We start from the raw sequence: 106,238 nt of genomic DNA on the forward strand, positions 1-106,238 counted from the left end.
CCAGACATACCGCATATTAAAAAGTAAACACACAATAATAAACCTACAAGGGTGGGATTCGAACCCACGCATGCAGAGCACAATGGATTAGCAGTCCATTGCCATAACCACTCGTCCACCTTGTCAAGTAAATGTCAGTTTTCAGGAGGAAAAAATATAGTAGCCGAAATGTGTTCTATGAGGTGATAGTTGTCCACACATAATAAACAGCATATATTTACAGATTGTTATGGCAACTCGTTGTCTTCAGCTTTGCTCTAAATGACCTTGTTGTCCTTCCCTACTTCAGCTTGAATTTATATGATATATGTAATGGAATCATGAAAATTACACATTCCAAACGTGTTCTATCCATATGTGATCTACTGTCACACTACCCTCAAATGAGCTAAGATTGCTTTATTTCAGTTGTACGTGGATTTAAAGTGCAATTTCATACACATATTTTACTGGTATGGTGCTTTCGAGTCTCTAGGTGTCATTCATTGTTGGGGTGCTTACATGTCAACATTAGGCAGCAAATAGTACACAAATAAGGAAAACTGCCTTCCCATTTAATGTGCATTGTTCTGCAAAACGTTTTAAGTAGGAGAAAGTAAAACTTAGTTTATAAAACCGCCTAAACTGGGAGTATTGCCGCTACAGCTTTGACACTTCAGTTTAAAAACGTACGTGCATCAACAAGAAATATTTTTGCGCTAAATAAATTGCTGTCCGACTGCTCACGTAACGCATAAAACTGAGGCAGTCGTAATTACACCACATTGAAGTAATATCTTGGTGGTTTTCGTTGACGATGACTCAGCAGCAACAGATCAGATGACTTTTTATTAGTGCTAGCGCATCACAGCCTTGATAAGTAAACTTACAAGGAGACACGCCTAGGTCGATGAACCTTTTGGACTACGTTCGGGGACTTCCCAGTACGAGATGTCTTTTGGCATCACAAATCAATGGATCAATATCTCAACAACAATCGCAATAACTAATCATCATACTAATCAATAACCTTTAATGAGAGTCAATAAAGTGAACACACCATGACCTTTCAGTCATGAATAAAAACACCAATTTAGTTAAGTGTTAGGATACTTATTTCCCTATTAGTTACAATCTAAAGTCATTTCTGTTAATCTCATCGGCAATTCATCTCATTAGTAACTCTTCAGATTTGCAATTAGAAATGCAATTAATCAATGCATGGAGAATATTCACTCAGTATTAACACATCATTAATAAGAACCAACTTAGCAAAGTCTCAGTAGTGCATGATTCAAAAAAGCAAGAACTCAGTAATTTGTCTATTTGCGTCAGATGTTAGTGAACACCTTAACTAACCTCAAATTAGCATCAGCATGTTGGGCTTCATGCAAAACAATTTAGCAAACACAAATTTGGAAAACATCTAACTATGGCCTCTATCAAAGAGCAGTTGGTACCGAGAAAGAAAAGGCAAGCCGACAATTACAATTTTCATCAGATAGTTACCCATCCAACGGATCAGCAAACAGCGTCAGTCTTTGTCCTCAGGGCATCAGTTGTTTTCACCATCAGCAAAGATAGGACAGGGCAAAGCCTCTGTATTGCATAGCTGAGGAACAAGAACTCCCCTCATATAGAGGAGATATGAGTATCAGGTAAGGAATAAGTAAAGGGTGGTTTAGAGTATCAGGACGAACAAACGGCAAAGTCTCAAAGGAAATGGCCTAAATGGCTCAGTAGAATGGCAAAGAATGGGTTGGAGTGGAATGTCCAATAAATAGCTGATTTCTGCTCAGGTCATATGGTTAAATCAAAATGGTCTAATTTTCTCCTAATTCCTCGTTGGATAATAATTTGTGCATCGTTATCTCTGTCCAATAATTATTCACGCATTTCACCAGAATTTTCCACAAACCATAGTTCACATGTCGTTGATTGGCCCATGTTATTGACGTCTTCATCGGTTGGAATGTCAGGCAAGAAAAGTTACACTTTACGCACCAGTCAGTAGTTCCATTGTTTTCTCCTACTCCAGGCAACCTTGCACCTGTTCCGAATTACACTGTTGTATTCAGCAAGAATGTCTCCTTGGGCAAGTCGGGTCCCATGAGAAAGAATTTACTACAGCTACACACATCTCTAGCTTCTAGAAAAGTACAGTTTCATGTACTTCAGGAAAACAGCACATTGCACGTTAGAAAAACACAGTTTGATATGAGACCAGGCATGTAGGCCCAGACCCTCGCTAAACTAAGGCCTAGTGCTTAATGTACAAACTCCTAATACATAACTCCAATTTTGATATGTTAATACAAGTTCAAAACAGCAGTACATAATTAATTCAGCATTAATAACTTTCATTAGTCTTCGTATACATTGGTAGCCACTCCCCGTGGGCACATTTTAAACGCGTGCATTATTTCTACATTAACACATTTTCTATGCAGTTTCATTACACAATATATTGCAAACTTCTACGTCCCCCAAATTAACAACCCTCCGCCTGAGGAAAGAATTTGTGATTCATGCACAGAACCCGGCCGGCGCTGTTTACAGTAATGCCTAAGCACATTGCTCACCTGAGCGGTGTTTCCAAACCGAGGCATTGTACTGTCGGAAATACCATGGGATACATAATTTAACTTTCACATAAAATAGGGTTAAACCAGACATACCGCATATTAAAAAGTAAACACACAATAATAAACCGACAAGGGTGGGATTCGAACCCACGCATGCAGAGCACAATGGATTAGCAGTCCATCGCCTTAACCACTCGGCCACCTTGTCGTGTAAAGGTCAGTTTTCAGGAGGAAAAAATATAGTAGCCGAAATGTGTTCTATGAGGTGATAGCTGTCCACACATAATAAAGAGCATATATTTACAGATTGTTATGGCAACTTGTTGTCTTCAGCTTTGCTCTAAATGACCTTGTTGTCCTTCCCTACTTCAGCTTGAATTTATATGATATATGTAATGGAATCATGAAAATTACACATTCCAAACGTGTTCTATCCATATGTGATCTACTGTCACACTACCCTCAAATGAGCTAAGATTGCTTTATTTCAGTTGTACGTGGATTTAAAGTGCAATTTCATACAAATATTTTACTGGTATCGTGCTTTCGAGTCTCTAGGTGCCATTCATTGTTGGGGTGCTTACATGTCAACATTAGGCAGCAAATAGTACACAAATAAGGAAAACTGCCTTCCCATTTAATGTGCATTGTTCTGCAAAACGTTTTAAGCAGGAGAAAGTAAAACTTAGTTTATAAAACCGCCTAAACTGGGAGTATTGCCGCTACAGCTTTGACACTTCAGTTTAAAAACGTACGTGCATCAACAAGAAATATTTTTGCGCTAAATAAATTGCTGTCCGACTGCTCACGTAACGCATAAAACTGAGGCAGTCGTAATTACACCACATTGAAGTAATATCTTGGTGGTTTTCGTTGACGATGACTCAGCAGCAACAGATCAGATGACTTTTTATTAGTGATAGCGCATCACGGCCTTGATAAGTAAACTTACAAGGAGACACGCCTAGGTCTATGAACCTTTTGGACTACGTTTGGGGACTTCCCAGTACGAGATGTCTTTTGGCATCACAAATCAATGGATCAATATCTCAACAACAATCGCAATAACTAATCATCATGCTAATCAATAACCTTTAATGAGAGTCAATAAAGTGAACACACCATGACCTTTCAGTCATGAATAAAAACACCAATTTAGTTAAGTGTTAGGATACTTATTTCCCTATTGGTTACAATCTAAAGTCATTTCTGTTAATCTCATCGGCAATTCATCTCATTAGTAACTCTTCAGATTTGCAATTAGAAATACAATTAATCAATGCATGGAGAATATTCACTCAGTATTAACACATCATTAATAAGAACCAACTTAGCAAAGTCTCAGTAGTGCATGATTCAAAAAAGCAAGAACTCAGCAATTTGTCTATTTGCGTCAGATTTTAGTGAACACCTTAACCAACCTCAAATTAGCATCAGCATGTTGGGCTTCATGCAAAACAATTTAGCAAACACAAATTTGGAAAACATCTAACTATGGCCTCTATCAAAGAGCAGTTGGTACCGAGAAAGAAAAGGCCAGCCGACAATTAAAATTTTCATCAGATAGTTACCCATCCAACGGATCAGCAAACAGCGTCAGTCTTTGTCCTCAGGCCATCAGTCGTTTTCACCATCAGCAAAGAAAGGACAGGGCAAAGCCTCTGTATTGCATAGCTGAGGAACAAGAACTCCCCTCATATAGAGGAGATATGAGTATCAGGTAAGGAATAAGTAAAGGGTGGTTTAGAGTATCAGGACGAACAAACGGCAAAGTCTCAAAGGAAATGGCCTAAATGGCTCAGTAGAATGGCAAAGAATGGGTTGGAGTGGAATGTCCAATAAATAGCTGATTTCTGCTCAGGTCATATTGTTAAATCAAAACTGTCTAATTTACTCCTAATTCCTCGTTGGATAATAATTTGTGCATCGTTATCTCTGTCCAATAATTATTCACGCATTTCACCAGAATTTTCCACAAACCATAGTTCACATGTCGTTGATTGGCCCATGTTATTGACGTCTTCATCGGTTGGAATGTCAGGTAAGAAAAGTTACACTTTACGCACCAGTCAGTAGTTCCATTGTTTTCTCCTACTCCAGGCAACCTTGCACCTGTTACGAATTACACTGTTGCATTCGGCAAGAATGTCTCCTTGAGGAAGTCGGGTCCCATGAGAAAGAATTTACTACAGCTACACACATCTCTAGCTTCTGGAAAAGTACAGTTTCGTGTCCTTCAGGAAAACAGCACATTGCACGTTAGAAAAACACAGTTTAATATGAGACCAGGCATGTAGGCCCAGACCCTCGCTAAACTAAGGCCTAGTGCTTAATGTACAAACTCCTAATACATAACTCCAATTTTGATATGTTAATACAAGTTCAAAACATCAGTACATAATTAATTCAGCATTAATAACTTTCATTAGTCTTCGTATACATTGGTAGCCACTCCCCGTGGGCACATTTTAAACGTGTGCATTATTTCTACATTAACACATTTTCTATGCAGTTTCATTACACAATATATTGCAAACTTTTACGTCCCCCAACTTAACAACCCTCCGCCTGAGGAAAGAATTTGTGATTCATGCACAGAACCCGGCCGGCGCTGTTTACAGTAATGCCTAAGCACAGTGCTCACCTGAGCGGTGTTTCCAAACCGAGGCATTGTAGTGTCGGAAATACCATGGGATACGTAATTTAACTTTCACATAAAATAGGGTTAAACCAGACATACCGCATATTAAAAAGTAAACACACAATAATAAACTGACAAGGGTGAGATTCGAACCCACGCATGCAGAGCACAATGGATAGCAGTCCATCGCCTTAACCACTCGGCCACCTTGTCGTGTAAAGGTCAGTTTTCAGGAGGAAAAAATATAGTAGCCGAAATGTGTTCTATGAGGTGATAGTTGTCCACACATAATAAAGAGCATATATTTACAGATTGTTATGGCAACTTGTTGTCTTCAGCTTTGCTCTAAATGACCTTGTTGTCCTTCCCTACCTCAGCTTGAATTTATATGATATATGTAATGGAATCATGAAAATTACACATTCCAAACGTGTGCTATCCATATGTGATCTACTGTCACACTACCCTCAAATGAGCTAAGATTGCTTTATTTCAGTTGTACGTGGATTTAAAGTGCAATTTCATACAAATATTTTACTGGTATGGTGCATTCGAGTCTCTAGGTGTCATTCATTGTTGGGGTGCTTACATGTCAACATTAGGCAGCAAATAGTACACAAATAAGGAAAACTGCCTTCCCATTTAATGTGCATTGTTCTGCAAAACGTTTTAAGTAGGAGAAAGTAAAACTTAGTTTATAAAACCGACTAAACTGGGAGCATTGCCGCTACAGCTTTGACACTTCAGTTTAAAAACGTACGTGCATCAACAAGAAATATTTTTGCGCTAAATAAATTGCTGTCCGACTGCTCACGTAACGCATAAAACTGAGGCAGTCGTAATTACACCACATTGAAGTAATATCTTGGTGGTTTTCGTTGACGATGACTCAGCAGCAACAGATCAGATGACTTTTTATTAGTGATAGCGCATCACGGCCTTGATAAGTAAACTTACAAGGAGACACGCCTAGGTCGATGAACCTTTTGGACTACATTCGGGGACTTCCCAGTACGAGATGTCTTTTGGCATCACAAATCAATGGATCAATATCTCAACAACAATCGCAATAACTAATCATCATGCTAATCAATAACCTTTAATGAGAGTCAATAAAGTGAACACACCATGACCTTTCAGTCATGAATAAAAACATCAATTTAGTTAAGTGTTAGGATACTTATTTCCCTATTGGTTACAATCTAAAGTCATTTCTGTTAATCTCATCGGCAATTCATCTCATTAGTAACTCTTCAGATTTGCAATTAGAAATGCAATTAATCAATGCATGGAGAATATTCACTCAGTATTAACACATCATTAATAAGAACCAACTTAGCAAAGTCTCAGTAGTGCATGATTCAAAAAAGCAAGAACTCAGCAATTTGTCTATTTGCGTCAGATTTTTGTGAACACCTTAACCAACCTCAAATTAGAATCAGCATGTTGGGCTTCATGCAAAACAATTTAGCAAACACAAATTTGGAAAACATCTAACTATGGCCTCTATCAAAGAGCAGTTGGTACTGAGAAAGAAAAGGCAAGCCGACAATTACAATTTTCATCAGATAGTTACCCATCCAACGGATCAGCAAACAGCGTCAGTCTTTGTCCTCAGGGCATCAGTCGTTTTCACCATCAGCAAAGATAGGACAGGGCAAAGCCTCTGTATTGCATAGCTGAGGAACAAGAACTCCCCTCATATAGAGGAGATATGAGTATCAGGTAAGGAATAAGTAAAGGGTGGTTTAGAGTATCAGGACGAACAAACGGCAAAGTCTCAAAGGAAATGGCCTAAATGGCTCAGTAGAATGGCAAAGAATGGGTTGGAGTGGAATGTCCAATAAATAGCTGATTTCTGCTCAGGTCATATGGTTAAATCAAAACTGTCTAATTTACTCCTAATTCCTCGTTGGATAATAATTTTTGCATCGTTATCTCTGTCCAATAATTATTCACGCATTTCACCAGAATTTTCCACAAACCATAGTTCACATGTCGTTGATTGGCCCATGTTATTGACGTCTTCATCGGTTGGAATGTCAGGTAAGAAAAGTTACACTTTACGCACCAGTCAGTAGTTCCATTGTTTTCTCCTACTCCAGGCAACCTGGCACCTGTTACGAATTACACTGTTGCATTCAGCAAGAATGTCTCCTTGAGCAAGTCGGGTCCCATGAGAAAGAATTTACTACAGCTACACACATCTCTAGCTTCTGGAAAAGTACAGTTTCGTGTCCTTCAGGAAAACAGCACATTGCACGTTAGAAAAACACAGTTTAATATGAGACCAGGCATGTAGGCCCAGACCCTCGCTAAACTAAGGCCTAGTGCTTAATGTACAAACTCCTAATACATAACTCCAATTTTGATATGTTAATACAAGTTCAAAACATCAGTACATAATTAATTCAGCATTAATAACTTTCATTAGTCTTCGTATACATTGGTAGCCACTCCCCGTGGACACATTTCAAACGCGTGCATTATTTCTACATTAACACATTTTCTATGCAGTTTCATTACACAATATATTGCAAACTTCTACGTCCCCCAACTTAACAACCCTCCGCCTGAGGAAAGAATTTGTGATTCATGCACAGAACCCGGCCGGCGCTGTTTACAGTAATGCCTAAGCACAGTGCTCACCTGAGCGGTGTTTCCAAACCGAGGCATTGTAGTGTCGGAAATACCATGGGATACGTAATTTAACTTTCACATAAAATAGGGTTAAACCAGACATACCGCATATTAAAAAGTAAACACACAATAATAAACCGACAAGGGTGGGATTCGAACCCACGCATGCAGAGCACAATGGATTAGCAGTCCATTGCCTTAACCACTCGGCCACCTTGTCATGTAAAGGTCAGTTTTCAGGAGGAAAAAATATAGTAGCCGAAATGTGTTCTATGAGGTGATAGTTGTCCACACATAATAAAGAGCATATATTTACAGATTGTTATGGCAACTCGTTGTCTTCAGCTTTGCTCTAAATGACCTTGTTGTCCTTCCCTACTTCAGCTTGAATTTATATGATATATGTGATGGAATCATGAAAATTACACATTCCAAACGTGTTCTATCCATATGTGATCTACTGTCACACTACCGTCTAATGAGCTAAGATTGCTTTATTTCAGTTGTACGTGGATTTAAAGTGCAATTTCATACACATATTTTACTGGTATGGTGCTTTCGAGTCTCTAGGTGTCATTCATTGTTGGGGTGCTTACATGTCAACATTAGGCAGCAAATAGTACACAAATAAGGAAAACTGCCTTCCCATTTAATGTGCATTGTTCTGCAAAACGTTTTAAGTAGGAGAAAGTAAAACTTAGTTTATAAAACCGCCTAAACTGGGAGTATTGCCGCTACAGCTTTGACACTTCAGTTTAAAAACGTACGTGCATCAACAAGAAATATTTTTGCGCTAAATAAATTGCTGTCCGACTGCTCACGTAACGCATAAAACTGAGGCAGTCGTAATTACACCACATTGAAGTAATATCTTGGTGGTTTTCGTTGACGATGACTCAGCAGCAACAGATCAGATGACTTTTATTAGTGATAGCGCATCACAGCCTTGATAAGTAAACTTACAAGGAGACACGCCTAGGTCGATGAACCTTTTGGACTACGTTCGGGGACTTCCCAGTACGAGATGTCTTTTGGCATCACAAATCAATGGATCAATATCTCAACAACAATCGCAATAACTAATCATCATACTAATCAATAACCTTTAATGAGAGTCAATAAAGTGAACACACCATGACCTTTCAGTCATGAATAAAAACACCAATTTAGTTAAGTGTTAGGATACTTATTTCCCTATTGGTTACAATCTAAAGTCATTTCTGTTAATCTCATCGGCAATTCATCTCATTAGTAACTCTTCAGATTTGCAATTAGAAATACAATTAATCAATGCATGGAGAATATTCACTCAGTATTAACACATCATTAATAAGAACCAACTTAGCAAAGTCTCAGTAGTGCATGATTCAAAAAAGCAAGAACTCAGCAATTTGTCTATTTGCGTCAGATTTTAGTGAACACCTTAACCAACCTCAAATTAGCATCAGCATGTTGGGCTTCATGCAAAACAATTTAGCAAACACAAATTTGGAAAACATCTAACTATGGCCTCTATCAAAGAGCAGTTGGTACCGAGAAAGAAAAGGCCAGCCGACAATTACAATTTTCATCAGATAGTTACCCATCCAACGGATCAGCAAACAGCGTCAGTCTTTGTCCTCAGGCCATCAGTCGTTTTCACCATCAGCAAAGATAGGACAGGGCAAAGCCTCTGTATTGCATAGCTGAGGAACAAGAACTCCCCTCATATAGAGGAGATATGAGTATCAGGTAAGGAATAAGTAAAGGGTGGTTTAGAGTATCAGGACGAACAAACGGCAAAGTCTCAAAGGAAATGGCCTAAATGGCTCAGAAGAATGGCAAAGAATGGGTTGGAGTGGAATGTCCAATAAATAGCTGATTTCTGCTCAGGTCATATGGTTAAATCAAAACTGTCTAATTTACTCCTAATTCCTCGTTGGATAATAATTTTTGCATCGTTATCTCTGTCCAATAATTATTCACGCATTTCACCAGAATTTTCCACAAACCATAATTCACATGTCGTTTATTGGCCCATGTTATTGAGGTCTTCATCGGTTGGAATGTCAGGTAAAAAAAGTTACACTTTACGCACCAGTCAGTAGTTCCATTGTTTTCTCCTACTCCAGGCAACCTGGCACCTGTTACGAATTACACTGTTGCATTCAGCAAGAATGTCTCCTTGAGCAAGTCGGGTCCCATGAGAAAGAATTTACTACAGCTACACACATCTCTAGCTTCTGGAAAAGTACAGTTTCGTGTCCTTCAGGAAAACAGCACATTGCACGTTAGAAAAACACAGTTTAATATGAGACCAGGCATGTAGGCCCAGACCCTCGCTAAACTAAGGCCTAGTGCTTAATGTACAAACTCCTAATACATAACTCCAATTTTGATATGTTAATACAAGTTCAAAACATCAGTACATAATTAATTCAGCATTAATAACTTTCATTAGTCTTCGTATACATTGGTAGCCACTCCCCGTGGGCACATTTCAAACGCGTGCATTATTTCTACATTAACACATTTTCTATGCAGTTTCATTACACAATATATTGCAAACTTCTACGTCCCCCAACTTAACAACCCTCCGCCTGAGGAAAGAATTTGTGATTCATGCACAGAACCCGGCCGGCGCTGTTTACAGTAATGCCTAAGCACAGTGCTCACCTGAGCGGTGTTTCCAAACCGAGGCATTGTACTGTCGGAAATACCATGGGATACGTAATTTAACTTTCACATAAAATAGGGTTAAACCAGACATACCGCATATTAAAAAGTAAACACACAATAATAAACCGACAAGGGTGGGATTCGAACCCACGCATGCAGAGCACAATGGATTAGCAGTCCATTGCCATAACCACTCGTCCACCTTGTCAAGTAAATGTCAGTTTTCAGGAGGAAAAAATATAGTAGCCGAAATGTGTTCTATGAGGTGATAGTTGTCCACACATAATAAACAGCATATATTTACAGATTGTTATGGCAACTCGTTGTCTTCAGCTTTGCTCTAAATGACCTTGTTGTCCTTCCCTACTTCAGCTTGAATTTATATGATATATGTAATGGAATCATGAAAATTACACATTCCAAACGTGTTCTATCCATATGTGATCTACTGTCACACTACCCTCAAATGAGCTAAGATTGCTTTATTTCAGTTGTACGTGGATTTAAAGTGCAATTTCATACACATATTTTACTGGTATGGTGCTTTCGAGTCTCTAGGTGTCATTCATTGTTGGGGTGCTTACATGTCAACATTAGGCAGCAAATAGTACACAAATAAGGAAAACTGCCTTCCCATTTAATGTGCATTGTTCTGCAAAACGTTTTAAGTAGGAGAAAGTAAAACTTAGTTTATAAAACCGCCTAAACTGGGAGTATTGCCGCTACAGCTTTGACACTTCAGTTTAAAAACGTACGTGCATCAACAAGAAATATTTTTGCGCTAAATAAATTGCTGTCCGACTGCTCACGTAACGCATAAAACTGAGGCAGTCGTAATTACACCACATTGAAGTAATATCTTGGTGGTTTTCGTTGACGATGACTCAGCAGCAACAGATCAGATGACTTTTTATTAGTGATAGCGCATCACAGCCTTGATAAGTAAACTTACAAGGAGACACGCCTAGGTCGATGAACCTTTTGGACTACGTTCGGGGACTTCCCAGTACGAGATGTCTTTTGGCATCACAAATCAATGGATCAATATCTCAACAACAATCGCAATAACTAATCATCATACTAATCAATAACCTTTAATGAGAGTCAATAAAGTGAACACACCATGACCTTTCAGTCATGAATAAAAACACCAATTTAGTTAAGTGTTAGGATACTTATTTCCCTATTAGTTACAATCTAAAGTCATTTCTGTTAATCTCATCGGCAATTCATCTCATTAGTAACTCTTCAGATTTGCAATTAGAAATGCAATTAATCAATGCATGGAGAATATTCACTCAGTATTAACACATCATTAATAAGAACCAACTTAGCAAAGTCTCAGTAGTGCATGATTCAAAAAAGCAAGAACTCAGTAATTTGTCTATTTGCGTCAGATGTTAGTGAACACCTTAACTAACCTCAAATTAGCATCAGCATGTTGGGCTTCATGCAAAACAATTTAGCAAACACAAATTTGGAAAACATCTAACTATGGCCTCTATCAAAGAGCAGTTGGTACCGAGAAAGAAAAGGCAAGCCGACAATTACAATTTTCATCAGATAGTTACCCATCCAACGGATCAGCAAACAGCGTCAGTCTTTGTCCTCAGGGCATCAGTTGTTTTCACCATCAGCAAAGATAGGACAGGGCAAAGCCTCTGTATTGCATAGCTGAGGAACAAGAACTCCCCTCATATAGAGGAGATATGAGTATCAGGTAAGGAATAAGTAAAGGGTGGTTTAGAGTATCAGGACGAACAAACGGCAAAGTCTCAAAGGAAATGGCCTAAATGGCTCAGTAGAATGGCAAAGAATGGGTTGGAGTGGAATGTCCAATAAATAGCTGATTTCTGCTCAGGTCATATGGTTAAATCAAAATGGTCTAATTTACTCCTAATTCCTCGTTGGATAATAATTTGTGCATCGTTATCTCTGTCCAATAATTATTCACGCATTTCACCAGAATTTTCCACAAACCATAGTTCACATGTCGTTGATTGGCCCATGTTATTGACGTCTTCATCGGTTGGAATGTCAGGCAAGAAAAGTTACACTTTACGCACCAGTCAGTAGTTCCATTGTTTTCTCCTACTCCAGGCAACCTTGCACCTGTTCCGAATTACACTGTTGTATTCAGCAAGAATGTCTCCTTGGGCAAGTCGGGTCCCATGAGAAAGAATTTACTACAGCTACACACATCTCTAGCTTCTAGAAAAGTACAGTTTCATGTACTTCAGGAAAACAGCACATTGCACGTTAGAAAAACACAGTTTGATATGAGACCAGGCATGTAGGCCCAGACCCTCGCTAAACTAAGGCCTAGTGCTTAATGTACAAACTCCTAATACATAACTCCAATTTTGATATGTTAATACAAGTTCAAAACAGCAGTACATAATTAATTCAGCATTAATAACTTTCATTAGTCTTCGTATACATTGGTAGCCACTCCCCGTGGGCACATTTTAAACGCGTGCATTATTTCTACATTAACACATTTTCTATGCAGTTTCATTACACAATATATTGCAAACTTCTACGTCCCCCAAATTAACAACCCTCCGCCTGAGGAAAGAATTTGTGATTCATGCACAGAACCCGGCCGGCGCTGTTTACAGTAATGCCTAAGCACAGTGCTCACCTGAGCGGTGTTTCCAAACCGAGGCATTGTACTGTCGGAAATACCATGGGATACATAATTTAACTTTCACATAAAATAGGGTTAAACCAGACATACCGCATATTAAAAAGTAAACACACAATAATAAACCGACAAGGGTGGGATTCGAACCCACGCATGCAGAGCACAATGGATTAGCAGTCCATCGCCTTAACCACTCGGCCACCTTGTCGTGTAAAGGTCAGTTTTCAGGAGGAAAAAATATAGTAGCCGAAATGTGTTCTATGAGGTGATAGCTGTCCACACATAATAAAGAGCATATATTTACAGATTGTTATGGCAACTTGTTGTCTTCAGCTTTGCTCTAAATGACCTTGTTGTCCTTCCCTACTTCAGCTTGAATTTATATGATATATGTAATGGAATCATGAAAATTACACATTCCAAACGTGTTCTATCCATATGTGATCTACTGTCACACTACCCTCAAATGAGCTAAGATTGCTTTATTTCAGTTGTACGTGGATTTAAAGTGCAATTTCATACAAATATTTTACTGGTATCGTGCTTTCGAGTCTCTAGGTGCCATTCATTGTTGGGGTGCTTACATGTCAACATTAGGCAGCAAATAGTACACAAATAAGGAAAACTGCCTTCCCATTTAATGTGCATTGTTCTGCAAAACGTTTTAAGCAGGAGAAAGTAAAACTTAGTTTATAAAACCGCCTAAACTGGGAGTATTGCCGCTACAGCTTTGACACTTCAGTTTAAAAACGTACGTGCATCAACAAGAAATATTTTTGCGCTAAATAAATTGCTGTCCGACTGCTCACGTAACGCATAAAACTGAGGCAGTCGTAATTACACCACATTGAAGTAATATCTTGGTGGTTTTCATTGACGATGACTCAGCAGCAACAGATCAGATGACTTTTTATTAGTGATAGCGCATCACGGCCTTGATAAGTAAACTTACAAGGAGACACGCATAGGTCGATGAACCTTTTGGACTACATTCGGGGACTTCCCAGTACGAGATGTCTTTTGGCATCACAAATCAATGGATCAATATCTCAACAACAATCGCAATAACTAATCATCATGCTAATCAATAACCTTTAATGAGAGTCAATAAAGTGAACACACCATGACCTTTCAGTCATGAATAAAAACACCAATTTAGTTAAGTGTTAGGATACTTATTTCCCTATTGGTTACAATCTAAAGTCATTTCTGTTAATCTCATCGGCAATTCATCTCATTAGTAACTCTTCAGATTTGCAATTAGAAATGCAATTAATCAATGCATGGAGAATATTCACTCAGTATTAACACATCATTAATAAGAACCAACTTAGCAAAGTCTCAGTAGTGCATGATTCAAAAAAGCAAGAACTCAGCAATTTGTCTATTTGCGTCAGATTTTAGTGAACACCTTAACCAACCTCAAATTAGAATCAGCATGTTGGGCTTCATGCAAAACAATTTAGCAAACACAAATTTGGAAAACATCTAACTATGGCCTCTATCAAAGAGCAGTTGGTACCGAGAAAGAAAAGGCAAGCCGACAATTACAATTTTCATCAGATAGTTACCCATCCAACGGATCAGCAAACAGCGTCAGTCTTTGTCCTCAGGGCATCAGTCGTTTTCACCATCAGCAAAGATAGGACAGGGCAAAGCTTCTGTATTGCATAGCTGAGGAACAAGAACTCCCCTTATATAGAGGAGATATGAGGAGATATGAGTATCAGGTAAGGAATAAGTAAAGGGTGGTTTAGAGTATCAGGACGAACAAACGGCAAAGTCTCAAAGGAAATGGCCTAAATGGCTCAGTAGAATGGCAAAGAATGGGTTGGAGTGGAATGTCCAATAAATAGCTGATTTCTGCTCAGGTCATATGGTTAAATCAAAACTGTCTAATTTACTCCTCATTCCTCGTTGGATAATAATTTTTGCATCGTTATCTCTGTCCAATAATTATTCACGCATTTCACCAGAATTTTCCACAAACCATAGTTCACATGTCGTTGATTGGCCCATGTTATTGACGTCTTCATCGGTTGGAATGTCAGGTAAGAAAAGTTACACTTTACGCACCAGTCAGTAGTTCCATTGTTTTCTCCTACTCCAGGCAACCTGGCACCTGTTACGAATTACACTGTTGCATTCAGCAAGAATGTCTCCTTGAGCAAGTCGGGTCCCATGAGAAAGAATTTACTACAGCTACACACATCTCTAGCTTCTGGAAAAGTACAGTTTCGTGTCCTTCAGGAAAACAGCACATTGCACGTTAGAAAAACACAGTTTAATATGAGACCAGGCATGTAGGCCCAGACCCTCGCTAAACTAAGGCCTAGTGCTTAATGTACAAACTCCTAATACATAACTCCAATTTTGATATGTGAATACAAGTTCAAAACATCAGTACATAATTAATTCAGCATTAATAACTTTCATTAGTCTTCGTATACATTGGTAGCCACTCCCCGTGGGCACATTTCAAACGCGTGCATTATTTCTACATTAACACATTTTCTATGCAGTTTCATTACACAATATATTGCAAACTTCTACGTCCCCCAACTTAACAACCCTCCGCCTGAGGAAAGAATTTGTGATTCATGCACAGAACCCGGCCGGCGCTGTTTACAGTAATGCCTAAGCACAGTGCTCACCTGAGCGGTGTTTCCAAACCGAGGCATTGTACTGTCGGAAATACCATGGGATACGTAATTTAACTTTCACATAAAATAGGGTTAAACCAGACATACTGCATATCAAAAAGTAAACACACAATAATAAACCGACAAGGGTGGGATTCGAACCCACGCATGCAGAGCACAATGGATTAGCAGTCCATCGCCTTAACCACTCGGCCACCTTGTCATGTAAAGGTCAGTTTTCAGGAGGAAAAAATATAGTAGCCGAAATGTGTTCTATGAGGTGATAGTTGTCCACACATAATAAACAGCATATATTTACAGATTGTTATGGCAACTCGTTGTCTTCAGCTTTGCTCTAAATGACCTTGTTGTCCTTCCCTACTTCAGCTTGAATTTATATGATATATGTGATGGAATCATGAAAATTACACATTCCAAACGTGTTCTATCCATATGTGATCTACTGTCACACTACCCTCAAATGAGCTAAGATTGCTTTATTTCAGTTGTACGTGGATTTAAAGTGCAATTTCATACACATATTTTACTGGTATGGTGCTTTCGAGTCTCTAGGTGTCATTCATTGTTGGGGTGCTTACATGTCAACATTAGGCAGCAAATAGTACACAAATAAGGAAAACTGCCTTCCCATTTAATGTGCATTGTTCTGCAAAACGTTTTAAGTAGGAGAAAGTAAAACTTAGTTTATAAAACCGCCTAAACTGGGAGTATTGCCGCTACAGCTTTGACACTTCAGTTTAAAAACGTACGTGCATCAACAAGAAATATTTTTGCGCTAAATAAATTGCTGTCCGACTGCTCACGTAACGCATAAAACTGAGGCAGTCGTAATTACACCACATTGAAGTAATATCTTATTGGTTTTCGTTGACGATGACTCAGCAGCAACAGATCAGATGACTTTTTATTAGTGATAGCGCACCACAGCCTTGATAAGTAAACTTACAAGGAGACACGCCTAGGTCGATGAACCTTTTGGACTACGTTCGGGGACTTCCCAGTACGAGATGTCTTTTGGCATCACAAATCAATGGATCAATATCTCAACAACAATCGCAATAACTAATCATCATACTAATCAATAACCTTTAATGAGAGTCAATAAAGTGAACACACCATGACCTTTCAGTCATGAATAAAAACACCAATTTAGTTAAGTGTTAGGATACTTATTTCCCTATTAGTTACAATCTAAAGTCATTTCTGTTAATCTCATCGGCAATTCATCTCATTAGTAACTCTTCAGATTTGCAATTAGAAATGCAATTAATCAATGCATGGAGAATATTCACTCAGTGTTAGAAATGGGGTCTCTGGTTGACAGTCAGGTTACCCCCTGTTCAAGCAAGGACCCTCACTCTACTTAGGATAAAAGAGAATCACCCTCAGCTAACCCCTGCTTACCCCCTTGGTAGCTTGGCAGAGCAGTAGGCTTAACCTCAGAGTGCTGGGCGTAAAGTATTTGTACCAACACACACAGTAACTTAATGAAAACACTACAAAATGACACAACACCAGTTTAGAAAAATAGGAAATATTTATCTAGACAAAACAAAGACCAAAACGACAAAAAATCCAACATACACAAGTCAAGTTATGATTTTTTAAAGGTTTAAAATAAAAAGAGTCTTTAGGTAGTTGTAACACCACACTAGCGCTGCTAGCGTGAAAATGTACCTGGTTTGCGTCAAAAATAACCCCGCACGGGCGGTGTGCGTCGAAAGTAACCCTGCACGGCTGTGTGCGTCGAAAACAACTCGGCACGGCGGTGCGCGTTGAAAAAGCCAGCCACACGACGATCCGAAAGTCCCGCGGCGCAGGGTGCGATCTCTCAGCCTCCGTCAGCGATGCTGCGCGTCGTTTCTCCTGCTCCGGGCGTCGGTTTTTCGGTCGCGTTTCCTGCGGCGTCGTTTCTCAGCTGCGGAACCGGCGTCGCGTCGTTTTCTCAGCCGCGATCGGATTCGCGTCGATCTTTTCTCCGCACGGTGCTCGGTGCGTGTATTTTTGTCCTTAGGCTGCCAGCCTCTCCTTTCAGGGTCCCAGGAACTGGAAGGGCACCACAGAGCAGAGTAGGGGTCTCTCCAGAGACTCCAGGTGCTGGCAGGAAGAAGTCTTTGCTATCCCTGAGACTTCAACAACAGGAGGCAAGCTCTACATCAAGCCCTTGGAGATTTCTTCTTCAAGATGGAAGGCACACAAAGTCCAGTCTTTGCCCTCTTACTCAGGCAGAAGCAGCACTGCAGGAAAGCTCCACAAAGCACAGTCACAGGCAGGGCAGCACTTGTTCCTCAGCGATCAGCTCTTCTCCAGGCAGAGGTTCCTCTTGATTCCAGAAGTGTTTCTGAAGTTTGTAAGTTTGGGTGCCCTTCTTATACCCATTTTAGTCTTTGAAGTCACCTTCCTTCAAAGGGGACTCACACCTTCTTGTGAAATCCTGCCTTGCCCAGGCAAGGCCTCAGACACACACCAGGGGGCTGGAGACAGCATTGTCAGAGGCAGGCACAGTCCTTTCAGATGAGAGTGACCACTCCACCCCTCCCTCCTAGCAGAGATGGCTAATCAGGAAATGCAGATCACACCCCAGCTCCCTTTGTGTCACTGTCTGGTGTGAGGTGAAAAACAACCCAACTGTCAAACTGACCCAGACAGGGAATCCACAAACCAGGCAGAGTCACAGAGTGGTTTAAGCAAGAAAATGCTCACTTTCTAAAAGTGGCATTTCCAAACGCACAATCTCAAAATCAACTTTACTAAAAGATGTATTTTTAAATTGTGAGTTCAGGGATCCCAAACTCCACAGGTCCATCTACTCTCTAGGGGAATCTACACTTTAATCATATTTAAAGGTAGCCCCCATATTATCCTATGAGAGAGAGACAGACCTTGCAACAGTGAAAACGAAATTGGCAGTATTTCACTGTTAGGACATATAAACCACATTACTATATGTCCTACCTTATCCATACACTGCACCCTGCCCTTGGGGCTACCTAGGGCCTACCTTAGGGGTGCCTTACATGTAAGGAAAGGGAAGGTTTAGGCCTGGCAAGTGGGTACACTTGCCAAGTCGAATTTACAGGGTAAAAATACACATACAGACACTGCAGTGGCAGGTCTGAGACATGATTACAGAGCTACTTATGTGGGTGGCACAACCAGTGCTGCAGGCCCACTAGTAGCATTTGATTTACAGGCCCTGGCACCTCTAGTGCACATTACTAGGGGCTTACTAGTAATTCAAATATGCCAATCATGGATAAACCACTTACATACAATTTAAACAGGAGAGCATATGCACTTTAGCACTGGTTAGCAGTGGTAAAGTGCTCAGAGTTGAAAAGCCAACAGCAACATGTCAGACAAAAATAGGAGGCAGGAGGCGAAAAAAGACTGGGGATGACCCTGCATAAGCAAAAGTCCAACACTCAGTATTAACACATCATTAATAAGAACCAACTTAGCAAAGTCTCAGTAGTGCATGATTCAAAAAAGCAAGAACTCAGTAATTTGTCTATTTGCGTCAGATTTTAGTGAACACCTTAACTAACCTCAAATTAGAATCAGCATGTTGGGCTTCATGCAAAACAATTTAGCAAACACAAATTTGGAAAACATCTAACTATGGCCTCTATCAAAGAGCAGTTGGTACCGAGAAAGAAAAGGCAAGCCGACAATTAAAATTTTCATCAGATAGTTACCCATCCAACGGATCAGCAAACAGCGTCAGTCTTTGTCCTCAGGGCATCAGTCGTTTTCACCATCAGCAAAGATAGGACAGGGCAAAGCCTCTGTATTGCATAGCTGAGGAACAAGAACTCCCCTCATATAGAGGAGATATGAGTATCAGGTAAGGAATAAGTAAAGGGTGGTTTAGAGTATCAGGACGAACAAACGGCAAAGTCTCAAAGGAAATGGCCTAAATGGCTCAGTAGAATGGCAAAGAATGGGTTGGAGTGGAATGTCCAATAAATAGCTGATTTCTGCTCAGGTCATATGTTTAATCAAAACTGTCTAATGTACTCCTAATTCCTCGTTGGATAATAATTTGTGCATCGTTATCTCTGTCCAATAATTATTCACGCATTTCACCAGAATTTTCCACAAACCATAGTTCACATGTCGTTGATTGGCCCATGTTATTGACGTCTTCATCGGTTGGAATGTCAGGTAAGAAAAGTTACACTTTACGCACCAGTCAGTAGTTCCATTGTTTTCTCCTACTCCAGGCAACCTTGCACCTGTTACGAATTACACTGTTGCATTCAGCAAGAATGTCTCCTTGAGCAAGTCGGGTCCCATGAGAAAGAATTTACTACAGCTACACACATCTCTAGCTTCTGGAAAAGTACAGTTTCGTGTCCTTCGGGAAAACAGCACATTGCACGTTAGAAAAACACAGTTTAATATGAGACCAGGCATGTAGGCCCAGACCCTCGCTAAACTAAGGCCTAGTGCTTAATGTACAAACTCCTAATACATAACTCCAATTTTGATATGTTAATACAAGTTCAAAACATCAGTACATAATTAATTCAGCATTAATAACTTTCATTAGTCTTCGTATACATTGGTAGCCACTCCCCGTGGGCACATTTTAAACGTGTGCATTATTTCTACATTAACACATTTTCCATGCAGTTTCATTACACAATATATTGCAAACTTCTACGTCCCCCAACTTAACAACCCTCCGCCTGAGGAAAGAATTTGTGATTCATGCACAGAACCCGGCCGGCGCTATTTACAGTAATGCCTAAGCACAGTGCTCACCTGAGCGGTGTTTCCAAACCGAAGCATTGTACTGTCCGCAATACCATGGGATACGTAATTTAACTTTCACATAAAATATGGTTAAACCAGACATACCGCATATTAAAAAGTAAATACACTATAATAAACCGACAAGGGTGGGATTTGAACCCACACATGCAGAGCACAAAGGATTAGCAGTCCATCGCCTTAACCACTCGGCCACCTTATCGTGTAAAGGTCAGCTTTCAGGAGGAAAAAATATAGTAGCCGAAATGTGTTCTATGAGGTGATAGTTGTCCACACATAATAAAGAGCATATATTTACAGATTGTTATGGCAACTTGTTGTCTTCAGCTTTGCTCTAAATGACCTTGTTGTCCTTCCCTACTTCAGCTTGAATTTATATCATATATGTAATGGAATCATGAAAATTATACATTCCAAACGTGTTCCATCCATAGGTGATCTACTGTCACACTACCCTCAAATGAGCTAAGATTGCTTTATTTCAGTTGTACGTGGATTTAAAGTGCAATTTCATACAAATATTTTACTGGTATGGTGCTTTCGAGTCTCTAGGTGTCATTCATTGTTGGGGTGCTTACATGTCAACATTAGGCAGCAAATAGTACACAAATAAGGAAAACTGCCTTCCCATTTAATGTGCATTGTTCTGCAAAACGTTTTAAGTGGAAGAAAGTAAAACTTAGTTTATAAAACCGCCTAAACTGGGAGTATTGCCGCTACAGCTTTGACACTTCAGTTTAAAAACGTACGTGCATCAACAAGAAATATTTTTGAGCTAAATAAATTGCTGTCCGACTGCTCACGTAACGCATAAAACTCAGGCAGTCGTAATTACACCACATTGAAGTAATATCTTGGTGGTTTTCGTTGACGATGACTCAGCAGCAACAGATCAGATGACTTTTTATTAGTGATAGCGCATCACGGCCTTGATAAGTAAACTTACAAGGAGACACGCCTAGGTCGATGAACCTTTTGGACTACGTTCGGGGACTTCCCAGTACGAGATGTCTTTTGGCATCACAAATCAATGGATCAATATCTCAACAACAATCGCAATAACTAATCATCATGCTAATCAATAACCTTTAATGAGAGTCAATAAAGTGAACACACCATGACTTTCAGTCATGAATAAAACACCAATTTAGTTAAGTGTTAGGATACTTATTTCCCTATTGGTTACAATCTAAAGTCATTTCTGTTAATCTCATCGGCAATTCATCTCATTAGTAACTCTTCAGATTTGCAATTAGAAATGCAATTAATCAATGCATGGAGAATATTCACTCAGTATTAACACATCATTAATAAGAACCAACTTAGCAAAGTCTCAGTAGTGCGTGATTCAAAAAAGCAAGAACTCAGTAATTTGTCTATTTGCGTCAGATTTTAGTGAACACCTTAACTAACCTCAAATTAGAATCAGCATGTTGGGCTTCATGCAAAACAATTTAGCAAACACAAATTTGGAAAACATCTAACTATGGCCTCTATTAAAGAGCAGTTGGTACTGAGAAAGAAAAGGCAAGCCGACAATTACAATTTTCATCAGATAGTTACCCATCCAACGGATCAGCAAACAGCGTCAGTCTTTGTCCTCAGGGCATCAGTCGTTTTCACCATCAGCAAAGATAGGAGAGGGCAAAGCCTCTGTATTGCATAGCTGAGGAACAAGAACTCCCCTCATATAGAGGAGATATGAGTATCAGGTAAGGAATAAGGAAAGGGTGGTTTAGAGTATCAGGACGAACAAACGGCAAAGCCTCAAAGGAAATGGCCTAAATGGCTCAGTAGAATGGCAAAGAATGGGTTGGAGTGGAATGTCCAATAAATAGCTGATTTCTGCTCAGTTCATATGGTTAAATCAAAACGGTCTAATTTACTCCTAATTCCTCGTTGGATAATAATTTGTGCATCGTTATCTCTGTCCAATAATTATTCACGCATTTCTCCAGAATTTTCCACAAACCATAGATCACATGTCGTTGATTGGCCCATGTTATTGATGTCTTCATCGGTTGGAATGTCAGGTAAGAAAAGTTACACTTTACGCACCAGTCAGTAGTTCCATTGTTTTCTCCTACTCCAGGCAACCTTGCACCTGTTACGAATTCCACTGTTGCATTCAGCAAGAATGTCTCCTTGAGCAAGTCGGGTCCCATGAGAAAGAATTTACTACAGCTACACACATCTCTAGCTTCTGGAAAAGTACAGTTTCGTGTCCTTCGGGAAAACAGCACATTGCACGTTAGAAAAACACAGTTTAATATGAGACCAGGCATGTAGGCCCAGACCCTCGCTAAACTAAGGCCTAGTGCTTAATGTACAAACTCCTAATACATAACTCCAATTTTGATATGTGAATACAAGTTCAAAACATCAGTACATAATTAATTCAGCATTAATAACTTTCATTAGTCTTCGTATACATTGGTAGCCACTCCCCGTGGGCACATTTTAAACGTGTGCATTATTTCTACATTAACACATTTTCCATGCAGTTTCATTATACAATATATTGCAAACTTCTACGTCCCCCAACTTAACAACCCTCCGCCTGAGGAAAGAATTTGTGATTCATGCACAGAACCCGGCCGGCGCTGTTTACAGTAATGCCTAAGCACAGTGCTCACCTGAGCGGTGTTTCCAAACCGAGGCATTGTACTGTCCGAAATACCATGGGATACGTAATTTAACTTTCACATAAAATAGGGTTAAACCAGACATACCGCATATTAAAAAGTAAACACACAATAATAAACCGACAAGGGTGGGATTTGAACCCACACATGCAGAGCACAAAGGATTAGCAGTCCATCGCCTTAACCACTCGGCCACCTTATCGTGTAAAGGTCAGCTTTCAGGAGGAAAAAATATAGTAGCCGAAATGTGTTCTATGAGGTGATAGTTGTCCACACATAATAAAGAGCATATATTTACAGATTGTTATGGCAACTTGTTGTCTTCAGCTTTGCTCTAAATGACCTTGTTGTCCTTCCCTACTTCAGCTTTAATTTATATGATATATGTAATGGAATCATGAAAATTACACATTCCAAACGTGTTCTATCCATATGTGATCTACTGTCACACTACCCTCAAATGAGCTAAGATTGCTTTATTTCAGTTGTACGTGGATTTAAAGTGCAATTTCATACAAATATTTTACTGGTATGGTGCTTTCAAGTCTCTAGGTGTCATTCATTGTTGGGGTGCTTACATGTCAACATTAGGCAGCAAATAGTTTACAAAGAAGTGAAACTGCCTTCCCATTTAATGTGCATTGTTCTGCAAAACATTTTAAGTAGGAGAAAGTAAAACTTAGTTCATAAAACCGCCTAAACTGGGAGTATTGCCGCTACAGCTTTGACACTTCAGTTTAAAAACGTACGTGCATCAACAAGAAATATTTTTGCGCTAAATAAATTGCTGTCCGACTGCTCACGTAACGCATAAAACTGAGGCAGTCGTAATTACACCACATTGAAGTTATATCTTGGTGGTTTTCATTGATGATGACTCAGCAGCAACAGATCAGATGACTTTTTATTAGTGATAGCGCATCACAGCCTTGATAAGTAAACTTACAAGGAGACACGCCTAGGTCGATGAACCTTTTGGACTACGTTCAGGGACTTCCCAGTACGAGATGTCTTTTGGCATCACAAATCAATGGATCAATATCTCAACAACAATCGCAATAACTAATCATCATGCTAATCAATAACCTTTAATGAGAGTCAATAAAGTGAACACACCAGGACCTTTCAGTCCTGAATAAAAACACCAATTTAGTTAAGTGTTAGGATACTTATTTCCCTATTGGTTACAATCTAAAGTCATTTCTGTTAATCTCATCAGCAATTCATCTCATTAGTAACTCTTCAGATTTGCAATTAGAAATGCAATTAATCAATGCATGGAGAATATTCACTCAGTATTAACACATCATTAATAAGAACCAACTTAGCAAAGTCTCAGTAGTGCATGATTCAAAAAAGCAAGAACTCAGTAATTTGTCTATTTGCGTCAGATTTTAGTGAACACCTTAACTAACCTCAAATTAGAATCAGCATGTTGGGCTTCATGCAAAACAATTTAGCAAACACAAATTTGGAAAACATCTAACTATGGCCTCTATCAAAGAGCAGTTGGTACCGAGAAAGAAAAGGCAAGCCGACAATTAAAATTTTCATCAGATAGTTACCCATCCAACGGATCAGCAAACAGCGTCAGTCTTTGTCCTCAGGGCATCAGTCGTTTTCACCATCAGCAAAGATAGGACAGGGCAAAGCCTCTGTATTGCATAGCTGAGGAACAAGAACTCCCCTCATATAGAGGAGATATGAGTATCAGGTAAGGAATAAGTAAAGGGTGGTTTAGAGTATCAGGACGAACAAACGGCAAAGTCTCAAAGGAAATGGCCTAAATGGCTCAGTAGAATGGCAAAGAATGGGTTGGAGTGGAATGTCCAATAAATAGCTGATTTCTGCTCAGGTCATATGTTTAATCAAAACTGTCTAATGTACTCCTAATTCCTCGTTGGATAATAATTTGTGCATCGTTATCTCTGTCCAATAATTATTCACGCATTTCACCAGAATTTTCCACAAACCATAGTTCACATGTCGTTGATTGGCCCATGTTATTGACGTCTTCATCGGTTGGAATGTCAGGTAAGAAAAGTTACACTTTACGCACCAGTCAGTAGTTCCATTGTTTTCTCCTACTCCAGGCAACCTTGCACCTGTTACGAATTACACTGTTGCATTCAGCAAGAATGTCTCCTTGAGCAAGTCGGGTCCCATGAGAAAGAATTTACTACAGCTACACACATCTCTAGCTTCTGGAAAAGTACAGTTTCGTGTCCTTCGGGAAAACAGCACATTGCACGTTAGAAAAACACAGTTTAATATGAGACCAGGCATGTAGGCCCAGACCCTCGCTAAACTAAGGCCTAGTGCTTAATGTACAAACTCCTAATACATAACTCCAATTTTGATATGTTAATACAAGTTCAAAACATCAGTACATAATTAATTCAGCATTAATAACTTTCATTAGTCTTCGTATACATTGGTAGCCACTCCCCGTGGGCACATTTTAAACGTGTGCATTATTTCTACATTAACACATTTTCATGCAGTTTCATTACACAATATATTGCAAACTTCTACGTCCCCCAACTTAACAACCCTCCGCCTGAGGAAAGAATTTGTGATTCATGCACAGAACCCGGCCGGCGCTGTTTACAGTAATGCCTAAGCACAGTGCTCACCTGAGCGGTGTTTCCAAACCGAGGCATTGTACTGTCCGAAATACCATGGGATACGTAATTTAACTTTCACATAAAATAGGGTTAAACCAGACATACCGCATATTAAAAAGTAAACACACAATAATAAACCGTCAAGGGTGGGATTTGAACCCACACATGCAGAGCACAAAGGATTAGCAGTCCATCGCCTTAACCACTCGGCCACCTTATCGTGTAAAGGTCAGCTTTCAGGAGGAAAAAATATAGTAGCCGAAATGTGTTCTATGAGGTGATAGTTGTCCACACATAATAAAGAGCATATATTTACAGATTGTTATGGCAACTTGTTGTCTTCAGCTTTGCTCTAAATGACCTTGTTGTCCTTCCCTACTTCAGCTTGAATTTATATCATATATGTAATGGAATCATGAAAATTATACATTCCAAACGTGTTCCATCCATAGGTGATCTACTGTCACACTACCCTCAAATGAGCTAAGATTGCTTTATTTCAGTTGTACGTGGATTTAAAGTGCAATTTCATACAAATATTTTACTGGTATGGTGCTTTCGAGTCTCTAGGTGTCATTCATTGTTGGGGTGCTTACATGTCAACATTAGGCAGCAAATAGTACACAAATAAGGAAAACTGCCTTCCCATTTAATGTGCATTGTTCTGCAAAACGTTTTAAGTGGAAGAAAGTAAAACTTAGTTTATAAAACCGCCTAAACTGGGAGTATTGCCGCTACAGCTTTGACACTTCAGTTTAAAAACGTACGTGCATCAACAAGAAATATTTTTGAGCTAAATAAATTGCTGTCCGACTGCTCACGTAACGCATAAAACTCAGGCAGTCGTAATTACACCACATTGAAGTAATATCTTGGTGGTTTTCGTTGACGATGACTCAGCCGCAACAGATCAGATGACTTTTTATTAGTGATAGCGCATCACGGCCTTGATAAGTAAACTTACAAGGAGACACGCCTAGGTCGATGAACCTTTTGGACTACGTTCGGGGACTTCCCAGTACGAGATGTCTTTTGGCATCACAAATCAATGGATCAATATCTCAACAACAATCGCAATAACTAATCATCATGCTAATCAATAACCTTTAATGAGAGTCAATAAAGTGAACACACCATGACCTTTCAGTCATGAATAAAAACACCAATTTAGTTAAGTGTTAGGATACTTATTTCCCTATTGGTTACAATCTAAAGTCATTTCTGTTAATCTCATCGGCAATTCATCTCATTAGTAACTCTTCAGATTTGCAATTAGAAATGCAATTAATCAATGCATGGAGAATATTCACTCAGTATTAACACATCATTAATAAGAACCAACTTAGCAAAGTCTCAGTAGTGCGTGATTCAAAAAAGCAAGAACTCAGTAATTTGTCTATTTGCGTCAGATTTTAGTGAACACCTTAACTAACCTCAAATTAGAATCAGCATGTTGGGCTTCATGCAAAACAATTTAGCAAACACAAATTTGGAAAACATCTAACTATGGCCTCTATTAAAGAGCAGTTGGTACTGAGAAAGAAAAGGCAAGCCGATAATTACAATTTTCATCAGATAGTTACCCATCCAACGGATCAGCAAACAGCGTCAGTCTTTGTCCTCAGGGCATCAGTCGTTTTCACCATCAGCAAAGATAGGAGAGGGCAAAGCCTCTGTATTGCATAGCTGAGGAACAAGAACTCCCCTCATATAGAGGAGATATGAGTATCAGGTAAGGAATAAGGAAAGGGTGGTTTAGAGTATCAGGACGAACAAACGGCAAAGCCTCAAAGGAAATGGCCTAAATGGCTCAGTAGAATGGCAAAGAATGGGTTGGAGTGGAATGTCCAATAAATAGCTGATTTCTGCTCAGTTCATATGGTTAAATCAAAACGGTCTAATTTACTCCTAATTCCTCGTTGGATAATAATTTGTGCATCGTTATCTCTGTCCAATAATTATTCACGCATTTCTCCAGAATTTTCCACAAACCATAGATCACATGTCGTTGATTGGCCCATGTTATTGATGTCTTCATCGGTTGGAATGTCAGGTAAGAAAAGTTACACTTTACGCACCAGTCAGTAGTTCCATTGTTTTCTCCTACTCCAGGCAACCTTGCACCTGTTACGAATTACACTGTTGCATTCAGCAAGAATGTCTCCTTGAGCAAGTCGGGTCCCATGAGAAAGAATTTACTACAGCTACACACATCTCTAGCTTCTGGAAAAGTACAGTTTCGTGTCCTTCGGGAAAACAGCACATTGCACGTTAGAAAAACACAGTTTAATATGAGACCAGGCATGTAGGCCCAGACCCTCGCTAAACTAAGGCCTAGTGCTTAATGTACAAACTCCTAATACATAACTCCAATTTTGATATGTTAATACAAGTTCAAAACATCAGTACATAATTAATTCAGCATTAATAACTTTCATTAGTCTTCGTATACATTGGTAGCCACTCCCCGTGGGCACATTTTAAACGTGTGCATTATTTCTACATTAACACATTTTCCATGCAGTTTCATTATACAATATATTGCAAACTTCTACGTCCCCCAACTTAACAACCCTCCGCCTGAGGAAAGAATTTGTGATTCATGCACAGAACCCGGCCGGCGCTGTTTACAGTAATGCCTAAGCACAGTGCTCACCTGAGCGGTGTTTCCAAACCGAGGCATTGTACTGTCCGAAATACCATGGGATACGTAATTTAACTTTCACATAAAATAGGGTTAAACCAGACATACCGCATATTAAAAAGTAAACACACAATAATAAACCGACAAGGGTGGGATTTGAACCCACACATGCAGAGCACAAAGGATTAGCAGTCCATCGCCTTAACCACTCGGCCACCTTATCGTGTAAAGGTCAGCTTTCAGGAGGAAAAAATATAGTAGCCGAAATGTGTTCTATGAGGTGATAGTTGTCCACACATAATAAAGAGCATATATTTACAGATTGTTATGGCAACTTGTTGTCTTCAGCTTTGCTCTAAATGACCTTGTTGTCCTTCCCTACTTCAGCTTGAATTTATATGATATATGTAATGGAATCATGAAAATTACACATTCCAAACGTGTTCTATCCATATGTGATCTACTGTCACACTACCCTCAAATGAGCTAAGATTGCTTTATTTCAGTTGTACGTGGATTTAAAGTGCAATTTCATACAAATATTTTACTGGTATGGTGCTTTCGAGTCTCTAGCTGTCATTCATTGTTGGGGTGCTTACATGTCAACATTAGGCAGCAAATAGTTTACAAAGAAGTGAAACTGCCTTCCCATTTAATGTGCATTGTTCTGCAAAACATTTTAAGTAGGAGAAAGTAAAACTTAGTTCATAAAACCGCCTAAACTGGGAGTATTGCCGCTACAGCTTTGACACTTCAGTTTAAAAACGTACGTGCATCAACAAGAAATATTTTTGCGCTAAATAAATTGCTGTCCGACTGCTCACGTAACGCATAAAACTGAGGCAGTCGTAATTACACCACATTGAAGTTATATCTTGGTGGTTTTCATTGATGATGACTCAGCAGCAACAGATCAGATGACTTTTTATTAGTGATAGCGCATCACGGCCTTGATAAGTAAACTTACAAGGAGACACGCCTAGGTCGATGAACCTTTTGGACTACGTTCAGGGACTTCCCAGTACGAGATGTCTTTTGGCATCACAAATCAATGGATCAATATCTCAACAACAATCGCAATAACTAATCATCATGCTAATCAATAACCTTTAATGAGAGTCAATAAAGTGAACACACCAGGACCTTTCAGTCCTGAATAAAAACACCAATTTAGTTAAGTGTTAGGATACTTATTTCCCTATTGGTTACAATCTAAAGTCATTTCTGTTAATCTCATCAGCAATTCATCTCATTAGTAACTCTTCAGATTTGCAATTAGAAATGCAATTAATCAATGCATGGAGAATATTCACTCAGTATTAACACATCATTAATAAGAACCAACTTAGCAAAGTCTCAGTAGTGCATGATTCAAAAAAGCAAGAACTCAGTAATTTGTCTATTTGCGTCAGATTTTAGTGAACACCTTAACTAACCTCAAATTAGAATCAGCATGTTGGGCTTCATGCAAAACAATTTAGCAAACACAAATTTGGAAAACATCTAACTATGGCCTCAATCAAAGAGCAGTTGGTACCGAGAAAGAAAAGGCAAGCCGACAATTACAATTTTCATCAGATAGTTACCCATCCAACGGATCAGCAAACAGCGTCAGTCTTTGTCCTCAGGCCATCAGTCGTTTTCACCATCAGCAAAGATAGGACAGGGCAAAGCCTCTGTATTGCATAGCTGAGGAACAAGAACTCCCCTCATATAGAGGAGATATGAGTATCAGGTAAGGAATAAGTAAAGGGTGGTTTAGAGTATCAGGACGAACAAACGGCAAAGTCTCAAAGGAAATGGCCTAAATGGCTCAGTAGAATGGCAAATGATGGGTTGGAGTGGAATGTCCAATAAATAGCTGATTTCTGCTCAGGTCATATGTTTAATCAAAACTGTCAAATTTACTCCTAATTCCTCGTTGGATAATAATTTGTGCATCGTTATCTCTGTCCAATAATTATTCACGCATTTCACCAGAATTTTCCACAAACCATAGTTCACATGTCATTGATTGGCCCATGTTATTGACTTCTTCATCGGTTGGAATGTCAGGTAAGAAAAGTTACACTCTACGCACCAGTCAGTAGTTCCATTGTTTTCTCCTACTCCAGGCAACCTTGCACCTGTTACGAATTACACTGTTGCATTCAGCAAGAATGTCTCCTTGAGCAAGTCCGGTCCCATTAGAAAGAATTTACTACAGCTACACACATCTCTAGCTTCTGGAAAAGTACAGTTTCGTATCCTTCAGGAAAACAGCACATTGCACGTTAGAAAAACACAATTTAATATGAGACCAGGCATGTAGGCCCAGACCCTCGCTAAACTAAGGCCTAGTGCTTAATGTACAAACTCCTAATACATAACTCCAATTTTGATATGTTAATACAAGTTCAAAACATCAGTACATAATTAATTCAGCATTAATAACTTTCATTAGTCTTCGTATACATTGGTAGCCACTCCCCGTGGGCACATTTTAAACGCGTGCATTATTTCTACATTAACACATTTTCGATGCAGTTTCATTACACAATATATTGCAAACTTCTACGTCCCTCAACTTAACAACCCTCCGCCTGAGGAAAGAATTTGTGATTCATGCACAGAACCCGGCCGGCGCTGTTTACAGTAATGCCTAAGCACAGTGCTCACCTGAGCGGTGTTTCCAAACCGAGGCATTGTACTGTCGGAAATACCATGGGATACGTAATTTAACTTTCACATAAAATAGGGTTAAACCAGACATACCGCATATTAAAAAGTAAACACACAATAATAAACCGACAAGGGGGGGATTCAAACCCACACATGCAGAGCACAATGGATTAGCAGTTCATTGCCTTAACCACTCAGCCACCTTGTCGCATAAAGGTCAGTTTTCAGGAGGAAAAAATATAGTAGCCGAAATGTGTTCTATGAGGTGATAGTTGTCCACACATAATAAAGAGCATATATTTACAGATTGTTATGGCAACTTGTTGTCTTCAGCTTTGCTCTAAATGACCTTGTTGTCCTTCCCTACTTCAGCTTGAATTTATATCAGATATGTAATGGAATCATGAAAATTACACATTCCAAACGTGTTCTATCCATATGTGATCTACTGTCACACTACCCTCAAATGAGCTAAGATTGCTTTATTTCAGTTGTACGTGGATTTAAAGTGCAATTTCATACAAATATTTTACTGGTATGGTGCTTTCGAGTCTCTAGGTGTCATTCATTGTTGGGGTGCTTACATGTCAACATTAGGCAGCAAATAGTACACAAATAAGGAAAACTGCCTTCCCATTTAATGTGCATTGTTCTGCAAAACGTTTTAAGTAGGAGAAAGTAAAACTTAGTTTATAAAACCGCCTAAACTGGGAGTATTGCCGCTACAGCTTTCACACTTCAGTTTAAAAACGTACGTGCATCAACAAGAAATATTTTTGCGCTAAATAAATTGCTGTCCGACTGCTCACGTAACGCATAAAACTGAGGCAGTCGTAATTACACCACATTGAAGTAATATCTTGGTGGTTTTCGTTGACGATGACTCAGCAGCAACAGATCAGATGACTTTTTATTAGTGATAGCGCATCACGGCCTTGATAAGTAAACTTACAAGGAGACACGCCTAGGTCGATTAACCTTTCGGACTACGTTCTGGGACTTCCCAGTACGAGATGTCTTTTGGCATCACAAATCAATGGATCAATATCTCAACAACAATCGCAATAACTAATCATCATGCTAATCAATATCCTTTAATGAGAGTCAATAAAGTGAACACACCATGACCTTTCAGTCATGAATAAAAACAACAATTTAGTTAAGTGTTAGGATACTTATTTCCCTATTAGTTACAATCTAAAGTCATTTCTGTTAATCTCATCGGCAATTCATCTCATTAGTAACTCTTCAGATTTGCAATTAGAAATGCAATTAATCAATGCATGGAGAATATTCACTCAGTATTAACACATCATTAATAAGAACCAACTTAGCAAAGTCTCAGTAGTGCATGATTCAAAAAAGCAAGCACTCAGTAATTTGTCTATTTGCGTCAGATTTTAGTGAACACCTTAACTAACCTCAAATTAGAATCAGCATGTTGGGCTTCATGCAAAACAATTTAGCAAACACAAATTTGGAAAACATCTAACTATGGCCTCTATCAAAGAGCAGTTGGTACCGAGAAAGAAAAGGCAAGGCAACAATTACAATTTTCATCAGATAGTTACCCATCCAACGGATCAGCAAACAGCGTCAGTCTTTGTCCTCAGGGCATCAGTCGTTTTCACCATCAGCAAAGATAGGACAGGGCAAAGCCTCTGTATTGCATAGCTGAGGAACAAGAACTCCCCTCATATAGAGGAGATATGAGTATCAGGTAAGGAATAAGTAAAGGGTGGTTTAGAGTATCAGGACGAACAAACGGCAAAGTCTCAAAGGAAATGGCCTAAATGGCTCAGTAGAATGGCAAAGAATGGCTTGGAGTGGAATGTCCAATAAATGGCTGATTTCTGCTCGAGTCATGTGGTTAAATCAAAACTGTCTAATTTACTCCTAATTCCTCATTGGATGATAATTGGTGCATCGTTCTGTCTGTCCAATAATTCCTTATGCATTTCACCAGAATTTTCCACAAACCACAGTTCACATGTCGTTGATTGGCCCATGTTATTGACGTCTTCATCGGTTGGAATGTCAGGTAAGAAAAGTTACACTTTACGCACCAGTCAGTAGTTCCATTGTTTTCTCCTACTCCATGCAGCCTTGCACCTGTTACGAATTACACTGTTGCATTCAGCAAGAATGTCTCCTTGAGCAAGTCGGATCCCATGAGAAAGAATTTACTAGAGCTACACACATCTCTAGCTTCTGGAAAAGTACAGTTTCATGTCCTTCAGGAAAACAGCACATTGCACAGTTTAATATGAGACCAGGCAAGTAGGCCCAGACCCTTGCTAAACTAAGGCCTAGTGCTTAATGAACAAACTCCTAATACATTACTTAAATTTTGATATGTGTAAGGAAATGCCTCCTTGGCATGGTTACCCCCTGACTTTTTGCCTTTGCTGATGCTATGTTTTGAATTGAAAGTGTGCTGAGGTCTGCTAACCAGGCCCCAGCACCAGTGTTCCTTCCCTAACCTGTTCTTTTGATTCCACAATTGGCACACCCTGGCATCCAGGTAAGTCCCTTGTAACTGGTACCCCTGGTACCAAGGGCCCTGATGCCAGGGAAGGTTTCTAAGGGCTGCAGCATATCTTATGCCACCCTGGGGACCCCTCACTCAGCACAGAAACACTGCTTGCCAGCTTGTGTGTGCTGCTGAGGACAAAACGAGTAAGTCGACATGGCACTCCCCTCAGGGTGCCATGCCAACCTCACACTGCCTATGCAGTATAGATAGGTCACCCCTCTAGTAGGCCTTACAGCCCTAAGGCAGGGTGCACTATACCATAGGTGAGGGCACCAGTGCATGAGCACTGTGCCCCTACAGTGTCTAAGCCAAACCTTAGACATTGTAAGTGCAGGGTAGCCATAAGAGTATATGGTCTGGGAGTCTGTCAAACACGGACTCCACAGCACCATAATGGCTACACTGAAAACTGGGAAGTTTGGTATCAAACTTCTCAGCACAATAAATGCACACTGATGCCAGTGTACATTTTATTGTGAAATACACCCCAGAGGGCACCTTAGAGGTGCCCCCTGAAAACCTTAACCGACTATCCAGCAGCCTGCCACAACCAAGACATGTTGCTGGCCCCATGGGGAGAGTGCCTTTGTCACTCTGAGGCCAGTAACAAAGCCTGCACTGGGTGGAGATGCTAGCACCTCCCCCAGGCAGGAGGCTTACCCCCTTTGTTCCAGCACCGCAGGGCACTCCAGCTTGTGGAATTGCCTGCCCCCCCCGGCCACGGCCCCACTTTTGGCGGCAAGGCCGGAGGAAATAATGAGAATAACAAGGAGGAGTCACTGGCCAGTCAGGACAGCCCCTAAGGTGTCCTGAGCTGAAGTGACTCTAACTTTGAGAAATCCTCCATCTTGCAGATGGAGGATTCCCCAATAGGATTAGGGATGTGACCCCCTCCCCTTGGGAGGAGGCACAAAGAGGGTGTACCCACCCTCCGGGCTAGTAGCCATTGGCTACTAACCCCCCAGACCTAAATACGCCCTTAAATTTAGTATTTAAGGGCTTCCCTGAACCTAAAGATTTAGATTCCTGCAACTTACAAGAAGAAGAGGACTGCTGAGCTGAAAGACCCCTGCAGAGGAAGAAAAGAAGACACCAACTGCTTTGGCCCCAGACCTACCGGCCTGTCTACTGCCTTCCCAAAGAAACCTGCTCCAGCGACGCTTTCCCAAGGACCAGCGACCTCTGAATCCTCAGAGGACTGCCCTGCTTCAAGAAAGACCAGAAACTCCCGAGGACAGCGGCACTGCTCCAAAAAGAACTGCAACTTTGTTACAGAGGAGCAGATTTAAAGACCCCTGCAAATCCCCGCAAGAAGCGTGAGACTTGCAACACTGCACCCGGCGACCCCGACTCGACTGGTGGAGAACCAACACCTCAGGGAGGACCCTCCGGCGACTCCGAGACCGTGAGTAACCAAAGTTGTCCCCCCTGAGCCCCCACAGCGACGCCTGCAGAGGGAATCCCGAGGCTCCCCCTGACCACGACTGCCTGAACCTAAAGTCCCGACGGATGGAAAAGACCCTGCACCCGCAGCCCCCAGCACCTGAAGGAACGGAACTTCTGTGCAGGAGTGACCCCCAGGAGTCCCTCTCCCTTGCCCAGGTGGTGGCTACCCCGAGGAGCTCCCCCCTTGCCTGCCTGCACCGCTGAAGAGATCCCTTGGTCTCTCATTGAGACCTACCGAGAACCCGACGCTTGTTTACACACTGCACCCGGCCGCCCCCGCGCTGCTGAGGGTGTACTTTTTGTGCTGACTTGTGTCCCCCCCGGTGCCCTACAAAACCCCCCTGGTCTGCCCTCCGAAGACGCGGGTACTTACCTGCTGGCAGACCGGAACCAGGGCACCCCCTTCTCTCCATTGAAGCCTATGTGTTTTGGGCACCTCTTTGACCTCTGCACCTGACCGGCCCTGAGCTGCTGGTGTGGTAACTTTGGGGTTGCTCTGAACCCCCAACGGTGGGCTACCTTGGACCCAAACCTGAGACTTGTAAGTGATTTACTTACCTGCTAAAACTAACAATAACTTACCTCCCCCAGGAACTGTGAAAATTGCACTGTGTCCACTTTTAAAACAGCTTATTGTGTTTTGTGAGAAAATTATATATGCTACTGTGATTATTCAAAGTTCCTAAAGTACTTACCTGCAATACCTTTCAAATGAGATATTACATGTAGAATTTGAACCTGTGGTTCTTAAAATAAACTAAGAAAATATATTTTTCTATAACAAAACCTATTGGCCTGGATTTGTCTCTGAGTGTGTGTTCCTCATTTATTGCCTGTGTGTATGTACAACAAATGCTTAACACTACTCCTTTGATAAGCCTACTGCTCGACCACACTACCACAAAATAGAGCATTAGTATTATCTCTTTTTGCCACTATCTTACCTCTAAGGGGAACCCTTGGACTCTGTGCATACAATTCCTTACTTTGAAATAGTGCATACAGAGCCAACTTTATACATTGGTGGATCAGCGGTGGGGTACAAGACTTTGCATTAGCTGGACTACTCAGCCAATACCTGATCACATGACAAATTCCAAAAATTGCCATTAGAAATTGATTTTTGCAATTTGAAATTTTTCTAAATTCTTAAAAGACCTGCTAGGGCCTTGTGTTAGATCCTGGTTAGCATTTCTTTTAGAGTTTAAAAGTTTGGTAAAAGTTTGAATTAGATTCTAGAACTAGTTTTTAGATTCCTAAAAAGTATTCCAACTTTTAGAAGCATAATGTCTAGTGCAGAGATGAATGTGGTGGAACTCGGCACCACACCTTACCTCCATCTTAAGATGAGGGAGCTAAGGTCACTCTGTAAAATAAAGAAAATAGTAATGGGCACCAGACCTTCCAAACTACAGCTCCAGGAGCTGTTGGCAGAGTTTCAAAAGGCCAACCCCTCTGAGGATGGCAACACAGAGGATGATGATAGTGACTTGGAGGGTGATTCCCCCCTACCAGTCCTATCTAGGGAAGACAGGGCCTCTCAAGCCCTGACTCCAAGCATAATAGTCAGAGATGCTGGCTCCCTCACAGGAGGGACCAACTTCTCTGAAATCACTGAGGATAACTCCAGTGAAGAGGACATCCAGTTAGCCAGGATGGCCAAAAGATTGGCTTTGGAAAGACAGATCCTAGCCATAGAAAGGGAAAGACAAGAGATGGGCCTAGGACCCATCAATGGTGGCAACAACATAAATAGGGTCAGAGATTCTCCTGACATGTTGAAAATCCCTAAAGGGATTGTAACTAAATATGAAGATGGTGATGACATCACCAAATGGTTCACAGCTTTTGAGAGGGCTTGTGTAACCAGAAAAGTGAACAAATCTCACTGGGGTGCTCTCCTTTGGGAAATGTTCACAGGAAAGTGTAGGGATAGACTCCTCAGACTCTCTGGAAAAGATGGAGAATCTTATGACCTCATGAAGGGTACCCTGATTGAGGGCTTTGGATTCTCCACTGAGGAGTAGAGGATTAGATTCAGGGGGGCTCAAAAATCCTCGAGCCAGACCTGGGTTGACTTTGTAGACCACTCAGTAAAAACACTAGATGGTTGGATTCAAGGCAGTGGTGTAAGTAATTATGATGGGCTGTACAATTTATTTGTGAAAGAACACCTATTAAGTAATTGTTTCAATGATAAACTGCATCAGCATCTGGTAGACCTAGGACCAATTTCTCCCCAAGAATTGGGAAAGAAGGCGGACCATTGGGTCAAGACTAGGGTGTCCATAACTTCCACAGGGGGTGACCAAAAGAAAGGGGTCACAAAACCTCCCCAGGGGAAGGGTGGTGAGACAGCCAAAAACAAAAATAGTAAAGAGTCTTCTACAGGCCCCCAAAAACCTGCACAGGAGGGTGGGCCCAGAGCCTCTTCACAAAACAATTCTGGGTACAAGGGTAAAAACTTTGATCCCAAAAAGGCCTGGTGTCGTAGCTGTAGTCAGTCTGGACACCAAACTGGAGACAAGGCCTGTCCCAAGAAAGATACCACTTCTAACTCCACTCCAGCTAAAACTGGAATTGCCAGTCTCCAAGTGGGATCAACAGTGTGCCCAGAGCAAATCAGGTGTCACACTGAAGCTACATTAGTCTCTGAGGGTGGAGTGGATTTAGCCACACTGGCTGCCTGGCCCCCTAACATGCAAAAATACAGGCAGCAGCTCTTAATTAATGGGACAAGTGTAGAGGGCCTGAGGGATACAGGTGCCAGTGTCACTATGGTGACAGAGAAACTGGTTTCCCCTGGCCAATACCTGACTGGACAAACCTATCCAGTCACCAATGCTGACAATCAAACTAAAGTACATCCCATGGCAATGGTAACTTTAGAGTGGGGAGGGGTCAATGGCCTGAAACAGGTGGTGGTCTCCTCAAATATCCCAGTAGACTGTTTGCTTGGAAATGACCTGGAGTCCTCAGCATGGGCTGAGGTAGAACTGAAAACCCATGCAGCCATGCTGGGTATCCCTGAACTGGTGTGTGTCAAAACAAGGGCACAGTGCAAGGCACAGGGTGAAAAAGTAGAGCTGGAGTCTGGAAGAAAGGCCCAGCCTACCAAGAGAAAAAGAAAGTCAGCTGGGAAACCAGCTGCAACACAACAAGAAAAAGAGAGCCTCTCTTCTCAGGAAGAAGTTCTGCCCTCTGAGGGAACTGAGCCTATGGAGCTGGAACCTTATCAGGTTGAGCTCTTGGGCCCAGGGGGACCCTCAAGGGAAGAGTTGTGTAAGGGACAAGAAACCTGTCCCTCTCTTGAAGGCCTTAGGCAGAAAGCTGCTGAAGAGTCCAAAGGCAAGAAAAATGGAACACATAGGGTCTATTGGGAAGATGGACTCCTGTACACTGAGGCAAGAGATCCCAAACCTGGTGCCACTAGGAGAGTGGTAGTGCCTCAGGGGTTCAGAGAGTTTATTCTGACCTTAGCCCATGATATTCCCCTTGCTGGGCATTTGGGACAAACCAAGACGTGGGAGAGGTTAGTCAACCACTTCTACTGGCCCAACATGTCCCAGAAGGTTAAGGAGTTTTGCACCTCCTGTACCACCTGTCAAGCCAGTGGTAAGACAGGTGGACATCCAAAGGCCCCCCTCATTCCACTTCCAGTGGTGGGGGTCCCCTTTGAAAGAGTGGGTGTGGACATAGTGGGTCCACTGGAACATCCCACAGCCTCAGGAAATATGTACATCCTAGTAGTAGTGGATCATGCTACTAGGTATCCTGAAGCTATTCCCCTTAGGTCGACTACTGCCCCTGCAGTAGCCAAGGCCCTCATTGGTATCTTTACCAGAGTGGGCTTCCCTAAGGAGGTGGTGTCTGACAGAGGTACCAACTTCATGTCAGCATACCTGAAACACATGTGGAATGAGTGTGGAGTGACTTATAAATTCACTACACCCTATCATCCACAAACTATTGGCCTTGTTGAGAGATTCAACAAGACATTAAAGGGCATGATCATGGGGCTCCCAGAAAAACTCAAAAGGAGATGGGATGTCCTCTTGCCATGTCTGCTTTTCGCTTACAGAGAGGTGCCTCAGAAGGGAGGAGGGATCTCACCCTTATGAACTTCTGTTTGGTCACCCTGTAAGGGGACCACTAGCTCTTGTGAAAGAAGGCTGGGAGAGACCTCTTCATGAGCCTAAACAAGACATAGTGGACTATGTACTTGGCCTTCGCTCAAGGATGGCAGAGTACATGGAAAAGGCAAGCAAAAACCTTGAGGCCAGCCAACAGCTCCAGAAGTGTTGGTATGACCAAAAGGCTGCACTGGTTGAATTTCAACCAGGGCAGAAAGTCTGGGTTTTGGATCCTGTGGCTCAGAGGGCACTTCAGGACAAATGGAGTGGCCCTTACCCAGTGCTAGAGAGGAAGAGTCAGGTCACCTATCTGGTAGACCTGGGCACAAGCAGGAGCCCCAAGAGGGTGATCCATGTGAACCGCCTTAAGCTCTTCCATGACAGGGCTGATGTAAATCTGTTAATGGTAACAGATGAAGATCAGGAAGCTGAGAGTGAGCCTCTCCCTGATCTTCTGTCATCAGACCCTAATGATGGCTCAGTAGATGGAGTGATCTATTCAGACACCCTCTCTGGCCAACAGCAAGCTGACTGTAGGAAGGTCCTGCAACAGTTTGCTGAGCTCTTTTCCCTAACCCCTGGTCAGACACACCTGTGTACCCATGATGTGGACACAGGAGACAGCATGCCTGTCAAAAACAAAATATTCAGACAGTCTGATCAAGTTAAGGAAAGCATCAAGGTGGAAGTCCACAAGATGCTGGAATTGGGAGTAATTGAGTACTCTGACAGCCCCTGGGCTAGCCCAGTGGTCTTAGTCCCCAAACCTCACACCAAAGATGGAAAGAGAGAGATGAGGTTTTGTGTGGACTACAGAGGACTTAACTCTGTCACCAAGACAGATGCCCATCCCATTCCTAGAGCTGATGAGCTGATTGATAAATTAGGGGCTGCCAAATTCTTAAGTACCTTTGACTTAACAGCAGGGTACTGGCAAATCAAAATGGCCCCTGGAGCAAAAGAAAAGACAGCATTCTCCACACCTGATGGGCATTATCAGTTCACTGTTATGCCCTTTGGTTTAAAGAATGCCCCTGCCACCTTCCAAAGGTTGGTGAATCAAGTCCTTGCTGGCTTGGAGTCCTTCAGTGCAGCTTATCTTGACGATATTGCTGTCTTTAGCTCCAACTGGCAGGATCACCTGGTCCACCTGAAGAAGGTTATGAAGGCTCTGCAATCTGCAGGCCTCTCTATCAAGGCATACAAATGCCAGATAGGGCTGGGAACTGTGGTTTACTTGGGACACCTTGTAGGTGGAGGCCAAGTTCAGCCACTCCAGCCTAAGATCCAGACTATTCTGGACTGGGCAGTTCCAAAAACCCAGACTCAAGGCAGGTCATTCCTTGGCTTTACTGGGTACTATAGGAGGTTTGTGAAGGGATATGGATCCATTGTGACAGCCCTCACAGAACTCACCTCCAAGAAAATGCCCAAGAAAGTAAACTGGACTGTAGAATGCCAACAGGCCTTTGACACCCTGAAACAAGCAATGTGCACAGCACCAGTTCTAAAAGCTCTAGATTACTCCAAGCAGTTCATTGTGCAGACAGATGCCTCTGAACATGGGATAGGGGCAGTTTTGTCCCAAACAAATGATGATGGCCTTGACCAGCCTGTTGCTTTCATTAGCAGGAGGTTACTCCCCAGGGAGCAGCGTTGGAGTGCCATTGAGAGGGAGGCCTTTGCTGTGGTTTGGTCCCTGAAGAAGCTGAGACCATACCTCTTTGGTACTCACTTCCTAGTTCAGACTGACCACAGACCTCTCAGATGGCTGATGCAAATGAAAGGTGAAAATCCAAAACTGTTGAGGTGGTCCATCTCCCTACAGGGAATGGACTTTATAGTGGAACACAGACCTGGGACTGCCCATGCCAATGCAGATGGCCTTTCCAGGTTCTTCCACTTAGAAAATGAAGACTCTCTTGGGAAAGGTTAGTCTCATCCTCTTTCGTTTGGGGGGGGGGGGTTGTGTAAGGAAATGCCTCCTTGGCATGGTTACCCCCTGACTATTTGCCTTTGCTGATGCTATGTTTTGAATTGAAAGTGTGCTGAGGTCTGCTAAGCAGGCCCCAGCACCAGTGTTCTTTCCCTAACCTGTACTTTTGATTCCACAATTGGCACACCCTGGCATCCAGGTAAGTCCCTTGTAACTGGTACCCCTGGTACCAAGGGCCCTGATGCCAGGGAAGGTTTCTAAGGACTGCAGCATATCTTATGCCACCCTGGGGACCCCTCACTCAGCACAGACACACTGCTTGCCAGCTTGTGTGTGCTGGTGAGAACAAAACGAGTGAGTCGACATGGCACTCCCCTCAGGGTGCCATGCCAACCTCACACTGCCTATGCAGTATAGATAAGTCACCCCTCTAGTAGGCCTTACAGCCCTAAGGCAGGGTGCACTATACCATAGGTGAGGGCACCAGTGCATGAGCACTGTGCCCCTACAGTGTCTAAGCCAAACCTTAGACATTGTAAGTGCAGGGTAGCCATACTGTAAGAGTATATGGTCTGGGAGTCTGTCAAACACGGACTCCACAGCACCATAATGGCTACACTGAAAACTGGGAAGTTTGGTATCAAACTTCTCAGCACAATAAATGCACACTGATGCCAGTGTCCATTTTATTGTGAAATACACCCCAGAGGGCACCTTAGAGGTGCCCCCTGAAACCTTAACCGACTATCTGTGTAGGCTGACTGGTTCCAGCAGCCTGCCACAACCGAGACATGTTGCTGGCCCCATGGGGAGAGTGCCTTTGTCATTCTGAGGCCAGTAACAAAGCCTGCACTGGGTGGAGATGCTAACACCTCCCCCAGGCAGGAGCTGTAACACCTGGCGGTGAGCCTCAAAGGCTTACCCCCTTTGTTCCAGCACCGCAGGGCACTCCAGCTAGTGGAGTTGCCCGCCCCCCCCCCCCGGCCACGGCCCCACTTTTGGCGGCAAGGCCAGAGGAAATAATGAGAATAACAAGGAGGAGTCACTGGCCAGTCAGGACAGCCCCTAAGGTGTCCTGAGCTGAAGTGACTCTAACTTTTAGAAATCCTCCATCTTGCAGATGGAGGATTCCCCAATAGGATTAGGGATGTGACCCCCTCCCCTTGGGAGGAGGCACAAAGAGGGTGTACCCACCCTCAGGGCTAGTAGCCATTGGCTACTAACCCCCCAGACCTAAATACGCCCTTAAGTTTAGTATTTAAGGGCTTCCCTGAACCTAAAGATTTAGATTCCAGCAACTTACAAGAAGAAGAGGACTGCTGAGCTGAAAGACCCCTGCAGAGGAAGAAAAGAAGACACCAACTGCTTTGGCCCCAGACCTACCGGCCTGTCTCCTGCCTTCCCAAAGAAACCTGCTCCAGTGACGCTTTCCCAAGGACCAGCGACCTCTGAATCCTCAGAGGACTGCCCTGCTTCAAGAAAGACCAGAAACTCCCGAGGACAGCGGCACTGCTCCAAAAAGAACTGCAACTTTGTTACAGAGGAGCAGATTTAAAGACCCCTGCAAATCCCCGCAAGAAGCGTGAGACTTGCAACACTGCACCCGGCGACCCCGACTCGATGGTGGAGAACCAACACCTCAGGAAGGACCCTCCGGCGACTCCGAGACCGCGAGTAACCAAAGTTGTCCCCCCTGAGCCTCCACAGCGACGCCTGCAGAGGGAATCCCGAGGCTCCCTCTGACCACGACTGCCTGAACCTAAAGACCCTGCACCCGCAGCCCCCAGCACCTGAAGGAATGGAACTTCTGTGCAGGAGTGACCCCCAGGAGGCCCTCTCCCTTGACCAGGTGGTGGCTACCCCGAGGAGCTCCCCCCTTGCCTGCCTGCACCGCTGAAGAGATCCCTTGGTCTCTCATTGAAACCTACCGAGAACCCGACGCTTGTTTACACACTGCACCCGGCCGCCCCCGCGCTGCTGAGGGCGTACTTTTTGTGCTGACTTGTGTCCAACCCGGTGCCTTACAAAACCCCCCTGGTCTGCCCTCCGAAGACGCGGGTACTTACCTGCTGGCAGACCGGAACCAGGGCACCCCCTTCTCTCCATTGAAGCCTATGTGTTTTGGGCACCTCTTTGACCTCTGCACCTGACCGGCCCTGAGCTGCTGGTGTGGTAACTTTGGGGTTGCTCTGATCCCTCAACGGTGGGCTACCTTGAACCCAAACCTGAGACTTGTAAGTGATTTACTTACCTGCTAAAACTAACAATAACTTACCTCCCCCAGGAACTGTGAAAATTGTTCTTAAAATAAACTAAGAAAATATATTTTTCTATAACGAAACCTATTGGCCTGGATTTGTCTCTGAGTGTGTGTTCCTCATTTATTGCCTGTGTGTATGTACAACAAATGCTTAACACTACTCCTTTGATAAGCCTACTGCTCGACCACACTACCACAAAATAGAGCATTAGTATTATCTCTTTTTGCGACTATCTTACCTCTAAGGGGAACCCTTGGACTCTGTGCATTCAATTCCTTACATTGAAATAGTGCATACAGAGCCAACTTCCTACAATATGTTAATACAAATTCAAAACATCAGTACATAATTAATTCAGCATTAATAACTTTCATTAGTCTTCGTATACATTGGTAGCCACTCCCCGTGGGCACATTTTAAACGTGTGCATTATTTCTACATTAACACATTTTCTATGCAGTTTCATTACACAATATATTGCAAACTTCTACGTCCCCCAACTTAACAACCCTCCGCCTGAGGAAAGAATTTGTGATTCATGCACAGAACCCGGCTGGCGCTGTTTACAGTAATGCCTAAGCACAGTGCTCACCTGAGCGGTGTTTCCAAACCGAGGCATTGTACTGTCGGAAATACCATGGGATACGTAATTTAACTTTCACATAAAATAGGGTTAAACCAGACATACCGCATATTAAAAAGTAAACACACAATAATAAACCAACAAGGGTGTGATTCGAACCCACGCATGCAGAGCACAATGGATTAGCAGTCCATCGCCTTAACCACTCAGCCACCTTGTCGTGTAAAGGTCAGTTTTCAGGAGGAAAAAATATAGTAGCCGAAATGTGTTCTATGAGGTGATAGTTGTCCACACATAATAAAGAGCATATATTTACAGATTGTTATGGCAACTTGTTGTCTTCAGCTTTGCTCTAAATGACCTTGTTGTCCTTCCCTACTTCAGCTTGAATTTATATGATATATGTAATGGAATCATGAAAATTACACATTCCAAACGTGTTCTATCCATATGTGATCTACTGTCACTACCCTCAAATGAGCTAAGATTGCTTTATTTCAGTTGTACGTGGATTTAAAGTGCAATTTCATACAAATATTTTACTGGTATGGTGCTTTCGAGTCTCTAGGTGTCATTCATTGTTGGGGTGCTTACATGTCAACATTAGGCAGCAAATAGTACACAAATAAGGAAAACTGCCTTCCCATTTAATGTGCATTGTTCTGCAAAACGTTTTAAGTAGGAGAAAGTAAAACTTAGTTTATAAAACCGCCTAAACTGGGAGTATTGCCGCTACAGCTTTGACACTTCAGTTTAAAAACGTACGTGCATCAACAAGAAATATTTTTGCGCTAAATAAATTGCTGTCCGACTGCTCACGTAACGCATAAAACTGAGGCAGTCGTAATTACACCACATTGAAGTAATATCTTGGTGGTTTTCGTTGACGATGACTCAGCAGCAACAGATCAGATGACTTTTTATTAGTGATAGCGCATCACGGCCTTGATAAGTAAACTTACAAGGAGACACGCCTAGGTCGATGAACCTTTTGGACTACATTCGGGGACTTCCAAGTACGAGATGTCTTTTGGCATCACAAATCAATGGATCAATATCTCAACAACAATCGCAATAACTAATCATCATGCTAATCAATAACCTTTAATGAGAGTCAATAAAGTGAACACACCATGACTTTTCAGTCATGAATAAAAACACCAATTTAGTTAAGTGTTAGGATACTTATTTCCCTATTGGTTACAATCTAAAGTCATTTCTGTTAATCTCATCGGCAATTCATCTCATTAGTAACTCTTCAGATTTGCAATTAGAAATGCAATTAATCAATGCATGGAGAATATTCACTCAGTATTAACACATCATTAATAAGAACCAACTTAGCAAAGTCTCAGTAGTGCATGATTCAAAAAAGCAAGAACTCAGTAATTTGACTATTTGCGTCAGATTTTAGTGAACACCTTAACTAATCTCAAATTAGCATCAGCATGTTGGGCTTCATGCGAAACAATTTAGCAAACACAAATTTGGAAAACATCTAACTATGGCTTCTATCAAAGAGCAGTTGGTACCGAGAAAGAAAAGGCAAGCCGACAATTAAAATTTTCATCAGATAGTTACCCATCCAACGGATCAGCAAACAGCGTCAGTCTTTGTCCTCAGGCCATCAGTCGTTTTCACCATCAGCAAAGAAAGGACAGGGCAAAGCCTCTGTATTGCATAGCTGAGGAACAAGAACTCCCCTCATATAGAGGAGATATGAGTATCAGGTAAGGAATAAGTAAAGGGTGGTTTAGAGTATCAGGACAAACAAACGGCAAAGTCTCAAAGGAAATGGCCTAAATGGCTCAGTAGAATGGCAAAGAATGGGTTGGAGTGGAATGTCCAATAAATAGCTGATTTCTGCTCAGGTCATATGGTTAAATCAAAACTGTCTAATTTACTCCTAATTCCTCGTTGGATAATAATTTGTGCATCGTTATCTCTGTCCAATAATTATTCACGCATTTCACCAGAATTTTCCACAAACCATAGTTCACATGTCGTTGATTGGCCCATGTTATTGACGTCTTCATCGGTTGGAATGTCAGGTAAGAAAAGTTACACTTTACGCACCAGTCAGTAGTTCCATTGTTTTCTCCTACTCCAGGCAACCTTGCACCTGTTACGAATTACACTGTTGCATTCAGCAAGAATGTCTCCTTGAGCAAGTCGGGTCCCATGAGAAAGAATTTACTACAGCTACACACATCTCTAGCTTCTGGAAAAGTACAGTTTCGTGTCCTTCAGGAAAACAGCACATTGCACGTTAGAAAAACACAGTTTAATATGAGACCAGGCATGTAGGCCCAGACCCTCGCTAAACTAAGGCCTAGTGCTTAATGTACAAACTCCTAACACATAACTCCAATTTTGATATGTTAATACAAGTTCAAAACATCAGTACATAATTAATTCAGCATTAATAACTTTCATTTGTCTTCGTATACATTGGTAGCCACTCCCCGTGGGCACATTTTAAACGCATGCATTATTTCTACATTAACACATTTTCTATGCAGTTTCATTACACAATATATTGCAAACTTCTACGTCCCCCAACTTAACAACCCTCCGCCTGAGGAAAGAATTTGTGATTCATGCACAGAACCCAGCCGGCGCAGTTTACAGTAATGCCTAAGCACAGTGCTCACCTGAGCGGTGTTTCCAAACCGAGGCATTGTATTGTCGGAAATACCATGGGATACGTAATTTAACTTTCACATAAAATAGGGTTAAACCAGACATACCGCATATTAAAAAGTAAACACACAATAATAAGCCGACAAGGGTGGGATTTGAACCCACGCATGCAGAGCACAATGGATTAGCAGTCCATCGCCTTAACCACTCAGCCACCTTGTCGTGTAAATGTCAGATTTCAGGAGAAAAAATATAGTAGCCGAAATGTGTTCTATGAGGTGATAGTTGTCCACACATAATAAAGAGCATATATTTACAGATTGTTATGGCAACTTGTTGTCTTCAGCTTTGCTCTAAATGACCTTGTTGTCCTTCCCTGCTTCAGCTTGAATTTATATGATATATGTAATGGAATCATGAAAATTACACATTCCAAACGTGTTCTATCCATATGTGATCTACTGTCACACTACCCTCAAATGAGCTAAGATTGCTTTATTTCAGTTTTACGTGGATTTAAAGTGCAATTTCATACAAATATTTTACTGGTATGGTGCTTTCCAGTCTCTAGGTGTCATTCATTGTTGGGGTGCTTACATGTCAACATTAGGCAGCAAATAGTACACAAATAAGGAAAACTGCCTTCCCATTTAATGTGCATTGTTCTGCAAAACGTTTTAAGTAGGAGAAAGTAAAACTTAGTTTATAAAACCGCCTAAACTGGGAGTATTGCCGCTACAGCTTTGACACTTCAGTTTAAAAACGTACGTGCATCAACAAGAAATATTTTTGCGCTAAATAAATTGCTGTCCGACTGCTCACGTAACGCATAAAACTGAGGCAGTCGTAATTACACCACATTGAAGTAATATCTTGGTGGTTTTCGTTGACGATGACTCAGCAGCAACAGATCAGATGACTTTTTATTAGTGATAGCGCATCACGGCCTTGATAAGTAAACTTACAAGGAGACACGCCTAGGTCGATGAACCTTTTGGACTACGTTCGGGGACTTCCCAGTACGAGATGTCTTTTGGCATCACAAATCAATGGATCAATATCGCAACAACAATCGCAATAACTAATCATCATGCTAATCAATAACCTTTAATGAGAGTCAATAAAGTGAACACACCATGACCTTTCAGTCATGAATAAAAACACCAATTTAGTTAAGTGTTATGATACTTATTTCCCTATTGGTTACAATCTAAAGTCATTTCTGTTAATCTCATCGGCAATTCATCTCATTAGTAACTCTTCAGATTTGCAATTAGAAATACAATTAATCAATGCATGGAGAATATTCACTCAGTATTAACACATCATTAATAAGAACCAACTTAGCAAAGTCTCAGTAGTGCATGATTCAAAAAAGCAAGAACTCAGCAATTTGTCTATTTGCGTCAGATTTTAGTGAACACCTTAACCAACCTCAAATTAGCATCAGCATGTTGGGCTTCATGCAAAACAATTTAGCAAACACAAATTTGGAAAACATCTAACTATGGCCTCTATCAAAGAGCAGTTGGTACCGAGAAAGAAAAGGAGAGCCGACAATTACAATTTTCATCAGATAGTTACCCATCCAACGGATCAGCAAACAGCGTCAGTCTTTGTCCTCAGGCCATCAGTCGTTTTCACCATCAGCAAAGAAAGGACAGGGCAAAGCCTCTGTATTGCATAGCTGAGGAACAAGAACTCCCCTCATATAGAGGAGATATGAGTATCAGGTAAGGAATAAGTAAAGGGTGGTTTAGAGTATCAGGACGAACAAACGGCAAAGTCTCAAAGGAAATGGCCTAAATGGCTCAGTAGAATGGCAAAGAATGGGCTGGAGTGGAATGTCCAATAAATAGCTGATTTCTGCTCAGGTCATATGGTTAAATCAAAACTGTCTAATTTACTCCTAATTCCTCGTTGGATCATAATTTGTGCATCGTTATCTCTGTCCAATAATTATTCACGCATTTCACCAGAATTTTCCACAAACCATAGTTCACATGTCGTTGATTGGCCCATGTTATTGACGTCTTCATCGGTTGGAATGTCAGGTAAGAAAAGTTACACTTTACGCACCAGTCAGTAGTTCCATTGTTTTCTCCTACTCCGGGCAACCTTGCACCTGTTACGAATTACACTGTTGCATTCAGCAAGAATGTCTCCTTGAGCAAGTCGGGTCCCATGAGAAAGAATTTACTACAGCTACACACATCTCTAGCTTCTGGAAAAGTACAGTTTCGTGTCCTTCAGGAAAACAGCACATTGCACATTAGAAAAACACAGTTTAATATGAGACCAGGCATGTAGGCCCAGACCCTCGCTAAACTAAGGCCTAGTGCTTAATGTACAAACTCCTAATACATAACTCCAATTTTGATATGTTAATACAAGTTCAAAACATCAGTACATAATTAATTCAGCATTAATAACTTTCATTAGTCTTCGTCTACATTGGTAGCCACTCCCCGTGGGCACATTTTAAACGCATGCATTATTTCTACATTAACACATTTTCTATGCAGTTTCATTACACAATATATTGCAAACTTTTACGTCCCCCAACTTAACAACCCTCCGCCTGAGGAAAGAAATTTGTGATTCATGCACAGAACCCGGCCGGCGCTGTTTACAGTAATGCCTAAGCACAGTGCTCACCTGAGCGGTGTTTCCAAACCGAGGCATTGTACTGTCGGAAATACCATGGGATACGTAATTTAACTTCCACATAAAATAGGGTTAAACCTGACATACTGCATATTAAAAAGTAAACACACAATAATAAACCGACAAGGGTGAGATTCGAACCCACGCATGCAGAGCACAATGGAATAGCAGTCCATCGCCTTAACCACTCAGCCACCTTGTCGTGTAAAGGTCAGTTTTCAGGAGGAAAAAATATAGTAGCCGAAATGTGTTCTATGAGGTGATAGTTGTCCACACATAATAAAGAGCATATATTCTAGATTGTTATGGCAACTTGTTGTCTTCAGCTTTGCTCTAAATGACCTTGTTGTCCTTCCCTACCTCAGCTTGAATATATATGATATATGTACTGGAATCATGAAAATTACACATTCCAAACGTGTTCTATCCATATGTGATCTACTGTCACACTACCCTCAAATGAGCTAAGATTGCTTTATTTCAGTTGTACGTGGATTTAAAGTGCAATTTCATACAAATATTTTACTGGTATGGTGCATTCGAGTCTCTAGGTGTCATTCATTGTTGGGGTGCTTACATGTCAACATTAGGCAGCAAATAGTACACAAATAAGGAAAACTGCCTTCCCATTTAATGTGCATTGTTCTGCAAAACGTTTTAAGTAGGAGAAAGTAAAACTTAGTTTATAAAACCGCCTAAACTGGGAGTATTGCCGCTACAGCTTTGACACTTCAGTTTAAAAACGTACGTGCATCACCAAGAAATATTTTTGCGCTAAATAAATTGCTGTCCGACTGCTCACGTAACGCATAAAACTGAGGCAGTCGTAATTACACCACATTGAAGTAATATCTTGGTGGTTTTCGTTGACGATGAATCAGCAGCAACAGATCAGATGACTTTTTATTAGTGATAGCGCATCACGGCCTTGATAAGTAAACTTACAAGGAGACACGCCTAGGTCGATGAACCTTTTGGACTACGTTCGGGGACTTCCCAGTACGAGATGTCTTTTGGCATCACAAATCAATGGATCAATATCTCAACAACAATCGCAATAACTAATCATCATGCTAATCAATAACCTTTAATGAGAGTCAATAAAGTGAACACACCATGACCTTTCAGTCATGAATAAAAACACCAATTTAGTTAAGTGTTAGGATACTTATTTCCCTATTAGTTACAATCTAAAGTCATTTCTGTTAATCTCATCGGCAATTCATCTCATTAGTAACTCTTCAGATTTGCAATTAGAAATGCAATTAATCAATGCATGGAGAATATTCACTCAGTATTAACACATCATTAATAAGAACCAACTTAGCAAAGTATCAGTAGTGCATGATTCAAAAAAGCAAGAACTCAGTAATTTGTCTATTTGCGTCAGATTTTAGTGAACACCTTAACTAACCTCAAATTAGCATCAGCATGTTGGGCTTCATGCAAAACAATTTAGCAAACACAAATTTGGAAAACATCTAACTATGGCCTCTATCAAAGAGCAGTTGGTACCGAGAAAGAAAAGGCAAGCCGACAATTACAATTTTCATCAGATAGTTACCCATCCAACGGATCAGCAAACAGCGTCAGTCTTTGTCCTCAGGGCATCAGTCGTTTTCAACATCAGCAAAGATAGGACAGGGCAAAGCCTCTGTATTGCATAGCTGAGGAACAAGAACTCCCCTCATATAGAGGAGATATGAGTATCAGGTAAGGAATAAGTAAAGGGTGGTTTAGAGTATCAGGACGAACAAACGGCAAAGTCTCAAAGGAAATGGCCTAAATGGCTCAGTAGAATGGCAAAGAATGGGTTGGAGTGGAATGTCCAATAAATAGCTGATTTCTGCTCAGGTCATATGGTTAAATCAAAATGGTCTAATTTACTCCTAATTCCTCGTTGGATAATAATTTGTGCATCGTTATCTCTGTCCAATAATTATTCACGCATTTCACCAGAATTTTCCACAAACCATAGTTCACATGTCGTTGATTGGCCCATGTTATTGACGTCTTCATCGGTTGGAATGTCAGGTAAGAAAAGTTACACTTTACGCACCAGTCAGTAGTTCCATTGTTTTCTCCTACTCCAGGCAACCTTGCACCTGTTACGAATTACACTGTTGCATTCAGCAAGAATGTCTCCTTGAGCAAGTCGGGTCCCATGAGAAAGAATTTACTACAGCTACACACATCTCTAGCTTCTGGAAAAGTACAGTTTCGTGTCCTTCAGGAAAACAGCACATTGCACGTTAGAAAAACACAGTTTAATATGAGACCAGGCATGTAGGCCCAGACCCTCGCTAAACTAAGGCCTAGTGCTTAATGTACAAACTCCTAATACATAACTCCAATTTTGATATGTTAATACAAGTTCAAAACATCAGTACATAATTAATTCAGCATTAATAACTTTCATTAGTCTTCGTATACATTGGTAGCCACTCCCCGTGGGCACATTTTAAATGTGTGCATTATTTCTACATTAACACATTTTCTATGCAGTTTCATTACACAATATATTGCAAACTTCTACGTCCCCCAACTTAACAACCCTCCGCCTGAGGAAAGAATTTGTGATTCATGCACAGAACCCGGCCGGCGCTGTTTACAGTAATGCCTAAGCACAGTGCTCACCTGAGCGGTGTTTCCAAACCGAGGCATTGTACTGTCGGAAATACCATGGGATACGTAATTTAACTTTCACATAAAATAGGGTTAAACCAGACATACCGCATATTAAAAAGTAAACACACAATAATAAACCAACAAGGGTGGGATTCGAACCCACGCATGCAGAGCCCAATGGATTAGCAGTCCATCGCCTTAACCACTCAGCCACCTTGTCATTTAAAGGTCAGTTTTCAGGAGGAAAAAATATAGTAGCCGAAATGTGTTCTATGAGGTGATAGTTGTCCACACATAATAAAGAGCATATATTTACAGATTGTTATGGCAACTTGTTGTCTTAAGCTTTGCTCTAAATGACCTTGTTGTCCTTCCCTACCTCAGCTTGAATTTATATGATATATGTAATGGAATCATGAAAATTACACATTCCAAACGTGTTCTATCCATATGTGATCTACTGTCACACTACCCTCAAATGAGCTAATATTGCTTTATTTCAGTTGTACGTGGATTTAAAGTGCAATTTCATACAAATATTTTACTGGTATGGTGCATTCGAGTCTCTAGGTGTCATTCATTGTTGGGGTGCTTACATATCAACATTAGGCAGCAAATAGTACACAAATAAGGAAAACTGCCTTCCCATTTAATGTGCATTGTTCTGCAAAACGTTTTAAGTAGGAGAAAGTAAAACTTAGTTTATAAAACCGCCTAAACTGGGAGTATTGCCGCTACAGCTTTGACACTTCAGTTTAAAAACGTACGTGCATCAACAAGAAATATTTTTGCGCTAAATAAATTGCTGTCCGACTGCTCACGTAACGCATAAAACTGAGGCAGTCGTAATTACACCACATTGAAGTAATATCTTGGTGGTTTTCGTTGACGATGACTCAGCAGCAACAGATCAGATGACTTTTTATTAGTGATAGCGCATCACGGCCTTGATAAGTAAACTTACAAGGAGACACGCCTAGGTCGATGAACCTTTTGGACTACATTCGGGGACTTCCCAGTACGAGATGTCTTTTGGCATCACAAATCAATGGATCAATATCTCAACAACAATCGCAATAACTAATCATCATGCTAATCAATAACCTTTACTGAGAGTCAATAAAGTGAACACACCATGACCTTTCAGTCATGAATAAAAACACCAATTTAGTGAAGTGTTAGGATACTTATTTCCATATTGGTTACAATCTAAAGTCATTTCTGTTAATCTCATCGGCAATTCATCTCATTAGTAACTCTTCAGATTTGCAATTAGAAATGCAATTAATCAATGCATGGAGAATATTCACTCAGTATTAACACATCATTAATAAGAACCAACTTAGCAAAGTCTCAGTAGTGCATGATTCAAAAAAGCAAGAACTCAGCAATTTGTCTATTTGCGTCAGATTTTAGTGAACACCTTAACCAACCTCAAATTAGAATCAGCATGTTGGGCTTCATGCAAAACAATTTAGCAAACACAAATTTGGAAAACATCTAACTATGGCCTCTATCAAAGAGCAGTTGGTACCGAGAAAGAAAAGGCCAGCCGACAATTACAATTTTCATCAGATAGTTACCCATCCAACGGATCAGCAAACAGCGTCAGTCTTTGTCCTCAGGGCATCAGTCGTTTTCACATCAGCAAAGATAGGACAGGGCAAAGCCTCTGTATTGCATAGCTGAGGAACAAGAACTCCCCTCATATAGAGGAGGTATGAGTATCAGGTAAGGAATAAGTAAAGGGTGGTTTAGAGTATCAGGACGAACAAACGGCAAAGTCTCAAAGGAAATGGCCTAAATGGCTCAGTAGAATGGCAAAGAATGGGTTGGAGTGGAATGTCCAATAAATAGCTGATTTCTGCTCAGGTCATATGGTTAAATCCAAATGGTCTAATTTACTCCTAATTCCTCGGTGGATAATAATTTGTGCGTCGTTATCTCTGTCCAATAATTATTCACGCATTTCACCAGAATTTTCCACAAACCATAGTTCACATGTCGTTGATTGGCCCATGTTATTGACGTCTTCATCGGTTGGAATGTCAGGTAAGAAAAGTTACACTTTACGCACCAGTCAGTAGTTCCATTGTTTTCTCCTACTCCAGGCAACCTTGCACCTGTTACGAATTACACTGTTGCATTCAGCAAGAATGTCTCCTTGAGCAAGTCGGGTCCCATGAGAAAGAATTTACTACAGCTACACACATCTCTAGCTTCTGGAAAAGTACAGTTTCGTGTCCTTCAGGAAAACAGCACATTGCACGTTAGAAAAACACAGTTTAATATGAGACCAGGCATGTAGGCCCAGACCCTCGCTAAACTAAGGCCTAGTGCTTAATGTACAAACTCCTAATACATAACTCCAATTTTGATATGTTAATACAAGTTCAAAACATCAGTACATAATTAATTCAGCATTAATAACTTTCATTAGTCTTCGTATACATTGGTAGCCACTCCCCGTGGGCACATTTTAAACGCGTGCATTATTTCTACATTAACACATTTTCTATGCAGTTTCATTACACAATATATTGCAAACTTCTACGTCCCCCAACTTAACAACCCTCCGCCTGAGGAAAGAATTTGTGATTCATGCACAGAACCCGGCCGGCGCTGTTTACAGTAATGCCTAAGCACAGTGCTCACCTGAGCGGTGTTTCCAAACCGAGGCATTGTACTGTCGGAAATACCATGGGATACGTAATTTAACTTTCACATAAAATAGGGTTAAACCAGACATACCGCATATTAAAAAGTAAACACACAATAATAAACCGACAAGGGTGGGATTCGAACCCACGCATGCAGAGCACAATGGATTAGCAGTCCATCGCCTTAACCACTCGGCCACCTTGTCGTGTAAAGGTCAGTTTTCAGGAGGAAAAAATATAGTAGCCGAAATGTGTTCTATGAGGTGATAGTTGTCCACACATAATAAAGAGCATATATTTACAGATTGTTATGGCAACTTGTTGTCTTCAGCTTTGCTCTAAATGACCTTGTTGTCCTTCCCTACTTCAGCTTGAATTTATATGATATATGTAATGGAATCATGAAAATTACACGTTCCAAACGTGTTCTATCCATATGTGATCTACTGTCACACTACCCTCAAATGAGCTAAGATTGCTTTATTTCAGTTGTACGTGGATTTAAAGTGCAATTTCATACAAATATTTTACTGGTATGGTGCTTTCGAGTCTCTAGGTGCCATTCATTGTTGGGGTGCTTACATGTCAACATTAGGCAGCAAATAGTACACAAATAAGGAAAACTGCCTTCCCATTTAATGTGCATTGTTCTGCAAAACGTTTTAAGCAGGAGAAAGTAAAACTTAGTTTATAAAACCGCCTAAACTGGGAGTATTGCCGCTACAGCTTTGACACTTCAGTTTAAAAACTTACATGCATCAACTAGAAATATTTTTGCGCTAAATAAATTGCTGTCCGACTGCTCACGTAACGCATAAAACTGAGGCAGTCGTAATTACACCACATTGAAGTAATATCTTGGTGGTTTTCGTTGACGATGACTCAGCAGCAACAGATCAGATGACTTTTTATTAGTGATAGCGCATCACGGCCTTGATAAGTAAACTTACAAGGAGACACGCCTAGGTCGATGAACCTTTTGGACTACGTTCGGGGACTTCGCAGTACGAGATGTCTTTTGGCATCACAAATCAATGGATCAATATCTCAACAACAATCGCAATAACTAATCATCATGCTAATCAATAACCTTTAATGAGAGTCAATAAAGTGAACACACCATGACCTTTCAGTCATGAATAAAAACACCAATTTAGTTAAGTGTTAGGATACTTATTTCCCTATTGGTTACAATCTAAAGTCATTTCTGTTAATCTCATCGGCAATTCATCTCATTAGTAACTCTTCAGGTTTGCAATTAGAAATACAATTAATCAATGCATGGAGAATATTCACTCAGTATTAACACATCCTTAATAAGAACCAACTTAGCAAAGTCTCAGTAGTGCATGATTAAAAAAAGCAAGAACTCAGCAATTTGTCTATTTGCGTCAGATTTTAGTGAACACCTTAACCAACCTCAGATTAGCATCAGCATGTTGGGCTTCATGCAAAACAATTTAGCAAACACAAATTTGGAAAACATCTAACTATGGCCTCTATCAAAGAGCAGTTGGTACCGAGAAAGAAAAGGCCAGCCGACAATTACAATTTTCATCAGATAGTTACCCATCCAACGGATCAGCAAACAGCGTCAGTCTTTGTCCTCAGGCCATCAGTCGTTTTCACCATCAGCAAAGAAAGGACAGGGCAAAGCCTCTATATTGCATAGCTGAGGAACAAGAACTCCCCTCATATAGAGGAGATATGAGTATCAGGTAAGGAATAAGTAAAGGGTGGTTTAGAGTATCAGGACGAACAAACGGCAAAGTCTCAAAGGAAATGGCCTAAATGGCTCAGTAGAATGGCAAAGAATGGGTTGGAGTGGAATGTCCAATAAATAGCTGATTTCTGCTCAGGTCATATGGTTAAATCAAAACTGTCTAATTTACTCCTAATTCCTCGTTGGATAATAATTTCTGCATCGTTATCTCTGTCCAATAATTATTCACGCATTTCACCAGAATTTTCCACAAACCATAGTTCACATGTCGTTGATTGGCCCATGTTATTGACGTCTTCATCGGTTGGAATGTCAGGTAAGAAAAGTTACACTTTACGCACCAGTCAGTAGTTCCATTGTTTTCTCCTACTCCAGGCAACCTTGCACCTGTTACGAATTACACTGTTGCATTCAGCAAGAATGTCTCCTTGAGCAAGTCGGGTCCCATGAGAAAGAATTTACTACAGCTACACACATCTCTAGCTTCTGGAAAAGTACAGTTTCGTGTCCTTCAGGAAAACAGCACATTGCACGTTAGAAAAACACAGTTTAATATGAGACCAGCCACGTAGGCCCAGACCCTCGCTAAACTAAGGCCTAGTGCTTAATGTACAAACTCCTAATACATAACTCCAATTTTGATATGTTAATACAAGTTCAAAACATCAGTACATAATTAATTCAGCATTAATAACTTTCATTAGTCTTCGTATACATTGGTAACCACTCCCCGTGGGCACATTTTAAACGTGTGCATTATTTCTACATTAACACATTTTCTATGCAGTTTCATTACACAATATATTGCAAACTTTTACGTCCCCCGACTTAACAACCCTCCGCCTGAGGAAAGAATTTGTGATTCATGCACAGAACCAGGCCGGCGCTGTTTACAGTAATGCCTAAGCACAGTGCTCACCTGAGCGGTGTTTCCAAACCGAGGCATTGTACTGTCGGAAATACCATGGGATACGTAATTTAACTTTCACATAAAATAGGGTTAAACCAGACATACCACATATTAAAAAGTAAACACTCAATAATAAACCGACAAGGGTGAGACTCGAACCCACGCATGCAGAGCACAATGGATTAGCAGTCCATCGCCTTAACCACTCGGCCACCTTGTCGTGTAAAGGTCAGTTTTCAGGAGGAAAAAATATAGTAGCCGAAATGTGTTCTATGAGGTGATAGTTGTCCACACATAATAAAGAGCATATATTTACAGATTGTTATGGCAACTTGTTGTCTTCAGCTTTGCTCTAAATGACCTTGTTGTCCTTCCCTACCTCAGCTTGAATTTATATGATATATGTAATGGAATCATGAAAATTACACATTCCAAACGTGTTCTATCCATATGTGATCTACTGTCACACTACCCTCAAATGAGCTAAGATTGCTTTATTTCAGTTGTACGTGGATTTAAAGTGCAATTTCATACAAATATTTTACTGGTATGGTGCATTCGAGTCTCTAGGTGTCATTCATTGTTGGGGTGCTTACATATCAACATTAGGCAGCAAATAGTACACAAATAAGGAAAACTGCCTTCCCATTTAATGTGCATTGTTCTGCAAAACGTTTTAAGTAGGAGAAAGTAAAACTTAGTTTATAAAACCGCCTAAACTGGGAGTATTGCCGCTTCAGCTTTGACACTTCAGTTTAAAAACGTACGTGCATCAACAAGAAATATTTTTGCGCTAAATAAATTGCTGTCCGACTGCTCACGTAACGCATAAAACTGAGGCAGTCGTAATTACACCACATTGAATTAATATCTTGGTGGTTTTCGTTGACGATGACTCAGCAGCAACAGATCAGATGACTTTTTATTAGTGATAGCGCATCACGGCCTTGATAAGTAAACTTACAAGGAGACACGCCTAGGTCGATGAACCTTTTGGACTACATTCGGGGACTTCGCAGTACGAGATGTCTTTTGGCATCACAAATCAATGGATCAATATCTCAACAACAATCGCAATAACTAATCATCATGCTAATCAATAACCTTTAATGAGAGTCAATAAAGTGAACACACCATGACCTTTCAGTCATGAATAAAAACACCAATTTAGTTAAGTGTTAGGATACTTATTTCCCTATTGGTTACAATCTAAAGTCATTTCTGTTAATCTCATCGGCAATTCATCTCATTAGTAACTCTTCAGGTTTGCAATTAGAAATACAATTAATCAATGCATGGAGAATATTCACTCAGTATTAACACATCCTTAATAAGAACCAACTTAGCAAAGTCTCAGTAGTGCATGATTCAAAAAAGCAAGAACTCAGCAATTTGTCTATTTGCGTCAGATTTTAGTGAACACCTTAACCAACCTCAGATTAGCATCAGCATGTTGGGCTTCATGCAAAACAATTTAGCAAACACAAATTTGGAAAACATCTAACTATGGCCTCTATCAAAGAGCAGTTGGTACCGAGAAAGAAAAGGCCAGCCGACAATTACAATTTTCATCAGATAGTTACCCATCCAACGGATCAGCAAACAGCGTCAGTCTTTGTCCTCAGGCCATCAGTCGTTTTCACCATCAGCAAAGAAAGGACAGGGCAAAGCCTCTGTATTGCATAGCTGAGGAACAAGAACTCCCCTCATATAGAGGAGATATGAGTATCAGGTAAGGAATAAGTAAAGGGTGGTTTAGAGTATCAGGACGAACAAACGGCAAAGTCTCAAAGGAAATGGCCTAAATGGCTCAGTAGAATGGCAAAGAATGGGTTGGAGTGGAATGTCCAATAAATAGCTGATTTCTGCTCAGGTCATATGGTTAAATCAAAACTGTCTAATTTACTCCTAATTCCTCGTTGGATAATAATTTCTGCATCGTTATCTCTGTCCAATAATTATTCACGCATTTCACCAGAATTTTCCACAAACCATAGTTCACATGTCGTTGATTGGCCCATGTTATTGACGTCTTCATCGGTTGGAATGTCAGGTAAGAAAAGTTACACTTTACGCACCAGTCAGTAGTTCCATTGTTTTCTCCTACTCCAGGCAACCTTGCACCTGTTACGAATTACACTGTTGCATTCAGCAAGAATGTCTCCTTGAGCAAGTCGGGTCCCATGAGAAAGAATTTACTACAGCTACACACATCTCTAGCTTCTGGAAAAGTACAGTTTCGTGTCCTTCAGGAAAACAGCACATTGCACGTTAGAAAAACACAGTTTAATATGAGACCAGCCACGTAGGCCCAGACCCTCGCTAAACTAAGGCCTAGTGCTTAATGTACAAACTCCTAATACATAACTCCAATTTTGATATGTTAATACAAGTTCAAAACATCAGTACATAATTAATTCAGCATTAATAACTTTCATTAGTCTTCGTATACATTGATAGCCACTCCCCGTGGGCACATTTTAAACATGTGCATTATTTCTACATTAACAGATTTTCTATGCAGTTTCATTACACAATATATTGCAAACTTTTACGTCCCCCGACTTAACAACCCTCCGCCTGAGGAAAGAATTTGTGATTCATGCACAGAACCCGGCCGGCGCTGTTTACAGTAATGCCTAAGCACAGTGCTCACCTGAGCGGTGTTTCCAAACCGAGGCATTGTACTGTCGGAAATACCATGGGATACGTAATTTAACTTTCACATAAAATAGGGTTAAACCAGACATACCACATATTAAAAAGTAAACACTCAATAATAAACCGACAAGGGTGAGACTCGAACCCACGCATGCAGAGCACAATGGATTAGCAGTCCATCGCCTTAACCACTCGGCCACCTTGTCGTGTAAAGGTCAGTTTTCAGGAGGAAAAAATATAGTAGCCGAAATGTGTTCTATGAGGTGATAGTTGTCCACACATAATAAAGAGCATATATTTACAGTTGTTATGGCAACTTGTTGTCTTCAGCTTTGCTCTAAATGACCTTGTTGTCCTTCCCTACCTCAGCTTGAATTTATATGATATATGTAATGGAATCATGAAAATTACACATTCCAAACGTGTTCTATCCATATGTGATCTACTGTCACACTACCCTCAAATGAGCTAAGATTGCTTTATTTCAGTTGTACGTGGATTTAAAGTGCAATTTCATACAAATATTTTACTGGTATGGTGCATTCGAGTCTCTAGGTGTCATTCATTGTTGGGGTGCATACATATCAACATTAGGCAGCAAATAGTACACAAATAAGGAAAACTGCCTTCCCATTTAATGTGCATTGTTCTGCAAAACGTTTTAAGTAGGAGAAAGTAAAACTTAGTTTATAAAACCGCCTAAACTGGGAGTATTGCCGCTTCAGCTTTGACACTTCAGTTTAAAAACGTACGTGCATCAACAAGAAATATTTTTGCGCTAAATAAATTGCTGTCCGACTGCTCACGTAACGCATAAAACTGAGGCAGTCGTAATTACACCACATTGAATTAATATCTTGGTGGTTTTCGTTGACGATGACTCAGCAGCAACAGATCAGATGACTTTTTATTAGTGATAGCGCATCACGGCCTTGATAAGTAAACTTACAAGGAGACACGCCTAGGTCGATGAACCTTTTGGACTACATTCGGGGACTTCGCAGTACGAGATGTCTTTTGGCATCACAAATCAATGGATCAATATCTCAACAACAATCGCAATAACTAATCATCATGCTAATCAATAACCTTTAATGAGAGTCAATAAAGTGAACACACCATGACCTTTCAGTCATGAATAAAAACACCAATTTAGTTAAGTGTTAGGATACTTATTTCCCTATTGGTTACAATCTAAAGTCATTTCTGTTAATCTCATCGGCAATTCATCTCATTAGTAACTCTTCAGGTTTGCAATTAGAAATACAATTAATCAATGCATGGAGAATATTCACTCAGTATTAACACATCCTTAATAAGAACCAACTTAGCAAAGTCTCAGTAGTGCATGATTCAAAAAAGCAAGAACTCAGCAATTTGTCTATTTGCGTCAGATTTTAGTGAACACCTTAACCAACCTCAGATTAGCATCAGCATGTTGGGCTTCATGCAAAACAATTTAGCAAACACAAATTTGGAAAACATCTAACTATGGCCTCTATCAAAGAGCAGTTGGTACCGAGAAAGAAAAGGCCAGCCGACAATTACAATTTTCATCAGATAGTTACCCATCCAACGGATCAGCAAACAGCGTCAGTCTTTGTCCTCAGGCCATCAGTCGTTTTCACCATCAGCAAAGAAAGGACAGGGCAAAGCCTCTGTATTGCATAGCTGAGGAACAAGAACTCCCCTCATATAGAGGAGATATGAGTATCAGGTAAGGAATAAGTAAAGGGTGGTTTAGAGTATCAGGACGAACAAACGGCAAAGTCTCAAAGGAAATGGCCTAAATGGCTCAGTAGAATGGCAAAGAATGGGTTGGAGTGGAATGTCCAATAAATAGCTGATTTCTGCTCAGGTCATATGGTTAAATCAAAACTGTCTAATTTACTCCTAATTCCTCGTTGGATAATAATTTCTGCATCGTTATCTCTGTCCAATAATTATTCACGCATTTCACCAGAATTTTCCACAAACCATAGTTCACATGTCGTTGATTGGCCCATGTTATTGACGTCTTCATCGGTTGGAATGTCAGGTAAGAAAAGTTACACTTTAAGCACCAGTCAGTAGTTCCATTGTTTTCTCCTACTCCAGGCAACCTTGCACCTGTTACGAATTACACTGTTGCATTCAGCAAGAATGTCTCCTTGAGCAAGTCGGGTCCCATGAGAAAGAATTTACTACAGCTACACACATCTCTAGCTTCTGGAAAAGTACAGTTTCGTGTCCTTCAGGAAAACTGCACATTGCACGTTAGAAAAACACAGTTTAATATGAGACCAGCCACGTAGGCCCAGACCCTCGCTAAACTAAGGCCTAGTGCTTAATGTACAAACTCCTAATACATAACTCCAATTTTGATATGTTAATACAAGTTCAAAACATCAGTACATAATTAATTCAGCATTAATAACTTTCATTAGCCTTCGTATACATTGATAGCCACTCCCCGTGGGCACATTTTAAACGTGTGCATTATTTCTACATTAACACATTTTCTATGCAGTTTCATTACACAATATATTGCAAACTTTTACGTCCCCCGACTTAACAACCCTCCGCCTGAGGAAAGAATTTGTGATTCATGCACAGAACCCGGCCGGCGCTGTTTACAGTAATGCCTAAGCACAGTGCTCACCTGAGCGGTGTTTCCAAACCGAGGCATTGTACTGTCGGAAATACCATGGGATACGTAATTTAACTTTCACATAAAATAGGGTTAAACCAGACATACCACATATTAAAAAGTAAACACTCAATAATAAACCGACAAGGGTGAGACTCGAACCCACGCATGCAGAGCACAATAGATTAGCAGTCCATCGCCTTAACCACTCGGCCACCTTGTCGTGTAAAGGTCAGTTTTCAGGAGGAAAAAATATAGTAGCCGAAATGTGTTCTATGAGGTGATAGTTGTCCACACATAATAAAGAGCATATATTTACAGATTGTTATGGCAACTTGTTGTCTTCAGCTTTGCTCTAAATGACCTTGTTGTCCTTCCCTACCTCAGCTTGAATTTATATGATATATGTAATGGAATCATGAAAATTACACATTCCAAACGTGTTCTATCCATATGTGATCTACTGTCACACTACCCTCAAATGAGCTAAGATTGCTTTATTTCAGTTGTACGTGGATTTAAAGTGCAATTTCATACAAATATTTTACTGGTATGGTGCTTTCAAGTCTCTAGGTGTCATTCATTGTTGGGTTGCTTACATGTCAACATTAGGCAGCAAATAGTACACAAATAAGGAAAACTGCCTTCCCATTTAATGTGCATTGTTCTGCAAAACGTTTTAAGTAGAAGAAAGTAAAACTTAGTTTATAAAACCGCCTAAACTGGGAGTATTGCCGCTACAGCTTTGACACTTCAGTTTAAAAACGTACGAGCATCAACAAGAAATATTTTTGCGCTAAATAAATTGCTGTCCGACTGCTCACGTAACGCATAAAACTGAGGCAGTCGTAATTACACCACATTGAAGTAATATCTTGGTGGTTTTCGTTGACGATGACTCAGCAGCAACAGATCAGATGACTTTTTATTAGTGATAGCGCATCACGGCCTTGATAAGTAAACTTACAAGGAGACACGCCTAGGTCGATGAACCTTTTTGACTACGTTCGGGGACTTCCCAGTACGAGATGTCTTTTGGCATCACAAATCAATGGATCAATATCTCAACAACAATCGCAATAACTAATCATCATGCTAATCAATAACCTTTAATGAGAGTCAATAAAGTGAACACACCATGACCTTTCAGTCATGAATAAAAACACCAATTTAGTTAAGTGTTAGGATACTTATTTCCCTATTGGTTACAATCTAAAGTCATTTCTGTTAATCTCATCGGCAATTCATCTGATTAGTAACTCTTCAGATTTGCAATTAGAAATGCAATTAATCAATGCATGGAGAATATTCACTCAGTATTAACACATCATTAATAAGAACCAACTTAGCAAAGTCTCAGTAGTGCATGATTCAAAAAAGCAAGAACTCAGTAATTTGTCTATTTGCGTCAGATTTTAGTGAACACCTTAACTAACCTCAAATTAGCATCAGCATGTTGGGCTTCATGCAAAACAATTTAGCAAACACAAATTTGGAAAACATCTAACTATGGCCTCTGTCAAAGAGCAGTTGGTACCGAGAAAGAAAAGGCAAGCCGACAATTACAATTTTCATCAGATAGTTACCCATCCAACGGATCAGCAAGCAGCGTAAGTCTTTGTCCTCAGGCCATCAGTCGTTTTCACCATCAGCAAAGATAGGACAGGGCAAAGCCTCTGTATTGCATAGCTGAGGAACAAGAACTCCCCTCATATAGAGGAGATATGAGTATCAGGTAAGGAATAAGTAAAGGGTGGTTTAGAGTATCAGGACGAACAAACGGCAAAGTCTCAAAGGAAATGGCCTAAATGGCTCAGTAGAATGGCAAAGAATGGGTTGGAGTAGAATGTACAATAAATAGCTGATTTCTGCTCAGGTCATATGGTTAAATCAAAACTGTCTAATTTACTCCTAATTCCTCGTTGGATAATAATTTGTGCATCGTTATCTCTGTCCAATAATTATTCACGCATTTCACCAGAATTTTCCACAAACCATAGTTCACATGTCGTTGATTGGCCCATGTTATTGACGTCTTCATCGGTTGGAATGTCAGGTAAGAAAAGTTACACTTTACGCACCAGTCAATAGTTCCATTGTTTTCTCCTACTCCAGGCAACCTTGCACCTGTTACGAATTACACTGTTGCATTCAGCAAGAATGTCTCCTTGAGCAAGTCGGGTCCCATGAGAAAGAATTTACTACAGCTACACACATCTCTAGCTTCTGGAAAAGTACAGTTTCGTGTCCTTCAGGAAAACAGCACATTGCACGTTAGAAAAACACAGTTTAATATGAGACCAGGCATGTAGGCCCAGACCCTCGCTAAACTAAGGCCTAGTGCTTAATGTACAAACTCCTAATACATAACTCCAATTTTGATATGTTAATACAAGTTCAAAACATCAGTACATAATTAATTCAGCATTAATAACTTTCATTAGTCTTCGTATACATTGGTAGCCACTCCCCGTGGGCACATTTTAAACGCGTGCATTATTTCTACATTAACACATTTTCTATGCAGTTTCATTACACAATATATTGCAAACTTCTACGTCCCCCAACTTAACAACCCTCCGCCTGAGGAAAGAATTTGTGATTCATGCACAGAACCCGGCCGGCGCTGTTTACAGTAATGCCTAAGCACAGTGCTCACCTGAGCGGTGTTTCCAAACCGAGGCATTGTACTGTCGGAAATACCATGGGATACGTAATTTAACTTTCACATAAAATAGGGTTAAACCAGACATACCGCATATTAAAAAGTAAACACACAATAATAAACCGACAAGGGTGGGATTCGAACCCACGCATGCAGAGCACAATGGACTAGCAGTCCATCGCCTTAACCACTCGGCCACCTTGTCGTGTAAAGGTCAGTTTTCAGGAGGAAAAAATATAGTAGCCGAAATGTGTTCTATGAGGTGATAGTTGTCCACACATAATAAAGAGCATATATTTACAGATTGTTATGGCAACTTGTTGCCTTCAGCTTTGCTCTAAATGACCTTGTTGTCCTTCCCTACTTCAGCTTGAATTTATATGATATATGTAATGGAATCATGAAAATTACACATTCCAAACGTGTTCTATCCATATGTGATCTACTGTCACACTACCCTCAAATGAGCTAAGATTGCTTTATTTCAGTTGTACGTGGATTTAAAGTGCAATTTCATACAAATATTTTACTGGTATGGTGCTTTCGAGTCTCTAGGTGCCATTCATTGTTGGGGTGCTTACATGTCAACATTAGGCAGCAAATAGTACACAAATAAGGAAAACTGCCTTCCCATTTAATGTGCATTGTTCTGCAAAACGTTTTAAGCAGGAGAAAGTAAAACTTAGTTTATAAAACCGCCTAAACTGGGAGTATTGCCGCTACAGCTTTCACACTTCAGTTTAAAAACGTACGTGCATCAAAAAGAAATATTTTTGCGCTAAATAAATTGCTGTCCGACTGCTCACGTAACGCATAAAACTGAGGCAGTCGTAATTACACCAAATTGAAGTAATATCTTGGTGGTTTTCGTTGACGATGACTCAGCAGCAACAGATCAGATGACTTTTTATTAGTGATAGCGCATCACGGCCTTGATAAGTAAACTTACAAGGAGACACGCCTAGGTCGATGAACCTTTTGGACTACGTTCGGGGACTTCGCAGTACGAGATGTCTTTTGGCATCACAAATCAATGGATCAATATCTCAACAACAATCGCAATAACTAATCATCATGCTAATCAATAACCTTTAATGAGAGTCAATAAAGTGAACACACCATGACCTTTCAGTCATGAATAAAAACACCAATTTAGTTAAGTGTTAGGATACTTATTTCCCTATTGGTTACAATCTAAAGTCATTTCTGTTAATCTCATCGGCAATTCATCTCATTAGTAACTCTTCAGATTTGCAATTAGAAATTCAATTAATCAATGCATGGAGAATATTCACTCAGTATTAACACATCATTAATAAGAACCAACTTAGCAAAGTCTCAGTAGTGCATGATTCAAAAAAGCAAGAACTCAGCAATTTGTCTATTTGCGTCAGATTTTAGTGAACACCTTAACCAACCTCAGATTAGCATCAGCATGTTGGGCTTCATGCAAAACAATTTAGCAAACACAAATTTGGAAAACATCTAACTATGGCCTCTATCAAAGAGCAGTTGGTACCGAGAAAGAAAAGGCCAGCCGACAATTACAATTTTCATCAGATAGTTACCCATCCAACGGATCAGCAAACAGCGTCAGTCTTTGTCCTCAGGCCATCAGTCGTTTTCACCATCAGCAAAGAAAGGACAGGGCAAAGCCTCTGTATTGCATAGCTGAGGAACAAGAACTCCCCTCATATAGAGGAGATATGAGTATCAGGTAAGGAATAAGTAAAGGGTGGTTTAGAGTATCAGGACGAACAAACGGCAAAGTCTCAAAGGAAATGGCCTAAATGGCTCAGTAGAATGGCAAAGAATGGGTTGGAGTGGAATGTCCAATAAATAGCTGATTTCTGCTCAGGTCATATGGTTAAATCAAAACTGTCTAATTTACTCCTAATTCCTCGTTGGATAATAATTTGTGCATCGTTATCTCTGTCCAATAATTATTCACGCATTTCACCAGAATTTTCCACAAACCATAGTTCACATGTCGTTGATTGGCCCATGTTATTGACGTCTTCATCGGTTGGAATGTCAGGTAAGAAAAGTTACACTTTACGCACCAGTCAGTAGTTCCATTGTTTTCTCCTACTCCAGGCAACCTTGCACCTGTTACGAATTACACTGTTGCATTCAGCAAGAATGTCTCCTTGAGCAAGTCGGGTCCCATGAGAAAGAATTTACTACAGCTACACACATCTCTAGCTTCTGGAAAAGTACAGTTTCGTGTCCTTCAGGAAAACAGCACATTGCACGTTAGAAAAACACAGTTTAATATGAGACCAGGCATGTAGGCCCAGACCCTCGCTAAACTAAGGCCTAGTGCTTAATGTACAAACTCCTAATACATAACTCCAATTTTGATATGTTAATACAAGTTCAAAACATCAGTACATAATTAATTCAGCATTAATAACTTTCATTAGTCTTCGTATACATTGGTAGCCACTCCCCGTGGGCACATTTTAAACGCGTGCATTATTTCTACATTAACACATTTTCTATGCAGTTTCATTACACAATATATTGCAAACTTTTACGTCCCCCAACTTAACAACCCTCCGCCTGAGGAAAGAATTTGTGATTCATGCACAGAACCCGGCCGGCGCTGTTTACAGTAATGCCTAAGCACAGTGCTCACCTGAGCGGTGTTTCCAAACCGAGGCATTGTACTGTCGGAAATACCATGGGATACGTAATTTAACTTTCACATAAAATAGGGTTAAACCAGACATACCACATATTAAAAAGTAAACACACAATAATAAACCGACAAGCGTGAGATTCGAACCCACGCATGCAGAGCACAATGGATTAGCAGTCCATTGCCTTAACCACTCGGCCACCTTGTCGTGTAAAGGTCAGTTTTCAGGAGGAAAAAATATAGTAGCCGAAATGTGTTCTATAAGGTGATAGTTGTCCACACATAATAAAGAGCATATATTTACAGATTGTTATGGCAACTTGTTGTCTTCAGCTTTGCTCTAAATGACCTTGTTGTCCTTCCCTACATCAGCTTGAACTTATATGATATATGTAATGGAATCATGAAAATTACACATTCCAAACGTGTTCTATCCATATGTGATCTACTGTCACACTACCCTCAAATGAGCTAAGATTGCTTTATTTCAGTTGTACGTGGATTTAAAGTGCAATTTCATACAAATATTTTACTGGTATGGTGCATTCGAGTCTCTAGGTGTCATTCATTGTTGGGGTGCTTACATGTCAACATTAGGCAGCAAATAGTACACAAATAAGGAAAACTGCCTTCCCATTTAATGTGCATTGTTCTGCAAAACGTTTTAAGTAGGAGAAAGTAAAACTTAGTTTATAAAACCGACTAAACTGGGAGTATTGCCGCTACAGCTTTGACACTTCAGTTTAAAAACGTACGTGCATCAACAAGAAATATTTTTGCGCTAAATAAATTGCTGTCCGACTGCTCACGTAACGCATAAAACTGAGGCAGTCGTAATTACACCACATTGAAGTAATATCTTGGTGGTTTTCGTTGACGATGACTCAGCAGCAACAGATCAGATGACTTTTTATTAGTGATAGCGCATCACGGCATTGATAAGTAAACTTACAAGGAGACACCCCTAGGTCGATGAACCTTTTGGACTACATTCGGGGACTTCCCAGTACGAGATGTCTTTTGGCATCACAAATCAATGGATCAATATCTCAACAACAATCGCAATAACTAATCATCATGCTAATCAATAACCTTTAATGAGAGTCAATAAAGTGAACACACCATGACCTTTCAGTCATGAATAAAAACACCAATTTAGTTAAGTGTTAGGATACTTATTTCCCTATTGGTTACAATCTAAAGTCATTTCTGTTAATCTCATCGGCAATTCATCTCATTAGTAACTCTTCAGATTTGCAATTAGAAATGCAATTAATCAATGCATGGAGAATATTCACTCAGTATTAACACATCATTAATAAGAACCAACTTAGCAAAGTCTCAGTAGTGCATGATTCAAAAAAGCAAGAACTCAGCAATTTGTCTATTTGCGTCAGATTTTAGTGAACACCTTAACCAACCTCAAATTAGAATCAGCATGTTGGGCTTCATGCAAAACAATTTAGCAAACACAAATTTGGAAAACATCTAACTATGGCCTCTATCAAAGAGCAGTTGGTACCGAGAAAGAAAAGGCAAGCCGACAATTACAATTTTCATCAGATAGTTACCCATTCAACGGATCAGCAAACAGCGTCAGTCTTTGTCCTCAGGGCATCAGTCGTTTTCACCATCAGCAAAGATAGGACAGGGCAAAGCCTCTGTATTGCATAGCTGAGGAACAAGAACTCCCCTCATATAGAGGAGATATGAGTATCAGGTAAGGAATAAGTAAAGGGTGGTTTAGAGTATCAGGACGAACAAACGGCAAAGTCTCAAAGGAAATGGCCTAAATGGCTCAGTAGAATGGCAAAGAATGGGTTGGAGTGGAATGTCCAATAAATAGCTGATTTCTGCTCAGGTCATATGGTTAAATCAAAACTGTCTAATTTACTCCTAATTCCTCGTTGGATAATAATTTTTGCATCGTTATCTCTGTCCAATAATTATTCACGCATTTCACCAGAATTTTCCACAAACCATAGTTCACATGTCGTTGATTGGCCCATGTTATTGACGTCTTCATCGGTTGGAATGTCAGGTAAGAAAAGTTACACTTTACGCACCAGTCAGTAGTTCCATTGTTTTCTCCTACTCCAGGCAACCTGGCACCTGTTACGAATTACACTGTTGCATTCAGCAAGAATGTCTCCTTGAGCAAGTCGGGTCCCATGAGAAAGAATTTACTACAGCTACACACATCTCTAGCTTCTGGAAAAGTACAGTTTCGTGTCCTTCAGGAAAACAGCACATTGCACGTTAGAAAAACACAGTTTAATATGAGACCCGGCATGTAGGCCCAGACCCTCGCTAAACTAAGGCCTAGTGCTTAATGTACAAACTCCTAATACATAACTCCAATTTTGATATGTTAATACAAGTTCAAAACATCAGTACATAATTAATTCAGCATTAATAACTTTCATTAGTCTTCGTATACATTGGTAGCCACTCCCCGTGGGCACATTTCAAACGCGTGCATTATTTCTACATTAACACATTTTCTATGCAGTTTCATTACACAATATATTGCAAACTTCTACGTCCCCCAACTTAACAACCCTCCGCCTGAGGAAAGAATTTGTGATTCATGCACAGAACCCGGCCGGCGCTGTTTACAGTAATGCCTAAGCACAGTGCTCACCTGAGCGGTGTTTCCAAACCGAGGCATTGTACTGTCGGAAATACCATGGGATACGTAATTTAACTTTCACATAAAATAGGGTTAAACCAGACATACCGCATATTAAAAAGTAAACACACAATAATAAACCGACAAGGGAGGGATTTGAACCCACGCATGCAGAGCACAATGGATTAGCAGTCCATCGCCTTAACCACTCGGCCACCTTGTCGTGTAAAGGTCAGTTTTCAGGAGGAAAAAATATAGTAGCCGAAATGTGTTCTATGAGGTGATAGCTGTCCACACATAATAAAGAGCATATATTTACAGATTGTTATGGCAACTTGTTGTCTTCAGCTTTGCTCTAAATGACCTTGTTGTCCTTCCCTACTTCAGCTTGAATTTATATAATATATGTAATGGAATCATGAAAATTACACATTCCAAACGTGTTCTATCCATATGTGATCTACTGTCACACTACCCTCAAATGAGCTAAGATTGCTTTATTTCAGTTGTACGTGGATTTAAAGTGCAATTTCATACAAATATTTTACTGGTATCGTGCTTTCGAGTCTCTAGGTGCCATTCATTGTTGGGGTGCTTACATGTCAACATTAGGCAGCAAATAGTACACAAATAAGGAAAACTGCCTTCCCATTCAATGTGCATTGTTCTGCAAAACGTTTTAAGTAGGAGAAAGTAAAACTTAGTTTATAAAACCGCCTAAACTGGGAGTATTGCCGCTACAGCTTTGACACTTCAGTTTAAAAACGTACGTGCATCAACAAGAAATATTTTTGCGCTAAATAAATTGCTGTCCGACTGCTCACGTAACGCATAAAACTGAGGCAGTCGTAATTACACCACATTGAAGTAATATCTTGGTGGTTTTCGTTGACGATGACTCAGCAGCAACAGATCAGATGACTTTTTATTAGTGATAGCGCATCACAGCCTTGATAAGTAAACTTACAAGGAGACACGCCTAGGTCGATGAACCTTTTGGACTACGTTCGGGGAGTTCCCAGTACGAGATGTCTTTTGGCATCACAAATCAATGGATCAATATCTCAACAACAATCGCAATAACTAATCATCATACTAATCAATAACCTTTAATGAGAGTCAATAAAGTGAACACACCATGACCTTTCAGTCATGAATAAAAACACCAATTTAGTTAAGTGTTAGGATACTTATTTCCCTATTAGTTACAATCTAAAGTCATTTCTGTTAATCTCATCGGCAATTCATCTCATTAGTAACTCTTCAGATTTGCAATTAGAAATGCAATTAATCAATGCATGGAGAATATTCACTCAGTATTAACACATCATTAATAAGAACCAACTTAGCAAAGTCTCAGTAGTGCATGATTCAAAAAAGCAAGAACTCAGTAATTTGTCTATTTGCGTCAGATTTTAGTGAACACCTTAACTAACCTCAAATTAGCATCAGCATGTTGGGCTTCATGCAAAACAATTTAGCAAACACAAATTTGGAAAACATCTAACTATGGCCTCTATCAAAGAGCAGTTGGTACCGAGAAAGAAAAGGCAAGCCGACAATTACAATTTTCATCAGATAGTTACCCATCCAACGGATCAGCAAACAGCGTCAGTCTTTGTCCTCAGGGCATCAGTTGTTTTCACCATCAGCAAAGATAGGACAGGGCAAAGCCTCTGTATTGCATAGCTGAGGAACAAGAACTCCCCTCATATAGAGGAGATATGAGTATCAGGTAAGGAATAAGTAAAGGGTGGTTTAGAGTATCAGGACGAACAAACGGCAAAGTCTCAAAGGAAATGGCCTAAATGGCTCAGTAGAATGGCAAAGAATGGGTTGGAGTGGAATGTCCAATAAATAGCTGATTTCTGCTCAGGTCATATGGTTAAATCAAAATGGTCTAATTTACTCCTAATTCCTCGTTGGATAATAATTTGTGCATCGTTATCTCTGTCCAATAATTATTCACGCATTTCACCAGAATTTTCCACAAACCATAGTTCACATGTCGTTGATTGGCCCATGTTATTGACGTCTTCATCGGTTGAAATGTCAGGTAAGAAAAGTTACACTTTACGCACCAGTCAGTAGTTCCATTGTTTTCTCCTACTCCAGGCAACCTTGCACCTGTTACGAATTACACTGTTGCATTCAGCAAGAATGTCTCCTTGAGCAAGTCGGGTCCCATGAGAAAGAATTTACTACAGCTACACACATCTCTAGCTTCTGGAAAAGTACAGTTTCGTGTCCTTCAGGAAAACAGCACATTGCACGTTAGAAAAACACAGTTTAATATGAGACCAGGCATGTAGGCCCAGACCCTCGCTAAACTAAGGCCTAGTGCTTAATGTACAAACTCCTAATACATAACTCCAATTTTGATATGTTAATACAAGTTCAAAACATCAGTACATAATTAATTCAGCATTAATAACTTTCATTAGTCTTCGTATACATTGGTAGCCACTCCCCGTGGGCACATTTTAAACGCGTGCATTATTTCTACATTAACACATTTTCTATGCAGTTTCATTACACAATATATTGCAAACTTCTACGTCCCCCAACTTAACAACCCTCCGCCTGAGGAAAGAATTTGTGATTCATGCACAGAACCCGGCCGGCGCTGTTTACAGTAATGCCTAAGCACAGTGCTCACCTGAGCGGTGTTTCCAAACCGAGGCATTGTACTGTCGGAAATACCATGGGATACGTAATTTAACTTTCACATAAAATAGGGTTAAACCAGACATACCGCATATTAAAAAGTAAACACACAATAATAAACCGACAAGGGTGGGATTCGAACCCACGCATGCAGAGCACAATGGATTAGCAGTCCATCGCCTTAACCACTCGGCCACCTTGTCATGTAAAGGTCAGTTTTCAGGAGGAAAAAATATAGTAGCCGAAATGAGTTCTATGAGGTGATAGTTGTCCACACATAATAAACAGCATATATTTACAGATTGTTATGGCAACTCGTTGTCTTCAGCTTTGCTCTAAATGACCTTGTTGTCCTTCCCTACTTCAGCTTGAATTTATATGATATATGTGATGGAATCATGAAAATTACACATTCCAAACGTGTTCTATCCATATGTGATCTACTGTCACACTACCCTCAAATGAGCTAAGATTGCTTTATTTCAGTTGTACGTGGATTTAAAGTGCAATTTCATACACATATTTTACTGGTATGGTGCTTTCGAGTCTCTAGGTGTCATTCATTGTTGGGGTGCTTACATGTCAACATTAGGCAGCAAATAGTACACAAATAAGGAAAACTGCCTTCCCATTTAATGTGCATTGTTCTGCAAAACGTTTTAAGTAGGAGAAAGTAAAACTTAGTTTATAAAACCGCCTAAACTGGGAGTATTGCCGCTACAGCTTTGACACTTCAGTTTAAAAACGTACGTGCATCAACAAGAAATATTTTTGCGCTAAATAAATTGCTGTCCGACTGCTCACGTAACGCATAAAACTGAGGCAGTCGTAATTACACCACATTGAAGTAATATCTTATTGGTTTTCGTTGACTATGACTCAGCAGCAACAGATCAGATGACTTTTTATTAGTGATAGCGCACCACAGCCTTGATAAGTAAACTTACAAGGAGACACGCCTAGGTCGATGAACCTTTTGGACTACGTTCAGAGACTTCCCAGTACGAGATGTCTTTTGGCATCACAAATCAATGGATCAATATCTCAACAACAATCGCAATAACTAATCATCATACTAATCAATAACCTTTAATGAGAGTCAATAAAGTGAACACACCATGACCTTTCAGTCATGAATAAAAACACCAATTTAGTTAAGTGTTAGGATACTTATTTCCCTATTAGTTACAATCTAAAGTCATTTCTGTTAATCTCATCGGCAATTCATCTCATTAGTAACTCTTCAGATTTGCAATTAGAAATGCAATTAATCAATGCATGGAGAATATTCACTCAGTATTAACACATCATTAATAAGAACCAACTTAGCAAAGTCTCAGTAGTGCATGATTCAAAAAAGCAAGAACTCAGTAATTTGTCTATTTGCGTCAGATTTTAGTGAACACCTTAACTAACCTCAAATTAGCATCAGCATGTTGGGCTTCATGCAAAACAATTTAGCAAACACAAATTTGGAAAACATCTAACTATGGCCTCTATCAAAGAGCAGTTGGTACCGAGAAAGAAAAGGCAAGCCGACAATTACAATTTTCATCAGATAGTTACCCATCCAACGGATCAGCAAACAGCGTCAGTCTTTGTCCTCAGGGCATCAGTTGTTTTCACCATCAGCAAAGATAGGACAGGGCAAAGCCTCTGTATTGCATAGCTGAGGAACAAGAACTCCCCTCATATAGAGGAGATATGAGTATCAGGTAAGGAATAAGTAAAGGGTGGTTTAGAGTATCAGGACGAACAAACGGCAAAGTCTCAAAGGAAATGGCCTAAATGGCTCAGTAGAATGGCAAAGAATGGGTTGGAGTGGAATGTCCAATAAATAGCTGATTTCTGCTCAGGTCATATGGTTAAATCAAAATGGTCTAATTTACTACTAATTCCTCGTTGGATAATAATTTGTGCATCGTTATCTCTGTCCAATAATTATTCACGCATTTCACCAGAATTTTCCACAAACCATAGTTCACATGTCGTTGATTGGCCCATGTTATTGACGTCTTCATCGGTTGGAATGTCAGGTAAGAAAAGTTACACTTTACGCACCAGTCAGTAGTTCCATTGTTTTCTCCTACTCCAGGCAACCTTGCACCTGTTACGAATTACACTGTTGCATTCAGCAAGAATGTCTCCTTGAGCAAGTCGGGTCCCATGAGAAAGAATTTACTACAGCTACACACATCTCTAGCTTCTGGAAAAGGACAGTTTTGTGTCCTTCAGGACAACAGCACATTGCACGTTAGAAAAACACAGTTTAATATGAGACCAGGCATGTAGGCCCAGACCCTCGCTAAACTAAGGCCTAGTGCTTAATGTACAAACTCCTAATACATAACTCCAATTTTGATATGTGAATACAAGTTCAAAACATCAGTACATAATTAATTCAGCATTAATAACTTTCATTAGTCTTCGTATACATTGGTAGCCACTCCCCGTGGGCACATTTCAAACGCGTGCATTATTTCTACATTAACACATTTTCTATGCAGTTTCATTACACAATATATTGCAAACTTCTACGTCCCCCAACTTAACAACCCTCCGCCTGAGGAAAGAATTTGTGATTCATGCACAGAACCCGGCCGGCGCTGTTTACAGTAATGCCTAAGCACAGTGCTCACCTGAGCGGTGTTTCCAAACCGAGGCATTGTACTGTCGGAAATACCATGGGATACGTAATTTAACTTTCACATAAAATAGGGTTAAACCAGACATACCGCATATTAAAAAGTAAACACACAATAATAAACCGACAAGGGTGGGATTCGAACCCACGCATGCAGAGCACAATGGATTAGCAGTCCATCGCCTTAACCACTCGGCCACCTTGTCATGTAAAGGTCAGTTTTCAGGAGGAAAAAATATAGTAGCCGAAATGTGTTCTATGAGGTGATAGTTGTCCACACATAATAAACAGCATATATTTACAGATTGTTATGGCAACTCGTTGTCTTCAGCTTTGCTCTAAATGACCTTGTTGTCCTTCCCTACTTCAGCTTGAATTTATATGATATATGTGATGGAATCATGAAAATTACACATTCCAAACGTGTTCTATCCATATGTGATCTACTGTCACACTACCCTCAAATGAGCTAAGATTGCTTTATTTCAGTTGTACGTGGATTTAAAGTGCAATTTCATACACATATTTTACTGGTATGGTGCTTTCGAGTCTCTAGGTGTCATTCATTGTTGGGGTGCTTACATGTCAACATTAGGCAGCAAATAGTACACAAATAAGGAAAACTGCCTTCCCATTTAATGTGCATTGTTCTGCAAAACGTTTTAAGTAGGAGAAAGTAAAACTTAGTTTATAAAACCGCCTAAACTGGGAGTATTGCCGCTACAGCTTTGACACTTCAGTTTAAAAACGTACGTGCATCAACAAGAAATATTTTTGCGCTAAATAAATTGCTGTCCGACTGCTCACGTAACGCATAAAACTGAGGCAGTCGTAATTACACCACATTGAAGTAATATCTTATTGGTTTTCGTTGACGATGACTCAGCAGCAACAGATCAGATGACTTTTTATTAGTGATAGCGCACCACAGCCTTGATAAGTAAACTTACAAGGAGACACGCCTAGGTCGATGATCCTTTTGGACTACGTTCGGGGACTTCCCAGTACGAGATGTCTTTTGGCATCACAAATCAATGGATCAATATCTCAACAACAATCGCAATAACTAATCATCATACTAATCAATAACCTTTAATGAGAGTCAATAAAGTGAACACACCATGACCTTTCAGTCATGAATAAAAACACCAATTTAGTTAAGTGTTAGGATACTTATTTCCCTATTAGTTACAATCTAAAGTCATTTCTGTTAATCTCATCGGCAATTCATCTCATTAGTAACTCTTCAGATTTGCAATTAGAAATGCAATTAATCAATGCATGGAGAATATTCACTCAGTGTTAGAAATGGGGTCTCTGGTTGACAGTCAGGTTACCCCCTGTTCAAGCAAGGACCCTCACTCTACTTAGGATAAAAGAGAATCACCCTCAGCTAACCCCTGCTTACCCCCTTGGTAGCTTGGCAGAGCAGTAGGCTTAACCTCAGAGTGCTGGGCGTAAAGTATTTGTACCAACACACACAGTAACTTAATGAAAACACTACAAAATGACACAACACCAGTTTAGAAAAATAGGAAATATTTATCTAGACAAAACAAAGACCAAAACGACAAAAAATCCAACATACACAAGTCAAGTTATGATTTTTTAAAGGTTTAAAATAAAAAGAGTCTTTAGGTAGTTGTAACACCACACTAGCGCTGCTAGCGTGAAAATGTACCTGGTTTGCGTCAAAAATAACCCCGCACGGGCGGTGTGCGTCGAAAGTAACCCTGCACGGCTGTGTGCGTCGAAAACAACTCGGCACGGCGGTGCGCGTTGAAAAAGCCAGCCACACGACGATCCGAAAGTCCCGCGGCGCAGGGTGCGATCTCTCAGCCTCCGTCAGCGATGCTGCGCGTCGTTTCTCCTGCTCCGGGCGTCGGTTTTTCGGTCGCGTTTCCTGCGGCGTCGTTTCTCAGCTGCGGAACCGGCGTCGCGTCGTTTTCTCAGCCGCGATCGGATTCGCGTCGATCTTTTCTCCGCACGGTGCTCGGTGCGTGTATTTTTGTCCTTAGGCTGCCAGCCTCTCCTTTCAGGGTCCCAGGAACTGGAAGGGCACCACAGAGCAGAGTAGGGGTCTCTCCAGAGACTCCAGGTGCTGGCAGGAAGAAGTCTTTGCTATCCCTGAGACTTCAACAACAGGAGGCAAGCTCTACATCAAGCCCTTGGAGATTTCTTCTTCAAGATGGAAGGCACACAAAGTCCAGTCTTTGCCCTCTTACTCAGGCAGAAGCAGCACTGCAGGAAAGCTCCACAAAGCACAGTCACAGGCAGGGCAGCACTTGTTCCTCAGCGATCAGCTCTTCTCCAGGCAGAGGTTCCTCTTGATTCCAGAAGTGTTTCTGAAGTTTGTAAGTTTGGGTGCCCTTCTTATACCCATTTTAGTCTTTGAAGTCACCTTCCTTCAAAGGGGACTCACACCTTCTTGTGAAATCCTGCCTTGCCCAGGCAAGGCCTCAGACACACACCAGGGGGCTGGAGACAGCATTGTCAGAGGCAGGCACAGTCCTTTCAGATGAGAGTGACCACTCCACCCCTCCCTCCTAGCAGAGATGGCTAATCAGGAAATGCAGATCACACCCCAGCTCCCTTTGTGTCACTGTCTGGTGTGAGGTGAAAAACAACCCAACTGTCAAACTGACCCAGACAGGGAATCCACAAACCAGGCAGAGTCACAGAATGGTTTAAGCAAGAAAATGCTCACTTTCTAAAAGTGGCATTTCCAAACGCACAATCTCAAAATCAACTTTACTAAAAGATGTATTTTTAAATTGTGAGTTCAGGGATCCCAAACTCCACAGGTCCATCTACTCTCTAGGGGAATCTACACTTTAATCATATTTAAAGGTAGCCCCCATATTATCCTATGAGAGAGAGACAGACCTTGCAACAGTGAAAACGAAATTGGCAGTATTTCACTGTTAGGACATATAAACCACATTACTATATGTCCTACCTTATCCATACACTGCACCCTGCCCTTGGGGCTACCTAGGGCCTACCTTAGGGGTGCCTTACATGTAAGGAAAGGGAAGGTTTAGGCCTGGCAAGTGGGTACACTTGCCAAGTCGAATTTACAGGGTAAAAATACACATACAGACACTGCAGTGGCAGGTCTGAGACATGATTACAGAGCTACTTATGTGGGTGGCACAACCAGTGCTGCAGGCCCACTAGTAGCATTTGATTTACAGGCCCTGGCACCTCTAGTGCACATTACTAGGGGCTTACTAGTAATTCAAATATGCCAATCATGGATAAACCACTTACATACAATTTAAACAGGAGAGCATATGCACTTTAGCACTGGTTAGCAGTGGTAAAGTGCTCAGAGTTGAAAAGCCAACAGCAACATGTCAGACAAAAATAGGAGGCAGGAGGCGAAAAAAGACTGGGGATGACCCTGCATAAGCAAAAGTCCAACACTCAGTATTAACACATCATTAATAAGAACCAACTTAGCAAAGTCTCAGTAGTGCATGATTCAAAAAAGCAAGAACTCAGTAATTTGTCTATTTGCGTCAGATTTTAGTGAACACCTTAACTAACCTCAAATTAGAATCAGCATGTTGGGCTTCATGCAAAACAATTTAGCAAACACAAATTTGGAAAACATCTAACTATGGCCTCTATCAAAGAGCAGTTGGTACCGAGAAAGAAAAGGCAAGCCGACAATTAAAATTTTCATCAGATAGTTACCCATCCAACGGATCAGCAAACAGCGTCAGTCTTTGTCCTCAGGGCATCAGTCGTTTTCACCATCAGCAAAGATAGGACAGGGCAAAGCCTCTGTATTGCATAGCTGAGGAACAAGAACTCCCCTCATATAGAGGAGATATGAGTATCAGGTAAGGAATAAGTAAAGGGTGGTTTAGAGTATCAGGACGAACAAACGGCAAAGTCTCAAAGGAAATGGCCTAAATGGCTCAGTAGAATGGCAAAGAATGGGTTGGAGTGGAATGTCCAATAAATAGCTGATTTCTGCTCAGGTCATATGTTTAATCAAAACTGTCTAATGTACTCCTAATTCCTCGTTGGATAATAATTTGTGCATCGTTATCTCTGTCCAATAATTATTCACGCATTTCACCAGAATTTTCCACAAACCATAGTTCACATGTCGTTGATTGGCCCATGTTATTGACGTCTTCATCGGTTGGAATGTCAGGTAAGAAAAGTTACACTTTACGCACCAGTCAGTAGTTCCATTGTTTTCTCCTACTCCAGGCAACCTTGCACCTGTTACGAATTACACTGTTGCATTCAGCAAGAATGTCTCCTTGAGCAAGTCGGGTCCCATGAGAAAGAATTTACTACAGCTACACACATCTCTAGCTTCTGGAAAAGTACAGTTTCGTGTCCTTCGGGAAAACAGCACATTGCACGTTAGAAAAACACAGTTTAATATGAGACCAGGCATGTAGGCCCAGACCCTCGCTAAACTAAGGCCTAGTGCTTAATGTACAAACTCCTAATACATAACTCCAATTTTGATATGTTAATACAAGTTCAAAACATCAGTACATAATTAATTCAGCATTAATAACTTTCATTAGTCTTCGTATACATTGGTAGCCACTCCCCGTGGGCACATTTTAAACGTGTGCATTATTTCTACATTAACACATTTTCCATGCAGTTTCATTACACAATATATTGCAAACTTCTACGTCCCCCAACTTAACAACCCTCCGCCTGAGGAAAGAATTTGTGATTCATGCACAGAACCCGGCCGGCGCTGTTTACAGTAATGCCTAAGCACAGTGCTCACCTGAGCGGTGTTTCCAAACCGAGGCATTGTACTGTCCGAAATACCATGGGATACGTAATTTAACTTTCACATAAAATAGGGTTAAACCAGACATACCGCATATTAAAAAGTAAACACACAATAATAAACCGACAAGGGTGGGATTTGAACCCACACATGCAGAGCACAAAGGATTAGCAGTCCATCGCCTTAACCACTCGGCCACCTTATCGTGTAAAGGTCAGCTTTCAGGAGGAAAAAATATAGTAGCCGAAATGTGTTCTATGAGGTGATAGTTGTCCACACATAATAAAGAGCATATATTTACAGATTGTTATGGCAACTTGTTGTCTTCAGCTTTGCTCTAAATGACCTTGTTGTCCTTCCCTACTTCAGCTTGAATTTATATCATATATGTAATGGAATCATGAAAATTATACATTCCAAACGTGTTCCATCCATAGGTGATCTACTGTCACACTACCCTCAAATGAGCTAAGATTGCTTTATTTCAGTTGTACGTGGATTTAAAGTGCAATTTCATACAAATATTTTACTGGTATGGTGCTTTCGAGTCTCTAGGTGTCATTCATTGTTGGGGTGCTTACATGTCAACATTAGGCAGCAAATAGTACACAAATAAGGAAAACTGCCTTCCCATTTAATGTGCATTGTTCTGCAAAACGTTTTAAGTGGAAGAAAGTAAAACTTAGTTTATAAAACCGCCTAAACTGGGAGTATTGCCGCTACAGCTTTGACACTTCAGTTTAAAAACGTACGTGCATCAACAAGAAATATTTTTGAGCTAAATAAATTGCTGTCCGACTGCTCACGTAACGCATAAAACTCAGGCAGTCGTAATTACACCACATTGAAGTAATATCTTGGTGGTTTTCGTTGACGATGACTCAGCAGCAACAGATCAGATGACTTTTTATTAGTGATAGCGCATCACGGCCTTGATAAGTAAACTTACAAGGAGACACGCCTAGGTCGATGAACCTTTTGGACTACGTTCGGGGACTTCCCAGTACGAGATGTCTTTTGGCATCACAAATCAATGGATCAATATCTCAACAACAATCGCAATAACTAATCATCATGCTAATCAATAACCTTTAATGAGAGTCAATAAAGTGAACACACCATGACTTTCAGTCATGAATAAAAACACCAATTTAGTTAAGTGTTAGGATACTTATTTCCCTATTGGTTACAATCTAAAGTCATTTCTGTTAATCTCATCGGCAATTCATCTCATTAGTAACTCTTCAGATTTGCAATTAGAAATGCAATTAATCAATGCATGGAGAATATTCACTCAGTATTAACACATCATTAATAAGAACCAACTTAGCAAAGTCTCAGTAGTGCGTGATTCAAAAAAGCAAGAACTCAGTAATTTGTCTATTTGCGTCAGATTTTAGTGAACACCTTAACTAACCTCAAATTAGAATCAGCATGTTGGGCTTCATGCAAAACAATTTAGCAAACACAAATTTGGAAAACATCTAACTATGGCCTCTATTAAAGAGCAGTTGGTACTGAGAAAGAAAAGGCAAGCCGACAATTACAATTTTCATCAGATAGTTACCCATCCAACGGATCAGCAAACAGCGTCAGTCTTTGTCCTCAGGGCATCAGTCGTTTTCACCATCAGCAAAGATAGGAGAGGGCAAAGCCTCTGTATTGCATAGCTGAGGAACAAGAACTCCCCTCATATAGAGGAGATATGAGTATCAGGTAAGGAATAAGGAAAGGGTGGTTTAGAGTATCAGGACGAACAAACGGCAAAGCCTCAAAGGAAATGGCCTAAATGGCTCAGTAGAATGGCAAAGAATGGGTTGGAGTGGAATGTCCAATAAATAGCTGATTTCTGCTCAGTTCATATGGTTAAATCAAAACGGTCTAATTTACTCCTAATTCCTCGTTGTATAATAATTTGTGCATCGTTATCTCTGTCCAATAATTATTCACGCATTTCTCCAGAATTTTCCACAAACCATAGATCACATGTCGTTGATTGGCCCATGTTATTGATGTCTTCATCGGTTGGAATGTCAGGTAAGAAAAGTTACACTTTACGCACCAGTCAGTAGTTCCATTGTTTTCTCCTACTCCAGGCAACCTTGCACCTGTTACGAATTACACTGTTGCATTCAGCAAGAATGTCTCCTTGAGCAAGTCGGGTCCCATGAGAAAGAATTTACTACAGCTACACACATCTCTAGCTTCTGGAAAAGTACAGTTTCGTGTCCTTCGGGAAAACAGCACATTGCACGTTAGAAAAACACAGTTTAATATGAGACCAGGCATGTAGGCCCAGACCCTCGCTAAACTAAGGCCTAGTGCTTAATGTACAAACTCCTAATACATAACTCCAATTTTGATATGTTAATACAAGTTCAAAACATCAGTACATAATTAATTCAGCATTAATAACTTTCATTAGTCTTCGTATACATTGGTAGCCACTCCCCGTGGGCACATTTTAAACGTGTGCATTATTTCTACATTAACACATTTTCCATGCAGTTTCATTATACAATATATTGCAAACTTCTACGTCCCCCAACTTAACAACCCTCCGCCTGAGGAAAGAATTTGTGATTCATGCACAGAACCCGGCCGGCGCTGTTTACAGTAATGCCTAAGCACAGTGCTCACCTGAGCGGTGTTTCCAAACCGAGGCATTGTACTGTCCGAAATACCATGGGATACGTAATTTAACTTTCACATAAAATAGGGTTAAACCAGACATACCGCATATTAAAAAGTAAACACACAATAATAAACCGACAAGGGTGGGATTTGAACCCACACATGCAGAGCACAAAGGATTAGCAGTCCATCGCCTTAACCACTCGGCCACCTTATCGTGTAAAGGTCAGCTTTCAGGAGGAAAAAATATAGTAGCCGAAATGTGTTCTATGAGGTGATAGTTGTCCACACATAATAAAGAGCATATATTTACAGATTGTTATGGCAACTTGTTGTCTTCAGCTTTGCTCTAAATGACCTTGTTGTCCTTCCCTACTTCAGCTTGAATTTATATGATATATGTAATGGAATCATGAAAATTACACATTCCAAACGTGTTCTATCCATATGTGATCTACTGTCACACTACCCTCAAATGAGCTAAGATTGCTTTATTTCAGTTGTACGTGGATTTAAAGTGCAATTTCATACAAATATTTTACTGGTATGGTGCTTTCGAGTCTCTAGGTGTCATTCATTGTTGGGGTGCTTACATGTCAACATTAGGCAGCAAATAGTTTACAAAGAAGTGAAACTGCCTTCCCATTTAATGTGCATTGTTCTGCAAAACATTTTAAGTAGGAGAAAGTAAAACTTAGTTCATAAAACCGCCTAAACTGGGAGTATTGCCGCTACAGCTTTGACACTTCAGTTTAAAAACGTACGTGCATCAACAAGAAATATTTTTGCGCTAAATAAATTGCTGTCCGACTGCTCACGTAACGCATAAAACTGAGGCAGTCGTAATTACACCACATTGAAGTTATATCTTGGTGGTTTTCATTGATGATGACTCAGCAGCAACAGATCAGATGACTTTTTATTAGTGATAGCGCATCACGGCCTTGATAAGTAAACTTACAAGGAGACACGCCTAGGTCGATGAACCTTTTGGACTACGTTCAGGGACTTCCCAGTACGAGATGTCTTTTGGCATCACAAATCAATGGATCAATATCTCAACAACAATCGCAATAACTAATCATCATGCTAATCAATAACCTTTAATGAGAGTCAATAAAGTGAACACACCAGGACCTTTCAGTCCTGAATAAAAACACCAATTTAGTTAAGTGTTAGGATACTTATTTCCCTATTGGTTACAATCTAAAGTCATTTCTGTTAATCTCATCAGCAATTCATCTCATTAGTAACTCTTCAGATTTGCAATAAGAAATGCAATTAATCAATGCATGGAGAATATTCACTCAGTATTAACACATCATTAATAAGAACCAACTTAGCAAAGTCTCAGTAGTGCATGATTCAAAAAAGCAAGAACTCAGTAATTTGTCTATTTGCGTCAGATTTTAGTGAACACCTTAACTAACCTCAAATTAGAATCAGCATGTTGGGCTTCATGCAAAACAATTTAGCAAACACAAATTTGGAAAACATCTAACTATGGCCTCTATCAAAGAGCAGTTGGTACCGAGAAAGAAAAGGCAAGCCGACAATTAAAATTTTCATCAGATAGTTACCCATCCAACGGATCAGCAAACAGCGTCAGTCTTTGTCCTCAGGGCATCAGTCGTTTTCACCATCAGCAAAGATAGGACAGGGCAAAGCCTCTGTATTGCATAGCTGAGGAACAAGAACTCCCCTCATATAGAGGAGATATGAGTATCAGGTAAGGAATAAGTAAAGGGTGGTTTAGAGTATCAGGACGAACAAACGGCAAAGTCTCAAAGGAAATGGCCTAAATGGCTCAGTAGAATGGCAAAGAATGGGTTGGAGTGGAATGTCCAATAAATAGCTGATTTCTGCTCAGGTCATATGTTTAATCAAAACTGTCTAATGTACTCCTAATTCCTCGTTGGATAATAATTTGTGCATCGTTATCTCTGTCCAATAATTATTCACGCATTTCACCAGAATTTTCCACAAACCATAGTTCACATGTCGTTGATTGGCCCATGTTATTGACGTCTTCATCGGTTGGAATGTCAGGTAAGAAAAGTTACACTTTACGCACCAGTCAGTAGTTCCATTGTTTTCTCCTACTCCAGGCAACCTTGCACCTGTTACGAATTACACTGTTGCATTCAGCAAGAATGTCTCCTTGAGCAAGTCGGGTCCCATGAGAAAGAATTTACTACAGCTACACACATCTCTAGCTTCTGGAAAAGTACAGTTTCGTGTCCTTCGGGAAAACAGCACATTGCACGTTAGAAAAACACAGTTTAATATGAGACCAGGCATGTAGGCCCAGACCCTCGCTAAACTAAGGCCTAGTGCTTAATGTACAAACTCCTAATACATAACTCCAATTTTGATATGTTAATACAAGTTCAAAACATCAGTACATAATTAATTCAGCATTAATAACTTTCATTAGTCTTCGTATACATTGGTAGCCACTCCCCGTGGGCACATTTTAAACGTGTGCATTATTTCTACATTAACACATTTTCCATGCAGTTTCATTACACAATATATTGCAAACTTCTACGTCCCCCAACTTAACAACCCTCCGCCTGAGGAAAGAATTTGTGATTCATGCACAGAACCCGGCCGGCGCTGTTTACAGTAATGCCTAAGCACAGTGCTCACCTGAGCGGTGTTTCCAAACCGAGGCATTGTACTGTCCGAAATACCATGGGATACGTAATTTAACTTTCACATAAAATAGGGTTAAACCAGACATACCGCATATTAAAAAGTAAACACACAATAATAAACCGACAAGGGTGGGATTTGAACCCACACATGCAGAGCACAAAGGATTAGCAGTCCATCGCCTTAACCACTCGGCCACCTTATCGTGTAAAGGTCAGCTTTCAGGAGGAAAAAATATAGTAGCCGAAATGTGTTCTATGAGGTGATAGTTGTCCACACATAATAAAGAGCATATATTTACAGATTGTTATGGCAACTTGTTGTCTTCAGCTTTGCTCTAAATGACCTTGTTGTCCTTCCCTACTTCAGCTTGAATTTATATCATATATGTAATGGAATCATGAAAATTATACATTCCAAACGTGTTCCATCCATAGGTGATCTACTGTCACACTACCCTCAAATGAGCTAAGATTGCTTTATTTCAGTTGTACGTGGATTTAAAGTGCAATTTCATACAAATATTTTACTGGTATGGTGCTTTCGAGTCTCTAGGTGTCATTCATTGTTGGGGTGCTTACATGTCAACATTAGGCAGCAAATAGTACACAAATAAGGAAAACTGCCTTCCCATTTAATGTGCATTGTTCTGCAAAACATTTTAAGTAGGAGAAAGTAAAACTTAGTTCATAAAACCGCCTAAACTGGGAGTATTGCCGCTACAGCTTTGACACTTCAGTTTAAAAACGTACGTGCATCAACAAGAAATATTTTTGCGCTAAATAAATTGCTGTCCGACTGCTCACGTAACGCATAAAACTGAGGCAGTCGTAATTACACCACATTGAAGTTATATCTTGGTGGTTTTCATTGATGATGACTCAGCAGCAACAGATCAGATGACTTTTTATTAGTGATAGCGCATCACGGCCTTGATAAGTAAACTTACAAGGAGACACGCCTAGGTCGATGAACCTTTTGGACTACGTTCAGGGACTTCCCAGTACGAGATGTCTTTTGGCATCACAAATCAATGGATCAATATCTCAACAACAATCGCAATAACTAATCATCATGCTAATCAATAACCTTTAATGAGAGTCAATAAAGTGAACACACCAGGACCTTTCAGTCCTGAATAAAAACACCAATTTAGTTAAGTGTTAGGATACTTATTTCCCTATTGGTTACAATCTAAAGTCATTTCTGTTAATCTCATCAGCAATTCATCTCATTAGTAACTCTTCAGATTTGCAATTAGAAATGCAATTAATCAATGCATGGAGAATATTCACTCAGTATTAACACATCATTAATAAGAACCAACTTAGCAAAGTCTCAGTAGTGCATGATTCAAAAAAGCAAGAACTCAGTAATTTGTCTATTTGCGTCAGATTTTAGTGAACACCTTAACTAACCTCAAATTAGAATCAGCATGTTGGGCTTCATGCAAAACAATTTAGCAAACACAAATTTGGAAAACATCTAACTATGGCCTCTATCAAAGAGCAGTTGGTACCGAGAAAGAAAAGGCAAGCCGACAATTAAAATTTTCATCAGATAGTTACCCATCCAACGGATCAGCAAACAGCGTCAGTCTTTGTCCTCAGGGCATCAGTCGTTTTCACCATCAGCAAAGATAGGACAGGGCAAAGCCTCTGTATTGCATAGCTGAGGAACAAGAACTCCCCTCATATAGAGGAGATATGAGTATCAGGTAAGGAATAAGTAAAGGGTGGTTTAGAGTATCAGGACGAACAAACGGCAAAGTCTCAAAGGAAATGGCCTAAATGGCTCAGTAGAATGGCAAAGAATGGGTTGGAGTGGAATGTCCAATAAATAGCTGATTTCTGCTCAGGTCATATGTTTAATCAAAACTGTCTAATGTACTCCTAATTCCTCGTTGGATAATAATTTGTGCATCGTTATCTCTGTCCAATAATTATTCACGCATTTCACCAGAATTTTCCACAAACCATAGTTCACATGTCGTTGATTGGCCCATGTTATTGACGTCTTCATCGGTTGGAATGTCAGGTAAGAAAAGTTACACTTTACGCACCAGTCAGTAGTTCCATTGTTTTCTCCTACTCCAGGCAACCTTGCACCTGTTACGAATTACACTGTTGCATTCAGCAAGAATGTCTCCTTGAGCAAGTCGGGTCCCATGAGAAAGAATTTACTACAGCTACACACATCTCTAGCTTCTGGAAAAGTACAGTTTCGTGTCCTTCGGGAAAACAGCACATTGCACGTTAGAAAAACACAGTTTAATATGAGACCAGGCATGTAGGCCCAGACCCTCGCTAAACTAAGGCCTAGTGCTTAATGTACAAACTCCTAATACATAACTCCAATTTTGATATGTTAATACAAGTTCAAAACATCAGTACATAATTAATTCAGCATTAATAACTTTCATTAGTCTTCGTATACATTGGTAGCCACTCCCCGTGGGCACATTTTAAACGTGTGCATTATTTCTACATTAACACATTTTCCATGCAGTTTCATTACACAATATATTGCAAACTTCTACGTCCCCCAACTTAACAACCCTCCGCCTGAGGAAAGAATTTGTGATTCATGCACAGAACCCGGCCGGCGCTGTTTACAGTAATGCCTAAGCACAGTGCTCACCTGAGCGGTGTTTCCAAACCGAGGCATTGTACTGTCCGAAATACCATGGGATACGTAATTTAACTTTCACATAAAATAGGGTTAAACCAGACATACCGCATATTAAAAAGTAAACACACAATAATAAACCGACAAGGGTGGGATTTGAACCCACACATGCAGAGCACAAAGGATTAGCAGTCCATCGCCTTAACCACTCGGCCACCTTATCGTGTAAAGGTCAGCTTTCAGGAGGAAAAAATATAGTAGCCGAAATGTGTTCTATGAGGTGATAGTTGTCCACACATAATAAAGAGCATATATTTACAGATTGTTATGGCAACTTGTTGTCTTCAGCTTTGCTCTAAATGACCTTGTTGTCCTTCCCTACTTCAGCTTGAATTTATATCATATATGTAATGGAATCATGAAAATTATACATTCCAAACGTGTTCCATCCATAGGTGATCTACTGTCACACTACCCTCAAATGAGCTAAGATTGCTTTATTTCAGTTGTACGTGGATTTAAAGTGCAATTTCATACAAATATTTTACTGGTATGGTGCTTTCGAGTCTCTAGGTGTCATTCATTGTTGGGGTGCTTACATGTCAACATTAGGCAGCAAATAGTACACAAATAAGGAAAACTGCCTTCCCATTTAATGTGCATTGTTCTGCAAAACGTTTTAAGTGGAAGAAAGTAAAACTTAGTTTATAAAACCGCCTAAACTGGGAGTATTGCCGCTACAGCTTTGACACTTCAGTTTAAAAACGTACGTGCATCAACAAGAAATATTTTTGAGCTAAATAAATTGCTGTCCGACTGCTCACGTAACGCATAAAACTCAGGCAGTCGTAATTACACCACATTGAAGTAATATCTTGGTGGTTTTCGTTGACGATGACTCAGCAGCAACAGATCAGATGACTTTTTATTAGTGATAGCGCATCACGGCCTTGATAAGTAAACTTACAAGGAGACACGCCTAGGTCGATGAACCTTTTGGACTACGTTCGGGGACTTCCCAGTACGAGATGTCTTTTGGCATCACAAATCAATGGATCAATATCTCAACAACAATCGCAATAACTAATCATCATGCTAATCAATAACCTTTAATGAGAGTCAATAAAGTGAACACACCATGACTTTCAGTCATGAATAAAAACACCAATTTAGTTAAGTGTTAGGATACTTATTTCCCTATTGGTTACAATCTAAAGTCATTTCTGTTAATCTCATCGGCAATTCATCTCATTAGTAACTCTTCAGATTTGCAATTAGAAATGCAATTAATCAATGCATGGAGAATATTCACTCAGTATTAACACATCATTAATAAGAACCAACTTAGCAAAGTCTCAGTAGTGCGTGATTCAAAAAAGCAAGAACTCAGTAATTTGTCTATTTGCGTCAGATTTTAGTGAACACCTTAACTAACCTCAAATTAGAATCAGCATGTTGGGCTTCATGCAAAACAATTTAGCAAACACAAATTTGGAAAACATCTAACTATGGCCTCTATTAAAGAGCAGTTGGTACTGAGAAAGAAAAGGCAAGCCGACAATTACAATTTTCATCAGATAGTTACCCATCCAACGGATCAGCAAACAGCGTCAGTCTTTGTCCTCAGGGCATCAGTCGTTTTCACCATCAGCAAAGATAGGAGAGGGCAAAGCCTCTGTATTGCATAGCTGAGGAACAAGAACTCCCCTCATATAGAGGAGATATGAGTATCAGGTAAGGAATAAGGAAAGGGTGGTTTAGAGTATCAGGACGAACAAACGGCAAAGCCTCAAAGGAAATGGCCTAAATGGCTCAGTAGAATGGCAAAGAATGGGTTGGAGTGGAATGTCCAATAAATAGCTGATTTCTGCTCAGTTCATATGGTTAAATCAAAACGGTCTAATTTACTCCTAATTCCTCGTTGTATAATAATTTGTGCATCGTTATCTCTGTCCAATAATTATTCACGCATTTCTCCAGAATTTTCCACAAACCATAGATCACATGTCGTTGATTGGCCCATGTTATTGATGTCTTCATCGGTTGGAATGTCAGGTAAGAAAAGTTACACTTTACGCACCAGTCAGTAGTTCCATTGTTTTCTCCTACTCCAGGCAACCTTGCACCTGTTACGAATTACACTGTTGCATTCAGCAAGAATGTCTCCTTGAGCAAGTCGGGTCCCATGAGAAAGAATTTACTACAGCTACACACATCTCTAGCTTCTGGAAAAGTACAGTTTCGTGTCCTTCGGGAAAACAGCACATTGCACGTTAGAAAAACACAGTTTAATATGAGACCAGGCATGTAGGCCCAGACCCTCGCTAAACTAAGGCCTAGTGCTTAATGTACAAACTCCTAATACATAACTCCAATTTTGATATGTTAATACAAGTTCAAAACATCAGTACATAATTAATTCAGCATTAATAACTTTCATTAGTCTTCGTATACATTGGTAGCCACTCCCCGTGGGCACATTTTAAACGTGTGCATTATTTCTACATTAACACATTTTCCATGCAGTTTCATTATACAATATATTGCAAACTTCTACGTCCCCCAACTTAACAACCCTCCGCCTGAGGAAAGAATTTGTGATTCATGCACAGAACCCGGCCGGCGCTGTTTACAGTAATGCCTAAGCACAGTGCTCACCTGAGCGGTGTTTCCAAACCGAGGCATTGTACTGTCCGAAATACCATGGGATACGTAATTTAACTTTCACATAAAATAGGGTTAAACCAGACATACCGCATATTAAAAAGTAAACACACAATAATAAACCGACAAGGGTGGGATTTGAACCCACACATGCAGAGCACAAAGGATTAGCAGTCCATCGCCTTAACCACTCGGCCACCTTATCGTGTAAAGGTCAGCTTTCAGGAGGAAAAAATATAGTAGCCGAAATGTGTTCTATGAGGTGATAGTTGTCCACACATAATAAAGAGCATATATTTACAGATTGTTATGGCAACTTGTTGTCTTCAGCTTTGCTCTAAATGACCTTGTTGTCCTTCCCTACTTCAGCTTGAATTTATATGATATATGTAATGGAATCATGAAAATTACACATTCCAAACGTGTTCTATCCATATGTGATCTACTGTCACACTACCCTCAAATGAGCTAAGATTGCTTTATTTCAGTTGTACGTGGATTTAAAGTGCAATTTCATACAAATATTTTACTGGTATGGTGCTTTCGAGTCTCTAGGTGTCATTCATTGTTGGGGTGCTTACATGTCAACATTAGGCAGCAAATAGTTTACAAAGAAGTGAAACTGCCTTCCCATTTAATGTGCATTGTTCTGCAAAACATTTTAAGTAGGAGAAAGTAAAACTTAGTTCATAAAACCGCCTAAACTGGGAGTATTGCCGCTACAGCTTTGACACTTCAGTTTAAAAACGTACGTGCATCAACAAGAAATATTTTTGCGCTAAATAAATTGCTGTCCGACTGCTCACGTAACGCATAAAACTGAGGCAGTCGTAATTACACCACATTGAAGTTATATCTTGGTGGTTTTCATTGATGATGACTCAGCAGCAACAGATCAGATGACTTTTTATTAGTGATAGCGCATCACGGCCTTGATAAGTAAACTTACAAGGAGACACGCCTAGGTCGATGAACCTTTTGGACTACGTTCAGGGACTTCCCAGTACGAGATGTCTTTTGGCATCACAAATCAATGGATCAATATCTCAACAACAATCGCAATAACTAATCATCATGCTAATCAATAACCTTTAATGAGAGTCAATAAAGTGAACACACCAGGACCTTTCAGTCCTGAATAAAAACATCAATTTAGTTAAGTGTTAGGATACTTATTTCCCTATTGGTTACAATCTAAAGTCATTTCTGTTAATCTCATCAGCAATTCATCTCATTAGTAACTCTTCAGATTTGCAATAAGAAATGCAATTAATCAATGCATGGAGAATATTCACTCAGTATTAACACATCATTAATAAGAACCAACTTAGCAAAGTCTCAGTAGTGCATGATTCAAAAAAGCAAGAACTCAGTAATTTGTCTATTTGCGTCAGATTTTAGTGAACACCTTAACTAACCTCAAATTAGAATCAGCATGTTGGGCTTCATGCAAAACAATTTAGCAAACACAAATTTGGAAAACATCTAACTATGGCCTCTATCAAAGAGCAGTTGGTACCGAGAAAGAAAAGGCAAGCCGACAATTAAAATTTTCATCAGATAGTTACCCATCCAACGGATCAGCAAACAGCGTCAGTCTTTGTCCTCAGGGCATCAGTCGTTTTCACCATCAGCAAAGATAGGACAGGGCAAAGCCTCTGTATTGCATAGCTGAGGAACAAGAACTCCCCTCATATAGAGGAGATATGAGTATCAGGTAAGGAATAAGTAAAGGGTGGTTTAGAGTATCAGGACGAACAAACGGCAAAGTCTCAAAGGAAATGGCCTAAATGGCTCAGTAGAATGGCAAAGAATGGGTTGGAGTGGAATGTCCAATAAATAGCTGATTTCTGCTCAGGTCATATGTTTAATCAAAACTGTCTAATGTACTCCTAATTCCTCGTTGGATAATAATTTGTGCATCGTTATCTCTGTCCTATAATTATTCACGCATTTCACCAGAATTTTCCACAAACCATAGTTCACATGTCGTTGATTGGCCCATGTTATTGACGTCTTCATCGGTTGGAATGTCAGGTAAGAAAAGTTACACTTTACGCACCAGTCAGTAGTTCCATTGTTTTCTCCTACTCCAGGCAACCTTGCACCTGTTACGAATTACACTGTTGCATTCAGCAAGAATGTCTCCTTGAGCAAGTCGGGTCCCATGAGAAAGAATTTACTACAGCTACACACATCTCTAGCTTCTGGAAAAGTACAGTTTCGTGTCCTTCGGGAAAACAGCACATTGCACGTTAGAAAAACACAGTTTAATATGAGACCAGGCATGTAGGCCCAGACCCTCGCTAAACTAAGGCCTAGTGCTTAATGTACAAACTCCTAATACATAACTCCAATTTTGATATGTTAATACAAGTTCAAAACATCAGTACATAATTAATTCAGCATTAATAACTTTCATTAGTCTTCGTATACATTGGTAGCCACTCCCCGTGGGCACATTTTAAACGTGTGCATTATTTCTACATTAACACATTTTCCATGCAGTTTCATTACACAATATATTGCAAACTTCTACGTCCCCCAACTTAACAACCCTCCGCCTGAGGAAAGAATTTGTGATTCATGCACAGAACCCGGCCGGCGCTGTTTACAGTAATGCCTAAGCACAGTGCTCACCTGAGCGGTGTTTCCAAACCGAGGCATTGTACTGTCCGAAATACCATGGGATACGTAATTTAACTTTCACATAAAATAGGGTTAAACCAGACATACCGCATATTAAAAAGTAAACACACAATAATAAACCGACAAGGGTGGGATTTGAACCCACACATGCAGAGCACAAAGGATTAGCAGTCCATCGCCTTAACCACTCGGCCACCTTATCGTGTAAAGGTCAGCTTTCAGGAGGAAAAAATATAGTAGCCGAAATGTGTTCTATGAGGTGATAGTTGTCCACACATAATAAAGAGCATATATTTACAGATTGTTATGGCAACTTGTTGTCTTCAGCTTTGCTCTAAATGACCTTGTTGTCCTTCCCTACTTCAGCTTGAATTTATATCATATATGTAATGGAATCATGAAAATTATACATTCCAAACGTGTTCCATCCATAGGTGATCTACTGTCACACTACCCTCAAATGAGCTAAGATTGCTTTATTTCAGTTGTACGTGGATTTAAAGTGCAATTTCATACAAATATTTTACTGGTATGGTGCTTTCGAGTCTCTAGGTGTCATTCATTGTTGGGGTGCTTACATGTCAACATTAGGCAGCAAATAGTACACAAATAAGGAAAACTGCCTTCCCATTTAATGTGCATTGTTCTGCAAAACATTTTAAGTAGGAGAAAGTAAAACTTAGTTCATAAAACCGCCTAAACTGGGAGTATTGCCGCTACAGCTTTGACACTTCAGTTTAAAAACGTACGTGCATCAACAAGAAATATTTTTGCGCTAAATAAATTGCTGTCCGACTGCTCACGTAACGCATAAAACTGAGGCAGTCGTAATTACACCACATTGAAGTTATATCTTGGTGGTTTTCATTGATGATGACTCAGCAGCAACAGATCAGATGACTTTTTATTAGTGATAGCGCATCACGGCCTTGATAAGTAAACTTACAAGGAGACACGCCTAGGTCGATGAACCTTTTGGACTACGTTCAGGGACTTCCCAGTACGAGATGTCTTTTGGCATCACAAATCAATGGATCAATATCTCAACAACAATCGCAATAACTAATCATCATGCTAATCAATAACCTTTAATGAGAGTCAATAAAGTGAACACACCAGGACCTTTCAGTCCTGAATAAAAACACCAATTTAGTTAAGTGTTAGGATACTTATTTCCCTATTGGTTACAATCTAAAGTCATTTCTGTTAATCTCATCAGCAATTCATCTCATTAGTAACTCTTCAGATTTGCAATTAGAAATGCAATTAATCAATGCATGGAGAATATTCACTCAGTATTAACACATCATTAATAAGAACCAACTTAGCAAAGTCTCAGTAGTGCATGATTCAAAAAAGCAAGAACTCAGTAATTTGTCTATTTGCGTCAGATTTTAGTGAACACCTTAACTAACCTCAAATTAGAATCAGCATGTTGGGCTTCATGCAAAACAATTTAGCAAACACAAATTTGGAAAACATCTAACTATGGCCTCTATCAAAGAGCAGTTGGTACCGAGAAAGAAAAGGCAAGCCGACAATTAAAATTTTCATCAGATAGTTACCCATCCAACGGATCAGCAAACAGCGTCAGTCTTTGTCCTCAGGGCATCAGTCGTTTTCACCATCAGCAAAGATAGGACAGGGCAAAGCCTCTGTATTGCATAGCTGAGGAACAAGAACTCCCCTCATATAGAGGAGATATGAGTATCAGGTAAGGAATAAGTAAAGGGTGGTTTAGAGTATCAGGACGAACAAACGGCAAAGTCTCAAAGGAAATGGCCTAAATGGCTCAGTAGAATGGCAAAGAATGGGTTGGAGTGGAATGTCCAATAAATAGCTGATTTCTGCTCAGGTCATATGTTTAATCAAAACTGTCTAATGTACTCCTAATTCCTCGTTGGATAATAATTTGTGCATCGTTATCTCTGTCCAATAATTATTCACGCATTTCACCAGAATTTTCCACAAACCATAGTTCACATGTCGTTGATTGGCCCATGTTATTGACGTCTTCATCGGTTGGAATGTCAGGTAAGAAAAGTTACACTTTACGCACCAGTCAGTAGTTCCATTGTTTTCTCCTACTCCAGGCAACCTTGCACCTGTTACGAATTACACTGTTGCATTCAGCAAGAATGTCTCCTTGAGCAAGTCGGGTCCCATGAGAAAGAATTTACTACAGCTACACACATCTCTAGCTTCTGGAAAAGTACAGTTTCGTGTCCTTCGGGAAAACAGCACATTGCACGTTAGAAAAACACAGTTTAATATGAGACCAGGCATGTAGGCCCAGACCCTCGCTAAACTAAGGCCTAGTGCTTAATGTACAAACTCCTAATACATAACTCCAATTTTGATATGTTAATACAAGTTCAAAACATCAGTACATAATTAATTCAGCATTAATAACTTTCATTAGTCTTCGTATACATTGGTAGCCACTCCCCGTGGGCACATTTTAAACGTGTGCATTATTTCTACATTAACACATTTTCCATGCAGTTTCATTACACAATATATTGCAAACTTCTACGTCCCCCAACTTAACAACCCTCCGCCTGAGGAAAGAATTTGTGATTCATGCACAGAACCCGGCCGGCGCTGTTTACAGTAATGCCTAAGCACAGTGCTCACCTGAGCGGTGTTTCCAAACCGAGGCATTGTACTGTCCGAAATACCATGGGATACGTAATTTAACTTTCACATAAAATAGGGTTAAACCAGACATACCGCATATTAAAAAGTAAACACACAATAATAAACCGACAAGGGTGGGATTTGAACCCACACATGCAGAGCACAAAGGATTAGCAGTCCATCGCCTTAACCACTCGGCCACCTTATCGTGTAAAGGTCAGCTTTCAGGAGGAAAAAATATAGTAGCCGAAATGTGTTCTATGAGGTGATAGTTGTCCACACATAATAAAGAGCATATATTTACAGATTGTTATGGCAACTTGTTGTCTTCAGCTTTGCTCTAAATGACCTTGTTGTCCTTCCCTACTTCAGCTTGAATTTATATCATATATGTAATGGAATCATGAAAATTATACATTCCAAACGTGTTCCATCCATAGGTGATCTACTGTCACACTACCCTCAAATGAGCTAAGATTGCTTTATTTCAGTTGTACGTGGATTTAAAGTGCAATTTCATACAAATATTTTACTGGTATGGTGCTTTCGAGTCTCTAGGTGTCATTCATTGTTGGGGTGCTTACATGTCAACATTAGGCAGCAAATAGTACACAAATAAGGAAAACTGCCTTCCCATTTAATGTGCATTGTTCTGCAAAACGTTTTAAGTGGAAGAAAGTAAAACTTAGTTTATAAAACCGCCTAAACTGGGAGTATTGCCGCTACAGCTTTGACACTTCAGTTTAAAAACGTACGTGCATCAACAAGAAATATTTTTGAGCTAAATAAATTGCTGTCCGACTGCTCACGTAACGCATAAAACTCAGGCAGTCGTAATTACACCACATTGAAGTAATATCTTGGTGGTTTTCGTTGACGATGACTCAGCAGCAACAGATCAGATGACTTTTTATTAGTGATAGCGCATCACGGCCTTGATAAGTAAACTTACAAGGAGACACGCCTAGGTCGATGAACCTTTTGGACTACGTTCGGGGACTTCCCAGTACGAGATGTCTTTTGGCATCACAAATCAATGGATCAATATCTCAACAACAATCGCAATAACTAATCATCATGCTAATCAATAACCTTTAATGAGAGTCAATAAAGTGAACACACCATGACTTTCAGTCATGAATAAAAACACCAATTTAGTTAAGTGTTAGGATACTTATTTCCCTATTGGTTACAATCTAAAGTCATTTCTGTTAATCTCATCGGCAATTCATCTCATTAGTAACTCTTCAGATTTGCAATTAGAAATGCAATTAATCAATGCATGGAGAATATTCACTCAGTATTAACACATCATTAATAAGAACCAACTTAGCAAAGTCTCAGTAGTGCGTGATTCAAAAAAGCAAGAACTCAGTAATTTGTCTATTTGCGTCAGATTTTAGTGAACACCTTAACTAACCTCAAATTAGAATCAGCATGTTGGGCTTCATGCAAAACAATTTAGCAAACACAAATTTGGAAAACATCTAACTATGGCCTCTATTAAAGAGCAGTTGGTACTGAGAAAGAAAAGGCAAGCCGACAATTACAATTTTCATCAGATAGTTACCCATCCAACGGATCAGCAAACAGCGTCAGTCTTTGTCCTCAGGGCATCAGTCGTTTTCACCATCAGCAAAGATAGGAGAGGGCAAAGCCTCTGTATTGCATAGCTGAGGAACAAGAACTCCCCTCATATAGAGGAGATATGAGTATCAGGTAAGGAATAAGGAAAGGGTGGTTTAGAGTATCAGGACGAACAAACGGCAAAGCCTCAAAGGAAATGGCCTAAATGGCTCAGTAGAATGGCAAAGAATGGGTTGGAGTGGAATGTCCAATAAATAGCTGATTTCTGCTCAGTTCATATGGTTAAATCAAAACGGTCTAATTTACTCCTAATTCCTCGTTGGATAATAATTTGTGCATCGTTATCTCTGTCCAATAATTATTCACGCATTTCTCCAGAATTTTCCACAAACCATAGATCACATGTCGTTGATTGGCCCATGTTATTGATGTCTTCATCGGTTGGAATGTCAGGTAAGAAAAGTTACACTTTACGCACCAGTCAGTAGTTCCATTGTTTTCTCCTACTCCAGGCAACCTTGCACCTGTTACGAATTACACTGTTGCATTCAGCAAGAATGTCTCCTTGAGCAAGTCGGGTCCCATGAGAAAGAATTTACTACAGCTACACACATCTCTAGCTTCTGGAAAAGTACAGTTTCGTGTCCTTCGGGAAAACAGCACATTGCACGTTAGAAAAACACAGTTTAATATGAGACCAGGCATGTAGGCCCAGACCCTCGCTAAACTAAGGCCTAGTGCTTAATGTACAAACTCCTAATACATAACTCCAATTTTGATATGTTAATACAAGTTCAAAACATCAGTACATAATTAATTCAGCATTAATAACTTTCATTAGTCTTCGTATACATTGGTAGCCACTCCCCGTGGGCACATTTTAAACGTGTGCATTATTTCTACATTAACACATTTTCCATGCAGTTTCATTATACAATATATTGCAAACTTCTACGTCCCCCAACTTAACAACCCTCCGCCTGAGGAAAGAATTTGTGATTCATGCACAGAACCTGGCCGGCGCTGTTTACAGTAATGCCTAAGCACAGTGCTCACCTGAGCGGTGTTTCCAAACCGAGGCATTGTACTGTCCGAAATACCATGGGATACGTAATTTAACTTTCACATAAAATAGGGTTAAACCAGACATACCGCATATTAAAAAGTAAACACACAATAATAAACCGACAAGGGTGGGATTTGAACCCACACATGCAGAGCACAAAGGATTAGCAGTCCATCGCCTTAACCACTCGGCCACCTTATCGTGTAAAGGTCAGCTTTCAGGAGGAAAAAATATAGTAGCCGAAATGTGTTCTATGAGGTGATAGTTGTCCACACATAATAAAGAGCATATATTTACAGATTGTTATGGCAACTTGTTGTCTTCAGCTTTGCTCTAAATGACCTTGTTGTCCTTCCCTACTTCAGCTTGAATTTATATGATATATGTAATGGAATCATGAAAATTACACATTCCAAACGTGTTCTATCCATATGTGATCTACTGTCACACTACCCTCAAATGAGCTAAGATTGCTTTATTTCAGTTGTACGTGGATTTAAAGTGCAATTTCATACAAATATTTTACTGGTATGGTGCTTTCGAGTCTCTAGGTGTCATTCATTGTTGGGGTGCTTACATGTCAACATTAGGCAGCAAATAGTTTACAAAGAAGTGAAACTGCCTTCCCATTTAATGTGCATTGTTCTGCAAAACATTTTAAGTAGGAGAAAGTAAAACTTAGTTTATAAAACCGCCTAAACTGGGAGTATTGCCGCTACAGCTTTGACACTTCAGTTTAAAAACGTACGTGCATCAACAAGAAATATTTTTGCGCTAAATAAATTGCTGTCCGACTGCTCACGTAACGCATAAAACTGAGGCAGTCGTAATTACACCACATTGAAGTTATATCTTGGTGGTTTTCATTGATGATGACTCAGCAGCAACAGATCAGATGACTTTTTATTAGTGATAGCGCATCACGGCCTTGATAAGTAAACTTACAAGGAGACACGCCTAGGTCGATGAACCTTTTGGACTACGTTCAGGGACTTCCCAGTACGAGATGTCTTTTGGCATCACAAATCAATGGATCAATATCTCAACAACAATCGCAATAACTAATCATCATGCTAATCAATAACCTTTAATGAGAGTCAATAAAGTGAACACACCAGGACCTTTCAGTCCTGAATAAAAACACCAATTTAGTTAAGTGTTAGGATACTTATTTCCCTATTGGTTACAATCTAAAGTCATTTCTGTTAATCTCATCAGCAATTCATCTCATTAGTAACTCTTCAGATTTGCAATAAGAAATGCAATTAATCAATGCATGGAGAATATTCACTCAGTATTAACACATCATTAATAAGAACCAACTTAGCAAAGTCTCAGTAGTGCATGATTCAAAAAAGCAAGAACTCAGTAATTTGTCTATTTGCGTCAGATTTTAGTGAACACCTTAACTAACCTCAAATTAGAATCAGCATGTTGGGCTTCATGCAAAACAATTTAGCAAACACAAATTTGGAAAACATCTAACTATGGCCTCTATCAAAGAGCAGTTGGTACCGAGAAAGAAAAGGCAAGCCGACAATTAAAATTTTCATCAGATAGTTACCCATCCAACGGATCAGCAAACAGCGTCAGTCTTTGTCCTCAGGGCATCAGTCGTTTTCACCATCAGCAAAGATAGGACAGGGCAAAGCCTCTGTATTGCATAGCTGAGGAACAAGAACTCCCCTCATATAGAGGAGATATGAGTATCAGGTAAGGAATAAGTAAAGGGTGGTTTAGAGTATCAGGACGAACAAACGGCAAAGTCTCAAAGGAAATGGCCTAAATGGCTCAGTAGAATGGCAAAGAATGGGTTGGAGTGGAATGTCCAATAAATAGCTGATTTCTGCTCAGGTCATATGTTTAATCAAAACTGTCTAATGTACTCCTAATTCCTCGTTGGATAATAATTTGTGCATCGTTATCTCTGTCCTATAATTATTCACGCATTTCACCAGAATTTTCCACAAACCATAGTTCACATGTCGTTGATTGGCCCATGTTATTGACGTCTTCATCGGTTGGAATGTCAGGTAAGAAAAGTTACACTTTACGCACCAGTCAGTAGTTCCATTGTTTTCTCCTACTCCAGGCAACCTTGCACCTGTTACGAATTACACTGTTGCATTCAGCAAGAATGTCTCCTTGAGCAAGTCGGGTCCCATGAGAAAGAATTTACTACAGCTACACACATCTCTAGCTTCTGGAAAAGTACAGTTTCGTGTCCTTCGGGAAAACAGCACATTGCACGTTAGAAAAACACAGTTTAATATGAGACCAGGCATGTAGGCCCAGACCCTCGCTAAACTAAGGCCTAGTGCTTAATGTACAAACTCCTAATACATAACTCCAATTTTGATATGTTAATACAAGTTCAAAACATCAGTACATAATTAATTCAGCATTAATAACTTTCATTAGTCTTCGTATACATTGGTAGCCACTCCCCGTGGGCACATTTTAAACGTGTGCATTATTTCTACATTAACACATTTTCCATGCAGTTTCATTACACAATATATTGCAAACTTCTACGTCCCCCAACTTAACAACCCTCCGCCTGAGGAAAGAATTTGTGATTCATGCACAGAACCCGGCCGGCGCTGTTTACAGTAATGCCTAAGCACAGTGCTCACCTGAGCGGTGTTTCCAAACCGAGGCATTGTACTGTCCGAAATACCATGGGATACGTAATTTAACTTTCACATAAAATAGGGTTAAACCAGACATACCGCATATTAAAAAGTAAACACACAATAATAAACCGACAAGGGTGGGATTTGAACCCACACATGCAGAGCACAAAGGATTAGCAGTCCATCGCCTTAACCACTCGGCCACCTTATCGTGTAAAGGTCAGCTTTCAGGAGGAAAAAATATAGTAGCCGAAATGTGTTCTATGAGGTGATAGTTGTCCACACATAATAAAGAGCATATATTTACAGATTGTTATGGCAACTTGTTGTCTTCAGCTTTGCTCTAAATGACCTTGTTGTCCTTCCCTACTTCAGCTTGAATTTATATCATATATGTAATGGAATCATGAAAATTATACATTCCAAACGTGTTCCATCCATAGGTGATCTACTGTCACACTACCCTCAAATGAGCTAAGATTGCTTTATTTCAGTTGTACGTGGATTTAAAGTGCAATTTCATACAAATATTTTACTGGTATGGTGCTTTCGAGTCTCTAGGTGTCATTCATTGTTGGGGTGCTTACATGTCAACATTAGGCAGCAAATAGTACACAAATAAGGAAAACTGCCTTCCCATTTAATGTGCATTGTTCTGCAAAACATTTTAAGTAGGAGAAAGTAAAACTTAGTTCATAAAACCGCCTAAACTGGGAGTATTGCCGCTACAGCTTTGACACTTCAGTTTAAAAACGTACGTGCATCAACAAGAAATATTTTTGCGCTAAATAAATTGCTGTCCGACTGCTCACGTAACGCATAAAACTGAGGCAGTCGTAATTACACCACATTGAAGTTATATCTTGGTGGTTTTCATTGATGATGACTCAGCAGCAACAGATCAGATGACTTTTTATTAGTGATAGCGCATCACGGCCTTGATAAGTAAACTTACAAGGAGACACGCCTAGGTCGATGAACCTTTTGGACTACGTTCAGGGACTTCCCAGTACGAGATGTCTTTTGGCATCACAAATCAATGGATCAATATCTCAACAACAATCGCAATAACTAATCATCATGCTAATCAATAACCTTTAATGAGAGTCAATAAAGTGAACACACCAGGACCTTTCAGTCCTGAATAAAAACACCAATTTAGTTAAGTGTTAGGATACTTATTTCCCTATTGGTTACAATCTAAAGTCATTTCTGTTAATCTCATCAGCAATTCATCTCATTAGTAACTCTTCAGATTTGCAATTAGAAATGCAATTAATCAATGCATGGAGAATATTCACTCAGTATTAACACATCATTAATAAGAACCAACTTAGCAAAGTCTCAGTAGTGCATGATTCAAAAAAGCAAGAACTCAGTAATTTGTCTATTTGCGTCAGATTTTAGTGAACACCTTAACTAACCTCAAATTAGAATCAGCATGTTGGGCTTCATGCAAAACAATTTAGCAAACACAAATTTGGAAAACATCTAACTATGGCCTCTATCAAAGAGCAGTTGGTACCGAGAAAGAAAAGGCAAGCCGACAATTAAAATTTTCATCAGATAGTTACCCATCCAACGGATCAGCAAACAGCGTCAGTCTTTGTCCTCAGGGCATCAGTCGTTTTCACCATCAGCAAAGATAGGACAGGGCAAAGCCTCTGTATTGCATAGCTGAGGAACAAGAACTCCCCTCATATAGAGGAGATATGAGTATCAGGTAAGGAATAAGTAAAGGGTGGTTTAGAGTATCAGGACGAACAAACGGCAAAGTCTCAAAGGAAATGGCCTAAATGGCTCAGTAGAATGGCAAAGAATGGGTTGGAGTGGAATGTCCAATAAATAGCTGATTTCTGCTCAGGTCATATGTTTAATCAAAACTGTCTAATGTACTCCTAATTCCTCGTTGGATAATAATTTGTGCATCGTTATCTCTGTCCAATAATTATTCACGCATTTCACCAGAATTTTCCACAAACCATAGTTCACATGTCGTTGATTGGCCCATGTTATTGACGTCTTCATCGGTTGGAATGTCAGGTAAGAAAAGTTACACTTTACGCACCAGTCAGTAGTTCCATTGTTTTCTCCTACTCCAGGCAACCTTGCACCTGTTACGAATTACACTGTTGCATTCAGCAAGAATGTCTCCTTGAGCAAGTCGGGTCCCATGAGAAAGAATTTACTACAGCTACACACATCTCTAGCTTCTGGAAAAGTACAGTTTCGTGTCCTTCGGGAAAACAGCACATTGCACGTTAGAAAAACACAGTTTAATATGAGACCAGGCATGTAGGCCCAGACCCTCGCTAAACTAAGGCCTAGTGCTTAATGTACAAACTCCTAATACATAACTCCAATTTTGATATGTTAATACAAGTTCAAAACATCAGTACATAATTAATTCAGCATTAATAACTTTCATTAGTCTTCGTATACATTGGTAGCCACTCCCCGTGGGCACATTTTAAACGTGTGCATTATTTCTACATTAACACATTTTCCATGCAGTTTCATTACACAATATATTGCAAACTTCTACGTCCCCCAACTTAACAACCCTCCGCCTGAGGAAAGAATTTGTGATTCATGCACAGAACCCGGCCGGCGCTGTTTACAGTAATGCCTAAGCACAGTGCTCACCTGAGCGGTGTTTCCAAACCGAGGCATTGTACTGTCCGAAATACCATGGGATACGTAATTTAACTTTCACATAAAATAGGGTTAAACCAGACATACCGCATATTAAAAAGTAAACACACAATAATAAACCGACAAGGGTGGGATTTGAACCCACACATGCAGAGCACAAAGGATTAGCAGTCCATCGCCTTAACCACTCGGCCACCTTATCGTGTAAAGGTCAGCTTTCAGGAGGAAAAAATATAGTAGCCGAAATGTGTTCTATGAGGTGATAGTTGTCCACACATAATAAAGAGCATATATTTACAGATTGTTATGGCAACTTGTTGTCTTCAGCTTTGCTCTAAATGACCTTGTTGTCCTTCCCTACTTCAGCTTGAATTTATATCATATATGTAATGGAATCATGAAAATTATACATTCCAAACGTGTTCCATCCATAGGTGATCTACTGTCACACTACCCTCAAATGAGCTAAGATTGCTTTATTTCAGTTGTACGTGGATTTAAAGTGCAATTTCATACAAATATTTTACTGGTATGGTGCTTTCGAGTCTCTAGGTGTCATTCATTGTTGGGGTGCTTACATGTCAACATTAGGCAGCAAATAGTACACAAATAAGGAAAACTGCCTTCCCATTTAATGTGCATTGTTCTGCAAAACGTTTTAAGTGGAAGAAAGTAAAACTTAGTTTATAAAACCGCCTAAACTGGGAGTATTGCCGCTACAGCTTTGACACTTCAGTTTAAAAACGTACGTGCATCAACAAGAAATATTTTTGAGCTAAATAAATTGCTGTCCGACTGCTCACGTAACGCATAAAACTCAGGCAGTCGTAATTACACCACATTGAAGTAATATCTTGGTGGTTTTCGTTGACGATGACTCAGCAGCAACAGATCAGATGACTTTTTATTAGTGATAGCGCATCACGGCCTTGATAAGTAAACTTACAAGGAGACACGCCTAGGTCGATGAACCTTTTGGACTACGTTCGGGGACTTCCCAGTACGAGATGTCTTTTGGCATCACAAATCAATGGATCAATATCTCAACAACAATCGCAATAACTAATCATCATGCTAATCAATAACCTTTAATGAGAGTCAATAAAGTGAACACACCATGACCTTTCAGTCATGAATAAAAACACCAATTTAGTTAAGTGTTAGGATACTTATTTCCCTATTGGTTACAATCTAAAGTCATTTCTGTTAATCTCATCGGCAATTCATCTCATTAGTAACTCTTCAGATTTGCAATTAGAAATGCAATTAATCAATGCATGGAGAATATTCACTCAGTATTAACACATCATTAATAAGAACCAACTTAGCAAAGTCTCAGTAGTGCGTGATTCAAAAAAGCAAGAACTCAGTAATTTGTCTATTTGCGTCAGATTTTAGTGAACACCTTAACTAACCTCAAATTAGAATCAGCATGTTGGGCTTCATGCAAAACAATTTAGCAAACACAAATTTGGAAAACATCTAACTATGGCCTCTATTAAAGAGCAGTTGGTACTGAGAAAGAAAAGGCAAGCCGACAATTACAATTTTCATCAGATAGTTACCCATCCAACGGATCAGCAAACAGCGTCAGTCTTTGTCCTCAGGGCATCAGTCGTTTTCACCATCAGCAAAGATAGGAGAGGGCAAAGCCTCTGTATTGCATAGCTGAGGAACAAGAACTCCCCTCATATAGAGGAGATATGAGTATCAGGTAAGGAATAAGGAAAGGGTGGTTTAGAGTATCAGGACGAACAAACGGCAAAGCCTCAAAGGAAATGGCCTAAATGGCTCAGTAGAATGG

At 40.2% G+C, this 106,238-nt stretch overlaps 32 non-coding genes across 32 annotated transcripts; all 32 read right to left on the reverse strand.

Moving 5' to 3' along the window:
• Positions 1-2,690: 2,690 nt before the first annotated feature.
• On the reverse strand, positions 2,691-2,772 carry TRNAS-GCU (transfer RNA serine (anticodon GCU)). Its single transcript has one exon. It is a non-coding gene; the product is annotated as a tRNA-Ser (tRNA).
• A 5,211-nt stretch (positions 2,773-7,983) lies between these two features.
• On the reverse strand, positions 7,984-8,065 carry TRNAS-GCU (transfer RNA serine (anticodon GCU)). Its single transcript has one exon. It is a non-coding gene; the product is annotated as a tRNA-Ser (tRNA).
• A 2,564-nt stretch (positions 8,066-10,629) lies between these two features.
• TRNAS-GCU (transfer RNA serine (anticodon GCU)) lies at positions 10,630-10,711 on the reverse strand. The gene has a single exon. It is a non-coding gene; the product is annotated as a tRNA-Ser (tRNA).
• Positions 10,712-13,276: 2,565 nt separating this feature from the next.
• Positions 13,277-13,358, reverse strand: TRNAS-GCU (transfer RNA serine (anticodon GCU)). Its single transcript has one exon. It is a non-coding gene; the product is annotated as a tRNA-Ser (tRNA).
• A 2,575-nt stretch (positions 13,359-15,933) lies between these two features.
• On the reverse strand, positions 15,934-16,015 carry TRNAS-GCU (transfer RNA serine (anticodon GCU)). Its single transcript has one exon. It is a non-coding gene; the product is annotated as a tRNA-Ser (tRNA).
• Positions 16,016-20,712: 4,697 nt separating this feature from the next.
• Positions 20,713-20,794, reverse strand: TRNAS-GCU (transfer RNA serine (anticodon GCU)). Its single transcript has one exon. It is a non-coding gene; the product is annotated as a tRNA-Ser (tRNA).
• A 2,563-nt stretch (positions 20,795-23,357) lies between these two features.
• On the reverse strand, positions 23,358-23,439 carry TRNAS-GCU (transfer RNA serine (anticodon GCU)). The gene has a single exon. It is a non-coding gene; the product is annotated as a tRNA-Ser (tRNA).
• A 2,563-nt stretch (positions 23,440-26,002) lies between these two features.
• On the reverse strand, positions 26,003-26,084 carry TRNAS-GCU (transfer RNA serine (anticodon GCU)). Its single transcript has one exon. It is a non-coding gene; the product is annotated as a tRNA-Ser (tRNA).
• Positions 26,085-28,649: 2,565 nt separating this feature from the next.
• Positions 28,650-28,731, reverse strand: TRNAS-GCU (transfer RNA serine (anticodon GCU)). Its single transcript has one exon. It is a non-coding gene; the product is annotated as a tRNA-Ser (tRNA).
• Positions 28,732-44,202: 15,471 nt separating this feature from the next.
• TRNAS-GCU (transfer RNA serine (anticodon GCU)) lies at positions 44,203-44,284 on the reverse strand. Its single transcript has one exon. It is a non-coding gene; the product is annotated as a tRNA-Ser (tRNA).
• A 2,563-nt stretch (positions 44,285-46,847) lies between these two features.
• On the reverse strand, positions 46,848-46,929 carry TRNAS-GCU (transfer RNA serine (anticodon GCU)). The gene has a single exon. It is a non-coding gene; the product is annotated as a tRNA-Ser (tRNA).
• A 2,565-nt stretch (positions 46,930-49,494) lies between these two features.
• On the reverse strand, positions 49,495-49,576 carry TRNAS-GCU (transfer RNA serine (anticodon GCU)). The gene has a single exon. It is a non-coding gene; the product is annotated as a tRNA-Ser (tRNA).
• Positions 49,577-52,140: 2,564 nt separating this feature from the next.
• Positions 52,141-52,222, reverse strand: TRNAS-GCU (transfer RNA serine (anticodon GCU)). Its single transcript has one exon. It is a non-coding gene; the product is annotated as a tRNA-Ser (tRNA).
• A 2,564-nt stretch (positions 52,223-54,786) lies between these two features.
• Positions 54,787-54,868, reverse strand: TRNAS-GCU (transfer RNA serine (anticodon GCU)). Its single transcript has one exon. It is a non-coding gene; the product is annotated as a tRNA-Ser (tRNA).
• Positions 54,869-57,433: 2,565 nt separating this feature from the next.
• Positions 57,434-57,515, reverse strand: TRNAS-GCU (transfer RNA serine (anticodon GCU)). The gene has a single exon. It is a non-coding gene; the product is annotated as a tRNA-Ser (tRNA).
• A 2,565-nt stretch (positions 57,516-60,080) lies between these two features.
• Positions 60,081-60,162, reverse strand: TRNAS-GCU (transfer RNA serine (anticodon GCU)). The gene has a single exon. It is a non-coding gene; the product is annotated as a tRNA-Ser (tRNA).
• Positions 60,163-62,726: 2,564 nt separating this feature from the next.
• TRNAS-GCU (transfer RNA serine (anticodon GCU)) lies at positions 62,727-62,808 on the reverse strand. The gene has a single exon. It is a non-coding gene; the product is annotated as a tRNA-Ser (tRNA).
• Positions 62,809-65,373: 2,565 nt separating this feature from the next.
• Positions 65,374-65,455, reverse strand: TRNAS-GCU (transfer RNA serine (anticodon GCU)). Its single transcript has one exon. It is a non-coding gene; the product is annotated as a tRNA-Ser (tRNA).
• A 2,565-nt stretch (positions 65,456-68,020) lies between these two features.
• TRNAS-GCU (transfer RNA serine (anticodon GCU)) lies at positions 68,021-68,102 on the reverse strand. Its single transcript has one exon. It is a non-coding gene; the product is annotated as a tRNA-Ser (tRNA).
• Positions 68,103-70,667: 2,565 nt separating this feature from the next.
• Positions 70,668-70,749, reverse strand: TRNAS-GCU (transfer RNA serine (anticodon GCU)). The gene has a single exon. It is a non-coding gene; the product is annotated as a tRNA-Ser (tRNA).
• Positions 70,750-73,314: 2,565 nt separating this feature from the next.
• Positions 73,315-73,396, reverse strand: TRNAS-GCU (transfer RNA serine (anticodon GCU)). Its single transcript has one exon. It is a non-coding gene; the product is annotated as a tRNA-Ser (tRNA).
• A 2,565-nt stretch (positions 73,397-75,961) lies between these two features.
• On the reverse strand, positions 75,962-76,043 carry TRNAS-GCU (transfer RNA serine (anticodon GCU)). The gene has a single exon. It is a non-coding gene; the product is annotated as a tRNA-Ser (tRNA).
• Positions 76,044-80,740: 4,697 nt separating this feature from the next.
• On the reverse strand, positions 80,741-80,822 carry TRNAS-GCU (transfer RNA serine (anticodon GCU)). Its single transcript has one exon. It is a non-coding gene; the product is annotated as a tRNA-Ser (tRNA).
• Positions 80,823-83,386: 2,564 nt separating this feature from the next.
• Positions 83,387-83,468, reverse strand: TRNAS-GCU (transfer RNA serine (anticodon GCU)). The gene has a single exon. It is a non-coding gene; the product is annotated as a tRNA-Ser (tRNA).
• A 2,564-nt stretch (positions 83,469-86,032) lies between these two features.
• TRNAS-GCU (transfer RNA serine (anticodon GCU)) lies at positions 86,033-86,114 on the reverse strand. Its single transcript has one exon. It is a non-coding gene; the product is annotated as a tRNA-Ser (tRNA).
• A 2,564-nt stretch (positions 86,115-88,678) lies between these two features.
• TRNAS-GCU (transfer RNA serine (anticodon GCU)) lies at positions 88,679-88,760 on the reverse strand. The gene has a single exon. It is a non-coding gene; the product is annotated as a tRNA-Ser (tRNA).
• Positions 88,761-91,324: 2,564 nt separating this feature from the next.
• On the reverse strand, positions 91,325-91,406 carry TRNAS-GCU (transfer RNA serine (anticodon GCU)). The gene has a single exon. It is a non-coding gene; the product is annotated as a tRNA-Ser (tRNA).
• Positions 91,407-93,970: 2,564 nt separating this feature from the next.
• Positions 93,971-94,052, reverse strand: TRNAS-GCU (transfer RNA serine (anticodon GCU)). Its single transcript has one exon. It is a non-coding gene; the product is annotated as a tRNA-Ser (tRNA).
• Positions 94,053-96,616: 2,564 nt separating this feature from the next.
• Positions 96,617-96,698, reverse strand: TRNAS-GCU (transfer RNA serine (anticodon GCU)). Its single transcript has one exon. It is a non-coding gene; the product is annotated as a tRNA-Ser (tRNA).
• Positions 96,699-99,262: 2,564 nt separating this feature from the next.
• On the reverse strand, positions 99,263-99,344 carry TRNAS-GCU (transfer RNA serine (anticodon GCU)). The gene has a single exon. It is a non-coding gene; the product is annotated as a tRNA-Ser (tRNA).
• Positions 99,345-101,908: 2,564 nt separating this feature from the next.
• Positions 101,909-101,990, reverse strand: TRNAS-GCU (transfer RNA serine (anticodon GCU)). The gene has a single exon. It is a non-coding gene; the product is annotated as a tRNA-Ser (tRNA).
• A 2,564-nt stretch (positions 101,991-104,554) lies between these two features.
• TRNAS-GCU (transfer RNA serine (anticodon GCU)) lies at positions 104,555-104,636 on the reverse strand. Its single transcript has one exon. It is a non-coding gene; the product is annotated as a tRNA-Ser (tRNA).
• Between the last annotated feature and the right edge of the window lie 1,602 nt (positions 104,637-106,238).

This window comes from Pleurodeles waltl, chromosome 12, assembly GCF_031143425.1.
Source record: "Pleurodeles waltl isolate 20211129_DDA chromosome 12, aPleWal1.hap1.20221129, whole genome shotgun sequence".
Lineage (NCBI taxonomy): Eukaryota > Metazoa > Chordata > Amphibia > Caudata > Salamandridae > Pleurodeles > Pleurodeles waltl.